The sequence below is a fragment of the Diadema antillarum genome, unplaced genomic scaffold (genome assembly GCF_040938485.1).
Source record: "Diadema antillarum isolate AM-2024a unplaced genomic scaffold, OU_Dant_1.0 scf00000119, whole genome shotgun sequence".
NCBI classification, from domain to species: Eukaryota; Metazoa; Echinodermata; class Echinoidea; order Diadematoida; family Diadematidae; genus Diadema; species Diadema antillarum.
Genome location: NW_027271008.1, coordinates 1505959 through 1650137, shown reverse-complemented (window position 1 = coordinate 1650137; position 144179 = coordinate 1505959). Strand labels below are relative to the sequence as shown.

The 144179-nt window shown below is 39.0% G+C and overlaps 4 protein-coding genes and 1 pseudogene across 4 annotated transcripts; 2 read left to right on the top strand and 3 right to left on the bottom strand.

Annotated features, from left to right (window-relative positions):
• Window positions 1-8839: 8839 nt before the first annotated feature.
• Window positions 8840-34084, bottom strand: LOC139720026 (helicase POLQ-like). The gene is made up of 18 exons (XM_071631402.1): window positions 34022-34084; window positions 33170-33334; window positions 31477-32458; window positions 30184-30362; window positions 29299-29499; window positions 28503-28673; window positions 28126-28236; window positions 27177-27322; window positions 24954-25205; window positions 24461-24602; window positions 23292-23396; window positions 22277-22472; window positions 19106-19266; window positions 17964-18065; window positions 13786-13962; window positions 12839-12952; window positions 10051-10185; window positions 8840-9007 (listed from the first exon to the last, which is right to left on the bottom strand). Exons 1-18 carry the CDS (start codon window positions 34082-34084, stop codon window positions 8924-8926), a joined length of 3486 nt encoding a protein of 1161 aa, XP_071487503.1. The 3' UTR covers window positions 8840-8923.
• Window positions 34085-36004: 1920 nt separating this feature from the next.
• Window positions 36005-37500, bottom strand: LOC139720019 (uncharacterized; annotated as a pseudogene).
• Window positions 37501-45856: 8356 nt separating this feature from the next.
• LOC139720013 (85/88 kDa calcium-independent phospholipase A2-like) lies at window positions 45857-69711 on the top strand. The gene is made up of 14 exons (XM_071631391.1): window positions 45857-46184; window positions 46619-46893; window positions 47700-47915; window positions 50698-50884; window positions 51535-51719; window positions 52250-52529; window positions 54043-54172; window positions 56244-56399; window positions 59083-59391; window positions 60081-60231; window positions 61268-61404; window positions 63294-63448; window positions 64637-64807; window positions 66740-69711. Exons 2-14 carry the CDS (start codon window positions 46655-46657, stop codon window positions 66956-66958), a joined length of 2535 nt encoding a protein of 844 aa, XP_071487492.1. The 5' UTR covers window positions 45857-46184; window positions 46619-46654; the 3' UTR covers window positions 66959-69711.
• Window positions 69712-74327: 4616 nt separating this feature from the next.
• LOC139719999 (26S proteasome non-ATPase regulatory subunit 12-like) lies at window positions 74328-87548 on the top strand. The gene is made up of 10 exons (XM_071631375.1): window positions 74328-74444; window positions 78551-78739; window positions 79765-79872; window positions 80333-80437; window positions 81186-81341; window positions 82770-82904; window positions 83718-83830; window positions 85280-85454; window positions 86167-86244; window positions 86985-87548. Exons 1-10 carry the CDS (start codon window positions 74355-74357, stop codon window positions 87195-87197), a joined length of 1362 nt encoding a protein of 453 aa, XP_071487476.1. The 5' UTR covers window positions 74328-74354; the 3' UTR covers window positions 87198-87548.
• Window positions 87549-91874: 4326 nt separating this feature from the next.
• Window positions 91875-125593, bottom strand: LOC139720025 (thiosulfate transporter TsuA-like). Its single transcript, XM_071631401.1, has 9 exons — window positions 125020-125593; window positions 99513-99754; window positions 98778-98832; window positions 97149-97251; window positions 96503-96626; window positions 95826-95886; window positions 95132-95301; window positions 94011-94162; window positions 91875-92016 (listed from the first exon to the last, which is right to left on the bottom strand). The coding sequence occupies exons 1-9, from the start codon at window positions 125591-125593 to the stop codon at window positions 91875-91877; spliced, it is 1623 nt and encodes a 540-aa protein (XP_071487502.1).
• Window positions 125594-144179: the final 18586 nt, after the last annotated feature.

Here is a 144179-nt window from a genome sequence, read left to right as displayed (position 1 = left end):
TGCTGACAAAAACAGTTTTAATCTTTGTCTATATCAAGGTAAAGGAACAGACAGAGTGAAATGATTTTCGTGAGGGATGTCAAATTTGATGGACCCTTCTACATCCCATATTTGTACATGATGAGTTTAAGTAACTGAAGCTCAGCAAATGTTTTCCTCGCCACAATATGACAAAGAATAATGAAACAAGTATTTTATTTTCAATTTGATAATGGAAGTTTTAAAGTGTCGCTGGTGTGTAGATGTATACACATGCAAATATTTTAGACTGTGAAGTGCTAGGTCATGACAGAAAAAAAGTGATTTTAGGCAAAATACTATTTTTGTAATGCCACAAATACATACAAAAATTCAATTAGTTTTGTGAAGTTAGAATAAGATGACTGTTATGATATACTCTTGTCACCAACTGTTCTGCCAAATCTGAATTGAATTGAGTACGATAAAAGGATGTTTTTACGTCACGTTTTGTGCTAAAGAAACTTAAGAAAATATTAAGTCTCATGTTATTGCCGGAAAATATGACATTATGTTCACACTATAAAACAAGAATCTTCAGGAGTGGAGGGGGTAGATTAAGAAGAAAAAGAAGAAACCAAATGCGGACGGATAATTATGATAATATGAATGTAACACTAGGGGAGTATTATAATGCGTTATAGGGGCTTTTGTGCATGTGCGGCTAAGCACCCCATTCTGATGCCGGTAATAGACAGCAATTCGTAATGCTTTTACAGACTAAAATGATGATAAAAGAAGCAGTATAGAACATTTAATCTTTAAAGATTTAGATGTTTGCCAATCAACTGTATAACTTAACGGAAAGGTAAACACAAATCTTGTTTCGTGCTTTATTTCACTGTTGGTTATTCTCTTGAGCAAGGGGTAGCAACACACGAAGTCGCAGGACGTAAAGCCATTTTGTGTTCTGTGTTGTCTTGTTCTTGGACACACTCGTGTTTGTTTGTTTTTTTTTTAATACGACATAGTGGTAGCATGGTCAGGTTTTAGCGGAATTATTTGAAACATACACGACAAAGTGGTTTACCGAGAAGGCCTTTCACATAACTGATATATCTGAACCGTCCTTGGTATCTCATGCAGTATTAAACATTAAAACGGACACTTCTCTAGGTACACAACCGTGTGGGCCTTAACAAGACGGAAGTAATTCTAATGGACATGTATTCTGCCACTCCGCGTTGCAAAATATTATGACACTAGAATTAGATTCTAACCTGTGAACTTTTCTTTTTCCTCGTGCGATGTCGGGTGACGGTCTTTCGGCGGTAAAGGGGGAAAGCGGTGATTGGGTAGTTCGGCGTGTCGTCTGATTATCAACTAACATACAAGCCTAAAATAACTCGAATTAAATGAGTGTACTTAGCAAATGTAATAAAAAATGATGCGGCATTTTTATTATCTTCTTCTGGTTACGTAGTCTAGACCTTTTCTTTGCTGCAAATGGTTGAAACAATCTGCATGAGTTTAAACCGTTGTTTCACGAGCAAGCGGTTGCTATAGTTTCTATGGAACAAATTACTCATCCACTTTTTGAATTCATGTGAATGATATCAGATAAGGTGACCTCGACCTACTAGCAATATTTTAAACAAGTTCGTACTTTCCTTTTCTATCCGTCAGTGTTACTGTCGAATGACGTTTATCCAGGTATGATATGGAAAGGGCGAGTGTGCATTGTACGCCACGTATTGACCGAGTGCTTCAATCTTACAGGTCAGGTTCAATCCACTCTCACAAAGGAAATCAATCTAAATCCTTTTCAAAGCCAGAACAATGTGCAAAGAATCGATATCCATACTGAGATCGATTTCTTTCTTTGAAGCAAGTTTCGTTACCTATGAATACTAATATGGTTTAGTGCTTATCGGTATCGTTCGCATAAAGTATCAGCCTCTCTCGTAACAGTGTATAATCGATCAAATTTATAGCACGTCTTGAAAGCTCCATCGAGCTGAGAACTAATAATGATGAACAATCGATGACATCGAATACTATAAGTATGACATTATTCACGTGAGACTATCGATCACGTGAAATTACAGAATGTGTCCAATGACATTTAACACTATCGGCACAAACCAAGTGTGACACGTTTTTATTTATATACTTGTTATACAGCCCAATGTTTGCCAAGAGATGAAAACACAGCAATAAAAAAAAAAAACAAAAACGCTTGAAATTGTCGGAAAATTAATAATCCGAGGTCAATGGATATAAAGGAGAAAAGGATTAAAAGTTAAAGGAGATAGGTATGAAAATACACCTAGACAACAATTTGATTCGAAGGAAAAGCGTGCATCATAGTATCCGTCTGAGCAAGGCAGTTAAAGGGGCATTCCGGACGATTTTCATAATTTCACATCATGTAGTACATAAATCAACAGCTCCATGTATAGATCCGGGGAATTTATTGTGGTCCTTGAGCAGAGAAACCAATATATTGAAAATCTTAAACAAATTACACTGAACAGTGATGATGACATCAGAGCCTCATATATTTCAGAAATGTAGCAGTGTAATTCCATTACAATACCGCTTGCTCAACAAGTTCACCTGTGAAAAATCCATGCATACCTTCTTCTTTTGTTCTGCTTCCTTGAGCCCCAACTCAAACATTCTTATGGTGAGGCCGTCATGTCATCATCCTTGTTCATTTAAATTCATAATAAATTTTGAAGATATTCTCATTACTTATCCCAGTCACTATAAATTCTGAAACTCTGCACTCAGTTTGACTAATTTATAGTTGTTCAAATGTAAAAGTCTAAAAATCATCCGGAGGTCTCCTTTAATGCTAGGGAAATGTTGGACAGCAAAATAATCTCTCTCAGCGGTATCCGTCACGACATGGGTAATATAGGAATTAAGTGGCATGACAAGCTAAAAGGTATTTCAATTATGTAGACTTTGGCCATCAGAATAGACAATAATGACGCGGAGACGACGGGGATTATATTGGTCTATGTATCTATAGAGTCTATCAAACTAACAGCAGAAACTAATTTACTGGATGTATTTCTTTTTTGTTTTAATATTGATGATTCTGTAAGATGGATGGAAGACAACGAGAGAGTGTCGAAAAATCCTTTACATTTTCTGAACGAGTTCCTTGCACAGATTTTTTTTTAAAGAAGATTCATATTACCTATAATTTGAGTTAGTCCTATCAATATTCATTTGTCTTTACAATTTGTCTCTGACTGGATAGAGCATACCACACGCCTTGTTCAAAACCATTTTTTTTTTCAGGACAGGGAAGGAATTGTATCATTTGAGATTTAAAAAAAACCCCGAAAAGCTGGTATCAAAACGCAGTGACAATTATTGAAAAAAAAAGTGGCATTAAGGTTACACAGAATTATTTATTCACAATTTTAATGCAAATGTATTTTTGGGGCAAAGAAGAGGTCCCTTCTCAGTCGACAAGGAATAGCAACCACTGTGAAGATGGCTGCGATAATGATTATTTCGTTTCGTTGTACAGTACAGTCATTATGTCATGTCATTTTTTTGTTTCGAGGAGTTGTGAAAATAAAATGGATGTAAAGAGATGCGGAACACAAACGTTTCTATGTGTGTGTGAATTGAAATCGTCGGCGGCGAGAGAGAAAAAGGGATTCACATCATTAGTCACATCTATAAATCTCCATGGCAACCGGGAGGCAGACGAGCGATCGCTTACCACTTCATCGCAAAAACAGTTAACCCCGACAGTACCACCGGTAATTATGCCGCGTTAGATGTCAGCGGTGTTTTTTAAAGCGTAGTGATCTAGAGTGAATGAAAGGTGACGTTTCCATAAATAGAGAACGAGAAAGTTTGAATAACAGTGTTATGTCGTGTATAAAAAGCAGGGATCTGGAGAAGAACCAAGTCTCGGCAAAAACGTAGTGTAAAGACTATTTTCTATACAATCATCTTGAAACGCATCCTATAGTCAGGCAACTCTCGGCTACACTCCGCTCGGAGTATGAATCATCTCAACCGCTCCTCCCCCCCCCCCCCCAAAAAAAAGAAGCTTGCTCGAGAGACGTTATTCTCTTCTAAATAGTGTTTTGATGTTCTAGTTTGATTGATAATGCCTATCTATATTTGTTTGTGTCTTGCAGATACAGAGACTTGCAAATAACATCCATTTCATGATTAAGCTGTAGTTCCTCTGATTTGCTGTTGTCTATAGGTCGGTGGTTAGAGTACAATTGTAGGAGATGATCATAATGCCAGTAAATGATTGGAACAGGGAAAGAAGGAGAAGGAAGGGGGGGGGGGGAGGAGGAAGAGCTATTTTGTTGTAGGGCTAATGACAGAATGTATCATAGAATGTCACCGTAATCGAGCCGGTACAGGTCAATGAGAATCTTACTGCATGGTCAAGGCAGGTATTCCGCAAGAAGTGTATAGCCGAAAGGCGCTTTGATGAAAGACTACTATGCAGAATGGCGCCGTAGATCCGAACACCCAATCACGTGGTATAAACGTCTGGAGATGACTAGCAATGGAATCTCTCCATAGGAAGACTAGGGGTTATTCCCCCCTTAATTTCTTTTTTTTTTTTCAATTTCACAATTCAATTTTAATGTTCAAAAAACAATTTCAAATTTGTGCATGGAACCTCCTTGCAGTACTGTAAGTGGGAAGTGTTTCATGAATGCTTCAATTCATCAATATTTTAGTCAACCCAAGAATGCGAAAGGAGAAATGGAATGACGAAAAAACATTTAATAAGCTGACATTCGAAAAAGAATATTAGGCCTACATAATCTCCTCTGATGTTTGAGGCCGTCAAAAATTCCTTGCTTTCTTCTTTACTATTGTAGAGTTCAGCATGGTGATGGACCCCTCTCCCCCCAAAAGAAATTGATACATGTAGCAAAGCCTCCTTCTCTATTCAATTCAATTCAAATCAAATGAATTTATTGGAATTTTCTGTACTGAATATATATTACAAATGAAATACAGTCATTTCTTTTTATTTTCAAGACAATAAAACATACAGTGTGTACATCCGAACATAACTGAGATACGTGTACGGATTGAAGAAAAGAATAAGAGATTACGTCAACTGGGAACAATAATGATAATTCAATAATGAGAATTTTAAAAAAGAAAGAAAGAAGAAAACGGAACCAAGGAAATGAGTTTTGACAAGGGCTGCTTCAAAATTATTTTCTTGTTCATGTTTTCTACACTTATAAGATAAGTTAATCTTCAAATAAAACAGAAAAACAAAATAAAATAATTTTTAAACATACAACACAAGTAATTGTTTGAAAACGTAAATTTGATTACCAATTGTTAGCCAGCCTCATTACAAAATTGGTGGGCGTTTTGTTGCTTGACAATGATTAACCAAAATAAAATAGCCAGTTCCCCATAACAAGTATCATAATACACTTTACGTCTTTAACTCTGTTCATCGTAAAGTTTATTTTATTACTTTAATTTCAGGAGTTCTTCCGATGGCATAAAGCGTGAAATGATTTTGATTGACATTGTACGGATGATAAAATGCTATATTTCAAGCGAATACAAAAGTTAATATTAGTCGGTAAAGTCTCGCTGGCGGCATTAAGTCTAGATGTGTAAATGTAACATATACTACAAGATTAGTGAACAAACGCGCGCGCGCACACACACCAACATTCTGACACATATACCGCTCGAAGATCCTGTAGATTGCTTTATATTTTTTTCTAGACTTGCAGAAACGTGACGTCATGTCAAATCTTGTACACACGTCACATCATCACCACCCTCTCCCCCACTCCACCTCCCCGTCAATTGATTGATATCCGCGGTTTTAACGGTTCATCCGTGGTTTTTACAGTTCATTCGCGGTTTTTACGGTTCTCTCTTGAGGCGGTTGGGGGAGCTGATAGACGACGTGCCACGAGTGTGCTAGACGTCCGGCATGACGTCATCAATTCTCAACCCTCCCTGAACCATCATTCCCAGATACCCTGATGATAAATTACTTTAAATGCAAAACAGGTTAGACGCCATTTTGAAACATCTTAAAGTAAGTCCATCATCAGATAGAACAAAATAACACCTTTCTACCGTTACCTCACATGTTGCATATTATCAAGGAATACTCTTGTAGTTATGATTAAAACTATCATCTATTTTCCTTATCATTTTCTTTGTTTCTTAGCAGGTTTTATTACAAATATTTAAAACTGACAAGAATGGAGTTTACTCATTTTGCGATGAAACTCTTATGATAAATATTTCAACAAGAGCCAACCCTTCCAATTGTTTTTGGCCCGAGTATTAATGGAGTCCATTGGGAAGATCTAACTGACGTCAAATTTTCCTACAAGACTAGTACCATTCCGTTCATTACTTGTCTTTTCATCAGGATATATACAGCAAAAAGGTATATTATTTCAGTATTCTAATTTAGTTTTTCATTTTAGCATTCAATTATCTATGTCAGGGACATTGGATACTGTGTACAATGCTCGGGTTATTTTTGTATTTGTTTTGTTCTGGGTTTTTTTTTTTTTGTACCAATTGACGCTCACAGCACACATAGGATTAATGACAAAGAAGTTGATTATCTCCACTATCATCCCATTTTGAGCTTAAAAAAAAAAACTGGCCCAACATCGTTCTGTACATCCTACTTGTATTGTGTCGCACCACATGTCATGTCAGTAGAAGACCTTCACTTGCTAAGTGGACTTCTCAAGTGTGGTACAGGATTTTGAAGAATCAAGGAAACACTTTGCATTTGGATTACAAAATATTACAGGGTATTCATGGAAATTACACACAATTGCCTGGAAGTATTCACATAAAACATTCCATGTATACTCAGAGTCAATACAGTAGTCTCATTGTAGAATAGCTTTATTTTTCCTCGTGCCTCTGCATGTCAGATTTATTCATATTGGATGACGTACAAACATACGACGAGTTTATGTATATTCAAACATACGATTGAAAAATAATACATTTGTATTTCATTACATTTGAATATTAAAATGCTACATGTCATATTTTGACATGAATAACATTTACATGTTAAGCTACCAAATACAATTTAAAATTGTTTGCAGGGATAACTTTTCACCCAAAGTCATAAATATACAATGCCATGTAGTCACATGTTAAATAAGTACTGGGTATTGGTGAACCAATCACCAAGAGTTTGGATAGGGCTACATAATATTCATGAGCAAAACAGAGACAAGAAAATTAATACTGTGTATGACCTGAGAAGAGAATACAGTCAACCGTGCTTAAGTCGACCTCGCATAAGTTGAATAATTGCATAAGTCGAAGGCCTTTTCAAGTCCTCTTATCTCTATATTCCATTGATTTTAACCTGTATAAGTCGAATTTTCCTTAGGGCGAAGCAATTTCTTCAGTCCAAATTGATTAGACTTTGGCAAGGTTGACTGTATATATATTGGAACCTTGCTGTAACGAGCTGCTTGGGACCAGTTAGATTTTGTTGTTATATCAGGTATCTCATTACATCACGGACAAAAACAAAGAATTTGAGAGGAATCGGACTGGCACAATTACCTCATTATATCAGGTACAAGTATCTCATTTATCCAACCTCAATATACAGAGGTTCCACTGTACATGTACATAAATTGAGAGGGCACCACTGATACTGTATTCAAGCCTTAAAGTGCATTCACCTCTGAGTTCAAGTTGATTTTGATAAATAGAGTATGCTCAAAGAGAACAGTCTAAGATTTGGAGATTTGTTGAAAGTGGACATAGAATGTGAAAGATATGGGATTTTCAATACACTGTATTTCACACATTTCAATTAAACTGTGATATCAGGGGAGGGGGTTACTCTGTATGCAAATTAGATGAGAATGATGATGTCATAGCCTCACAAATTTGCCACTGTCACAGACTCAAATCTTTACTACAGTTCTTTTTTCTTTGAAGAAATCAAAAGGAATATATCTCTCAGCTTCTGCATCAAACTGTTGCATCGAGCGAACTGAGCAATAATGACTTTTAGGTGTGCGGAGCCTATAGCTGCTAAAATCATAAATCGAAAACATGATTTTATATTTGTATGTACAGACCAATGAAACTGAGAGTGGCACTGACTACATCATCTTATCTGTGTATGTGGTTGCAGACAATATCAAAGTAAACATATTGAACTACAAAATCCAATATCTTTGTTATACATCTAATTTCGATGAAACATCTACATAACCTTGTTTCAGTGCACTTATTTAAAGTTAAATAAAACATTGAGTGTTGCTGATTATTCAAGTAAAATATTGACGTAAACTCAGGTCATGACCTCAACAAATCTTGAAGAAAATCCAGCCTCATGCACATTTCAACTTCAGAGTACACAACATAAATACATGTACTGTACAGCTACACATTCCCTCCGCAACACACACTTTTTAATGGGAAACAGTGTAACATGTTTGAGGGAGATGCTTAATGAAGAGAAAATTTCTTCATGACGAAATTTTGACAATTCAGTTGCCTTCGTCAATATAAATCATAACTTTCCACACTAATGGACAGAATATCACACTTGGCATGTAGCTGTCTTTCATAGGTGTCCATAAACAGTACCTATGAATACTGGCATTTTCTATTGCACATTTTCACAACCAGGCCCTGAATGTGTTTTTACCGTAAGTTGTACATAGGCTAGATAACATTCACATCATGCAAAAACAATCCACAATACAATAAAATATCATATAATTTTCCAATGACATCATGTGTTTGAAAAGGCAACATTTCATCCAAAAAAAAAAAAAAAAAAACCTGCAAAAGTCCTATGGTCCTTGTTACACCTTGATGTAAAATTTGTGTCAAGTTGGGCTCATCTCCTTAGGCTTCAGACACACCTGCTTAAGGCTTGATGTTACACCTTGGTGTACAGCTTGTGTCAGGTTGGGCTCATCTCCTTTGGCTTGGTGTTCAGCTCTTCCGCCTCCTCATTCAATGCCTCAATCTTCTCTACCAGAGCCATCTAATAATTTGATTTAATTTGATTTGATTTGATTTATGTTTATTTTCTGAATGACAGTGCTTTACAATTTCTTATTTTGTGCAACATCACCAAACATTATGATACTACACAGCATGGTTATTTCGAACAATTTTAACAATTTTCATCACACATATACATCTGTAATTTATTTACATGAGTTATAAATGTCCATACAGAATGGTGGCCAAGAATAAGCAAAAAGCTCAACTCTTTGCAACAGATGCTACATGACATTAATAGAATGAAACAAGGGGGTCTAAAACGATTCTCATGGAAGAGAGGGACAAGGAAAGAGAAAGAGAGAGAGAGAGAAAGAGAGAGGGAGAAAGAAGGAGAGGGGGTGATAATGAGAGTAATCTGCATCTATGTAGAGCATAATAAGATTCTCTATATGCTTTAATATAAAACTTCCAAAAATCAGAAGAGAAAAAAAAAGTTTCAAAGATTTTATCAACTGCTTAATGTCTGTCTCAGCCTGCCCTAAGTTTATCTGGCAACTGACTCCACAAAGTCGGTGCTGCAATAGCTCAATAGCAAAAGAACAATCTCCAGTAGTATCTAATTCACATTTAAAGCAGGAAAAAACTGCTCTCATCAAAGGCTACAAATCTATTGGATTCATGTTTACACTTTTTGGGCTGTCACAGGAAAACCGGCAGTGAAATGCCTTTTTGAATCATTAGAGTGAAAAAATCAATTCTTTTACTGAATATGTATATCAGGTTCATTTCCCCAAACCACAAAGTGTTTTCATGTCACACATATCACTCGCTCTTATACATGAAAAATAAAGATGTATTCCTAGATAAATAATTTGCCAAAATGACAGCTGTCAGTAGCAATACAATACTCAGCATACTATAGAACAATAAACAAGCATGGAAATGAAATTGCTATCAAATTTTTCCAACATTTTACATTGTCACCTGAGACTATCATCCATCACATAAAAAAGGAAAAAAAAAAATCCCCCAAAAGACAGAAACAACACAGAATGAAAAAAAAAAGACTATCTTTAATACCTTTGCAGCAGCAACAATCTGCTGTGCTATCTTCTTTGGAAGATTCTCGATGCTCGCAATCAAATCCTTGGGCTCGGCGTGAGCCAAATGCTGCATGGTTTTGTAGCCTGCCTTGACCAGCTGCTTGGCCCGACCCTAGGCACAAGGCAAACAGAATTCCATGGCAGGTGTATTCAGTGTATCGGATATCGGAAAACATCTGTTCCAGGCATGGAAACATTCACACACTAGATGAGAAAATAGCTTTGGTGGAATATTAACAAGTGTTCCACTCATAATGTAGACACAGTCAGCACAGTGCCACCGAGTTCCACTCACGCCTCAAAAAAAAAAAAAAAATCAACAAAAAACATTAAAGGGATATGTCATCCCCCCTACACTTTCACAGACTGCTCTGGAACGTGTACAACCTCCCACAGTTTCAAATTCATAATGAACGTGGTTTCTATGAGTAATGGCTTAACAATATTTTTGGAGCTGGTTAAACTTTTAGCCCCCGTTCCACTATGCCGTTCTCGCTACGATCTGACAATTTTCTCAGGTCGGGAAGGATCGGGTAAAACCTGAGCCGATCTGGACACAGTACGATGTTAGAACGCTCTAAGTACGCTGCAGTTACGACTACCAAGTGCTTGCTACGCTCTTACTACGATGATCGGGAATTAGACATTGCGATCTCTGCCGCTGCCGGTACGCTTTAGAACGATGTAGCTACGCTGTTAGTGCGATGTTGCCGATGTTATCCGATCAATGCACGCTGTATCTACGCTCTGAACGATCTATACGATCTTATCACGCTGTTACCCCCGTTCAGAGAGCTGAAAAGTGCCCGATGTGCCCCGATGTACCTCGATTCGACTGTGGGTCAGCAGTCAGTCAACTTATTAGCATCAATGCAGAACCGAAGAAATATACTGTGGACCTCGAAGATTCATTCTTCTTTTTTTACTTTTGATTTTCAAAGTTGTTGTTGCTTCGTTATTCTCACTACTCTTTCTTCATCAGCGAGCCCGTGCTTCTGTGCCTCTAGTGCCCTGGTTATGACCCACCATTTCCCTCTCCTCTCCCCTCCTCCCCCCCCCCCCCCTTGTCCACCTCGGACTTACTACCTTCTTCAATACTATTTCTTTCTATCCTCTCATCAGTTTTTTCCTTACAAGAGAGCCGCCATGTGTTTGTTAATGTACGTCCGTATGTGTGCATGTATGTGTGTATTACTCTGTCTGTCATTTTTTTTTTTTGCTACCGCTTAGGAAAATTTGTTGTTGTTGTTTTTTGCAATTATATATTTTTCTCTATGAGGGGACTGCATTCTAATACTACAAGCTCTGCTTTTTAGCAGTCCCCTCCATTTCCAGCAATATTTTGTATGCATTTACCACAGTGACGTAACTGTTGTTTGTATCTCTGTTGATAATTTGCCTGTATCTCTTTTACAATGCTATTCTGTTCATCGCATTGTGGTACTGATTTCATGACGTCTGTGTATATGAGCGTTTCTTTGTATTTTTATTATTTGTTTGTTGGAAGTGAAATAAATCAACTTGAACTTGAACTTGAAGAGCCTCCTCAACTCACGGTTCTTTTGCAGCAATGCATTGTATAAACAAAGACGTGCTGATTTTTCAAAGGATTTTTCTTGATGTCCTTGCTTTTATAGTCCGTCTTCCTCCAGTTGTAGATGATTTCATATTCTTCAAAATTCTGCTATGTCCTCTTCCTCCTCTTTCAGCATCACGTGCAGTCTCTCTTTCTTCGCCTTTTGGGTAGCTGCTTCGCTGCTTTCTTCTCTTCTTTTTCTTCATCTGTTCTTCTTCTTCGAAAATTACAGCTAAAATTACTTCCCGTTCTTGTGCCGATGTTACTACGCTCAGAAAGACCTTGTTACGCTCATCCCGCTGCGTTTACGCCGTCATTACGCTCTCCCCGCTGCGTTTACGCTGTCACTACGCTCTCCCCGCTTGCCGTACGATTAAAAATATGTCAATTTTGATCGGGGAGATCGGGAAGAAATTTTGAACCGGTTCAAAATTTCTTCCCGATCTGAAAAACTGCCCGCTCCAACCCCGACCTCCACACGCTGCTGCTACGATCCTTCCGATCCCCGTACGCTTTTGCCGCTCTCTCCCGATCTGCTAGATCGGGACAGATCGGGGTCCAAATCGTGATAGTGGAACGGGGGCTTTTGTCCTAAATATCAATATCCTGTATATAACCACATAGGCAGGAATAGCTCTTTAATACTAGGAATTGCTAGATATCAGGAAGGTTTTGGAAGCAAGACATATTCACTATGCACGCGGCCATTATGGATTATCAAGTAAGGATTGTATAAGAAAAATAAAACGGTACATCTCTAGCAACTGCAAGACACCTTGAGCTTTTAAAATAACAAATAAACATCCAACAAGGAAAGAATCAATTAGGTAAGGATCATTACCATAGAAGGGCTGATGGCCCATTCACCAAACTCACTTGTGTCACAATCTGCCATATTTCTCTAAAATTCTCCCCTCTCCCCCTGCTCCCAACCCCCCCCCCCCCCCACAACACACACATATATAATGGAGCTTGATTTGCAAACAAAGACAGGTACCAAGCAGTTTTTATCAAACAGAATTAGTTTTCCTAATTTTGCAGCCAACCAAAGTCAAACTGTTTTGCTTTAAAAACAAAACTGAATGAAGTCAGATGCTACACAGAAGGGATTATTAGAGGAGAAACCTTGGATGGAAGCACCCTTTAAGCTTCACAAAGTAAATTGCAAGGTAAGAAGCTTTAATCATACCTGTTTAACACCAGGAATCTCCAGAAGAGGTAGGAGATCAGCCGTAGAACAGTAGGTGAGATCTAAAACCAGCTTGCCCAGGAGCTGATGAACAGCCCAGAATTCTGGTAGATCCTGTCAGATGTGATTAAATACCATTGTGCACTGTACTTAAAAACCTCTTTCTTTAATGTCAACCTTTTCTTATAAGTCAACTTTTAACTGGTTTGGAATTCCCCTTTAACCACAAGCTATTGAAGTAAATTGTTGCTTGTCACAAAAGTACTAATGAATCATTCAACTTAACAGATAATGAACCACCACACATCATTTTCATTTTCATTTTTTTTTTTTGAATGGGTATTTGCAATGAGTTTATTTTGACGATAAGACAATTTGCTGCACAATGAATTCACTTCACTTGTTGAATATAAAAAGCAAACAAGATAACTGAATAAGGACATGTTTGAGAAAGAAAGTGTGTATATGCAAATTCGTCATTTCCTGAAAAGTGCAAGCACTGAGTTTATGTAACTCCACATATTATGCTGCTAGCCATGAAGACTGCTAACATATTCTTGTCTGAAATATTCATCATTATATGATTATCTGTTTCTTCTTAGCAGTACCTTGACCTACAGTAACAGCTCTTTGCCCTGTGATTCTTCCTGTTAAAAGTACTTTCTGAATCAGCAGCTCTGTAATTCACCCATGAAGAGAGAACAAAAAATTCACTTTTACCTAATTTACACGATACTCAGAAAAGATACATTTTAATTATGATGTTTGTTTGTGTCAGAGGAATGACTAAAGATATAAATTTCTATCACTACTGTCACAAATGTTAATTGCTATCAATGTGAATTTCATGGTAATAAATGTATTCTCTGCATATCTCTTGGGCTAAAACCAGGCCAGAGTACTGCCCCCAAGGTCAAACTCCCTCAAACCAGGCAAGAAGACCGTACCTCACAGAACCTCTGGACGCTGAAGGCGAAGCTGGCGGCCGAGCTGAAGAGGGACTGGACGAAACCCCTGGGGACCTCAAACCTGGCTGCCACCTCCCACACACTCCTCCTACTGAGCATCTGCCATAACATGAGGGTCAAGTAAAAACGATGGGCTCGCCTCTCTAACTCTGGTGTCTGAAAAAATGAAAGCAATGACAAAATCATAACTTGAGAACCAGAAGAGCACTATCGATTTGAGTGTAAATAAAAATGCAATGATCAATTTTCATGAAATAACTAGAAATGTCGCTTTGGCGACTGGTATGCCTCCGCCATAATGCATGATTTTCCCAATAGGTCTAGATAGTACATGTGGACAATGTGTGATTACATTTTCACAAAATTGGCAAAATATTGAAATGACAAGTTTGTCACAAATGTGTTGAATGTTCACCTTCCTTGACCTAGGTTTAATTGGATGATTAGGAGAGCATGTATCTAGGGATTTAAGGACTTTAACTCGACTTTGACCCATTCATACATTTAGGCATTGAGTAATTTTCAAGGTACAGGTGTGGAGAAAAAGTGCAATTTCTGAATTGAATAGTAAATTGTTACCATTTTCATCTGGCCCTTGACCCTAAAATTCATAAGATAATCACTTTCAGGTAGAACATGCATAATATGTACTAAGTTTCAAGATAACTTGAGCCACTTCCGAGATATGGAGGAAAAAGTTAGTTCAGCACTTTCACTTGATCTTTGACCTTTTGACCTTTGAGGCAAAAAAAGAAGAAAAAAAAACTTTCCAGAGAATTTCTATTAGGTTACACATGTATGCATACACCAAGTGTAAAAATAAATAACCCTGCTGGCATTGCATGATAGGAGGGAAATAGTAAAATTTTGAAGTGTTGCACTTGACCTTTGACCCCTGACCTTTGACCCCATGAACCCTACATTCTCTAGATAATCACTTCCAGTCAGCATTTGTATATACTATGTTCCAAGAAGATACCTTGAACAATTTTCCAAGGTATGGAGAAAAAAAAAGAAGTTTTAATATTTTTACTTGACCTTTTGACCTTTGACCTCATGACCCAAACTTTCACCAGAGAATCTTAATTGGGTAATACATGTATACACTAAGCTTTAAGAAAATATCTTCAGGCATTCAATAGATATGGTGGAAATAGTGAAATTTTATGTATTTGACCCTGACCTTTAGACCTTTGACCTTTGACCTCATGACCCAAATACATGTATACACTAAGTTTCAAGAAAATATCTTTAGGCATTCAATAGATATGGTGGAAATAGTGAAATTTTATGTATTTGACCTTGACCTTTTGACCTTTGACCTTGAGCATGTGCACCCAAAAGTTGATAGGCACAACTTCACCCCCTAATACACATACATGCCAAGTTTCATTAGGATACCTCAACAGGTTTTGATAGTTACCTTGTCCACAAAATTCATTACGGACGGACGGAAGGACGGACGGACGGACGGACGGACGGACGGACGGACGGACAACCCGAAAACATAATGCCTCCGGCACCACTTCGTGGCGGAGGCATAAAAAAAAATTAACTGAATCAAGAGTAGGTAGATTTACAAGCTCAGTTTCAAATACCAAGTAAAATAGCAGCCTTGTGGTTTTGATTTTTAACATTTTAATGAAAATGAAAATGATCTAAAATTGACACCATAATGAAGAGGAGACCAAGATCTCTATAATTCAATACCCCCCCCCCCGAAAAAAATGTGATAACAGCCTTCTGGCTCTCAGCCCGACAAAATGATGAAGGAAGGCGTAGCCATAATATCAGGTGTGTGACAACCTTCCACCACCCCCCCAAAAAAAACTAGAAATGTCGCTATGGCGACTGGTATGCCTCCGCCATAATGCATGATTCTCCTAATAGGTCTAGATAGTACATGTGGACAATGTGTGATTACATTTTCACAAAACTGGCAAAATATTGAAATGACAAGTTTGTCACAAATGTGTTGAATGTTCACCTTCCTTGACCTTGGTTTAATTGGATGAATAGGAGAGCATGTATTTGGGGATTTAAGGACTTTAACTTGACTTTGACCCATTCATACATTTATGCATTGAGTAATTTTCATGGTACCGGTATGGAGAAAAAGTGCAATTTCTGTACTGAATAGTAAATTGTTACCATGTTCATCTGGCCTTTGACCCTAAAATTCATAAGATAATCACTTTCAGGTAGAACATGCATAAATATGCAGTAAGTTTCACGATAAATTGAGCCACTTCCGAGATATGGAGGAAAAAGTTAGTTCAGCACTTTCACTTGATCTTTGACCTTTTGACCTTTGAGGCAAAAAAAAAAAGAAAAAAAAAACTCTCCAGAGAATTTCTATTCGGCTACACATGCATACACCAAGTGTAAAAAAAATAATAATCCTGCTGGCATTGCATGAACATGAGGGAAATAGTAAAATTTTGAAGTGTTGCACTTGACCTTTGACCCCTGACCTTTGACCCCATGAACCCTACATTCTCTAGATAATCACTGCCAGGCAGTACATGTATATACTATGTTCCATGAAGATACCTTGAACAATTTTCCAATTTACAGAGAAAAAAAAGAAGTTTCAATACTTTTACTCGACCTTTTGACCTTTGACCTTTGACCTCATGACCCAAACTTTCACCAGAGAATCTAAATTGGGTAATACATGTATGCACTAAGTTTCAAGAAAATATCTTCAGGCATTGCATAGATATGGTGGAAATAGTGAAATTTTATGTATTTGACCTTGACCTTTTGACCTTTGACCTTGAGCACGTGCACCCAAAAGTTGATAGGCACAACTTCACCCCCTAATACACATACATACCAAGTTTCATTAGGATACCTCAAAAGCTTTTGATAGTTACCTTGTCCACAAAATTCATTACGGACGGACGGAAAGACGGATGGACGGAAGGACGGACGGACGGACGGACGGACAACCCGAAAACATAATGCCTCCGGCACCACTTCGTGGCGGAGGCATAAAAATGACATAAATAAAATGAGAAGATGAACATGATATTGAAATTCATACTTGTACAGCATTTTGAAAGATACCTGACGTGATGTATCACATGTGCAGATATGGGTGCAGATACTGGTAGTAGACATATTGTGATGTAGCACACGAGCAGATATGGGTAATAGATATATTGTACATACATGTATGTTTGCTGATTAAACAGCAAATTATATCACTTCCAAACCATTACTGTGTATATCATAACAGTGTGGGAGGAGTCTTCCACTAGGAAGTCTCTAAAAACTCATCTTATCACCAAAGAGCTGTCTATTTTGAGTCACCAAACTGATTGAATAATTTTTTTATGAATATGCAAAAAAAAGACCCATCATTTATCAACTTTTGAGCTAAGATGCCACACCAACAAGAATTGGGATAGGAAAAATGAGTTGATGGTTTCTGTCAAAAGTGTCTTAATGTCACACTTTGAATCAGTATTATGATGGGCATCTTAGCAGGAGTACTGTTCCATTGCGGAAAGTTTCTCACAGTAAGGGCACCATTGAAAATGAATAAAAGCCCTTGGACAATTTGTGTCAATCATTCCTGCAGTACAACAAGTTTTGTAATTCTATGAAAGACTTAAAATGGTAGAACAGGAGTAGAGCAAGTGTCCAGTTTAATATTCTACATGATTATATACTGCCTCAAAGTGATATGTCACGTGGATTTAAATCTGGTCAACTCTTCTTTGAGAATCACATTTCGTAATGCACAGGAAGATGGTTATGGATAAAGCTTGCCATTCCCAAAATAACTACTTTAATCTGATAAAATTGTAAAAATATGAATCTTGCTGTATTTCTGCGTGATAAAATTCATGACGTCCTTTGTTTCCAAAAACTTGAAAACTATTTTTCTTGGATATCATAATTCTAAGCACGAATTCACATGACATACCTGTTAAGATTTCCAGTAGCATTGGCTGATTTTGAAGAGCAAACATACCTTGATAAAACTAACACTTTATCTGATTTAAAAATCAAAGTGATCATTGTGCATTATAGATCATAAGATATAAAGAGAGGGCAAAATAACAAGTATTTCATGATTCTGCGGATCACAACCTGTTATCTTACAGAACAGAACATTTAAAATCATTTCTTCCATCTGTACTCACAAACTTCTTGCTCATATGTCCAGTCATCTTGCTTTGCATGTAGAACTCAGTGACACCGATCAACTCGGCCACTTTACGCTCAGCCTCACTCAGGCCGCTGAACTGTTTACAAAAGAAGCAAAGTCAAAAACAGGAATTCCTAATCAGTTCCAGCAAATTTGTGTCATGGGTAAGTCATCAAAAAACAAACAAACAACCACACAAACAAAAAAGTTGATACAAGTTAAGATCAAACTGCTTCTTCATTTGGTGATGAGTGACTGAAGATTTCTTTAGATATCCTTACATTTTCTCTGAATAAACATATTGATTATCAATCTGTCAAATTGAATATAACTCAGACAAGTCCTTGGTATGCTTTTAATAATAAAGGTATGTACATATCAAATGATTGTCAAATTTTAACAGTTTTTATCATTTCTCTGTATTTCAAATTTCATAGCATGGCATCCATCAACCAAAAAAAGAAAAAGAAAAGAGAAACAAATGTCAATAAACTCTTAAATACATGACTAAACAATAAAGAATTGGTCTTTAATTCACCACTTGCCCTAAATATGCCTCAAACTCTCTGTAATATGACATCAAAGACAAAAATGAAGTGACTTTTGCATGTAAAGGCCACCGCACACTACACGATCAGACTGGTCTTAAAGTCTTAAGCCAAGCTGGGTCTTAAGACCAGTCGTACGACCGGACACCGCACACTATACGACCCGACTGTAAAGCGCGCGCAGTGCGCACTGTGTGCGCTTGCATTTTGCTGCATTGTGAATGGCTGAAAGCTAACGACTGGTCGTAGAAATTCAACATGTCAAATCTCTACGACTGGCGCTAAGACCCAGTCGTACGACTAGAAAATGGCAAGACTGTGACATCACACTTCTAGTCTTAAGGTCTTAAGACCGGTGAATCGGGGCAAAATTGTGTAATGTGCGGCGGGCTTAAGGGTTACTGCTTAAAAAGACTAGAGCAATCTATTTATGACAACCACTAACTAAAAAATGTAGACCATAATCTCTGGTACTTCTTCCAAGTAGTGGGAAAAAAAGAACAAAAAAGGAAAAACAACAACAACAACAACAACAACACAACACAAAGCAAAACAAATATGAAAAACTCTCCCCAGTGGCTGTACTAACATATCTCATGTATATGTTCCAGTTTGGCCGGGCGCTGTCGATTTGATCATAGGGAGTGACTAGGTAGAGCAGGTGAAGGGAGTTTGCAAGGATCAGTCCATGGTCACAGGCAATCTTCAGATCTTCATATAGAGTCTGACAGAGATCGATGTCTATGGAGCCTGTAAAGAGCAAACAAGGGGACAACCATATGCAAGTTTTGTCTCTTCTCTTGATAAAGTAATATGCAAAAAGCACAAGAAATGATAATGAAACATTGAAACTCCATTTCAAAATTTACAAGCAATCTTTGGATGGACAAATAATTCTATCAAGCTTTCTAGTGAACCAAATAAGCATTATAAAAGTCAACATGTGTTACACATCTGGAAGAAAGGAATATAATGACAGAAACAATATATGTTACATAAGTCAAGCGTAATTTGCTGTACTCTCTCTAATGGAAGCACTGCAAAAGACAATTAGTAATGAATACACAAAGCATAAATCAACCACCACAATGACAAGGAAAAGTAGAAATTACGCGGTGCGTAATATATGTCCCCGCCGGAAGTAGCATTTAGTAGCAAAATGTACAATATAGGTAAAAAGATCAAGGTCAAAGGTCAAAGAAGTCAAAGGTCAAAATTCTGTGTAGATGTTTTGAAGCCCTCACCTAGTGCCATCACATAAAGCAAACGGAATCGAAATCGGGTTAGAAATGGCGAAGGAGTAGCATTTTGTAGCCAATGTACAATATAGGTAAAAATCAAGGTCAAAGGTCAAAGAAGTCAAAGGTCAAAATTCTGAGTAGAAGTTTTGAAGCCCTCACCTAGTGCCATCACATAAAGCAAACGGAATCGAAATCGGGTTAGAAATGGCAAAGGAGTAGCATTTGGTAGCAAAATGTACAATACAGGTCAAAAATCAAGGTCAGAGGTCAAAGAAGTCAAAGGTCAAAATTCTGTGCAGAAGTTTTGAAGCCCTCACCTAGTGCCATCACATAAAGCAAACGGAATCGAAATCGGGTTAGAAATGGCGAAGGAGTAGCATTTTGTAGCCAATGTACAATATAGGTAAAAATCAAGGTCAAAGGTCAAAGAAGTCAAAGGTCAAAATTCTGAGTAGAAGTTTTGAAGCCCTCACCTAGTGCCATCACATAAAGCAAACGGAATCGAAATCGGGTTAGAAATGGCAAAGGAGTAGCATTTGGTAGCAAAATGTACAATACAGGTCAAAAATCAAGGTCAGAGGTCAAAGAAGTCAAAGGTCAAAATTCTGTGCAGAAGTTTTGAAGCCCTCACCTAGTGCCATCACACAAAGCAAACGGAATCGAAATCGGGTTAGAAATGGCGAAGGAGTAGCATTTTGTAGCCAATGTACAATATAGGTCAAAAATCAAGGTCAAAGGTCAAAGAAGTCAAAGGTCAAAATTCTGTGTACAAGTTTTGAAGCCCTCACCTAGTGCCATCACATAAAGCAAACGGAATCAAAATCGAGTTAGAAATGGCGAAGGAGTAGCATTTTGAAGCAAAATGTACAATATAGGTCAAAGGTCAAGGTCAAAGGTCACAACTGAAATTCTGTGTACAAGTTTCAAAGCTCCTATGTAGTGCTATCATATAAAGCAAACAGAATCAAAATTGGCTCATAAATGACAGAGAAGTAGCAAATTGAACATTTTGATCACACACGGACGCACAGACGGATGGACGCACAGACGGACGGACAGAGGGACGGACACACAGACACACACATGTACCGAGCCCGTTTCATAGTCCCCTGCTCGAACTCGTTCGGCGGGGACAATAAATATGTCATAACATGATTGTGACACAATTTCACTCAATATCACATCAGCAATAAACACAAATCTGCAGGCTTGTTTGTATCAGCATGAAACTTATAAAATCAAGCATCAAATGTTGATTTGCTCTGACACTTTTAATACAAAAATATTGTTAAAACAAGGAAAAGTAGAAATTACGCGGTGCGTAATATATGTCCCCGCCGGAAGTAGCATTTAGTAGCAAAATGTACAATATAGGTAAAAAGATCAAGGTCAAAGGTCAAAGAAGTCAAAGGTCAAAATTCTATGTAGAAGTTTTGAAGCCCTCACCTAGTGCCATCACATAAAGCAAACGGAATCGAAATCGGGTTAGAAATGGCGAAGGAGTAGCATTTTGTAGCCAATGTACAATATAGGTAAAAAATCAAGGTCAAAGGTCAAAGAAGTCAAAGGTCAAAATTCTGTGTAGAAGTTTTGAAGCCCTCACCTAGTGCCATCACATAAAGCAAACGGAATCGAAATCGGGTTCGAAATGGCGAAGGAGTAGCATTTGGTAGCAAAATGTACAATACAGGTCAAAAATCAAGGTCAGAGGTCAAAGAAGTCCAAGGTCAAAATTCTGTGTAGCAGTTTTGAAGCCCTCACCTAGTGCCATCACTTAAAGCAAACGGAATTGAAATCGGGTTACAAATGGCGAAGGAGTAGCATTTTGTAGCAAAATGTACAATATAGGTAAAAAATCAAGGTCAAAGGTCAAAGAAGTCAAAGGTCAAAATTCTGTGTAGAAGTTTTGAAGCCCTCACCTAGTGCCATCACATAAAGCAAACGGAATCAAAATCGGGTTAGATATGGCGAAGGAGTAGCATTTTGTAGGCAATGTACAATATAGGTCAAAAATCAAGGTCAAAGGTCAAAATTCTGTGTAGAATTTTTGAAGCCCTCACCTAGTGCCATCATATAAAGCAAATGGAATCAAAATCGGGTTAGAAATGGCGAAGGAGTAGCATTTTGAAGCAAAATGTACAATATAGGTCAAAGGTCAGGGTCAAAGGTCACAACTGAAATTCTGTATACAAGTTTCAAAGCTCCCATGTAGTGCTATCATATAAAGCAAACAGAATCAAAATCGGGTTAGAAATGGCGAAGGAGTAGCATTTTGAACATTTTGATCACACACGGACGCACAGACGGACGCACAGACGGACAGACGGACAGACGCACACACGGACACACACACGTACGGAGCCCGTTTCATAGTCCCCTGCTCGAACTCGTTCAGCGGGGACAATTAACTTAATCCTCTGCCCATCCCATACCAAACAGGCTTGTCTGCATCCGCACACAAACAAACTATACAAAATCCAGCTATTCAATATCATGAAACCCTGATTTTACTTTCTAACCTTTGAAACAAGCATGGCCAACATTGGTGACTTCCAGTGAGGTGGCATTGTGGGTTTCCTTTACGAGTTGGAGGTCAATGACCCGATGCAGAGCGTTGTTGGAGAGCTCCACAAGATCTCGTTGAAATTCGCCAGCTTGAATGCCACACAGTGTGTTCTCAATGAAGGTTTGCAAGGAATCATGAGTGGTTGTAATCTATAATTAAAGGGGGAGATGTAAATAAGGAGTAATATGACATCAAAGTTTTTTCTTTGCTCCTTCCTGTTGACTTCAGTCCACTGCACAAACTTATTTTTGAGAGAAATCTCATGAAAGATGTAGCTCTATTACCAAGTTTCAGGAGACACCACAAGCTATCATGAGATTAATGCCTTGTGTAACATTTCACATTTTTTACAACTGATCCCTTTAAACTCCATCACATTTGCACAGAATGATCTGATAATTAACCCATATTCATATAACTTTCATTTATTTCACCGCATGATTTTCATTTTCAAAGAGAAAGTGTTAGAAACGATAAGTTGAATTCTTTAAATGCTGTTACGTACACTGATTGATCATAAACTAGCTTAGCTGAATCTTAAAAGTTCATAAAATGGCATCTGGCACACAATAAGCACTTGACTTTGATCATCATTAGTACATTACCTCACCATCCCTTGGCTAAAACTCTACCCATGGAGAAGAACAAACCATAACTAAAGACCCCATCTGATCTTTCCACATTGAGAGTGTGAAGTCAATACTGATATCAAACCCTCAAAACCCTAGCTGGTGAATCTCAACCAGTTATATCTGAATCCACTGCCAGCATCTGTACCATGTCAGTCTGACTGGACCGCAAGCTTCCAACCCTCCAGACGCCACAGGACACTACAGCCAAGTGACTCTGAAACAATTTACTGGCATCAATCCAAATAATCATGAACTCCTAGGATCCCTTACATTCCGTCTCATGACATCACATCACATGACCCTGTGGATAGTTCTTTGAGAGTGATAACAGCTCACCTTGAGACTGATAAGGGAGAGAACCAGGCTCCGCATCCCTTTCCCCTCCTCATGCATCAGACTGGAGTAGCATCCCTCCAGTGGGGTGTTCAGGAGTTCATTGACCTATGCGGGATACACAACAGACCAACACCCAGTAAAAACAATGCAAAGATATTGACAAGTAACCAAGCCATGCATACAAATTTCATGAACATGGCTTCATTCTGTTTTCAGTCCATCATCATCACTTTAAAATTGTTTAAAACAGAAATCAAACATTCCTGTCTTAATGCGAGAGGAAGAAGGCATCACTGGAATAAAATTAAAATTGGTGGCAGAATGAACCTATGAAGTAAGCAGTAAAGGATAGTTTAATGATTGTTAAATACGGACTGATAAAACAGGATGAATACTACCTCTAGCTAAAACTAGACTTCAGAGGTAAAGCCACTTCAGAAAGGTCGAGTCCTCAACCTCTATTCTCACTTGTCACTTCTGTTTCTTCTCCTACATACACAACGTACATACCACTTGTTACTCCTTCAACCCAATCCCCTCACACACAGACTCACTATCAGATGCTCCTATATCCTCCCTCCATTCATCATCACTTTCTCTCATTGTCTTCCTCCATACACTAATTGTTCTTGCTCCTTTAATCCCCTCCCTTTCAACCCTCATTACCTCTTGCCTCCCCCTCCCTCCCCCCCACACACACACATGTGCCCCTTGGATCTTTCCTCCTACATGTGCATCTTGTTTGCCCTTATAGCTCCCCCACCCTTTACACACATGCTTACACACTAACAACATAACAACCTGCTGCCCCTCCATCTTTTCCTATCCCCTTTCCCTAACTCACATACCCTCACCAACTGCTGATCTTGTATCCTTCCAAAACATTCACCAACTCTTGTTCCTTTACTCCCATACTATTGACCTTCACACACACACACACACACACACACACACACACTCTCACACACAAATACACATACTCACCAAGCTTTACTTCTCCATCTTTCCTCCATATTCTCATCACAGCCCCTCTAGGTCTTGTCTCCCCTGCCAACTCTTAAAAACTGTCATCCTTTATTCCAGACCCCCCTCCCCTCCCCTCCCCCTCTCCCCCCCTTGCCCCCCCCCCCCCCCACCACACACACACACACATCCTGACTCCCACTCACCAACTGTCTCTCCTTTGGTTTGATGATAAGGATGCTCTCCCCTGAGCTGTCCTTGCCAGCCCGTCCAGCTCGTCCCACCATCTGCTTGTACTGGCTGGCTGTCATCAAGTCCCTGGCTATGTACGGACTTCTCAGTATCACTCTGGAAATTTGAAAATAATAAAGATGAAAATCTAGGTGATAGCTTTTCAGAGATAAAAGTATAAGATCCATACAGGTATAATAGCAAGTGTGCTGCATACAGTATATGAAAATTGTATTTAAAGAAACGCACAAAATCTTGGGTACATATAAAACAGTACAGTAGCAAGAACTAAACAAATATCATCAATAAATCAACGATTGCTGTAATCTTCTTATAATCAAATTCATTATTAAATAAGTTTCAACGACAGCAGTCCTGATTTCTCTTAGGAAACAAATGTGACTGTAGTTCATCAGATGCTGCTTGCTGACCTGTGGAGAAGTATTCAAGCTCCCGATTTCAACTGACCTCCTCGCCGGTAAGTTGACCCCTGCTGCCAGGGTGGATGTTGCCGTCAGGAGACAGAGGGTCCCATCGGAGTATGCATCTTCTATCAGTTTCCTCTCGTCCATCGTGAGGCCGCCGTGGTGGTAGGCAGCACCATACGGTATGGTGCGCTTCAGGGTCGGGCAGATGTGATTGTCGCCCTCTCTCAGGAGGGAACGGAGCAGCTCCTGCTTCTCTTCGTGTTTGTGCTGAAAGAGATGCTTGGCCAGGTTTCTGTACAGGATAAATTCAGTCTGAGGCTCTCCATTTTTTATCTCGCAAGAATATACAATAATCTTGCAAGAATATACAAATACAAAATAAAATGTGTTTTGCTGTTTGCAGTTTCATCAAATGGAGGTGTATGGGTAAATTGGCATTTCCCATCAATCAACACATCTGCACTGATATACACAAACTTGATTCAAATAGTCTCTGCACTGTTCATGTCATAAAAACTGTTACTCATAAGTACCATGCAAGACAAATATCATAGACATATTTTATGCATACTTTTTTTTATTACATTCTATAAAAGAACTACTCCAAGAAAAAATGTCATAGCATTATGGAAATTTTCAAGCTCTGAAATTGGCAACGTTGTTGAAAATTTGCTTTTTCAATTAATGTTCACAAATCTGTGGCATAGTGGAAAAGACTCCCGACTCGCGATCGGAGGACCCAAATTCAAATCCCGCCCAGTGCTTTCATCCTTGGACAAGATGTTTTACCCATCATGTCCCTCTTGACCCAGGTGTATAAATGGGTACCTGGCAACGCAAGGGTAATAATAATGGTGGGGCCCTCTGGTAGAGCGGTAGCAACACTGAAGAGGCCACCCTGGGTAAATAAGACCTTATTATTATCATCATTCTCTGTATTAACTTTTCTTCTCTCCCTCTGAATAATGCAACATCAGTGAAGTTTGTTTAACTTGTGATAACATTAAGAAAGCATTCTCAACTGCAACAAAAACAGCAACTAGAAATGTCGCTAAGGCGACTGCTACGCCTCCGCCATAATGCATGATTCTCCTAATAGGTCTATAGTACATGTGGACAATGTATAATTACATTTTCACAATATTGGCAAAATATTGAAATTACATGTTTGTCACAAATGTGTTGAATGTTCACCTTCCTTTACCTAGGTTTAATTAGATGAATAGGAGAGCATGTATTTGGGGATTCAAGGACTTTAACTTGACTTTGACCCATTCACAAGTGTATGAATACTGTAATTTTCAAGGTATGGAGAAAAAGTGTAATTTCTGTATTGAAAAGTACACTGTTACCATTTTCTTTTGGCCTTTGACCCTAAAATTCATAGGATAATCACTGTCAGGCAGAACATGCATAAATATGTAGTAAGTTTCAAGATAACTTGAGCCACTTCTGAGATATGGAGGAAAAAGTTAGTTCAGCACTTTCCCTTGATCTTTGACCTTTTGACCTTTGAGGCAAACCCCCGCCCCCCCCCCCCCCAAAAAAAAAAAAAGAGAAAAAGAAAATTTCCAGATAATCTAGGTTATACATGCATACACCAAGTGTAAAAAAAAAAAATTGCTGGCATTACATAAATACATGTATGAGGGAAATAGTAAAAATTTGAAGTGTTGCACTTGACCTTTGACCCCTGACCTTTGACCCTATGAACCCTAGATTATCTAGAAAATAACTGCCAGTCAGTACATGTATATATACTATGTTCCATGAAGATACCTTGAACAATTTCCAAGGTACAGAGAAAAAAGCGAAGTTTTAATATTTTAACTTGACCTTTTGACCTTTGACCTCATGACCCAAAACTTTCACAAGAGAATCTTGATTGGGTAATACATGTATACACTAAGTCTCAAGAAAATATCTTCAGGCATTGCATAGATATGGAGGAAATAGTGAAATTTTACGTATTTGACCTTGACCTTTTGACCTTTGACCTTGACCATGTGCACCCAAAAGTTGATAGGCACAACTTCACCCCCTAATACACATACATGCCAAGTTTCATTAGGATACCTTAAAAGATTTTGATAGTTACCCTGTCCACAAAATTTATTACGGACGGACGGACGGACGGACGGACAACCCGAAAACATAATGCCTCCGGCACCACTTCGTGGCGGAGGCATAAATACAACAACAAATAATAAACAAACACATATCGGCAGTGTCCTCCTCATTAGTGTTAAAGCAAAGAACACACCTTGGGGCAAATTTGCAGATGATCTCGGCCACATTCTGGCAGTTCTTCTTGGTGGCACAGAAGATGAGACAGGAGCTGGCTGGGACGACCTCCAGAGCCAGGCCCACCAGGTGGTCAGGGTCATTCTGCTGCATGACCCGGGAGTACTGTGGGGAGGAATGCAGCAAGGGACATACAGCTTGGTGAAGGTCTGACAAGTGGATAGCGGCACTGCATTTACAACATCACAATTAAGTGGCATAGACATGTGAGTTCATACTGAAACAACTGAAAAAAAATGCAAAATTATATATATCATCAGGCATTAAACCATTATAATAGAATAGATGAAATGTTGTAATATATACTTGACATGGCTCTGAAATTCAGATAAGGAATTTTTCATTCTGATTCTCACATGACAACACTGAAAGAAATAAACTGATTGAAAATGGCTACATAGATACCCCCTTCCCTCTTCACTCTTTTTCACATAGCAGAACTTTTGATTTGATTTCAATTGACTTGATCTGTTTTACATGATCACCAAGGAAACAATGAGTGCTAGTTAACAAGCAACCACAGAACTGACGGCTGTCAGTTCCCTCTGAAATACCAGGCAATGTAGATAAAGTGCCTTACCTAGGGCCACAACTGCCACAGCTAGGGGATTTGAACCAGGGACCTCCTAATTAATAGTCTGTGGGGTTATCCACTGATGAGTCACAATTATAGCTTCTCAACCTATTTTGCCAAAATGTCATGTAATGCTCCACCTTTTCTAAATGCATGTCACCCACATTTCTTAAAATCGTAACATTACATGAAACAGGTGGCTATGGACAATTGCATTTGAGGGAGTGGGTGTTAACAACGACCAAAACCTCTAGAGCTAACATCCTTCTCCTCCTAAGAGTCATCCCTGTGATGAATAATCTTCTGGGATGATTCACTCATGACAGAAACTCACCTGAAATGCAACTGTTCTGGCGTGGGTGAACTTTTCATCCTCTGGCAGATTGCAGCCGGGGTTTACATAAAAGATGTTGTCTTCCAGCTTGATGTATTCCTTCAACTCAACCTGTACCAGGCAAAAACAGCATAAGACTAAATTCAACAGGATGTGCATCTACGCAGTCTCACTATTCCACAGTCACTGATAACAACTCCAGCCTCACGGAATGAACAGTCTCCACTGAGACAAATAAATATGCATTTGTTGAATCCAATTTTAATCAATGTTGGTGCAATACCACAGCCAAAACTATACTTGTCCAACTTTGTTGCACAGCTGTTCGATAACTGGTAAAATCCATGCAAAATTTTCTACTCCTGGTCCTAACTCACCGGTCTAAAGTTGTTGGTGTACACCTCAGCACGGAGGAAGCGGCACAAGTCCTGGATGTTGCTGAGAGTGGCGCTCATGCCCACAAGCTGACAGGAATTCATGTGCAGCAGCTTAGCTAAGCAGATCTCTAGAGAGGCCCCACGGCGTCCACCGTTGCCCACCATGTGCAGCTTCGTATAGCAGAGAACAGAAAGTGATGGAATCATCAGACACTTATTAAGTATGTAGGGGTTAAAGGTCATTCCGATCTCTTCCACATTTATCTCCCTTCAGACTGATTCTTCCTGGCTTGTATAATTAGACCTGGCCAAGAACTCATGACTTGCTCTGTACAAGTAATGACTTGCTCTGTACAAGTAATGTCAACCCACTAGGGGGTATGAGTTCCCAAAGTGAGAATGGCAACATGTATGACTCTGTCTCTTCATTAGCTACTTGGATCAAACTTACAATGAGTTTGAAAATTCCATTTTCATTACATAATGCAAGTTGTATTTGAAATCTGACAAAAGCATATATCATGCTTAGTAGTGTGTGGTTTCACAGTACACCATGTATTCTTTCTTGGATAAAAGAGTAGTTCTGAAAGGGGCCTACACATTCTCTGCATTTTGGAAAGCTTGTTCTTACCGTCCTCAGGAGAATACATGGTGAATAAAAGAAAGAGTACAGATGTACTATGAAACCACCCACAACCAAATGTTTCATTACCATGGAAACCTTTAGAGAATATATATATTTCACGCTATTTTCTTCTTTCCAGCAACAACTAATTTTGAAATTAAGAGAGATTACCTCATCTACAACTGTCAGGCCTATTTCTTTGATCCGTTCCTCCTGGATCAGACTGTTCACCAGCGTGTGAGCCTTCTCCAACGTGCAGACATAGAGGGCATTCTTCTTTCTGCGCCGGCGTGGTGGGATTGCACCTTTGCTGCTTGCGTACTCCTCAACGAGGAAGCCCAGTTCAACTGCCATTGGAGACATAGATGTTACCTGCAGGAGGGGAAAAAATTAATGTTCTACTTGAATTCTACATCACTAACATTTAGAGGCAAAAAAAAAAGACAAAACAACTCCCCTTTTCATATACATCAAACAAGTCTTTGTATAGAGAGTGAAAAGATGATACCTACTCTATATGCATATATTCGCGAGTATAATATTTCGCAAATTAAGTCTTAAAGGCAATTTTTAGAATGGTTGAACTTGCAATAGAGAATCACATTACATTGAAAGAAAAAGAAAGGAGTGTTACCCCTATTAAAGAGAAAAGTCAGCAATTTTCCACTTTTGAGATGATATGCAACACATTAATGTTATAGAAGGCAATGATATTACATAATTATTGTTAATTTGCAAATATTGGTTGATGTGCAAAATTTGTAAATACACAAGCATACACGCAAAATCACTCCTTTGACAAGGGCAGAGGGCAAGGGATAATGTATACCTGCAGAGGGTCTAATACATGATACATGCTGTTACCATCCAAAGTGAACACACTACATATAACCCAGATATACACCAGGTGCACCCCTTTATGTTTTGCTAAGACAAAAGAAATAAAAAGACAAAAGTGGGAGTTGCGTGCACCCCCTTTAATTTTGTTAAGGTGCCTCTCCTTTACGGCATTTCTAGATCCACCTCTGTGAATACACACCTGTAGACGGATCTCACCTTTTCCTGGACGATGGAGACAAATGGGAGGATGAGGAGCGCATCCTTTTTGTGGCACAGAATTTGCTGCATGATGAGTATCTCGGCAACCAGAGTCTTTCCTCCACTGGTGGGCAAAGAGTAGACCAGGTTGCATCCTTTCCTCAGGGCAGGGTGGCTCAGACACTCATGTTGCCAATCTACAGATTTAAAGGACAAGTTCACCTTCATAAACATAAGGATTGAGAGAATGCAACAATATTAGTAGAACACATCAGTGAAAGTTTGAGGAAAATTGGACAATCGATGCAAAAGTTATGAATTTTTTAAATTTTTGTGTTGGAACCGCTGGATGAGGAGACTACTACAGCTTGTGAGTCATATGCGTACAACAGTATAAAGAAAATGTAAAAGAAAATTGAACATATTTTCACTTTTTTCGCATAATAAAAGAGCTCTCGACTTGCCTCTTTCTAAAGGCAGGGGAAATAATATTACCCATAACATTTGTCGGTAGCGAGTCAGGGGAATGTGTACTTTTTTTCAAAAGATGGCATTTTGTGAAATTCTCTTTATATTTTCCTTATATTGTTGTACGCATGCGACATCTAAGTTATTCACACACTGCAGTAGTCTTCCCATCCAGCGCTTACTGCACAAAAACTTCGAAAATTCGTAACTTTTGAACGGGTTGCCTGATTTTCCTCAAACTTTCAATGATGTGTTCTACTAATATTGCTACATTCTCTCAATCCTTATGTTTATGAAGGTGAACTTGTCCTTTAAGTAACAATTAATCATGTTGCTAAAAATTAAGCTCGAGAGGAGACAGCACATAAGTATGTCTGATAAATGCAAGAGAAAAGAAAATAGAAAACATAACTTTTCAGGCACTACACAAGTGAGTGATAGTTATTTGTGTTTGTCTGAGTCATTCCACCTATAAGAGCCATCAAATACATCACTATATGCATAGTGCCTTTTCCTCAATATTGAGATGGTTGTTAAATCAAATACCAGGGGTATACAGATAAGGCCTTGTTTTCCTGCATTGCTTCGGGTGCAATTTCTAAACATCACTGGACAGAAAAAAAAAAATCAGAGTCATTACCATGTAATGCACTTTTTTCTGTGTGCTTACATGAAGGACAGGGTAGGGTTCAATAGTGGTGTACACTATCCATGTGCATTTCTCCTAATCGCATGGTGTATGATTGCGTCGAAAATATTTCATGTATCATTAAGTCACAACTGACTCGTCATCAAAAAACAAACTGAATAAGGAAAAAGAAAGTTGACAAATATTCCACATACCATAGAGTCTCTTGATTCCTCGTTGCTTCTCAAGCAGGTCCTGGACCTTGCGCGGCAGCCCGTAAAAAGGTCCAATGTCCCTCTCCATGTCCGCAAACCCGACGGTGGCCATCTTGTCTAGGGCCTCGTCGACTACACGCTTCTGAAGCTGCTGAGCTCGAGTCGAAGTGGGCGTGGTCACAGACTTGGCATTGCTCTGCAGCCTCTGCTTGAGGCGAGAAGTTGCCATATTGTTCAAGTTTGGTGTCCTTACAGATGCACCAGCTCCCAAACATGTCTGCCCATCACCTTTTGAGGTATCTCCTGCCTTAAATTCCAACGATTGCTTTGCACTTAGTAGATTCTGAGGGGATGGTTTACCACTCTCACCTTTCCTGGGAGAGCTAGGGGCAGAATTCTGCTTACTCTTTGATCTTAACTGGCTGAACCAAGTCTCGGTGTCAGGTGTCTGCTCTGCACAATTGCCCCAACCCATCTCGCTTGCATTTCTTCCAGCTACGTCACACCCTACTTCATCGGGAAAGGGAAGCACGGATTCCTCTTGGGCTGATAGGCAAAGAGGACTCACAGGCACACTTGACTTTGGAATGTTTCTTGAATGACCAACCCCTTGCATCGCATTCAAACCATTTCCATCCGCACATTGCCCATGCTGCATTTCTTCTCTCTCGGTGCACCTCCCTTCCTTTAAAAGGGATTCTCTCGATTCTGATGTCCTCACACGTTCTGCTGATGCAGTCTTGCTTGAGTCTTCACGACCACCAGCTGAGGAGGGAGGCTTGGTGGCATTGGCATTGCTAGCACCAGTCTCACCACGATTCTGTGATTGTCTGACCAAAAGACTGAGGTTGAGTTGAGCATAAAAACTATCATCACTTTCCCAGGGGTCACATACTGACCTCTGGTTTGTTGGGATGGGTGACCTGTCGTGATTTTGACCCAAGTTGGACTCTCCCTCCTGTGCCGGATCCTTATTGGAAGCCTACCAAATAGAGAAGGGAAAGGAATTGTGAAAAATGTACGCATGAAAGTTGAATGGGAGATGATCTACAAATGCGCATAACCGGGGAAAAACAAAGAGATTATAATAAGAACCACAAAAAGAGTCATTTCTATCTGCTGTTCTTCTATTCATGTCCTTTAAATCAAGGCATTAGAAGATAATTGTGTTTGCCAGTCTAATTCTAAATGGCACCAGAGTGAATATAAACAGTCACAGAAGATTGGAGGTCATTCATCAGTGTAGCTTTCAAACCATCCAATGAGTCCACACTCTTCAGCAATATGTTAAAAATGTAAGTTTGGATTCTACACATGATTTTCATTTCATTTATTTTCAAATCTCACAAAAAACATATGAACATAACTAAGCCTGAAAATATTTGCAGTTCTCAAAAAAAAAGAAAAAAAGAAGTTGGCTGTTGAATATAAAGAAGTAATGAAAGGACAAAATATTTCCAATGACAGGGCAATGGAAAAATGCAGAATGGTACTTCTATCTATGCACATAATGATAATCATTAGAAATCAAATACTATATAATTATATTTGGATGAACACAAACAGCTGAATATGGACAATACGTATACATCCCAAAAAATCCATGGGAAACTTAAAAAAGAGGGAACTAGGTGTCTTTAGAATGACCTGTCTGGTCATGACAGAGCAGCTCCCGTCCTTACATGAGCTATACCACAAGGTTGATGCTGTCGGACAGGTGAGTTTTCTTGAGCTTGTGCATCTCTTCCATCTTGTCGTAAGATGGGACTGTCCTCAGCAAAAAGGTCATCATCCCCTGATATTTGATGTGGATCTTCTGCACATCTTGCACTTGAGAGTTCTTGGCCAGATGTTCTACCTGCTCCTCCATGGGGGAATTTTGGTGATGATGCAATGAACAATGGCTGCTTGTGTAATATTCCTTTATATGGGAGTATAATGAAATTGAGGATTATCAAAACAGCAACAACATTTACTGCAATAAGAAAGTGAAGAGACTGCAATAATTTTTTGTAATTGGAAAATAAAAAGACTTTCACATGGAATGAAATAAAAGAACAAGAAATGGATCCTCACAATATGAATTAATACCCATTCTAAATATATTTCTATAGGCATGATAAATGTGACATGGGTGTATTATGCAATGCCACGAGGAAATAATCAATCCTCCTCATGGGCTTGATGCTTTTTTATTTCTTGGTTTGTTCCTTCTTCTCTGTTAGAACTTTACTACACCTTAGCATATTTGTTCCCATTTCCATAACATCAATTTATCACAAATTTTGCTCTAAGATAAATTTGGGAGGTTCATATAATTTGTACATCAATAAGCAAATTCTATAAACATTAGCAGTATAACATATAATACACTTGCACAAACATAGAACTGAACGAAGTTTGCCGTTAAACTGACCTTGCAGCCTTTGACGGTTCATTTGAGATGGATTGGGCAGGATAGGAGAAACATCTATGGCATTCAGTGCAGCAGCTCCACCTTGCTCGCATCGTGGATGTTGTGTGCTGGTGGTTACTATGGACATACCGAGTAGAGACTTGTCACTGATGAGGTCATCACAATCTTCATGATTGGCCTCTTCCAGGTCATGGTTACTCGACGTAGCCGGTGTGTCTTGCCCTTGGTGGATGTGTGATGATATAAACTCACCGTGTGATTTACGCCTCTTTGCAAAGCTCAAAAGTTCTTGCGCAGAATTCTGGGAAGGCCTGGGTGCTGAGCTACGTTTGCGCTGATTGTGTTTGAGACGCCTCACAGGCCTGCACACATCACTCATGTTGGTCGAAGAGCTGATCTGATCTGCAGAGGATCAGAACAAAGATGAAGGGATTGGGTTTCTTTACTAAAAGAGTCAAGCACTTTCAAAGGACACAACAGTAGCATGAACAGAAACAAGAGATAAGTACTAAAGTAGACACATTGACTGTATAATAAGACAATTACACTGCAGTAGGTTCTACTCACTAGTATTGAGTTTTGACTGGATGAATTTTTGCCAAAACTAAAAGGCCAATCTACACAACTTCCTTCCTCCTAAGGACGGCTATCAAGTGTAGGCCCTTGATCAAAATGTATACTTGGGTGACCCGCACCTTGTCATAGTTAATGTTTATGCATATTTGAATCACATTCTATGAAATCCCATTCACATACAGGAAAACTGCTGAAGATTCCAATAGAACCACAAGTTCACTGATCGATACTGGAAAATCGCAGCTATCGTCCTCAAATGCGAACGATGTCATTGAGTCGTGCACATTCAAGGGGGGCCCGCACCTCGTCACCCTTGCCTCCATTGACAATACACGTTAAACACCCGTGCGGGGACGGTGTTCACAATAAGTTTACAGATCATTGTTCTACATTGTTATTATTTTTATTGTTTTATGCAGTACACACCGGGTTTTTATTTCATTCTGGTCATAATTTGATGTTTCCAGTTCTAAAAGTTTATTTAAAGTGACAATCTAAATGATTATACATGTACTTCGAATTGTTAAATGCTCTGGTAGTAATGATTTGATCCTCCTCTCTTTCCTCTACTGTGCATATTTTACTGTATGGTTGTATTATATGTTTCTTTCCAGAAATTCATAATCAGCGTCAAATTATTCACAGTTCCTATATTGGAAACTTACTATAATTTTGTGTAAACCATAAAAGATATTCTACTGAACTTGCACGTTTCGAAGTAACGATGTGTCTTCATGTTCTGATGATGATGAGTCGATTTGTGTGTTTTGTATTTTGTGTGTGGTGCATTTTCAATATCTTATTTCGTAAATTAATGACACGACTGCGGTCAATGCAAGGAACAGGCACATATACAGACGCACACACACAAACATACATAATCATACACACACAAACACACAGAAAATACTCATGCTTAACGCACTCTTACGTAGGCATACTGTAGATAGAACAAAAGCAACCTCATCCAAAATATTTAACAAACGTGAAAAACAATAAAAAATAAAGCAAGGTAAACACTATAAGATCTCCGTTACCACAATTTTTTCTTCATTTTTTTTTTCTCATTTCAGTGGCAAGTGCATTTGAAGACATCGTCTTCGACAAAACTGTGCAAAGGTGTGCAATATTTTTGATTCACCCAATGCGTACACTGGCTGTAATCGCATGCAACCCAAGAGAATATCTCGATTCCTCGAGATGTAGGACGATTCGGAGGAGTGTTCTGTTTGCAGATGCAGTATGGCTTGTTGTCATCACTGTCCGTGTCGTCACCATCGCCGAATAGCCGTCGATTTAACTGTGGCTGATATACACCTGATGGGCCTGGCTGCGACTTGTTGGTGTGTTCCGTGCTCTTTGTCGCCACACCTGGTGTATCTGGTTGCAGCTGCGTTTTTCTTCTGGCCTTTGCAGATGTCTTCTTTGCAGCCTTTCTAGATTTCTCCTCACAAAGGAGAAAGTAGGCAGCATCCTCTGTCATGCATTTTCCGGATGCGTTGAAGCCGACACTATTTTCACCCCCTACTTGTTGGGCTAATGTGGAGGACTCGGAGTTCTAGATTTGAGGAACTCCTCCCCAGACACTTCCTGGTTTGGGCCGGCATCACCCATGGCTCCTACTCTGTGAACACCATGGTTGTTGTGTACCTCATCGTGGTCTGTGGATCTCGGTGTGACCATGATACTTGGTCTTGTTGCCTCTTCGATTTCAACTGCGTCTGGATTGAAGGGGTGTATTCCGCCTTGCGGAACGCAGGCTTGAGGTTCTTTGCCTTCGTGCCTCGGAGGTACAAGATGGAGGATAACCTTCCGACACCAAACCTCGTAATGTGCTGATGGGATGTTGTTGCATAAACTTCCCACCTTCAGTGAAGTATGCTCTCTTCATAGATGAAAAGCATGCGATGTCCAGCGGCTGTAGCACATGGAAAGTATGGGCAGGCAGTACAAATAGTATGATGTGATGTTGACGTGCAAACTCAATCACAGGTATTGAAATGTGAGAGGTATGTCCATCATACAAGAGTAGGATGTGCTCATTCTCTTTTCGATGTGGAAGCAACTTTAGGAAGTAGTCCTCGATGAATGTCTTGAACACCTCTGTGTTACTCCATCCGGAGCTCATCATTGACATTTTTGATCCTGGCAATGTCCTGCATCAAGCAATTTCTCCATGCCACGTTTTCCTTTGAAAATGTAACACGGCGGCATTGCTTGGCCTGCGGCATTTCCGCAGGCCAGCAGAGTTGTTGTTCCAATTCTTTGAGACGTGATTGAGTGTGTCTTCTGATTGGAACTGGCAACGACGGATGGTGGTGTATGTTCCGTGTTGAAGTTAGTCTCGTTCATGTTATAGACAAGACTTGGTTTGTCAAGAAGATGGTATTTGGTGAGAACTCTCTTCAACTCGTCAAAATACCACAGGAGAACGTCTTTGCTTGTCGCCCTTGCCCTTTTCATTGAGAGCTTGTTTGGTGTTGATAACCGGATACAAGGCCATCGTCACATGAATCGACGCAACCAGTGTCTCGAAAGCAGTCTCCCTTTCAGTTGAGCTGAACGTCTGTTCAGATGGTCTATCATGTCAGTGGCGAGATGTAGCACCTGTGAGGAGATGAAGTAGGAAATACATGAGAAAAAGATACTTGAAATCACATTATACTTTCCAAGTATATTTAACGTTTAATATGGCAAAGCAATCAAATAATTTTCTTTATGTTGAATTAGGAACGTCAATATTTTGACATATCCATTTTCTACAATAAAAGGAAGATGATAATCAACATACCTGCGTCCTTGAAAGCCCATAGCCAACAGAAGCCAGATACCGAAGATGATCCACCAGTGCCTTCTCTTCCTCCTTCTTCAACGAGGCGCCTCTCCCCAGATCCTCGCAATTGTATTGTTCTTTGTTTTGCCATTCACACGGTCACTAAGGGTGGTGCAAGGTACTCCACATCTAAGTGCAGCTTCTCTCTTAGAGTAGCCATCCTTTACTAACTGAAGAGCCCGTTTTAGATTTTGTAATGGGTAGGACCGCCAGCGAGCAGCCTTCAGAGGATGAAGCTGTATAAAACAAAAATAAAAAGAACGGGAATCAATGATATTAATGTCAATACATACACACAATGATTCATTAAGGAAATAGGTGGATGAAAAAAGAAATAAAGGGAATAATCATTTAAACCAATCACACAAACTTACAACCTACTCTGAATGTCATTTCTTTCATTTTTTGTATCATGTAAGTATCAAGATAATCAACTTTTCTAACAATGTAATGATACCATCATTTCATCATCCTTTATTTTTCTCAAAATTGTATCATGATAAATAATAGACACGTCAGTTTTATGATATCTTTTAGCATTCTCTTTTCAAACATTCAGCCTTTTCAATCCTGTCGACACGTCTTTCATCTTTACATTTTAATTACAACATTCAATCTCTGTTTACAACCTCTCTTTCGGTAGTTACTTTTTCAACTCATCATCACCATCATAATCATTGTCTTTACAACCAGCACTAAAGCATTGTCAACAAAACACCTGTCCTCATCCCCATTTAAAAAAAACGAATGCCCGATTGTTTTTTTAGCGTCCGCACGAAGGGCGAAATCTGATCTAGGCGCTAACAGAGAAGTCGTTGTAGCTAGCGACAAATGCATGACGTCATGAGAATACAGAAATTTACGAAAGATTGGACTACAGACACCTGACGGCGGTGAATATTCACAATATTGACGCTCGTGCTTGATAACGATTGCTAATCTCCACATAAGGTATGGATGTTACACTTTAGGCATGCATTTCTTATGAAAATTTTAGATTTTCATAGTATAACTTACCTGTTTTTGCCTCATCTTGCTCAGTAGTGGTAGTCTTGAAGGGTTCCGAGTGTAGGGCGCACAGTCCCACACGTACATTTTGTTCTGTGCACTTATAGGGCTTGTTACCCGTGGTGACGGTATTTGGGACCCGGCCCTGGCGAGGTGCGGGCACCTCACTATCCACAGTCTATACTGATAGCTAATTATCTACCGACTTTGTTTCCAATTCCAGATAATCGATAATTCAAATTAGAATTTACTGTGACATCATGCATATAACCACAGACACAGTCATTCATTCCCATATTTTATATCAATTACAAACTTGAAACTAGGTTACTGCTAACAGTTAGATAGTTATTTAGATCTTGCAGTTGCACTAACTACACGCAGCCGCTGTCGCAAAGCGACAGCGCCACAGCGGTCTGGTCAGGCTAGCAGTTGCACTAATGATAAGTAAGCCAGGATCTGGTAGAATGTAGAAACGCACACTGTTTTACACTAGCCCTTAAGTTTACAACATATGTCTTGCTAGTGACAACAGATCGATGTCATGGCCCATGGCCATATAGGTCTAGATCTAACGTTTAGACCCTATGCTCTAATCTTACTGCAACCCACCAACAAATTATTCCACGTGTGGGACTCACTAGACTGCTCCTGATGTAGTGATGGTTGATCGTTGTTGATACGTGGTCGTGATGGGAAGAGTACGGCTAAACACGCAATGCCTCAAGAAAGTTCGATAGCCGTATAAATGGACATCATATTAGTCGATGTAGAGGAACAGTGATCGTAGAAGACAGCCGCAGATAAAGCTCTCGTAGATTGTTGGTATACGATCAACAACCCACTGCAGTCGCCGATCATCTCGATCTATCTCATCAGCTGGCCAGAGGACCGGAGGGGAGCTTGGATAGGAGGCGAGGGGAGCTGGGAGGGTGCGCATCAGCGCGCATATAACGGCCATAGCATCAGCGCAGCCAGGCCAGGGGATCGAGATCCGAGAGGCCGAGCGGAGAGGCCGAGCGAGGTACCCAGCACTTTCATGCAGGAAAAAATGCTGTAGCTAAAGGGAGTATTCAAAACGGCAAGGCTGACAAACGTGACATGTTCGATGTTCATGTATAATCCTCGGGGGGAGGGGGGGGGGGGGGGGGGAATCAAATAATAATGAGATTTTAAAAGCTGAAAAAGATATGGAGCTAGATCGATGAAGATGATGATGATGATGATGATGATGATGATGATGATGGTGTTGATGACGGTGTTCCCAGATGAAGAAGGGGGAAGAACAATCAGAAGCAGCGAAGAAAACTATGGAATGGTAAAGGTATGATACATGAGGAGTATGTTATAGAAAACATTTTTAAAAAGGGACTGAGAGCGTGGGGAATGGAGTAGGGGAGTAAGGGGGAGAATGGACGGGGTTAAGGGTGGTCTGGGTGGCTTTTGTTGTTTGTTTGTTTTTTGTACAGGATTAAACTTCAATCAATTGATATTTAAAGTTGGTTAGAAAGAATGTTGAAAAGAAAGTTTGTTTGTTTGTTTGTTTGGTTTTTGTTTTGTTTTGTTTTGTGTTTTTTTTTTTGGGGGGGGGGAGGTAGTGATTTAGATAATACAATTCGTAATGTAATGAAAGAATAAAATCAAAACGAGAATGTGGGGTTAGTAGTGAAAAAATTGTAACAAAAAGAGGTATGTATATGGATTGTGTTTTATGTCTGGTGAAAAATGCATCAGAGTGTAAAGATTACGAAATTGCTGTTAAGACTCGATATAAATCGATTTATATAATTTTGTTTCCATTTATGAAAAATCACGACTACTAAATCGCAACGGCGTAGCCAGGATTTCATCTTAGGGGGGGGGGGGCGGTTAGTCTGCGAGGGAGCGAAGCGACCGAGCCCGAGCGAGCGGAGCGAGCGATGGGGTGAGGGTGTGGGAGGGGGGTGTCCCCCCTCCCACGGTAAGAACTTTTTGCATTTTGATGTTGTAAATGGTGCAATTTGATGCATGTTTTTGTGCGTTTTATCGACTTGAAACAGTCCCACTTGTTTAAGGTAGCAGTTTATTTTGATGTAGATTATTATTGAACAATTTGCCTATAAAGTGGTATAAGTTAAATACATTTCTTGTATTACTTCTTTTCACTGAATGTCATGAACGCGACTGAACCCGAGCGAGCGGAGCGAGCGAGGGGGGAGGGGAGGGGGAGGGGAGGGGGTGTCCCCCTCCCACGGTAAGAACTTTTTGCATTTTGATGTTGCAAATGGTGCAGTTAGATGCATGTTTTTGCGCGTTTTATCGACGTGAAACAGTCCCACTTGTTTAAGGTAGCAGTATATTTTAGTGTAATTATTATTGAACAAAATTATGCCTATAAAATGGTATAAGTTAAATACACTTCTTGTATTAATTCTTTTCATTGAATATCATGAACGCGACTGAACCCGAGCGAGCGGAGCGAGTGAAGGGGGAGGGGAGGGTGTGGGAGGGGGTGTTGAGAACTTTTTGCATTTTGATGTTGCAAATGGTGCAATTTGATGCATGTTTTTGCTTGTTTTATCGACGTGAAACAATCCCACTTGTTTAAGGCAGCAGTATATTTTAGTGTAGATTATTTTTGAACAATTTGCCTATAAAATGGTATAAGTTAAATACACTTCTTGTATTAATTCTTTTCACTGAATATCATGAACGCGACTGAACCCGAGCGAGCGGAGCGAGTGAAGGGGGAGGGGAGGGTGTGGGAGGGGGTGTCCCCCCTCCCACCTTGAGAACTTTTTGCATTTTGATGTTGCAAATGGTGCAATTTGATGCATGTTTTTGCTTGTTTTATCGAGTTGAAACAGTCCCACTTGTTTAAGGTTGCAGTATATTTTGATGTAGATTTATGGATCATTGAACAATTTGCCTATATCCATAATGGTATAATTTAAATACACTTGTGGTATTAATTCTTTTCACTGAATATCATGAGCGCGACTGAACCCGGGCGAGCGGAGCGAGCGAGGGGGAGGGAGGGGGTGTCCCCCCCCCCCTCCTCCCACGGTGAGAACTTTTTGCATTTTGATGTTGCAAATGGTGCAATTTGATGCATGTTTTTGCGCGTTTTATCGAGGTGAAACAATCCCACTTGTTTAAGGTATATATTTTGATGTAGATTATCATTGAACAATTTGCCTATAAAATGCTATCATTTAAATACGCTTCTTGTATTAATTCTTTTCACTTAATATCATGAACGCGACTGAACCCGAGAGAGCGGAGAGAGCGAAGGGGGAGGGGAGGGTTTGGGAGGGGGTGTTCCCCCTCCCACGGTGAGAACTTTTTGCATTTTGATGTTGCAAATGGTGCAATTTGATGCATGTTTTTGCGTGTTTTAACGAGTTGAAACAGTCCCACTTGTTTAAAGTTGCAGTATATTTTAGTGTAGATTATTATTGAACAATTTGCCTATAAAATGGTATCATTTAAATAATCTTCTTGTATTAATTCTTACACTGAATATCATGAACACTGTCTGTTCAGCAGTCAAACAGAAAAAGCATGCACACGAGAGTGTAGATAGGCGCATATCCCCTCCCATCACACGAAGGTGATTTTGCGTTTTCAGACCTGAAATTCAGCGATCTGTTGCAAATTTTTGGTGCAATACTCTTTCATCGAAGTGATAAAATCACGAAATTTAGCTCTTATTCCGAATGTGCACCATCTGTGTGTATGTATAAAGTCTAGTGAGGTATAGAGCTTAGGGGAAAAGGGGATTCCTCCTCCCGCTCGCGGAGCTTTTGCGTTTTTAGAATTGAAATAAAGCGATCTGGGTATAGCCACAGTCTACTTCTATGCATGGCGGAAGGGGGGGGGGGGGGGGAGGGGCGGGCGAGCAGGGAGAAGGCGTGGGCGAGTATTATCCCCACCCTTAACCACCCTTCCCCACCCTTGGAGCTTTTGCCTTTTTAAGGTTGAAATTGAGATATCTCGTCTACGCATATTTGATGGAATCAACATTTGGGAAATGACACACACACACACACACACACAAACTGATGGGGGGGGGGGACTGAGGGAGGAAAGTGTCGATTAAAAGGGGAAATTCCCCTTATACATGAGAGAACCTTGAGTTTTCGGAATATAAGTGATAAGTCTTGTGCACTCAGAATTATTCATAATTTTTTGTAAATATAAAAAGTGTACTAAGCTAGGGAAAGAGGCACAGAGGGGGAGGGTTTGGGAGGGGGTATCCCCCTCCCAAGCACGAGAGATTTTGCACATTTTGAATTGAAATTAAACGATCTGGTGCACACTTTGAGTGAAATATTAAAAAAAAATATCTTATTTGATGAAAGGTTGCAAAGGAGACCCGCTTCATATGCATGCATACAGTATACACGCATTTTTTTTCCGCCTCCCAAATCCCCGGTCCAAATCTTAGGGGGGGGGGGGGGGGGCGATCGCCCCCATCGCCCCCCCCCCCCTGGCTACGCCAGTGCTAAATCGATAAAAGGACTTTTTTGTATAAATCTGTTTTTACATTTTGTTTCCCACTGATGAAAAATCATGATTACGAAATCACGATGTAAAGATTTTTTTCAATAAATTTGTTTGTACATTTTTTCCCATTGATGAAGAATAAAATATTCTTTAAAGCAAAAAAGTGAGAAGAATTACCTAGCTATACTAAGGAGGATGCCGATGTAGTGACAAAGATAGTTCAGAGGCACCTACTCCTGTTTTCCTCAATTCACAGTGGCCTGCAATATGAGACCTCTAATGACATATTACCATATTATTTATTAGTGGAAAATTAAGCAAAGAAAATGAGATTCCATCGGGATTCGAACCCGAGACCTCCGGATGCTAGCCCGGTGCTCTACCGACTGAGCTACAGAAAGCCCTAGTTCAGTGTTCGTCCCAGAATCCTAAATTCTCATTGCTCGAGAAAAATAGTTTTTTTTTCTGTTTTTGTTTGTTACATACTCAGTAAGCTGCATCACTTCGGTGATCCCTCGCATTTATCCCCAAGTTGAATTATCCTTCGGGTTTATGCCAGGTTCAAGTGTGTACGTGTGTGTCACATACAAACACACTGCTGTAGCTTCTGACCATTCGAGCATTGAGAATTTAGCCGGGGTTTCTGGGACGAACACTGAACTAGGGCTTTCTATTATAGCTCAGTTGGTAGAGCACCGGGCTAGCATCCGGAGGTCTCGGGTTCAATCCCGATGGAATCCCATTTTCTTTGCTCAATTTTCCACTAAAATATTAATTTCTGGTCAGTTTTTCTGTTTTCGTATCTTACCATATTCACAGTTACTGCAATGCAGACAAGAGAATTGCCCCAGAGCAATCAGCTGATAAACAAGTAGGCCTATAGTTGGATTTAAAGAGTAGCCGAGTAATTTTCCGGACAGATCACTTAGCTAGGCTGAAAAGAAACGATTTTGCCACTTTTATGATTTTACAATGTGACCCATCTCAAAGAGACGATGTAAACCAGACATCAAGGAAGATGTCAACTGTTATGTCTGAGGTTAGGAAGTGGATGCTGACGAATAAGTTGAAATTGAACCAAGAGAAGACGCAATTCTGTGTCATATCTTCTAGATCACACCAAAAACACCTGCAAAATGTGAGCATTTCCCTGGATGATAGTGCTAAAGCCCTCGCCATCAGTTCGCATACTGGGTGTTGTCTTTAACAGCCAAATGACTACCGATGACCAGGTCACCAATGTGTCGTGCAATATCAGATATCATTTGAGGAACCTGGGTCGCATTAGAAAATACCTCGATGAGTCTTCTGCACATGACGCAGTGAGAGCACTTGTACTCTCCAGACTAGATTACTGTAATAGTTTATTATATGGCACTACATCACAAAATATCCAACGTTTACAGCTTCTCCAAAATCATGCTGCTAAATTAGTGTACAATAAGTCCAAGTTCACCCGTGTGACACCCCTCATGGATGATCTGCATTGGCTTTCTATCTCTAAGAGAATTGAATTCAAGACTGCTACACTTACATACAAAGCCCTCCATAATGAAGTACCAGTGTATCTTTCTGAGCTCCTCCACATCCGCCAGTCAACTTATAACCTCAGGTCCACCACACGTATTGTGCTAACTACCACAAGAACCCGAACAACAGCCGGACGTCGCGCCTTCAACATTGCAGCACCTCAATCCTGGAACAGTCTCCCTACAAATGTCCAATCAGCAGTTAACACAGATCAATTTAAAAAACTGTTGAAAACTTATTTGTTCCAGAAGCAAGGTCTCCACTGCTAGTGATCTGACAAGTGTAGAGTCATTGTTTATTTGTTTTGCTTTGTACTTTCCCTGTTTTGTTCTGTAAATACTGTTGTTTCTTTTCTTTGTATTTTGTTACAATTGTTGAAGCGCTTTGTGTCTGTTTAGAAAAAGCGCTATATAAATATTGGTTATTATTATTATTTGGAAAAATGTGTTCTAAAACGTGTCTAAGCAGCCTGTATACCAGACCCCCCCCCCCCAAAAAAAAAAACAAAACAAAACAAAAAACACCACCAACCAGATACCAACAAACATGCGCAGTCGTGCATTCCACTGCATTAACAAACTGCCCATGACTATCAAACGGTATAGTATCTTTTTAATCTTTTCAAAATGACGGATTCCTCAAAACAGTACATTGTACTGTTAAAAAAAAACCCTACCATGTCCAGTGCTCTTAATTTGTGCGTTTTTACCATTTTGCCTGTTTGATGTTATATCAATGCTGGTTGCGCTGCATCGAGCCTCTGTGAATGGCAAGCACGTGTAAATCAGAATTTCGAATGTAATCTGACAAATATGTTTTTGTGATGATATGTAAAATGGTTTATTGTAAAGCGCATAGGGAATATTGATCTCTTATTTTTGCTACGGAAGCAGCTTAATTGTCGTCATCATCATCATCACCATCATCACCATCATCATCACCATCATCACCATCATCACCATCATCACCACCATCACCACCATCACCACCATCACCACCATCACCACCATCACCACCATCACCACCATCAAGACCACCACCATCATCATCATCATCATCATCACCCATGGTCTGAGCCACGTTTTCAAAAGTGGGGGCCCACTTCAGACTGCCACTTCCGGGTTTCATCAGCTGACAAGCAAAAAAAAAAGGGGGGGTTCTTCAGCGCAACTTTAGTTCCTAAGGTTCTGTAGGGTGCCACCATCCCACCATCATCACCATCGTCACTATCATCACCATCATCACCATCACCATCACCATCACCATCATAACCATTATCACCATCAACACCATCACCATCATCACCATAATCAACACCATCATCATCATCAGCAGCAGCAGCAGCATTGACTAGGCCTCTAACTGGCACTGATTACTTTGTAACGGAGCTCTATCTAGCAGCCGCTGCGCTGCTCACGAGCCAGAACGCGCCCTCTATGACACAGTTCATGAATTCAAGTGGTACGAAACTACGAACGAAAGTACAGTTACTTTTTGCAGCGGTCGGCGGTGGTGATGGTACACCGGTGATGATGTCTCTTAGAACTAATAAACATTGTCGACGTCAGTGATTTTTACACTGCAAGTTCCTCTACCAAATGGGTCAGGAGTAAGACAAGTGGCGTATCTCGCAGTTACATGTTAATTGTCATCCACTCTGAAAGACAGCGTTCGCAGTTAGCGAAGAGGTTGTCGTCGCGACTTAGCTGCTCAGCAACTAACCTCCGGATACCTCCCAAGGACTGCATCGGCCGCTTCCCCAGTGCTCTCCGAGCAGGGCCCGTTGGAGTACGGTCGTCGACAGCTACTCCACGCATCGTGCGTGAGTGAGGATTTCATACAGATCAACACACACAGGTGGGAGACGAGAGTGTACTTCAAGGCATGCCATAACTCTTCATTAATTCTGTGTTGTGAAGCTCTGGCATGGATTTGGTGTATACATCAAATGTGACGTGTTATCCCGGGGCGCTCCTTACGACCTTAGCTTTCACGTGTGTTCATTTGGATTAGAGATATTTAGACATCAATAATAATATCATTCATGTGATATGATACTGAGTGATAATATTGTGTATGTAGAAATACTACAGAATAGAAATGAAGACAGATGGTCTGCTTACATAACATGGTTTATTTTTTAGGTGTTTCATTTGGGTGCAACTGAGCATCTTAGAGTTAGATACAGATCTGTATTGTATCTACCTCCCTCTCATCTGATGACATTTGCATTTAAGATTGGTCACTTTATCATTTTCAGTGTTCCAATCTCTTACTTGCCTTTACTTCAGCTCCAACATTAGCCTCCATCAACGCCGACAATCACCATGGCTTTCAAGAATCCCTTTTCTGCGGACTCGGCTATGAGTCTGGTCTTCAACTCTGTCATGAGCAGCATTCCACACACGGAGTCCTACATGTGGACTGTGCGCAGGGAAAAGCCCCAGAAGTATGCAGCCATGGCAGTCATTGCGCACGCAGACTTGATGAGGGTCTACCGTGATGAGAAGAGCAAAATCTTTGAATGTGTGCTACACCCACCGGTAGAAACCACAGAGGTTCACAGGTGAGGTGCATTGCCATTGTTAATAACCATTTCTTGTCTTAAACCCAAAGGTTCCAAAACAAGAGATATGGCATTAGGGTCACCAATCCTGCAGAACTGTGCATACATGTTTCCAGAAAGGCATTCAGAAAATCGTGGATCCACATCGCTGTCAACATAAAACACCTGACCTGTTCCTTTTACCGCCACAGACCTTTCCCTTAGTTACCCATTGAAGACTAGTCCCGAGTATACTCGGGCAGGTGTCTATGGGAATCCTGTGTCATTGCTAAATCAGCTCGTCCTCAAGGGGTTAATAATGCCATCAAAACCCATCTTTTAAAAAAAAAATGCTGGCAAAAACCTAATCTTGGTAAAGGTAAAAAAGTCATGAGCCGTTCAGTTAATTTCAATGAACTCCCTTTTCGCCATAAAATTTTATTCCCAACACTCACACATCTTATTTTTTTCAAAGGAAATATGGATCAAGATGTTCATAAGAATTATTGTTCATTGCTTTTAATGCTTATTACAATCAGGTTTATTTCTGCAACAGATTATGAGTTCAGGAAACTGTCATTTCTGATTTGGAGAGACAATGCCCACCAGATATGACTTCTTCAAACTCTCCTTCATCTTTAATTTTAGGCCCGGATGTGGGACAAATTCATCATGTCAGGATTTGAGATTCAGCAGTTACCTCATGCACATAGAGCGAATAAATCTACTTGTAAAAACTTATTTATGTCAGGATGAGAATCAGTAGTCATAATTCACACGTTTACAACTTGTAAGATTTATGGCAGCGTGTTTGTGTCTCTTTCCAGCTTATTCCGGTTAACGAGTGAAGATGACGCCCTTGCCAGGTTCATACTGCTCCATCAGTACCTCCAGCCGTTCTTCAACATCTCACCTCGACTTCATGACATCACCACTATACAGAAGCTCAGCGATTTATCACGCAACTCAGACGACTTCTCACCAGCTCATTTGGCAGTTCTTGCAAAGCTCAGTGACACCTTCATGGGACCCGAAATATTAAAGTGAGTTTGTTTCAGTATTAATTTTCTTTGAATGTTACAGGAATATCCACAAGTCAAGGTGATTAAATGATAAACTTTCCTTGTGTTAACCCTAAAAAGACTGGGGGGGGGGGGGGGGGGCCTAAAAGGCCCCCCTCAACATTTCGCGCGATCACTCTGCAACACGCAATGCTCTCGCCGCGATGCTGTATGACTTTTTTCTTTTGAGTTTCCCGCACATTTTGACACCAAATTTGTGACGCCCGGGGGTACGGTTCTGAAGTTACATAACTTTTTGTACATGCACGTGAGGCCGAAAACGGCTCAAAAATGTGATTTTGTGTACAAAGTCAATGCAAATTGAGTTTTTTCACATGGTTCATATAAATATGCTTATTTTTACTTTCAATGGCTAAAATTAATTTGTTTTAGAAGTATTATGCTTCAAAAAGTGTCGCCACAAATTTTGTTTAAAAAAACAACAAAAACAAAAGGTTGAAAAAACAAAGAAATACATAAGAAATTCATGAAACAATAAAATAAATAAGAAATTAATTTTGATACCGAATTTTTTTTTTCATGTACATTTGCTAAGAATGCCACAAAGAATAATTAGACCAAAAATGAGCACTTCTGGAGCTTAATTTACTGATTTAGATCAAAGAGACTGATTTCTCGCATATATTAGCATAATTAATCAAAATAAAATAAAAGAAGATTATTTCGGAAAATTTGAATATACGCTCTTGTAGATTACATCGCACACTACCATTGTGCAAATTTCCGCGGCGATTGCGCGATCCACGGCCGAGATCTTAAGGGGGGCCCTTTAGGCCCCCCCCCCCCCAGTCTTTCGAGCTACCAAAATATACGTAGCCCAGTCTTTTTAGGGTTAAGCTTTTTGAAGGGAAACTTATAAATGCTTCCCTTAAATTGCCACTAATGCCTTTGCAGGAGACCTACTTGTAGATGATTTGCAAACTTCTGTAGGTTTATTTAGGAAGCAAGCACAACCAAAACCAAGCATGAACAAAACAAAAACTGTACAAATGCCCCATGTGACACTCCATAGTAGAAGGATTTAAAATCAAATCTATTGGATTAACTTTTAAATCTGTCCTTGGCTGTGGGTAGTGACCAGCAGATAATGTCATAGAATAGATCTTTCATTGGTTAGCATAGCAATGAATCCAGAAAGGTTAGAAATCAATCTCTTGTAGATTTTTTTCTCATGTCTTTTCAGTTTATTTGTCGCTCTTGAAGGAATTGACAAGTATTCTTTTAAATCTAACAGAACTATGTGTTAACCCGGTGAGGATGAACTGATTTTGCTATGATATAAATTTTCTCATCTACCTGCCCAAGTATACTTGAGAAGTTGAGACTTTAATATCTTCAACAGGTTAAATCCACAGAAGAATTTGAAATATGTGAAGTTCAGTTGGATTGCAGTAAAATGTAATGCTCCTTTTCTTCTAAATTCATTTGGATTCCTAGTCATATTTCATAGGATTGATTAAGCAGTGACATTAATCTTTCAGGATCAATATTTATTATTCCCTTTTCAAACCAAAAGAGGACTACTTTACAATGGTGATACAAGTATAAGAGCTAATTCGGGTGTACAATTATAATAATCTGAATTTGATTACTTGTACAATCAAGTGCTAATGCTAAAAAGGAAGAACTCATATTCCCTAATATTGCAATTTCCAGGTGGTTTAAATCAAAATATGAAAAAATTATCAGATTTTACTACGCATAGGACAAAATTGTAACCTGCAAAGACTAGTCAAGAGTATTCTCGGGCAGGTGTAAATGGGAAATGCGTGTTTATGGGCTAAAAATTGTTATTTTCCGGAGGTGATTTAGTTGAACTTACAATCTGCATGTCCCTGTAGAAAAGGAAAGGCTGTGTGAGAAAGCTAGACAACATCAAATGGGACATACAGCGATACTAGCAACAGCTGAAAAGTGGTCACTTGCAATACACTGAGATAGAGAAGAGAGCAGTAGTGGCATCATTTTTTTTTTTTTATTAGTGAAAAAGAAAAAGAAAACTTTCTTGACTTGAATCTTTTACTAAATTTCACCTCAGTCTACCAAAACCTTGTACACAGCCAGGTTATCATAAAATACTTTTGGTAGACTTTCTACATCCTGGATCATGTTCACTACAGCTTCAGCTCTGTTGCAGCTGTCCTCCTTGCTGTTGATATTGGACGATACACTATGTACGTAGATGGCTATGTCTTCTTGCAAGGCACAGAGATCCCCTGAAACAAAATCAAACATAAAGTAGAGACGAGTTTACAATTTCTAAAGGCATGTGATATATCCGAGGAAGAGTTCCTTAGAAATAGCTCTAGGATTGGAAGACAAGTACTGTAAAACAAGGAATGTTCACGTGCACTTTATTTTCACAAATTTCGCGAGCGCCAAGATTCGCAAAATTAAAATGCACGCGGAATTTCTTATCTACACTATATGCTTTGAACGCCAGTGGCAATTCGCGAAAATTTCATGCCACGAAAAAGGCTGTCGGCTCCAATTCGCGAAAATTTCGTGCCACCAATATATCATGTTTTACAGTAATGATTGTAATGCCGCATTTCACAATTTATTCCCCCCTCCCAAATTTTTCATTTCACTTCATTCTGAAATAAAGGAGTATTGTGGACAACATCATGTGGTACAAGAGTTTCACATATCATCTTATTTGGAATTTAACTCACATTCCCCTGAAATTTTCTAATCAAATTGTGGGTAATCCTTGTTTTCCATGTAATCTTTTCTGCCACAGACACATCAACAGCCAGAAATGTGTGGGAGGAAAGACCCCTCTCCTTCTGGCCATTGAGTGCGGTTCTAAAGAGAGTGTAGCGCAGCTGCTGCAGTGTGGAGCCTCGATAGACATCGTGGATAGCAAAGGAGAGAATGCGTACCATTACGTTGCCCGCTTACCAAGATATGGTGATGTTATCATGAAGGTAAGTTCAGTGATGCCATTCCTCATCTCTTTTCTGTTGACTTGCACTATTGTGTTCAAGGCGATCATGCAATTCATTTAATGTAACTGTTAGCAGCTGACTACCTTTTTGTCTTTTTCACTTCACTTTTCTTTCAAGTGGAAAAGTTGATAGCTTAAAGGGGATGGCTAGTAACTGATCAGTGGGAATCAGTGGGAATGCTGAGGGATGATTGTTCCAATCCTTGTGGGATTCATTTAAGAGTACATTATATATCCATTCTTGTGTGAAAATTATTTGCTTCAGAGTGGTCTCATATTCAAGTAATGTGCAGTTTAATGTTTCCAGGTAAGCGTCCCTGGTCAGTGACGGGGCATTAGTCTGCACATTACTTGAATATGAGACCGTTCTGAAGCAAATCATTTTTACACAACAGTAGATATATAATGTACTCTTAAATGAATCCCACAAGGATTGGAACAATCATCCCTCAGCATTCCCACTGATTCCCACTGATCGGTTACTAGCCATCCCCTTTAAAGTGCAACACATGTTTGATAATAAACTATGTCATTTCTCGCAATAAGAGTCAAGAGGGAAAGCTCACTTAGCCAACTTCCAACTCCTCAAAACTCCATGAAAAGCTTCATTCATCCGTGTTATTGATTCAGATTCTGCCAAAGAGGAAAGAACTGCTGGACAGGCCCAACCAGGCTGGACAAACAGCCCTGCTCCTCGCCTGCCAGCTGGAGAGGTTTGATGTGGCAGTCAGCATGGTCAAAGCTGGGGCCGCAGTGGACATGACCGATAAAGTTGGCTACCCCATTCATTATGCCCTGAAACGGTGCCACTTAAAGTAAGTCTAAGTAATGGTTTCAAAGGCCACAGGAAGTTTGGGAAAATTTATCCTAATATATCTGTGCTGATAATTTTTTTTTTTTTTTTTTGAGGCTTATGTTGTCATAGGGAGTTCCTGTGTTTGTCTTTTCTTTTTGGATTCATTGTTCAGGTTTATGTGCTTGAAATATGGTTAATTCATCGTAGGTAGTTTGTGTGCACTTCTTGATTCATTGTTCAAGTTTACGTGCTTGACATGTAATCAGTGCATTGAAGAGAATCTAGAATGACTATGAATCACAGAATTTTCTTTTAATATATTTTATTAATAGGGAATATCAGACCTTGCATTAGCCATGCAAGTGTTTAACAGTGAATATTGAAAGGGGGAAATTGTCTTCACAGTTGATATTCTTGCTAAACTTGAGTCTTCTTATCTTTATCTCTGTATTGTCATGTATACATCACATGTAAGTTATTCTTGTGTAAGCTTGATTGAAGAAAAAAGATTGATTTCAGAAAATGCTTTGGTACCAAACTCCTTTCCAGTGCTGCACAAGCAATATTTGACAACCATCGTCACCACGGCAAAGTGCCCTGTTCCAAACATGGTGGCACTCCGCTGCACTGGGCCAAGAGTTCGGACTTCATCAAGCTGGTCCTGGAGCAAGACCACGATATCAACGCCATGAGCAAGACCAAAGACACCGCCCTCAACATCATGATCAAGCGCAACCGACCACTGTGCGCCCTCACGTTGGTTACCAGCGGGGCCGACCCCAACATTCCGGACAGCAATGGCAACATGCCTCTTCACCATGCTGTCAAGGTAACATCACAGTTTTTACTCTAGTTTATGTCCTCAAATCTCAAACTCACATCTTAAAGGGGAAGTCAACCCTTAAAATTAGTATGATTGAGTAGAAGCAGAAAAATGAGAGGAAACATAACAGCAAATGTTTGTGCTAAATTCTGGTGACATCTGAGCAAGTTGTGACTTTTTTGAATTGATCAGTCAAGCATGAATTGGCAAGTCCGTAATGTAGCATATGAGCTCACCATCTATTTGCACTGTTTATGAAATTCCATAAAGTCTCTCTTGTTTTCATCATTGATGATGGGGTATACTTTTTTGCATTTACAATGATTTTATTACAAGGGTGAATGTAGGAATGGAAATTTACTTGATGGGAATATAAAAATTTCTTCTCTGTATTAGAGAGTAAATAGGGATTGAGCGCTCATGTAACATCAGAGAATTGCCAATTTGTCTTTGATTGATCACATCTTCAAAAAAACAACAACAACTAAACTTTCTCAGTTTTCAGCAGAAGTTGCCCAAACTTTTATTGTCTTATTTCTGTAATTATTCTGATTCTATTTACACAAACTACTGTATACGCTATATATTTCGCGTGGATTTTATTTTCGCGAATTTCGCGAGTCGGGAGCTATTCGCGAAATTAACAACACGCGAAAATATTACCTTCCAAAATGAATCCCTTGCCTTGATGATACGAACATTTCAGTACTAGTATACCATGTCACGGCTTACCGAACAGACCATACTGGCTAAGCTTGTTTACGCATGTCCACGTCTACTTACGAATACTGTAGAGAGCCAATCCATTATCGCAAGGGGACCACTCGTCAGAAATCTAGCGCGATGGACTTAACCACTTCAAAAATGTTGAATTCTAACTTACTAGTTCGCAGAGTTTGGTAAGTTTTTTTCATGCAGTGTATAGTATCATTCTTATTTGCTAGTAAGTTGAAAATTCACACTTTCTTTGTCACTTCATATTTTCTCTGGTCCCCCAATCGCGAATTTAACCACTCACGAAAATGTGTGACAGCGGCAATTCGCGAAAATTTATGTACGCGAAAATTATAGCGTATACAGTACTTTTCCAGGTAAATTTCCTCTTTTAAGTGTCATTATTTGCATCCCAAGGAGTCATAAAATGGATACCAAAATGACTTGAAAGGTATTGTTGGAATTGTTGTCTTAGGTTGTCACATTGATAATGTAGCTCAAAATACTCTTAACTATTAAACATGACAGGTAAATTACCTGTCTCAAAGACACTAGTTGTTAGAACATAGCAAGAGATAGATAGATAGCTAGATAGATAGATAGATAGATAGATACATACATACATACATACATACATACATACATACATGCATAGATTGATAGACAGATAGATGGATAGATTGATGGATAGATAAATAGATAGATAGACAAATAGAGAGAGGGGTGGGGTTCAGATCGAAAGGAACTACTCAGTATTATCAGTCAGAGGCAGAGCTATGGAATTTTCTTTCTAATTTCTTCTTAGAATAAAGATCTCCAAGTCCTTCATCTGCTGCTCTCGTTCGGTGCTGATGTCAATGTTGTGAATCACAAGGGGGAATCCCCCAGGCACTGGGCTGCAACAGACATACTCAACACCATTGGAGGAATGATGGGTAAGGTCTAATGGTCCTTTAGGTTTCTTGAAGGCATGTCAAATGGGACCGTTCAGCTCAAAACTAGCAAAAAGTTGCAGATTACCATTCTGTGTACTGGTCATTTGGGTTGACTGAATCAAATCTGTAAAATTTGTCTTACCTGGGAGAGTAATCGTTTCTCTACCTAGGCTACAGTCAAACTTTGACAGCTTGATAGGACAAACTAAAATCGAGGTGTTGGCAATTTTTTTTTTCTGGACTACAGTATATGTATATTTTTTTTTTCCTCTTTTATTTTTCCAGACAGGTGCTGCTTTTACTTGGAAGTAGAATATGTTTTCATTCATCTTGAATCATTCATTATGATTCATTTAAATTGAATTTAAAGATCTTTAAATCCTCTTTTTACTTTTCATATGAAACTGCACCTTCTAACTCTCTCTTGGGTGAAACACTTTTTGAGTGGGTTAGGATGGTCCAGTTTTAACAAGTTATACACAACTTTTAAGCTTAGAGCTCACTATTTTATAACTATGCAGAAAAGTACGAATTAATTTTGACCTAAGTTTTTGTGAGTTTTGAGCTGGGTGGTCACGAATGATTTCAACTTCTGAATATAGTGAGATAAAAATAAAGTTCTACCAATGTTGTTTTGTAAAAATTATACCCATGCGTAATGAAAAGGATAAACACTAACAAATAAATAAACATCTTTATTGATTTGTTTGTGTGACCTTGATTTAAATGTATTGCTCAGGTCATTTCACAAGATTATTGTTTAATGTACTGAAACCTCATCTCGGGGGAAGACCTCCCGCCCCCAGATCTATTTGAAAGCTGAATAGAAATATATTTACATGACAAATAATAGTTTTCTCTAATGAGTAAGGTCTAATGATACTTCCTGTTTCTTGCAGGTATGTCATATGATTTCAGCTTCTGATTGTCATGAGAAAAAAAAGTTCTACCAATGTTGTTTTGTAAATTTCTGAATCACCCAAACTATACCCAGGCCTGGTGAAATGGATAGAACAAAGACTATGAATTGTGACCCACTCAAAAATGATTGATTATGAGCCATTCATTGGCCTTCTGAAAATGATTGTTTAGTGAGCTGCTATGCACTATTGCAGTAGGTATTCAAAACACACACAAAAAAATAACAACTTTATGGGTTTGTGGTTTGACCTAGATTTAAATGTATTGTTCAGCCAATTTCACAAGATTTTTTCATTTGTATGTTTGTTTGTTTTTTGCTTATGTTCTATCACCTCATTTCAGGGGGAAAACCTTTCCACCCCCAGTCCCTTTAAATCTGAATAGAAATGTATTTATATGACAAATGAAAGCTTTACTTGAATGTTATGCACCATTATAGGAAGTATTTAAAACAAACAAACACACACAAACAAACAACTTTATTGGTAATGTGTGTGGCCTTGAATTAATGTATTTCTCAGGTAATTTTGCAAGATTTTTATTTATTTTTTAAATGTATAATTGCCTCATTTCGGGGGAAACCCCCCCCCCCCCCCACCTCCAGTCCTCTTTGAAAACTGAATAGAAATGTATTCATATGACAAATAATAGCTTTACCGCAATATGCTATATTGTTATGCCTGTAGGAGGCGTTATGTTTTTGGGTTGTCCATCCCTCCATGAAATTACAATGTTTTCTTCATGCAGCTTAATGTACCATTGAAATGGCTCAGTGTATACGCTTGATTAAACTTGGTATATATGTTTGTTACTGCACAATGAGTATTCAGGAAAAGTTTTGGGTCATTGGGTCAAAAGTCAATAGAAAATATTTAAATGTCACTGTTTTTGTCCATATTTTGAAAATGGCTAAAAGTATTGTCATGAAAATTGGTGTTTTACGAGGTAGTGTTTATTTGTCAATCATGAAATCACTGTTTCACATTGGCAAGATGTTCTCTAGACCTATTGGGAAAATCATGCTCTATAGAGGAGGCATACTATTTTTAGTTCCACATTTGCTGTCATATTAAGAAATGTCATTATCTAGCATTATGTGTCATGCTAGTTGTTTTGATAGCTGTATGTATTTCCTGTTGTTGTTTTGCAGGTATCAACTCAGAGGTGATATATACTCTTCACGAGTTTGGAGCGGAGCGTTGCAAACCGGGCACCAAGGGCTGCCAAGGGGGATGCAAGCATGGTGGTCAATATAATGGCATGGCCCCGAAGAATGATGTTGACCAGATCGATGCCGGAGCAAAGGGTGAGACGTGATCCATGATACTGTTAAAACTTCCCCTGTTCTTTGTTTGTGTTTGCCACTTGGCACAACCGTTGGCATGCTTTTCAGCTGATCATCAAGGATGTCCAGATAGTGATGAAAAGGAATTACCAACTCCCATAATCCCTTCTACATCATAGCTGACTTCCAGAGGAAGTAACTGTGTTATTGTTGAACCTGAGCAGGCTTGACTGGTGGCTTTAATTACATCTAGGGTTTGGGGGTTGTTGTGTTCATAAAGGTCAACGTATTAGTGAGTTTCTACATACATTAACCTCAAAATCTTACCAAGCATGAGGAGCCATATTTCATTATTGGAGGGAGGGGAGAGGAGGAAAGGGGTTGTCCACCAACTTTTCTTTAAATTAGCTACATAAAATCTAATTGCAAATCACAGAATTTTGCTTGCAATATATACACAAGTGATCTTTTTTGTACTCCAAAACAGAGGATGTTTATGTTTCAGTTTGCTCTGTCAATTGCTATGCAGAAAAAAAAAAAAAGACAAGGATGATATCTTTGGTTGCTTGCAGAAAACATGAATGGCTATTTTGAAGTATCAACAGGACTGTATGTTATATGATTTAGATATTCTGTTTTTGTCCCCGCCGAACGAGTTCGAGCAGGGGACTATGAAACGGGCTCCGTACGTGTGTGTGTCCGTCCGTCCGTCCGTCCGTCCGTCCGTGTGTCCGTGTGTGCGTCCGTGTGTGATCAAAATCTTCAATTTGCTACTTCTCTGTCATTTATGAGCCAATTTTGATTCTGTTTGCTTTATATGATAGCACTACATGGGAGCTTTGAAACTTCTACACAGAATTTCGGTCGTGACCTTTGACCTTGACCTTTGACCTATATTGTACATTTTGCTACAAAATGCTACTCCTTCGCCATTTCTAACCTGATTTCGATTCCGTTTGCTTTATATGATGGCACTAGGTGAGGGCTTCAAAACTTCTACACAGAATTTTGACCTTTGCCTTCTTTGACCTTTGACCTTGATTTTTGACCTATATTGTACATTTTGCTACAAAATGCTACTCCTTCGCCATTTCTAACCCGATTTCGATTCCGTTTGCTTTATGTGATGGCACTAGGTGAGGGCTTCAAAATTTCTACACAGAATTTTGACCTTTGCCTTCTTTGACCTTTGACCTTGATTTTTGACCTGTATTGTACATTGGCTACAAAATGCTACTCCTTCGCCATTTCTAACCCGATTTCGATTCCGTTTGCTTTATGTGATGGCAGTAGGTGAGGGCTTCAAAACTTCTACACAGAATTTTGACCTTTGACTTCTTTGACCTTTGACCTTGATTTTTGACCTATATTGTACATTTTGCTACAAAATGCTACTCCTTCGCCATTTCTAACCCGATTTCGATTCCGTTTGCTTTATGTGATGGCACTAGGTGAGGGCTTCAAAACTTCTACACAGAATTTTGACCTTTGACTTCTTTGACCTTTGACCTTGATTTTTGACCTATATTGTACATTTTGCTATAAAATGCTACTCCTTCGCCATTTCTAACCCGATTTCGATTCCGTTTGCTTTATGTGATGGCACTAGGTGAGGGCTTCAAAACTTCTACACAGAATTTTGACCTTTGCCTTCTTTGACCTTTGACCTTGATTTTTGACCTGTATTGTACATTGGCTACAAAATGCTACTCCTTCGCCATTTCTAACCCGATTTCGATTCCGTTTGCTTTATGTGATGGCAGTAGGTGAGGGCTTCAAAACTTTACACAGAATTTTGACCTTTTCCTTCTTTGACCTTTGACCTTGATTTTTGACCTGTATTGTACATTGGCTATAAAATGCTACTCCTTCGCCATTTCTAACCCGATTTTGATTCCGTTTGCTTTATGTGATGGCACTAGGTGAGGGCTTCAAAACTTTTACACAGAATTCTGACCTTTGACTTCTTTGACCTTTGACCTTGATTTTTAACCTATATTGCACATTTTGCTACAAAATGCTACTTCCGGCGGGGACATATATTACGCACCGCGTAATTTCTACTTTTCCTTGTTTATTCTCAGTTGAACTACAGTCTTCATCAATCTGTTGTAGAGATTAGTCCTTCATTCAAAGTTACCTTCTTGCAGATTGCTGTCTCCCTGTATTATAAATCAACATTTATGGCTCACTTTGCCTGCCTGTTATGAAACCTTATGTGTCTATTCATGTGACAATTACTAAGTACTAGTACCATGTACAAAAGATTTCTTTGAGAAAAATCCATGGGGAAAAGCTACAAATATTATGTATCGACATGATCTGTCTCACATGGAATCATACTGGTATTCAGTGAACTTCTTTTGTTGACCTCTCAGCGTTGAAACTACTGTAAAAGTGGATGTTTTCATTTGAGTTATTTTCGCGCTCGGCCGGGTAAGATGATTTTCGCATGTTTTTAATTCCATGGAATCAAGACACCGAACACTGGAACATATGGCAAGCAAATTTATGGGAGTGCTTTTATTTTCATGCTAGTTTCTGGTTGCGCGAAATGCACGAAAATTTTAACACCTCAAAAATTTTCACCTTTACAGTAGATGAAGTTTGTACTCTGAAATGCTCTTAAATTAATAATTCCACACAGTTGCAACAATCACTTCTCTGAGTAATGGGTTCCCGTATTAATCTTTCTGGAATGCAGTATACGACAAATACCTGACAGAGTGTGTCAATGAAACATGCTCAGCAGTCTCGACCCAAAGACGGCCACTACCTGGTGGTGTCGATGCTCCGGATAGCGCTGCCATGGAAACTGATGGCTTGCCAGACCCATCCTGTCGGCGTTCCAAGGATACGGTGCTCTGTCTCGATGGAGGCGGAATCAAGGGGCTCATTTTGACGCAGCTTCTGGCTGCCATCGAGAAGGCGTCTGGGAGGAAAATCACAGAAATGTTTGACTGGATTGTTGGAACCAGCACTGGAGGGATCTTGGCCATAGCGCTGTCTCAGGGTAAGAGCCATGCATACTTCTGACTGGATAGTAGCAAGATTTAGCTTGAAGGTCTGTGGGTGTGTCTGTATGGGTGGCAAACAATAAGAGTCACTTAAAGGAGACCTCCGGATGATTTTCAAATTTTTACATTTGAACCACTATAAATTAGTTATACTAAAGACAGAGTTTCAGAATTTACGATAATTGGGATGAAGAATAAGAATATTTTCGAAATTTATAACAAATTGCAATGAACAAGGATGATAACATGGCAGAGTCACCTTAAGAATGCATGAGTTGGGGCTCAAAGAAGCAGAACAAAAGAGGAATGCATGCATTGCTTATGCACAGGTGAACTCGCAAGCAAGCAGTTTTGTAATGGAATTACACAGCTACATTTCTGAAATATGTGAGTCTCATATATCATCATCCTTGTTCAGCGTAATTTGTTTAAGGTTTTTCAAAATATTGTTTCTCTGCTCAAGAACCACAATAAATTCCACAAATCTATCATGGAGTCATTGATTTATGTACTACATGATGTGAAATTACAAAAATCGTCTGGAATGCCCCTTTAAGTACAATAGGTCATATCAACGCAATTAGCACTTTTGAACAGTGAGTAATTAAGTATCTTGCAAAGGCGTGTGAATTTTGCTACTCTCAAACCTTTTTGACTCCTGGACTTGCATACATATTCCTTTTAGGTTACTCTGTGGAAGAATGCAGGAAGCTGTACATGGGACTAAAGGATGAGGTTTTCGTTGGTGGGAGGCCGTACAATTCAGAGAAGCTGGAACAGTTCCTGCGGGATGCATTTGGAGCTGACACGCCTATCGACAAGTTCAAGTATCCAAGGTATGTCATGTTCAAGTGTCAATGTTCAATATCTAAAAAATAATAATGATAATAAAAAAAAGTTATTTGTATGGCACTTATCACAAAAAAAAATCATTTGATATCTCTTTGCACATTGAGGGAAGGAAAATAAAGAAATGAAGGGAAATAGATATGAGAGAGAGAGAAGGGAAAACAAGGTAAGATAAAAAGTGACAAAACTTAGATATATTGTGTATCAACAAAAAGCCTAGTAATATTGACAATAGAAGGGATATCCCCAATTGACATTAAGATGTGAAACAATTATTTGGTTAGCACTCATGCTCTTTTTAATCCAGGTACAGCTTAAAGTACTTGTGTATGCAAGATCTAATCTAAAATATCACTATGAATTGGTTGTGCAGATGACGTTGTTATTAGTTGATAAAATGCCAGTGAAAAGTGAAACCTGATATCGTCTGGTGTCATGTGTGTAAAGATGCCTGAGATTAGTATGTGTGTATTGTAATATGTCTTAAGATGTAGCCTGCAGTCCATGAATATGAATGCAGAGAAAATACAGATCGTCACTGGGGTGTCAGTACCTCGTATACAAAATGTCAAATATTCAGCAGACCAAAAAAACATGGTAGCCAAAGCGCTAAATCAAATGGGAGAGCCTCTCCTTTGTCATGCCATGGTGGCTTCATTTTGGGGGTAAGACAGCTAGGATTTTGACAGGACATCACTGAACTGATTATCTGACCATTTATCCAAAAAAAGTTGTTTTAACCAAAATTTGAGATACAAGATCTTGTCATCCCAGCAACGAAATATCTCTTCATGGGTTAATCTTGGTACACTCAAGTTCAAAGTCTGAGACATCTCGGTGGCGAAACATGGGAGAAGAGGAGATAAGAAGCTCTGCAGATCAGTACAGTCGATACAATTAATGGCAGTGCTAAAATGTCAATATTGCAAGTAAGCATCATTTTTGTTAAACATATCTAATATTTTCCTGAGGTGTGTCGTAAACTGACAACACTTGTACAATCTCTTCTCTCGTCTCCTCCAGAATAATGGTTTCTGGAACTCTTGGGGACAGGAGCCCGCCGGCCCTTCATCTCTTCCGGAACTATGAAGCACCGGAAACGTCGTCAGCGTGGATAGCAGCCAACCAACCTCCTTTCCAACCTGTGCTCAAATCCTCAGGTGAAGACCAGTTTGTTGCCATGGTGATATGCCATCACCATCCACCAATTTTGTTTTGTTCCAAAATTATTTTTGGTTGTAAACAGGACATAGCCACTCATCATTTCAATCATTTTTATGACCATGATTTGTAGATACGGTTCCATGACATATGCTTCTGCGATAGTTGCTCCCATGAAATTTCTGCACACTAAGCCAAACAAAACCCTAACCCTAATCCTAATCCTCATATCAACCTAAACATGAAACCCTATCACAACTCTAACCCTACCTTAAGTCCTTGGAGATAATGAGACCAGAGCACTTGTGGCTGGAGCAAATGTTGTGTCACCGTAAATACAGTGCACTCCCGTTATAATGAACATGGTTATAACGAAAGTCCAGTTTACAACGAAGTAAATATTCAGGCCGCAACATTATCCACTCTATGTATTTTTGTTGCTTATTTTTTCGGTTATAACAAAATTTTGATATAACGAAAGAGAACAGCTGGTCCTGCGGACTTAGTTATAATGGGAATCCCCTTTTCAAATTACCAAAGCCAGAAGCTCTCACAATGAAAATGTACACATTGATCCAGTGAATGGACAGATTAGTGAAACACTCATCAAAGATTTGAAAAAGAAATAAGATGATCCATTAAAAATTTATGGATTTTTTTACAGTCTTATAACGAAAGAGAACAGCTGGTCCTGCGGACTTAGTTATAATGGGAATCCCCTTTTCAAATTACCAAAGCCAGGAGCTCTCACAATGAAAATGTACTCATTGATCCAGTGAATGGACAGATTAGTGAAACACTCATCAAAGATTTGAAAAAGAAATAAGATGATCCATTAAAAATTTATGGATTTTTTATAGTCTTTGTCAATTCCGTGTGTTGCTGTCTCTAAATGGATCTCATGACAGTTTGTAATGTCAAAGCAAAAGAACAATAGAAGATTTACAAGGAATTTCTTATGATTTATTTTCTGTGATGATATTGAAAGAGTGTATGACCTACAATTTTAGCTCTTCCAGAAGGCATGGATAGTGATATTTACCTTCACATATCTCATCCACAGGTGAAAGGAATATGTGCTTTTTAGACACTTTTTAGATGGGGCAAATTTCAGATAGGGCAAATTATTTGTTTTAAAGGGCCCCATTTTTCTCTCTCTTCTTTTCTGTAAAACACAACAACAACTTTTCAGACACACAAAAATTAAGATTTGTGAAAAAAAAAAGTTTTATGTTTTCTTTAAATGTCATTTTGCATTCAATGAATCCACAGGTATGTTCAGGGAAACAGCTCCTGTAATAGTTTGTTTCTACTTCAGTTCTGCCATATCACTACACTGGCTAGCTGACTTACCCTGGGGAAAGATGTCATCTGTTTCTAATCTGTTTGTTGTTGTCACTGTTATTGCGTTTAGTGATGTCATTGTTGTCTTTGTTTCCATTGTAATTGGTTTAAAAAAAAAAAAATTTATCTTGGTCTAAACTTACAACTGTATTAGTGGAAAGATGAGCACAGAAAATGGGATTCCATCGGGAGTCGAACCCGAGACCTCCGGATTGCTAGACCGGTGCTCTACCGACTGAGCTATAGAAAGCCCTAGTTCAATGTTCGTCCCAGAAACCCTTAATTCTCAATGCTCGGGTGGTCAGAAGCTATAGCAGTGTGTTTGTGTGTGACACACACGCACACACTTGAATCTGGCATAAACCCGAAGGATAATTCAACTTGGGGATAAATGCGAGGGATCACCGAAGTGATGCAGCTTTTTGTCAAGTTAAGTAGCTGTCTATTAAGAGCCACATGTGCTTACTTTACCATGCATAATGTCTAGCATGGGAAACAGTGTAATATCTGGATGATATAATGATATGTTTTCCATCATCATTAGAACAACTCGCATGGCGTGCTGCACGTTCCAGCGGAGCTGCTCCTACGTACTTCCGACCAATGGGACGCTTTCTGGACGGCGGTCTGATTTCAAATAATCCAACGCTAGATGCGCTAACTGAAATCCAGGAATTCTACATGTACAAAAAGTCACAGGTGTGTGCGTATATTTGCTGGTTGTGTTTGATATTTAAAAGTGTTCTTCTGTGCATTTTAAAGTCCTCATTCACCAAAATGGACCTTAACTGGCCTTTTAGTAACCTGAGGATGACTAAACAAGCATGTAACAATGATTGATTCATAATCATACTGAGATTTTCTGTCTGAAGGGGTAACCGTTACTCTTTAGACAACCGAGGACACAATCAACCCTCAAAAAATCAAAGAAACTGCAGGTGATCCTGTATTTTAGCTCGAAATAACGATAAATACATTCTGTTTTGACTCTGGACAACCTCTCAAGGCCAAGTTTAGTGGCAGATATCAGCTATTAAAGAAGGGTTTGCAAATTATGACCATTTTCTGCAAATGGGGAAAAAAAAATTGACACTTGACATTCGACAAAACTGGATCTTAGATTGTCTTGCAGCGAATATATACTGACTTCCTGACTTGGTTTTGTGAATAGAAGGAATTTGATTTCTTTCTAGCTATGATATACTATTAAGTACGGTCATAGATCCAAGCAGTGTGTAGACAAACTCATAGAAAGTCATAGCATTTATGAAAATGAATACTGTAAAAGTGGAAATGTTCGCGTTGAGGAAATTTTCGTGCATTCCCCACAACCTTAAACTAGTGTGAAAATAAAAGCGCCCTTATATTTTTACTTGCTATATGTACCACCATGTAATGTCTTGATTCCATGGAATTAAAATCACGCAAAATTCATCTTACTCGGCCGAGTGCGAAAATTTACTCACCCGAAAATATCCACTTTTACAGGTGTGAATAAGTTCTCTTCTTATTCTGTAACGAAGTAATAAATGCACGTCCCCAAATTTTCTTTGCAACTGATTGACAAATTGCCCTACATCGACGTAAATAAGCACTGAATTGATCAGTGTTTTAGTAGTAGCCATGATAAAAAATCATGGGCGTACATACTCAAGCAGGATTCGAACCTACGACCTCCTGATCACTGGACAGGCGTCATCTCCATTAGACCACCGAGCTTTCGCCCGACAGCAAGTGTTGGTTCTAATCCTTATAGCATGCAGCGGGTACTGCTTTTGTTATTCAAATTCATGAAAATTCTTCCGTCGAGGTGTTTTCATTGCAACTGATTGACAAATTGCCCTACATCGATGTAAATTTTCTTCTGATCTATTTTGTGCCTTCTAGGGTGAGGAAGCACGTCAGATAGGACTGGTGGTGTCCCTGGGCACTGGACTGGTTCCCCTGAAACCCATCTCTCATGTGGAGATTGTGAGACCAAACAGTGCTGTGGACCTGATTGGGGCGGCCAAGTCCCTGGCGGGCGGGGCCAACCTAGTGGACATCATGGTGGAACAGGTGAGAAGGGCCCTGGCCCGCTGGATGCGAGATTCATCTAGGATTCATTATTGGCAGTCAAATAGTGTTGTCATTGGACTGATCAGGAGCATCCTCCTTCCTAATTCTTCCTTTTAACCCAAAGACTGGTTGTAGCAGAAGTTTTGTGAGTAATGGGACTTTAAAGTAGGAGGAATTTTTGTTTGTTTGTGTGTATTTATCCACCAATGGACAGAATATCTTGATAAACAAATACTTGAAATGCTACATAAAATACTTTCATTCTCATATATGCAGCATTTGTATAGACATTTTGAACAGAAATAGAACATTTTGTGATTATCATGTTCCATCAAATGAACGAGTCTTGAATTTACAGTAAAGTCAAACCTGTCTATAGCGGCCACCCAAGGGAGACAGAAAAGAGTGGCTGCTTTAGAAAGGTTATCAGACATTTTGTGTGCATTGCATTGTGAACAATGCCAGTATTGATCCAGTTCTTGCACAGTAGCATGATCAGGCCTACTTCAAGCAAGATTTTCACTATCAAGTGCATTACTATGACTTAAAGATAATAAAGAAAAGTTTTGGTACCTCAAAAGTTTCCCTGAATTTCCTTGTCTTGGTTTGTGTTTCACGTTAAAGTACATTGTCTGTGAGAATTACTTGCCCCAAAGTGCTCTCATGTCTTAGTAATCATGCAATAATGGTTTCGTACCAGAGCTGTCGCCGTACGGCGTCGATAAATATTGTACGAAACCACTGACTGCGACCAGCAGCGTGCAGCCCATTGTACGCATAGCTAGCTGTGACCAGCAGCCCCATACGCATAGCGTAATGGGGCTTTGCATTGTAGCATTCAGGATCATGACAGAATTAGTATCGTGGGTAAATGGCAACTTAAAATCCAAAAATTTCTTTGATTTGAAGACTTTCCAATTAAGTTGAAGTATTGAAAACAGGCTTCGAACAATGTTTGGTTCTGCAAATAGTCCCTTTCTTTTCGGATTGATGACTGAATGTGACTCGGTCGAGAGGACCTTGGGAGAGCTACTACACTGACTACTACTGCCAGCGCATGCGCACACAAACATCTTATCCGTTGATGGATTTGAAATTTGTGCGCATGTGATGTGTTCGCATGCACTGGCTGTAGTATTCAGTGTATGGTAGCTCTCCCAAGATCCTCTCAACCGAGTCACATTCAGTCATCAATTCGAACAGAAAGGGACTATAGGCAGAACCAAACGTTGCCCGAAGCCTGTTTTCAATACTTCACCTTAATTGGTAAGTCTTCAAATTGAAGAATTTTTGGGATTTTAAGTTGACATTTATCCTGCGATACTAAATCTGTCATGATCCTGAATGCTATAATGCGAAGCCCGATTACGCTATGCGTATGGGACTGCTGGTCGCTATGCGTATGGGGCTGCTGGTCGCAGTTAATTGCATGATTACTAAGACATGACAGCACTTTGGGGCGAGTAAGTCTCACAGTGTTAGTTATATGAAAGGTACTTTAACCTGAAACACAAACTAAGACAAGGAAATTCAAGGAAACTTTTGAGGTACCAAAACTTTTTATTATCTTTAATGGTGGGTGAATGTAGCGGTGGCCATGACTGAACGCTAGCCACGAATAATAGGCACTGCTGCAAAATGGAAAAACGTGTTGAATTATCGGCTCAGCTGCGGCTCCGTATGGGTCTGTGGCCGCTATAGACAGGTTAAAGCCCCGGGTTAAAGTCTACCATGGGAGGCAAAATTGGTGGCTGTTGGCCGCGTTAGACAGGTGGCCGCTATACATACGGTCTATAGCATGGCTTTTCTCCTAGGGGGATTTTTCAGTGGCCGCTTACGGCAGGTGGCTGCTATAGACAGGTGACCGCTAAGGCAGGTTTGATTGTATGTAGATAGTGTTCTGATTTGCCTCTTGTCTTTTGTCGTCCTAAGGTGTGTGATTCTCGGATGCGGTCTGTGGACCGAGCGAGGGCATGGTGCCACTCCATAGGAGCACCCTTCTTCCGCCTCAGCCCCCCGTTGAGTGCAGACATCTCCATGGACGAAACAAGAGATCACATGCTGCTCAAAATGATGTACGACACGCAACTCTACATCCAGAAGAACAAGGACAAGATTGCGCAGTTGGCAAATGTGGCGAATTCTTTGTGAGGACGCCGTAACAAACCTAGATGACCACATCATGTGCCATAGACTGACATAAAGTATATATTCGTCAAACCTATTATCACAGCAAATTAGCATTTCGTTTTGTAACTGCTTTAATATGTGACTCCTAGAAATTAATTAGACTCTGCTTTTGTGCAAGATTTTCTCAATAGAACAAGTGCAATGACATATATGCCTTATTTTTTTTTTTTGTATGAGAGTGTACATAATGATCATAACATTCTCATTGTTTCTTTGATATGTTATTCAGACAATTTTGTGTGATTTTTGTTAGCTGAAGATTTTCATTATTATCACATTTACCCTCTGCTATTCCAAGGCTCAGAGTGTGTGATAGGTAGTAGCGAAAATCATAAATGATTTGAAAGTTCTCACATTTGTTATTGACCTAGATATTTGTCAGTTTGAAATCAGTCATTTCTATACATGTTTCTATCCATGTTTTATTACATACAAAAACACATATTGTTTTACTCGTAGTAACTACTTATGTTATAATATTAACAGGCTCACATGAGTTGGCTGTCAAACCGTGTCATACTGTTGGAATATTCTGGTATCTCCCATTCTTTAGGCTGTGTACGATAGACATTGATAAAGCTAATGAAGTAATGGTGTGCATAGACACTTTCAAAATTTAAATTTTGCATCAAATCATGGATGATTACATTGGTGAAGCTGATGTCACAAAGCGCCAAAGTGTTTGTTTGGGTTGTTGTTTTTTTGTAAGTCCTGAGGAGCTAAAGCTATTGTTTCGCTGGAAGGAGAAACCACTTTTTTTTTAATACATTATGCTACGGGTTCTTTTTGCACAGTGCATTTTCATGCATGTGTATTTTTGTGACAGTGTGTTTCAAGAGGCATAATAACAAGAATTTGTTTATATGAGTGTGAGACGCACAAATCATGTACCACAAACATGTATTGAAATTTCTATAAATCACCACTATCTGTCAAGGGAGACGAAATGTGGCCTTACAGATTTATAAGCAGTTTTGTGACCAGTTGAGCTTATCAATAAATTGTGTTGTACATGTCAAATGTATGTCATGTCATACTAAAACTAATTCATACATTTTGTATTGTTGTATCTCAGACATACATGAATGCTAAAAACAGGGTATGGTTCATAGTTTCTTAATAGTTAGTAATGGCATTGGCCCTCAAATGGGCAGCTATATGAGATGCAGAAGCTGTGGCAGAAACAATGGTAATGGGGTGACTGCTTAGTTCATAGAAAGACAAGGCTCAACCTCCAGTTTGTGGCTGCTGCACACCAGTAGAATATTTCCAATGGGAGCCAAATCAGATGGCCTGTAGCCACATTCAACATGTGGCTGCTGTTGTGTGTTATGTCCTTATTGCACATTTTCTCTCAAAGAGAGCTAGTAGCAGCTGCACTAAGCAGGTGGCCATTACGGACAGGTTATCACTGAGTCAGTTGTCACTGTATTATCTTAAGCACACCGCACACTGTACGACTCACGACCTTACGACTGACAGACTCTGGATCCGAAATAAATCACAATAGCCTCAGAATAAACACGTTTGTTTATTTCAGATCCAAAGTCTGTCAGTCGTATAGTCGTGAGTTGTATAGTGTGCGGCGGGCCTTAGATGCTGCTTCAAGAGGTGGGGAGATGCAGAAATAATAAATGATTCTTGCAAAGACAGGATAGCAATCTGCAAATAAATAGATCAACTAGAGAAGCATTCTGAGAGCACAGACCTCCGCCAAGCAGCTAATTTTCACCAATTATCTTGTTCTTCCATAGAGATCAGTGAAATCCACCCATACATATGCATGCTAAAATTGCTCAAATTCCCAATACAGAGGCCTTTTGTTACGTCATCAACCCTCATCTGTGTGGCGCGCCTCGCAGTAGAGCACACACTTTCGTGCGCTTATGAAAACCTCAAAAATGTGCAGCATGATCTCCCAAAGTTCATTGACCCTACCTGCCAAAATATTGAAAATCCTTCGTAAAATCCATTAACTTTCCGGATCACTACCAAAATTTTATCATCTGTTCCTTGTGTCATTCTCAACCTTTCCTGCAAGTTTCATCCAAATCCGTGCACAACTTTTTTGAGTCATTTTGCACATGGGCAAACAAACAAATGGTAACGAAAACGTAACCTCCTCCCTTGGTGGAGGTAGTGAACATTAGGGATATGAAGTAAAGTGTTGACATCTCTATCACAAAGAATGAACAAAGTGTGCTGCATGATTTACCTTTAGATAATTCTTCATCAATCATGACTTAAACAAATATTATGGACAAAAAAGGATTGTATCCTTTTGTGACAAATATGATATGCAGCTGCTTTTATGATGTTCCAGTGGGTATGAGTTTTCATTTAGATAATAGTGCAATGTAATGAAGTTGAATATAACATTTGACACAATATTTCCAAGCGGTCATTTAATGTATAGGAGGTGCACTTAATCATGTACTCATTGATGACATTTAATTGAAATGAAATGTTATCATAGCTGTTGTATTTATTTTTGACATGTTAAAGTTTGCTGGTGTGCCATGATCTATTACTCTCTGACACTAAATCATTCCTTCAAGTAGTTGAGTGGCATTTATCTGGTTAAGGTGTCTGGGTAATGTATCAGTAGCCATTAACATTTTCATTTATATGTAGCTTGACATATCCTAGTACATGTATATCAATTTCAGAACTGTATAAACCTTAAATTTAATATACAGTTAAACTCGCCTAAGTCGACGTCGCATATGTCGAATAATCGCGCAAGTCGTAGATTTTAAAAAGTCCAGATTTTTCCCCATTGACTTACGTGTATTAATTCACTCACAAGTCGAATTTTTTAAGTCGAATACTCGCCTAAGTCGATGAAATTCCAAGAACACTTTCACGGAAAAACCACTGAATTCACCTTGCCTAAGTCAAATAAGATTTTATTGTGTAATAAATCATTGTCAAAATCATGAGATGCCAGTTTTTGTTTACATACAATATATACCAAAAGAAACTTTGCGTTAAAAACATTAACGTTTCATTTACGCAAGCGGTTTCACCTGAATCGTTATTAACGCAAACTAACGATCGGGAAAATTAACGTTTGTAGTAATGATGAGTAACGATCCCAATCGCAAATTAACGATGTTTCGTTGACATTAACGATAGTAACGCAAGAACTCACGCGAGATTTTGGTTTCCGTTACCCAGACCTGGTGAAAGGACGACGTATCGCCTCTGCCGAGTGTAGCGATCTATGCCTTATATACCTAGCGGAGTCTTTTCGCGAATTGTATCACGATTCTATGCGACCGGGGTCACCAAGAACGCACGCCGTGCCAATAACAACAACAAAAAAGCCCGATGTTTGCCTTCAGTTTTGGAAATGAACAGCGGTAACAATCGGCTCCATAAGATGCTAGAATAAATGTCAGATGTTTGCTCTTAATTTTGGAAATGAATAACGGTAATATTCAATGTGGATAAAGCGTCTTGCTAAAGGGCAAATATCGGGCACACCGCTCCAGCTCTCAGCTCCAAAGTAGACAACATACATGTACATTATACACGTGTATCACATGCGTGGTGTAACTGTAAGTCGCACAAGTCGAAACTCACCTAAGTCGATGTGTTTTGCTCAGTCCCGAGAAGATCGACTTATGCGAGTTTAACTGCAGTGTACTTACCTTGCATACCAGTTGTATACAATAATGTTTGTGTCCTTAAACAATCATGTAATGTAAAATTATGTGTAGTGATCTGTAATTTGTAATTTATGTACTTCATTTTCATCATACTTTAAATCAAGATAGTATAGTGATATGTTATTAAGCTGATTAGGATCAATTTTTGCCTTGTAACCAGCCAAGGAATATAATTCAAAATGACTGTAAAGAAAACACTTGGATCACTGCGGAATTTGAATATCAAAGATTCACTTTCAAATGAAACATGGGATAAAACTTTTGTTTCCAGAATTGCTTATGACAAAACATGATACCGAATGTATGGGACTCTGACAAAGTCATTATAATTGCAAAGCTCTGTGAAGTTGCACAATGATAAGAAATATGCAAATCAGTAAGCATTACACCAAGTTTATGTAATGAAGCAATGTTAAGCCACTTTTATTGCACACCATATCTGTCGATTGTCTGTATGTATAACTTCTTCTTAGGTGTAGGAGCATCATAATTGTTATCATAGTACACTGTAGTGATATTATACAGAAACTCAAAAAAATGTATAACTTTTGGACAAAGTGCGCCATATTCCTCAAACTACAGTGATGTGCTCTTGTAATGTTGCTGCATTCACTTAGTCGACATAATTTTTTTATATACACCATGTATTTCATTCCCATTCAACAAGAACATAAGCTTTATTGGCATATGTTTATTATACACTTCTAATTATGAATTGCATACTCACAGATGAATATCAAAATATCAGTATGTGTTTATGAGAACTTTTGTAAATGTAGGCTACTTACATTTTTATGCCATGTTCACATGTAGCTACATAAATGCCTAATACCTTGTCATATGAATCAGTTCTTCCAACATGGAGATTATGTCTTCACTTGTAGGGCTTTTGAAATGAACGTAAATACTTGCCTTGTTTTGTAGGATATGTGAAAGAAACAGAAAAATTATGTTGATAGCATAATGCATAGGTTGCCTACAGTGACATGGTTAATGTTGGACATTCAACAACAACTATAATTAGAAATCCCTAGAACCAGTGCAGGGCTTACATATGTTGTTCGACAATGTGAACACTTAGTAATGTTCAATAAAATCAGCATAATATGCTCAGGCAAACCTATGTGCATTTTCTCTCTTCATTACTGTATAGTGTAACAAAGAGTTTACAAACAATAATATGGATCAACTGAAGTGTATTTACAACTTTACCAAGGTGTACCAAGGTACATCAGGGCTCCGTTTCATAAAAAGTTGATATGATAGCAACTCTTGCTGGAATGGCAATTGTCATGGTAACAATGAGAATCCAGCTTTGGAAGTTGCCATTCCAGCAAGAGTTGCCATCCAAGCATCTTTTATGAAAGCAGGGCCCCCAGGTGCCAGGGAATTGTTTTTAGGGTGGGGCAGCAGGCTGAGGAGCAAATGATTGACCTCCCCCACTCACCACCAACCCCCCCCCCCCAATAAAAAAAAAGAAAAAGAAAGAAAGGAAAAAAGGAAAAATAGTTCTGTGACTCTGAAGAAACCTATACAGAAAAATAACAAATCCGTCTGTAAACAGAGGACTTTTATATATGTAACATTAATTCTTAAAAAATTCTTTATAGAGAGGGATTCAGTGGAGTCAGATAAAGTCTATGCAGAACATATATCCACAGCAACAAATATACACTGATCTTTCGGTCATAGTTATTCCATGCTACATGATGTACCGGTACCTAATTGGTACAATCATTGTTTTTCTACACATGCAAGCGATGTGCCGCCCGCGGCCCAAGTGGTTCGTGGTTTGGTGACCATTACTTATAAGTTATAGGGCTCACACCTGTAAATATAATGGAATGTCCCTGACCGCTTCACAAAATCGTACCAAAGATGCTAAAATAAATGAAAAAGAAATTAAAAATCAGAAATGCAGTTTGGCAAAAAAACTGAATAGCTGCAGATATTGAGTATGAATTCCTCTACAAACTTCACTTTGGTTGGAAGATGAAAGCTATTCTCATGGAATTTGAAGGGTTTATATTTCATTGGGTACATGTACAGAAAATATGTGATTTTTTTAGTAAAAAGAACTCGTAGTCTGGCTTTAATTTACAAACACTTGGACAGAGTTTGAGCTAAAGAACCCCCCTTGGAAATTTGGTGGATGAAAGGGTACATATCTCACTTTTTCAGGTTAGTGAAGACGAAACACCTCATTTCTCCCAGCTAGTTTACAGAATTTTTTGAATCTCTATGGGGAAATATTTACCTAGCTGTGTGAACCCTATAGAGTATGCATGTAATGCACACAAGTCAATGGAAAGTATTCATCCCATATACAAGCTCTGCTGGTTTATGTTGATCTATTCTGTCAAATCCCCCCTCTCCTCCCCCCCCCCCCCTCTCTCTCTCTCTCTCTCTCTCTCTAACTCTGCTTAACTACACTTTATTTTCTTATTGTTCTTGTGATTACTAGATCTTAGTACAAAGTGGTTGAATTCCTGAATAATAAAGTAGTCATCGCACAACTTTGAATGATTGTGGTACATGTATTTTAATGCATTTCTTTGTTTTGACTACCACTGAAACAGTTCAAAATACATAAAGTGAATCTGTTTGATAAATCAAAGTCTTCTACAGTACTTTGTGACAATAAGGTGATGATGATACCCCCTTATGCAAGGATAACTGCATGAACATACTTATATTCATCTTATTTAGAACTAACAGAGACTCCAACTCTCCAGAGACTCCAACCCCAAGCACCTTCTGATCTGGAGATTCTCCCGCCCGAAACCCCTAGCAAACGGGAGACTCCTAGTTGATGTGTGCGAAGCGCGAAGTTCCTAGGGCTCTAGATGTTCTCTGGTGCTATCTAAGGCTTATTTTTTCGACATACGATAGCAATAAGTAAGAAATCCTTTCCACCGGGAGACACAGAGCCAGGGCGGGAGAAATCAAATCTCAAGCGGGAGAACGGGAGATTTTGCTAAAATGGGTTTTCGGCGGGAGATCTCCCGTCGAAAACGGGAGAGTTGGAGTCACTGACTCTCCCGTTTTCGGCGGGAGATCTCCCGCCGAAAACCCATTTTTGCAAAATCTCCCGTTCTCCCGTTTGAGATTTAATTTCTCCCGCCCTGGCTCTTTGCCTCCCGTTGGAAAGGATTTCTTACATATTTCTATTGTATGTTGAAAAGATAAGCCTTAGATAGCACCAGAGAGCATCTAGAACCCGGGGAATTTTGCGCTTCGCACACATCAACTTTGAGTATCCCGTTTGCTAGGGGTTTCAGGCGGGAGAATCTCCAGATCAGAAGGTACTTTGGGTTGGAGTCTCTCTATACATGTATATCAGCACTGCAAAATTTATTTTTGAAAAACCCCAATGTGCATTATTTACAAAAGTGTCCCTTTGAGAAGTTTTACAACCCTTCAATGTGCAATTTTATTGTGATGTAGGGGCAAATATCATCAGAACACATTTATGGTTTTAAAATAAATCAATTAAGAAATGTGAATCTGTACTATATGGTCGAATTCTATTCCGTTCAAATTGGCAACAGTTCTGTGCACCACCACTTCGAGAATGGGATAATTTCCAGACATACGTACGTATTTATCACACTGATGACTGGGGCTGACTCCGCCAACAGTATTTGCGATCGATGATAAGTTGCACTGAAAGGTTCGCAATCATGGCTGATGATGGCAGAATTCAGAAAATGGAAGTGGATTACTCGGAGACCGTCGATAGACGGCTCCCGGAATTTGAGCAGTTGGCAAAGGTAAGGAGTTATTCATTTGATCGTGTTTCGTCCTGAATTCCGCCGATAGGTGTGCATTTCAATCCCTTTTCTTTTTGGCTGCACAGAACAATTGCAAGTCACGTTAGAGTAACTGTAGGCCTAGTCCCATATGCTTTATGTTTGTGTGTGTGTGCTTGTCCTACAAATAGTGTCACATGTCATGTGCAAAAATAAAGTGGTGTTTTCTGAATGATAATTTATGTGGTATGCGGTGGTCTGGTGGAGCCATAGATGTTCCTTTTTACTCTCCATAAGTAGATCGTATGTTTGATCTATAGATTCTACTATTATAAACGGCAAGTGAAGAGGCGGAACAGCCTGTGCGTCACGTCACCTCAGCTAGGCTCATTCAATAGAAATCAAAAAATGTTGTACGTTCTTCAAAAGAACTCACATTGCAAAGTAAAAAACCACAAAATCGTACCTTGTGCCTTGGAACTTCAAAAAAATGATTTTAATCAGTAAAAACTGACCCGAAATTTGATTACAGTATGCAAGAAATTACGTGTTGATTTTTTGACCACAAACCACTGCCGATATCGCGCGATAGCTGTGATCGAACCTTGTGCGTGTCCGTATTTTTAAATGTGCGCTCTGAAGTCTACGTCGTCTGCTACGTCACCACTCAGCGCCTGCTAGTGATGGGTGCGCGTCCACGGCATCAGGGAGTCCCGTTTCGCACAAGGCATCGCCTGAAGTACCGGCTGGCAGACTATGCTGTACTCGTTTATTTGCAGGGTGGCCTAGCGGTGCGGCATTTGGCGTCATGCGATGCGTATGTCAAAGTCAAATCGCTCATTACCGATATGCGTGCATGTGCCAACGGCTACCCACGGAGGTGGAAGGAATTTCTGAATAACTAACGTTAGACTAAGTTAGGTTTTTTTTTTTTGGTGGAATTCAACAAATTTAAATTAATGACGATGAAAAGGAGGCAAGTTTGTTGCATGGCATTTGTACGTTTGTATGTAAACTTCAATGTATACAACTCTTATAGACGCATGCACGGGTTTGTTCCCGCGTGCGAGGAGAAAATGCAACAACACGCAAATTTTGACTCGAGATCGACTGAAAATTGTCTTGCAGTGCCCTACTTCCAGCTGCCACACACCCGTTGCGCTGGCTGGCGCAGTTTAGGTTGTGCATTGAAGAAATCGTTCATCACCTAAGCTTTCCAAAAACGTCAAACAAAATAATGAAGTTTGCATTTAATATAGGTAAATAGTATAGACAAACAAAGACAAAACTTAACAAACTTTCACTGCAAATTTGGTACTACACGTCATGAATCATCGCAATTTGCGCTGAAATTCTGGCTTTCCGAAGGCAACTGTCACCTTCGCTGGTAAGTGAAAATCCTGTATTTTCGACACGTACCGAAAAATGCCTGTTCACACAAAGTGAAAACTAATATCCTTCCACATTTCCATTGACACATGCACTAAAATTCGCAGCGATGGCACAACGATCATCCCGCATACAACACGTATGCCTATGTGGATACAGTGACGCACAGCACACATTGAATTTCGGTGCACATACGTGGCAGTGGCAGCTAGGGCCATTGGCGGTGCCTACCTCAGCACATGATGAGCTGATGAGGATCCCTCCTCTCTCATATTGAGCACCCTGGCCATGCTCTTGAGACCGTCGGCCCGAGATACTCATGAGGCCTGCTGTTCACTTCTCATTCATCTCACATCTGACATATAAATTGCTGCAAGTTTGCACGGTGGTTTTTATTACATACACACATGTCCTACTTTGTACATAGTAGATATCATCATCTATATCCTAACTAGAGTAACTGCGTCAGTAAGCGGCAGTGCAGCCGTTCGCGGCAGGTACAACATACACGGTAATATACCGCTAAACACAGCACTGCACTGTTACATGCACACTACACATATACTAACACACTAGCAATCAACAAAAACCAACCGATAAAATGGGCACAATCTCTGACGAAAGTGAAATTTTCGGTACTTCTTAACACAACAGTTAAGAAACAATGGTCCAAGAAACTGGATTTTTTGTCGTTTTCTCGATGTTCATGGATTTTGAAAACACATCCTCACGTAAAATAGAACTTTCGCGAGCCGATGTGGGCCGCCATTTTTTTCGGAAAGTGGATGTTACCATCGAAAAAAAACGGGAAAAACACAAGAAAGACATCAACAACACCGCCAGAATTGCGATCTTGTTTGCGGCCAATGCATGTGCGCACGCTATTTTCACGTGCTTTCGCAATGGGAATTGGCGCTTACGCAATGTTCGCGAGACATGTGAAGGCGTTTCAGCTAAAGATCGCGGAGCACGCGCGTATTGCGTAGGGATTGTACATCGTGCCACAAGCAGAAATACTACGGCGCATATCGCCCTTATCGGCGAAAATTGTGCCGGGTTTTGCCCTGGTAAATCATGAAAACTGCGTTGGTCAATGGTTAATTTCTTTTACGAAAACAATTGCGTTAATGAATAATCTTGTCTATGATATATGAAATGGTTGAAAATAATTTGCCTGATTTGTTTACAAGTTGGAAAAACCCTGAACAATGCTTAAACTGCCGCAAACGGGATATTTTACTCTACACACAGCCCAGTCGCTTTATTATAGTGCGCTTCGCACAGCGTCTGGTCGGGCTACAGTACAAATGTGTACCTATATCCATACATAACAATAAAAAGAAAAAATTATGTCTGCATTTTTTGACAAAAATCGAGTTTTTATCAAGCAATTTGCAGCGACCCACTGAAGCACAGGCGCAAGCGGGTTTGCTCCATGCAGGGCTGTTGATTGTTGCACCTATCGACCTGATCCGACTCAAAATTTTCTGTGCTCGTTTCTGCGGCTCTCACCTTTCCACTCACAAATCAGCCCCATGAAACTGAAGTCTGACATCATTTACAAATATTCATAAAGAGAAAAATAAAATCAGCACTAACCTGATCTTGTGCATATATTCCAAATTACTATTCCCCACACTGGTAGAGTAGGTGGGTACTCGAACTTGTAATCAAACTAATCACTTTGTAGGTACAATACTCTCCATGTAATTGGGTACTCTACATAATTGACATAAAAAGTGAAAAACAGTTCCCTATACGTGTTACAGTGTATATATTTACCAGATAATTGGGTAGGCATTCCGGATAAATGGGTAGGAATTATCCAGATTAACCTGATTTATTTCCATAATTTCCTGCAGTAAACCATGTACACATGAATGAAGCGTACATTTGTAGATTCGACAATCTACATGTATGACGTAATTAACAGCGTTATTTGGGCAGACCAGAATTTGCCAAATTGCAATGCTGTACAATGTAATTAAACTTTTGATAGATTATTTTCAGTGATATGAATGCAATTCACCAGCCAATTTAACTTTTTGATAGAGGAGAGTTTATATATTCCCAAGTTCCACAAAAGTGTTCCACTGTATTCTCATCCTGTGCCTTTGAGGTTTAAAAAGTTAGAGATATAACTGTATACTATATACCACACATGATATCATGACATTCACATAAAATTAGAACACTGCTCTGTATTTCAATTGTATACAAATCACTTTGAAAATGGTATTAAATCCAAAATGAATTAAGGAGTATGACATGCATCAAAACAGTGTATTATGATTACATTTTTCTAGTGTGTTTCCTGGTGGAAATTATTAATTTGTAATGCATTGTCAGAAAACAAGAGATGAGAGGTGTACGGTATCTCAGTAATCTGTGTGTACTGTATGAATGGGGTGTGGTGGATGATGGGGAGGAGGTTGACTACTGATTTCATTCTTTAGAAATGATTCTTGTATCATGAGCTATGTGCAAACTCTCGTAAGTTTGTTTTCAAATAAATGACCATGAATTAATGAAATTTTATTTGCCTGTTTTACATGTACGGTACACACTGTACATAACACATTGAAGTGAATGCTTGTGATTTATGCAGTCATTATGTATTTAATGAAATCAAATAAAGACTACTAAAAAAAGTGTATGTGTTTGTCCAAATGCAACTCTGAAATGGTGTTATGATGGTTATCATTCTGATTTTTTTTTTTTTTTGCATGACATTTTAGGAAGACAAGCTAACAGAAGCCTTGGAAGGTCTCCTGTCCCTTGAGAAGCAGACGAGGACAGCTGCTGACATGCACTCCACTGCAAGGATCCTTGTAACCATCGTCAAACTCTGCTTCGAGGCTCGCAATTGGGAGACACTCAATGAACACATCATCCTCTTGTCCAAGCGGAGAAGTCAGCTGAAACAGGTTGGTGGAATCAGTGTAGCCTTTTACAGAGTTACCAAATACAGGGAATAATTTTCCAACTTTAAAGGTACTGTTGCAGTTTACCATTTGGAGCAATGATTTAAAAAATGTTCGAGAAATCACATTTGATGCATGTGTGTAGGTCAATTGTATCACAAAACACCCTGTCATATGAAAAGGTTGCAGTAAAGCCTGAAATGCACACTTTTTTTCTCAATAAACAATAACTGTGGACAGTTTAGTCAAGAAATATTTTTATTTGAATAACTATTGTTCACATTTTGTAAGAATACTTGACATTGATTATACTGATTCAAATTTTTACATTGTTCATTTCTATCCCGAACTCACATTCTAGAACTACTGTGAAGCACTAAAGCTTGGTTTTTGTTTCATCTGCAAATGGTGAATAATGCCTTTAATTTGATTAGCAATTTCAGTTGAGGAATGATATTTCAAACGATTTCCTGTACACTTCCATGGAAGAAAAGTGCTACACAAAAGACAGTATTTTGTAGCAGTGGTATAAAAAAAAACCAGAATGATAGCAATTTGTAATGCAATACCAGGAAAATTATTTCCTAAAATACCGGCATGTGATCTTGTCAGCTATAAAAGGATGTGTGACCTCTTTGGGAGTTATGATAGAATGTTGAGAGAAATACACCTTAGACTTCAGGGAACCAGTCTAACATTTACATAAGTAGAGAGTTAGGACCTGTATTAGGGTCTGTTTAACACCACAAGATCCATACAGTGAAAATCCACTCCATTTTCAAGTTAACTCTTTTGAATAGAGTGTGTGTGGCAATGGCAGTCTCACCCAATGATGCGAAAACATTGTACATGTTTATGAACATGATATGTTTTGTTTTTTTTTAACTGAATTGAATGTATGTGGTACGAGGGTATTGTGTGACTTTATTCCCATTTTCTCATCTCTCCTTTTTTTTTTTTGGTCTTTATTATCTTGGTTCTTCATTTGCTTATCAGGATGATTTTTGTTGCTGTTTGTTTTTCCTCAGGCTGTAGTGAAGATGGTGCAAGAAGCATGTACATATGTTGAACAGACACCGGATATGGAGACCAAACTCAAATTAATTGATACTCTGCGATTGGTCACTGCTGGGAAGGTAGGAAGTACAGAAGTTTGTTCACTACTTGCCTAATTCCACATGACATATTTTTATGTACAGTGTAATATTGCGGTAATTTCATATTTTGTATGTTTCTTTCAATAATAGTCAAATATCGTACATACCATGAACAAACTTATGTGCAGTTTTATTCAGTGCTGCAGATGGTCACTGTGAAATGCATCCAGTATGAATTGCCAGGTTGCATCTTTGCCTCAGCTATTTAGGATTTGCCAAATTGAATTACCAGTAAACAGCAGCCAAATTTAGACAAGTGTGAGCTGTAATAAATTCTCTTCCTTGAGATACTGTATAAGGAAATTGCCACCACTCGTCTCATATCACATGTCGTGGCTAGTTTGTGCAGCATGCATATATGATTGGTGTAACAAGAGTGCGTTTCTCAATCTTGTTCAACCCTACTTCTGTGTTCTGTGTCACATATGTCCTGCATTAGATTTACGTGGAGATTGAAAGAGCGCGGCTGACCATGACACTGGCCAAGATAAAGGAAGGACAGGGAGACATCACAGAGGCTGCTAACATTCTCCAAGAACTGCAGGTAATCCAGAGGAAGCATGAAGGAGACAGTCAGTTGAACTTTTCTTTGTTCTTGTCTTACAGCGTATGGATTCTTTTCAATTGTAGAACTGCTGAGGTATCTTACAATCTGAGCTTCACTCGCATCTTTCTTCACTGCCCCACTCGAAGACATATTCACAATGCTTGTATACACCATGTATTTCATGAGTATCTGATCACAAAGTGGGACTTGTAAGACAATTTTGTTTGTAGTGGAATTCATGATGAACAATCACATTGATGGAATGAGAAGGAAGTTTTGCCATTTTTTTCAAGTGAAAACTTCCTATATTGGATATGATATGCAACTTATTTGCATTCAGGGAAGAAATATTTGCCATTGATATCGGTACATTTTCAGACCTCCCAACCATTCTGATTTTGGAGGAAAGAATCTAAATTTTGACCGTTCCTAGCTCTTGTGTAAGATGCTTTATGAAGCTTAGTCATGTACTTTTGCCAGTTGTCTGCGAGAGGACTACTTGCATCGAGTAAAATGATCCAGCTAAAAATAGGTTGCATTACAGAGTAATGCCAATGTGACAAAGTTAATTCCATCTGTTGTGAATTGCCATTCAGTACAGACCATCCTGGTGGTAAGATGACGCATGTATCATTTCCAGACAGATATGACTGCATACTGTGGTAGAAATTCAGTAAGCTGCCATCTGGTCAAAATACAAGGAATGTAAACTTACAGCCCTTTTGCAATTTTCATCTACCATCAGGTGGAAACGTTCGGCTCCATGGAAAGGAAAGAGAAAGTCGACTTCATCTTGGAGCAAATGCGTCTCTGTCTGGCCAAGAAGGACTACATCCGCACCCAGATCATCAGCAAGAAAGTCAGCACCAAGTTCTTTGACTCTACTGACGAGGAGGTCCAGGTATTGTCACATGAATTCATACACTTCTCTTCTCTAGGGTCATTTGAGATACCACTTGTGATAGTATGACTCTTTTGTACAGCAGTTCTTAGTCATAAAGTTTAGGAGAGCTGCAATATGATAGGTCGTTGGTGTTGCAACAACATGACTAACTTCATTTGCTGATATTGAATTACAAAAATTCATATTCAGAGGATTGTGTATAAATGCACTAATTTGGTAATTTATCAGTATATTTCATGTACACTTGATATGAGTTGTGTGGTTGGTCATTCTCGGTTCTTATCAGTTTTAGTAATGCTGCCCCCTATGTTCCAGCCTGTATAGGTAACTTTGTCACATGTCTTGTGTGCACTCTACCAGCCTCATTTCTTACCTGATTTCATTCAAATGTGCTTTTATTGTGTACCGCAGGACAGTCAAGCCATTTATTGTATTTGATGACAGGGGCCCTCAGTGTTCTGAATTTTAGGCCTTGGTGTGATGATGCCTCAGATGTTCTTCTACTCTATGCGCCATATATTTATTGATATATATTCATTTCTGGTCAGTTTTCTTCTGTTTGCGTTTGTTACATACTCAAAAAGCTGCATCACTTCGGTGATCCCTCGCATTTATCGCGAAGTTGAATTATCCTTCGGGTTTATGCCAGGTTTAAGTGTGTGCATGTGTGTCACACACAAACACACTGCTATAGCTTCTGACCATCCAAGCATTGAGAATTTATGGTTTCTGGGACGAACACTGAACTAGGGCTTTCTATAGCTCAGTCGGTAGAGCACCAGGCTAGCATCCGGAGGTCTCGGGTTCGAATCCAGGTGGAATCCCATTTTCTTTGCTCATTTTTCCTCTAATATACTTATTGAGTCTGAATTTTCAAGAACCTGGACTTCCTGACAATTTTTGCTATTGGTTAAATTTGGGATTGTATAGTGTAGTACTGAATGAATGGCGAAATGTTTGCGTGCCTGTCACATTCATGGCAGGATTAGAGTTGATACTTTTGACATAAAATTTGTGAATAGCGCCCGACTCTCAAAATTTGTGAAAAATAAAAGACCTGCGAAATTATATACTGTAAAAGTGGAAATTTTCGCGGTGTTAAAATTTTCACGCATTTCGCGCAACCCGAAACTAGTGCGAAAATAAAAGCACGCGAATATTTTTGCTTGCCATATGTTCCAGTAGTCGATGTCTTGATTCCGCGGAATTAAAAACATGCGAAACTCTTCTCAGCTCGCCCAGCGCGAAAAATTAGTCACGCGAAAATATCCACTTTTACAGTATGCAGTATCTGGTAAGATTGTATTTGGAGGAGAATTCATACTACGGGGCTTTGGGATACATATGTGTTGCATGGTGATGAACCCATGTAGTTTTCAATCATGCTTAATAATACTTATATAATTCTGACCTTTAAACTTTCAGGCGCAAAAGCTGAAATTCTACAAGCTGATGATAGAGCTAGACCAGCATGAAGGAGCTTACCTGGGCATTTGCAAGCACTACCGGGCAATCTATGACACCACCATCATTCAGAATGACGAGACTAAGTGGAAAGAGGTATGATATGATATGCAATGTAAACAGTGTCCCATGGAGAAGTGTGTCTGTCAAATATTTCTTACCCATTGCCATGCATTCTGTGGGTTAAATGACAGGGTAATAGTCTAGTTCAAACAAGTTCTTTTATGTGGGTTTGCATTATTAGTATAGGCGCAACTCTGACATATTCTCACTGGTAGTAAAAAAATGAAATTTAAGGTTTTAGCTTAAGAACAATCAAAACAGTCTATCTAAGAAGCCTTTCAATGGTTGGCTTTGGCACATCATCATGTAAGTTTTTATTTGGAATGGACATCATTTATTTTTTTTTTTTTTTTAATCAAACACATTTTTCTGTGGAACAGATTTTTTTTTTTAAATCATGAAGATCTATCTTCAACTCGTACCATGGTAAGTAACAATTACCAGTTCCAAGTGGAAATATTTGTAAGTGATTCCTTCTAGAATGATGGCAGTGTTTTTATGGTGCTTAGAGATGTAGTTCCTGCTATTCTTTTCACAAATATTCATTTTTGAATGTTGAGAATTTGTAATCTGGAGGTGTTTTTTTTTTTTAAGATTTCAAATGATTTCAAGTCGTGTTAATATTTTGAAACATTGCATGATTACACAACATCATTTTGAATGTTGTTACAACTAAATATTCAGAATTACGCCAAGTATCCTCTAATGGTATGACACCATTCCTCAAGCCCTTCTGTGCCACAAAGATTTTGTGATACTCGTGTTTTTGTCTATTTAAAGACCAGTTTATGACCAAAAATACAGTCAATCTCCTGATATAATGATATTATCACTTTGTCCATGCAGGCCCTGAAGCACGCCATTCTGTACCTGATCCTTGCGCCGTTTGACAATGAACAGTCTGACCTCATACACAGGGTCAGTCAGGAGAAAAAGCTGGAGGATATACCAAAGTACAAGTAAGCAGCTATGTCATCACTTACATCTTCAACTTGCAAACTTTCCTCAGTTTGAAATGGTCGTGATGGTGACACGACATTGTCCGCTGCGACAATTGCTCCAGTCTTGTTTTTTTCCAAGGACTTAGGGTTATGGTTAGGGTTGTGACAGGGTTTTAGGTTTAGATTGGTGTGAGGATTAGGATTAGAGTTAGGGTTATGTTTGTGGGTAGAATTTATGTTTGGCTTTAGCGTGCCGGTATTCCATGGGAGCAATTGTTGCAGGAGGAAATGTCATGGAACCGGTCGTAATAAGTATCTTCAACCAGAGGTGTAGATAATGTATTTTCTGTGCCAGAAAAAAAAAAAATGCAGAAAATATCGATATCTGGAAAATGGTATAATTTCATGTAAAAAAGTGAGTGAGGAGTACACCTTGAGTGAATAATGCAAGTAACCAAGATGATCATGTTTTTTGTGAGCATGCCTGTGATGTAACCCTCAAATAGTAATTGTAAACATTTGGCTATTGATGGTATGTACAGGACACCATATGCCAATGATTTTCTGATGCAAAAACATTTTAATTATCACTCCAGTGTAACTTGTTTTTCATCGCTCTTTTCTTTGTTCTTTTACTCCTATTTTGATCAGATAATATTCTTCTGCAATTGATTTCTTATTTCATTGTGATTACTGCGTGTAGCAAAAATATTCTTCTTTATCTTGACCAATGATACCCTGCACCATTGTTACGATAGCTTAGATTGGGGGCACTGTGGCATAGTGGATAAGACTCCCGACTCCCGATCGGAGGACCCGAGTTCGAATCCCGCCCAGTGCTTACGTCCTTGGACAAGATGTTTTTACCCACTGTGTCCCTCTCGACCCAGGTGTATAAATGGGTACCTGGCAACGCTAGGGTAATAATAATAGCAGGGCCCTCTGGTAGAGCAGTGGCAACACTGAAGAGGCTACCCTGGGTAAATAAGACATTATTATTATTATTATTATTATTATTATTATTATTATTATTATTATTATTATTATTATCATTATTATTATTATTATTATTATTATTATTATTATTATTATTATTATCATTATCATTATCATTATTATTATTATTATTATTATTATCATTATCATTATCATTATTATTATTATTATTATTATTATTATTATTATTATTATTATTATTGATAAAGACAATTAGAAATAATGGATATTGCTTGTGCATGTTACTGATAATCATCTCTGAAAACTGTGTTGTACAGTAATAAAGCTTTTGAGTTCCTCAACCCAATCACAAGAGTTTGACTGCTGTGGCTGTCCACTGTATAACAAAGCTGGTGTGTATCCGACCTCTCCATGACAGGGTTCCTGTGCACTTTTGTTTAAGTGTTTATGGAGTGTCTGTTTACAATACATTTGATGCTTTACCAATATCCTCCTCCTGACCCCATGTAGGGACCTGCTGAAATGTTTCACCACCCCGGAGCTGATGAGGTGGCAGCAGGTTTGTGCTATCTACGAGACCGAGCTGAAACAAGGGTCAGCCACCAGCCCCCCGACGGATGTCTTCTCAGACTCGGACCAGGGCAAGCAGCGCTGGAGTGACCTGAGGAACAGGGTAGTGGAGCATGTGAGTAGTCTGGAAGTCAAGTTCGGACATCTTTCTAACTTTAACACTTGTGGGTGATTTTGACAGAGCTGCTAAATAGCATGTTTGGTTTTTTGAACAGTAGTACATGTCTTCCATTTCACAACTCTTTCATTTGTTCATAGAAATAGTGGTTTTGGTTAATATTTAGCAGTACAACATCTCTCTCCCTTAAAAGTCAATGTTGCTAGATTTTGCAAAGGTACTATAATTTAGTGTAAAGAACAGAACTCTTTATACTGAGTTCATGTTGAAAAAGGAAACTGTAAACCAAGATATTTTCGCAGCATGACATTTTTGCAAAATTGGAGCCGATGGCCTTTTTCACAGCTTGAAATCTTTGTGAATTGCCACTCTCATTCAATGCATGATTATAATGTAGACAAGAACTTTCATGTGCATTTCTAGTTTTACAGTACACGTACTTTATGAGGATTATATATGTATTCATTTGCAACTAATATCACTGTTTCCTTAGTAAAACATCATAACTTTGGTAGGTACATGTAAGTACCGATTTTGATGAAACCTCTACCACTTTGTGCGTCTGAATTTACTCTAGTTGCTATTAAAGGTCAACCTGAACATTTAATGGAATTGCAATTTTAAGCATGGAACAAATGAAGGAAAATATGAACAAATTTATGGAGTCTTCTCCAAATGACTGACAATGATTCCATGTGTGACTGTACAGAACATCCGAGTGATGGCAAAGTATTACACCCGCATCACAACCAAGAGGATGGGAGAGCTCCTCGAGTTGTCGGAAGACGTAAGTTTTTTTTAGACCATTTGCCAGCTATTTTCTCGGTGTACCATCATTCTTGACATCCATGGGGTCAGTAAGAGACTAGGAGACAGTAAGAGGCTAGGAGACAGTAAGAGGCTAGGAGACCTAAGGATGGCATAAGACACACAGAGTGTGAATTTGCCTCACTTTTACTGTCCACGCAAATCACATATTCGTCCTCAGCTTCAAGGCCTGATATTTTTTTCCAGGCATGCTACCATGTTCAAATTACCCTTTGTTTGCAACCACTTCCAAGGTTTTGACATGCATAGTATAGTGTTCTTGTGTTGTCAATTTGTCTGTAGGTTTATTTGATTGATTCATAAATCAGGGGGAAAAAGATTTTCATCAAACTTGGACACATGGCGCAACAGGGCAATCAAGTCATTCGTTTAGATTGAAATTAGAATTGAGCATAGCATTTGTAGATGTGACACCAGTTTGGGAAAAAAAAAATGTTTAGTCATCTATTTCAACTACAGATACATCACATATGTATAAATTGTTCGAAAGAAAATGCCTAATAGTTTTTTAGTCTATTTTGTGAAATGTGACTTCAGAGATCTTGATACATTGAGAAGTTTGTACCTACATATAACATGACTTCATTCTTCATATCACAGGCTTGTAAATATTTGTGCAAGATACTGATAAAACAATTTGAATTGTCCCATCTGGTTTTGCCTTATCATTTGTCCCTCTTTCTGTTTGAATGTGTGCAGGAAGCAGAAGCATTCCTTTCCAAGCTGGTGGAGAAGAAGACAATCTACGCCAAGGTGGACCGGCTGGCCGGCATCGTCGACTTCATGCCGCACAGGGACCCCAATGACATCCTCAACTCGTGGTCCAACAATCTGAACGACCTGATGCACCTTGTCAACAAGACCACTCACCTCATCAACAAGGAGGAGATGCAGCACCAGTTTGCTCACTGATTTGCTCCCTTCGCCGTCCTCTAGCTTGTAGATTAATCACCCGATAGCGTGTGGGGATACCGTGAAGTGGGGAAAGCTGGCCCGGTTCAGATGTATTCGAGAGTCCTCGTAACGAATTGTGTATAGCTTTATTGCTGATCTCTGTGTGAGTACGCACACAGCCAAAAAATCTCAACTGGGGTCAGCCATTACCAATGAGTGTACATGCCAACGCACATCACAGCATCATTCACTGATGGCTGCTGTTCAAGGTTTTCGAATGTACCACGATGGGCAACAAATGAATGGGGCAACCCATGAATCCCCACACTATCAGGTCTTTAAAGAATATGTGGAATGCAAATGTATGTTGACTTGTATTGATTTATGATACTCTGGATAGACACAAGACCAAATGAAAATCAAAATCTGTGCCATATCATTTTTTTTTCTGCTATTTTTCTTCAGATTGCTTGCATCTGCCCACAAATGCAATGTCCTTTGTAAGTCGCATTCGTATTGTGGAAACATCCAAGTTATGCTCAGTTTAGGGCAAGTCGCATTCCAATATCTGTTGTTGATCATATGAGTGATTTAGCAGTGCTTGACAGATGAAGTCATCAACAGGATTATGGTTTAGAAACTTTCCTTTGGGCAGATCCAAGTAATCTGAAGAAAAGTGGCAGAAAAGTTATCATAAAATACATGGCACATATGAAGATATTTATTGTTTTATTTCTTGTTTTATTTCTTGTTTTAGTGATGATGATCAGGGTATTATAAATCAACACAGGTCAACATGCATTTGCATTGCATGCATAAGTTGTTTAAATTCAGTCTGAGGGAAGCCCATGGCACAAGGACATTTTGTATATGGTTTCTGAGGAAGGGAAGCCCTGTTTGAAAGTGATTCAACAAATTGTTTGCTAGTGACAGGCCTGCCAAGTAGAGGTCACATTGAATTCTCACGTGTGTGAACACGTACAAAATGACAAGTTCTCATCATTCATCACGTGCAAGTACATTATGTACATGTACTTTGTTTTGAACAGTTTCCACAAAACCCTGAATTTCTATCTGCATTGTCTTGTGTTGCTCCTGAGACTAAAACAGACCTTATAACTTCACAAACTATTTCAGTGTCTCCCAGCTGCTACTACAAATAACTGGCCACAGTACAATTTAGGAAGAAAATCTACTGTGTGAAATGTGATGATGCTGAATATAAAGATATGCACCCTGCCATTATGATAATGATACTCCCAAGATTTCCAAAAATAATTTCAGTTCCCCATTGTGCTACGCATTGGCATTTCTTCATAGCTTCTTCAGTGTCGCCATTTTGCTTCAGATTTTAATTATTTCCCCTTTTGCATTAATGTGCATTGTGCGTCAACACGTCATGTAGCGTGCGTATCCACAAATTGTCACAAACCAGAGGTTCATGTGTACGACATTTTGTGACATGATCAATGGGTACATTTCTAGTGAATCATTAGAGCAAATTGCTCGCTCCTGGTTTTAATGGTCTCTATTGCCTTATGTGAATGGTACCATAGAATCCATATAACTACAGTGGACTCCCGGTATAACGACGTCCTCTTGACCAGCAGCTTTCTTTCGTTATATCAAAATTTCGTTATAACCTAACAAATAAACAATAAAAAATCATAGAGCCGATAATTTTGCGACCTGGATTATTATTTTGTTGTAACCAGAATTTTGTCATAACCGTGTTCGTTATAACAGGAGTGCACTGTATTTTCAAGTCAATATGAGGAGTTTGAGGTTGGGCGAATCGAAAATGGTGTATGCTCATATTGTCACATGAAAATTGAAGTGTATTCATAATTCCTAGACACCAAAAACCTTTTCCCGGAAAGTTGAGCCATAACAAACTACCTGGTAGCAACTGTCCAAACAATGTTAGTGAGGAAGTGTATGAATGGATGTTTTATTCACAAAGCATCTGATGTGAGTACAACCTCTCTGACAAGAGTTAAGTTGTAAATATGAAACACATACCTATGGCCCAAGTATACTTTGGACTATATAGCTGAAGATGTAGGAAAGTTTTTTTCTGCCCGTCAGTGTTATGGCAGGCAAGTATAGAGTTTTCTTGGACACAGACTGTATGCCACCAATCCTGGTTCCCCCGAGGTGGTGTGATGGGGTGTCCGGATCTGAAAGCTTCCTAGTAAATGTATATGTGTGTCCAGAAACCAGTCTTTGAGACTCTTGTTAAAAGATATTTCTGTCAGGATCCCTAATTTGCAAATGAGGACTGGGTTATGCCTTGAGACTGGCTTTGGCAAACCAGCAATTTTTTTCTTCCCTTCCTGTAGGTAGTAAGTATTGTATCTATATTTGTTGGATCTGTTTTAGATTTACCATGTCTGTAGCAAGAAATATGCTACTTATGTGCTGATGTAACATACAGTGTATAATTGTAGCATACTTGTGTATGTTAGCATGATAATAAATGTAACATGCTCAACATTTGAGTTGTGCAGTCTTTCTTTGTGTCAAATCTGGGGTTGGCCATGGATTGCATGGTTTGTGATAGTATGATGAGTAGGTGAGAAAGTGATGCAGCTTTCAGCAACCATCATGTAGAATAGCTTGGCTCTAAGTTTGCCATTGTTGACTTGAGAAACTTCTTGTCATAGGACAGAGATTAAAGCAAGAGATACAGAAAAGAGAAACGGCATAAATATACAAGTATGAAATTAGAATTACTTATACTCTTTATTGTATTTGCACTCCAATATATACACACTGATATATAATTTAGAAACATATTTTTTACAAGCAGAAGATAACATTGCATAATGATTTGTAAATAAATGGTAGAAATGACACACAGCATAATAAATTATGATACAGGTCCTTGTAGCTGTATCATCAAGAGGATGTCAGAACATCATGAAATGTACATACATGTATCTGCTAATGGACATTAATCCAAGGATTATTTTGTCAAGAATTCATAGACTTGGATATACTTTGCAAACTTTTTTCCTGTGCTTTGTTGTATATATTATGTCGCTTATCTCTTTGATACCAGAATCCTCAGTTACCATGGTAACTGAATGTACAGTGAAACACCATTTTGCAATCAAGTTAAAGTTATTACATAAAGCAAAGAGAAACACAGAAAGGTGGAAGTAATAATTCTACATTGCAATAATACGGTGATCTTCTTTATCCAGGGTAGCCTCTTCAGTGTTGACACTGTTGTACCAGACGGCCCTGCCAGAGTATACAATTATTACCCCAGTGTTATCGGGTACCCATTTATACCCCAGTTTGAGAGGGACTTGGTGGGTAAAAACGTCTTGTCCAAGGCACTTGACAGGATTCGAACTAAGGGGACCTCCAATGAAAGTCAAGTTAGGAGTAGTATCTGCTAAGCTACAGTGCCCCCACAATTTTGAGTTCCATTCAAATTGGGGACACAAAAGCAAAACAAAACTGTAATAGAGTTTCAGAATTTCAGACTTTTCCTTTAAACAGTGTTCTCAAACTGACTGGCCAAACAATGTCACATCATCTCGCTATCTTCCTATTGCTTGGTACACTGAAAACAAACAAACAAAAACATAAGCATGTACATCTGTACAACGTATTCCATCAATGATTCATCATCCACAAACCCTTATCTTTGCAAAATTACCACAACTCTGCAATGACTAGATGCTTATAGTTTCAGGTTTTTGTATATTTCATAGGAAAGAAGGAAGTCTACAGATTTGAGTGCCAGTCAGTTGGGAACTTGTAAGGCAGTGGTCATCATCAGTTCATGGACTTGATGTATAATGTACTTTTGAACATCTATATCACTGTTTCATAAAACTTGTGATACTTCCAACTCCTGTGACTCTTCTGACCTTTCTGTTTGAGTTTACTTTATTGATTAACGTGAAAGTTAAAGCAAAGTGAAGATGGTGTTTGGATGAAATGAAGCTATGTAATGCTCTGGAGAAATTGATTCGGCCAGATAATGCTACACGAGTATTGTATCATAATAGCGAATATTATCCTCTATGTAGCAGAAGATGGTGCCACTTTCTTGACTAAGCCATGAATACGTACTGAAATGCGTACTGGGTGAATGACATTATACATGGGTTCTTATCATACAGTGCAGGAAAGTAATAATTACACAAAGATGATCAGCCTTTACATGATGTGCAATCACATGATACCACATTCCCTTTAAAGGAAAATATATATGCCCGAACCACACTGATAGGAAGCAACAACATACACTGCTTTTTGCTGTACAGTTGTACTTTTTTTTTCGGGTGGTGGTGTGGGAGGGGGGGGGGGGGGTTGTTGAATGATGGCTGATGCTGGTATGAAAAGATGTAGATGCCCAACTAACTCCTCTTGTTTGACTTTTATAGAACCTATACAAGCATGATCTACACAAATCCGTTGTGTCTGTCAGGAGTCAAACCATCGGGGCATATAGTGAGTGTGGATCTTCGCCATACCATTGATTGTGACGTCATTTCCCGTAGAATCTACCGTTCATCCTGCAACATTGCTGATGTCAGGCAATGTTTTGTTCACTTAATATTTCTGCAGGGCTAAGCCACTTTATTTGTAACCACTTCCTTCGGCCAGTCTTCGCTCGGCCAGTGGGCATACGTTGCAGACAGTCTCTCGTCCAAAATGGCTGGGCCTCCGGTCCTAGAAAGTGTAGTAGTCCAGGACACTGGAGTTGCAGACAGCCCAGAAGATGAAGCCGATGGCGGTACCACCAGCGAACATGGCGGCTACGGCCAGGAATGAGAGAAGCGATAGGACTGCCATGCCAGACAGACCGTGACCACTGGACCGATTGCACACAGAGGGGGAGAGGGGGAGGGAGAGATATAGACAGAATTAGAAAGCGAGATATATCATTTTCATCTTTGTTCTGTGCGTGATGTAAGTATTTATATGTGTGGGTGTGTGTGTGTGTGTGTGTGTGTGTGCGTGTGTGTGTGTGTGTGTGTGTGTGTGTTTAAAATGGGAAGGGAGCAGCGTTTAAATTCCTAGCTGATTCTCGAATTGTTCTATAGGCATACAGAAGTAGAAACAATCAAAACGTAAGTATAGCACTATAAGAGACCATCATTACTTATATGGAATACATGAATGTACGCAGAATTTCACCACAAATGGAAAACATGATCCAGATATAGAAATCTGTCTCTCCATACATTAAATGGGCAGGAATAAATCACGCAAGTCAATATGAAAGAATGTTAGCGGGTGTTATACAACACCTCAGAATGATGTCGAATTGTGATTGGCCAAGAACATGTCACATGACATTCAATAGAAAATACCTATCAAACTCATTGAGAGTGACAGCCATACAATAGGCCCCTGGCATGGGCCTATTGCATGGCTCGAAGGTACTATAGCACAGCTTCGCGGGGGGCTACTAATGCATGGCCGCTCACAGAGTTCTGTGGCTCACACCCACACCGTAGCAAAGCGCCAGCAAACTACAGTGTACATTGTACGTGCTGGCCGGCTGCGCTGCGCTGCCGGTAAGTCTCCCATACCAGGCGCGGTGGAGTACTGCAACGTTAACGTGTACGCGCAGCTACTTTACCTAGCTAGTTGCATGTATCGCGGCCTTTACACCTCCTGCTGTGTTTTTACTTTTGACTCTGATCTGCTACGTGGACCACAGTGATCCCAAAATCAAGACTTCATTTCAAGTTGAGAAACCGTAATTTGATTATTTTTCTGTGTTTTTATACAAAAGCATTTTCGGAAATAGACAAAGTCTAGACCTACTACTAGATCTACCGACATCTCAGATCGGCCTAACAGTCAGGCCTAACTCGATCTAACGTAAGCGTATAATGGGTATAGACCCTGCGGAGTTTGTGATTCCTGTGTCGTGGTCGAATCATGACGAGTGTTTGAAAGCTGTACACAGGGTGGTTTACAATTCTCTGCCTGATGTTACATTTATTTTTGGGCCTTCCTGAGTAAGCGGTCACTAATTTAGTACTGTGATTGTGGACAAGGTCTTGTATAAAACGAATAATTTATGATTTTGTTCGTGCATTGGGGCACGTAATACCGCACTCGGCGCGAGATTCGCCACTGGTCTATTCAACGCGGCGCTACGCGCCTTGTTGAATAGACCAGTGGCTTATCTCGCGCCTCGTGCGATATTCGTGCCCTATGCACTCACAACTCATAAATTATTCGTATATTATACGCATGCCAATGGGCACCTTGAATTAATGTGCGCATTTTCTCTTCGATTATTTACATACGTACTGGTAAAGCAAACTAAAACGACAACAGTCAACCAATGGCGATTTAAAGAACTCTTCCAAATTGTGACGAAAGTGATGTGAGAGGAATATGAATCAAAGAAAATTTCGCGGTAATGTTTTCAAAGTTATGAAAGAGCGTATGTCTGTATGTATCTCTACTTGTATATATGTGTCTCTATTATGTCTCTTCTTGTATTGACCACAGACACGAACATACTGTTATTTTTGCCTCCTGTGTATTATTCAAAAGCATGTCCACTACTCCCATTATTACTCAGTATTCTGTTGAAAAAAAAATGAGAATGAAAATGAAGTTTGAAAGATTGTCATATCCTAGATTCAATTCAATTTTATTCGGCACTAAATAAATAAAAAGTACTTTATGTACACAACAAAAACAAAAGCAATGCGTATATATACCTGCACATGTTAAGGAAATTACGATAAATAGATAAATACAATAAAAGAGTGCGATGACACCACTCTTGATCAGAGGAGGAATTTCATATGCGACTGCTCAGTTGTAGTGTGTACTTACCTCGTGCAGCCACTGGCAAGCCTCGATCCAAAAATGAGAAGAAATCCGCCGATGAATGAGGAAGCTAGACTCACTCCCGGTACGCTGCCGAGGCTGCGCGACGCTGCGGCCGACACACAGGCACCGACGACTGCTCCTAGCACGTACGACACCTGAGGAAAAAAGTGACAGAAAATATAGGTCTACTCTCTAAAAAAATCGAGTGAAAATGTTCACTCTAAAAAGAGTGAATACAAAAAAGAGTGAATTTCGAGTGAAATTGGAGAGAATTTTGAGTGAAAATGCTCATTTTCACTCATTTGGGAGCGACGTCAGGGATCACTCCAAAATCTTCGAGTGATCCCTGACGTCACTCCAAAATGAGTGAAAATGAGCATTTTCACTCAAAATTCACTCCAATTTCACTCGAAATTCACTCTTTTTTTGTATTCACTCTTTTTAGAGTGAAAATTTTCACTCGATTTTTTTTTAGAGAGAAAATAGGTTAACTCAACTTCATGTTTTACTGACAGTAAAACTTGAGAAGCATTGTTATGAGCACTTAACCCTTTGCACGAACATTTTCAGAAATCTCTTTTATTATGAGTACTTAACCCTTTGCATGAACATTTTCAGAAATCTTTTTTTTTTCTGTTTTACTATCTTCACTCTTGTCAAAAATTTTCGGAGGCAGTATCATTTCCATGGTAAACTGCGGGATATCAGTCCTAACATTATCAACACAGTGCCGCATATAATTATTACACAGCGACAGTGACAACGCTAATGATGATAATAATGATGATAGTGAAAATAAGAATAAAACAATAACACTGAGGGATAATGATGATAATAATGATAACCAAAGCATTGATGATAACATTAACAATAGTATCAATGCAACGTTATTCATCCAGGGTCGCACGTTTGGTCTGAACTCTCTTCAAGAACGCTATACAGTATCAGCATTCACAGCCGGTTTCATACAGGAAGATAATGATGGTGAATACATCTTGTCCTCCGGGGTTGGACTCGAACTCGAGATTTCGATCTTTTCTGAGAGTCAAAAGCCCGATCCCGTATAGCAAGTGTTAACCTTGTCACTGTAATAATCGAAGCTCGGACCATCTACAAGTATGTACCTGCCACCAGTTTTCCGAGCCTCTCTTGAACCGTGCTAGATATGGCAGCCACTCTTCCATTCTCCTAGTGACGAGCACCTGTGCACACAGCGTGCAGTAGCTGCTGCTGCCCCCGATGGTATCACTCATTAGCAGGATTAGTGGGATCTGAAGACTGCCGATCATTATACCTGTATGACGAAACAAAGAAACACTGTTACAGGTAAATAACAATATCACGTGTAGTCATAACAGGGAGGTGTCTTTTTTAACCTCCCTGGTCATAATAAAAGCAAAAATGATGATACTGACAATCAGAAAAATGAATGCGATAATGGTGATGATGATGATGATAATCATAACAATTATACCGCAAATTAGTAATAGTTTATACTAGTATTTTGATATTGTTGGATTATTTTTCCTCTTAAAATTCTTAATAACACTATAATTACTATCAATACTAGTAGTAATAATACTAATAAGAAGAAGGAAAAATAACGTCATAAATATCACACAATGACGCAATTCTCTGAATATTAATCTTCCCGAGAAAACAAAAATTCAGTCGTCCGACACTCGTACTGAAATGTCTTCTTCAACATGACTTTCTTGTATATGATTATATTCACACTACTTACACATCTTACGATGACGTAATTGTGGAGTATACAGAACAAAGCAGTGAAAATCAACAATAACAAGGACGACATACCCGACACGTAAGGTGGCCACGCTAAATTCTCGAAGAACCATGATCCTATGACATTGGGATTCTGTGTGGGGGAAAAAAACGAATACATCGTAATTTTTTTCTCCTTCGCTTCCATATTTCTTCGCAAATTTGCTGCATTTCATAGACAGTGGATTTTAGATCTGCGACGCGAACGATAAGACAACGCAACCTCCCGGATCGGACAATGGAAACAGCTGTTTCGCTCATTGTGTATAACCATTTTGGCCTATCTAGCGTCGTCTTTCTTAGCGTTCGCGTCGCGGATCAAAAAACTCGCTAATGATAACATCACACTTGTTGTCATATTGACGCTGAATGATATGATACTGATTACAATGAATGTTCGAGGATTAGAAAGAAACTTAATAAAAAATGTTCCAGGAAGCTTCGGAAAGCCAAGTCAATTACAGCTGTTGGAATTCACCGTTGGGCTGATTCCGACAGATCAGACGATCAGACGGGTGCACGTCACGACACTGACACGCACGAGTCATACAGCCCAGGAGTCATACAGCCCACGAGTTCGGCACTATAAGCAAACAAGGCCCACGAGACCGTAGTGTCAAACTCATGGGCCTTAATTTGCCTAGTGTCGAACTCATGGGCTATAGGCCCTATGACTTGTGGTATGACCCCGATCAGACTTCTATACTTACGGCAAGGTCTGTGGTCCATGGTTTGAGTATTTCTATGGTGATGACTACCAGGCCCATTAGCACGCCCATAGTAGCAGCAAGGAAAGCGAAGTGCACCTTCCATTTGTCAACGAAGGAGTCGGCTCTGCATATCAAGGGTACAAAACAGAAATGTATGTTACTTACCAATTTCTTCAGTAATTATTTACCTCATGATGAAGACACTAATTGTACACACCATAAAATTTACGGCGAAATGGGTGAATGCATGATTTCAATGTGTTTGTGTGTGCTTGTGTGTGACTGTGTGTGCGTGCATCTGTGTGTATTAGTTTAGTTTTGGTTTGTTTGGCAAATGAGAGACGGAAATGTGATTCAGTCACAAAATGATTGAATATAGAATTCGGAAGGACGTAGTTAACGGATAACATCTATGAAACGCTGCGTCTGTATGATTTCGATTTATGCCAGGGGATAAAGTGTACAACACTGCACAATATTCGCCGTGTGAAAGTAAGTACATGTACTGTTGGCAATTAGACAGGTATATGTGTTGCTTGAAGGTGTATTTGTTATGCAAGAATGCATAGCATAAATGAATGAAGACAAATATGTATGAAAAATTGATAAAGACACTTTGTTCTGACAAATCCAAGAATTTACTTACAAATATTTGTCGTAAGGTTTTGCTGGGGCCATAAGTCTCGTCATGCATGGTTCCAGGAGAGCGTAGACGAAGACAGCCACGATGCAACCGAGGAATGTGACGGCTAAATCATGAAAACATAATGAAAATATGATTTGAAATTGATATTTTGTGTTACATTGATTTGTTGTTAATTTGATATGTGAAATGTGATATTGGAAATAAGATTTGATTTGAATTTGAAATTCGAATTTGAAATTTGAAATTTTGACAGTTTCATTTGATAAGTGACATTTGAATTTGATATTTGAAATTGAAATTGGAATTTGAAATTTGAAGTTGATATTTGAAATTGAAATTGGAATTTGATATTTGAATTTGGAATTAACGTGGTGATCGGGATTCTTGACTGGGTAACAATGATCACCAGAGCCATAATCAGAATGTTTAGGGAGAACGAATAGGCTAGATTTATGGTCTTGAGATCTCAGTTGAGACCCATGCATAGACGGAGTGAACTTCAAACAAAATCCTTCCGTGTCACCGTTCCAAATTTCTGGCAGAAACGTTCGCCCGATCAGACCTTCTCAGCTTGCAAAGAAAAACAGATATACAAACTAAGAGTAATATACCCAGAGACGTAACACTTTTGATCTAGCACTTTCAACTCGAAAGAAAAACGACGAGATATTGGAACCCAATATACAACACATATTGTTGCAATTCAAGTATACTGGAAGCGAATATGAAAAATTTCCAAGCTTTATTTCTATCAAAATACAGACGTTTTATTAGTTTACATCATTGATGAAATTCATTAAAATGAATCAAAAGAAGATTAGTGCTTTTGTATAAGAATAATTTGCTTGTGGATTGTGAGACGAAGACAAGAGGAACAAACAGAGCAGCAACGATTTAACGCATATTAATGGTTGGTATGCATTCATTCTATTTCACACCTAACCACTTTTGTTGTTACACGAATGCATTCAATTCCACGCGGCAATTTGAATGGCGTAATGATAATGGAATGTAAATGTCTGTTTGTATGACATAGATTGTCGAAACCATCAACAGATAATATCATCCTGTCCTCCTTTCTCAACAATTATAGAGAAATTTCATTAAAAATTAATCGCTTTTCGGATGAAAACGAATGAAAAAAATTGTATAAGTTTGTTTGATGCATGTATAATGAAATTAGGTCATTCGGAAATTGTTTAACTTTTCCTCGATTGCACAACAGAAAATATGTCGTGCGTTAACGCTACGCAAATGGATCTCCACAACTGAATTAAAACAGACGTGTCTTCAAAATCTACAAACCTGAAATGAATTAACCAGAAACTAAATAATGCATGCTAGATTACTCTATATGTAGGATGAATCTAGTGTAATACCATGCATGAGGCAAATAATTACGTTTACCTATTTATCTATTCATTGGTTTGTTTAAGTAGGATAGATCTGTCAGTGGTTACAGACACTGTTTTTCTCAGAAGCCAAGATCACAATATTTTGAGTATTTTATTTGCAAACACATGACAGTATCGCGCAGATAATACAAATGTATTAAACAAATATATCATCCCGACACGCCTTCCCTTGTGAAGACGTGAATCGATTGGCTGGCTACTGATTGTCACTCACCTCCTCCGCCATTTGAAAGCCACGCCCCGATCTGTACCAGTACCATGCCAGGACACTACATAGCGAAACGAGATAAGTTTTTGACAACGTATCAGATCGGCGTTTCTATCATCCTGTTTTTGCATTCGGCAAGGGAAGACAATAGTCAACAACAATCATTGAACTGTGTGATAAGCTACGTGTTTTTCCTTTTTCTTTTCAGTGCTTTATACATACATGTACTTGTTGATTTGATAAAGGCCATGATAATATGTTCTATTTTTGCTGATTTCGTCCTATATTAGGATATAAGGTTTCGGTGAAACCATAGTGTACAAGGGCTGCTGATCAATCCAAGATGACCTCTATAATGATTAAAGTCAACAACGAAAACAACAACAACAACAACAAAACACTTTCCAAACTTTCCTACCAAAAATTTAACTTTCACTTTTCAGTGGGCAGTATGTACCTACTTTGTCGTACATAAACCTAAATCTGGACGAAGCCACATACTTAGATAATGTGGGCACAGGAAATGACAAATATAAAAATGGCCATCAACATGCCACGGGTTATTGATTTACGTGGTAATTTGGGGGTTTTCTCCCTAAGCGTGTTTTCTTCTTCTTCTTCCTCTTCTTTTTTTTCAGTATCACTATGTCAAGGATATAAGAATGTAAATGAGCAGACCGGAATATATTTGTACAAAATTTGGTGTCACGTGGTAGGACAAAGAAGATGAGCCTGACATACCGATCCGGATATAGCCATGCCGGCCCCGAGAATGGCGCCTCCAATGATTACTGTAATAACGCCCTTCTGCGTCAGGCAGCTGACGTAGGCCGTGCGCGCCGCCTCAAATTTGTGTCTGGTCGCCGGGATGACGGAGAGTAGGGCCAGACAGAGGCAGCTCGTCCCCGCGGCCGACAGGAACATCTTCATCATGATGAATCGCTGGTAGATGAATTGACCGCGAATCGTTGCCGTCTCGAACACTGTGTGACGGTAAAAAGGGAGAAAAGAGAAAAAAGGAAGCTCAATACAGACGAAACAGAAATATTCTTCTTCATGCAAATTATATCCAACTCCAACAAGAATTTCATGCGACTCGAGCGTTAACGAAAACAGATATTGACTTTAAAAATCACAACGGTGTTTCAACCGAACACTTGGTATTTCCGCGGGCACTTTAGCTTTTTGGTTTCCTATCGTGTCCAATTATCCATCGATTTACACCTCCTTCTCTCCCTCCTCCCCCCCCCCCTCTCTCTCTCTCTCTCTTTCTTCCCTCTTCTTTTTTTTTCCCCTGATCTTTCTCTCTATTTTCTCACTTTTTTCTGCTGTCGTTCGAATCATCCTCATTCTCACTTATCGATATCGCGCGTAATATTCGTAGGTATAGAAACGTTGACTCTTGCGTACATTTTTGTGGTCGCATTTGACATTGCGGAACTTATTCAAATATGATATTCTAATATGCATAGTATATGCATAGATAGCTATGACAACTTTCTATGCACGGGTTTGTCTTCATTGGACGCCACTTTTCTTTCACAATCCAGTTATTGTACGAGACTTTTTTTCTGTATTGCCAAAATGATATTTTGTGCCCTAAATAGGTCACATTAACTTCAACATTCCCTTTCGCTTGTCGATGACGCAATATTTTTTTAACACCGTACCCAAACCAAAGCTTACTGATTCTTTTTATTTGATTTTTTTTCTACTCTCATTGTCATCATCGTCATTTCTGATCGTTTGGTGAAAGTACAGGACCGATCAAAAGTTACGTGAAGCAAGCTGCATGATACAGCAAGCAACCTCGATCTATAGACACCATCGCGTGAGCACTCAAGAAGAACAGTTTGGGTTCGTGCTTGAGTGAATGTAGCAACGAAGTGCCCAAAGAAGCTCAAGTCACCTTTCAGCCTCACCGACCCATGCGGCTGTGAAGGAGGTTCCGTACGATAGGATCTCCTAGAAGTCACTTGTCCTATACGTTCTTAATAGGATTTCAATAAGGGCGTTTTGCATGTTACCGCACACCGTGGGCTCTATTGGCGCCTACTAGGACTGTAAAGTTATTGAACGTGCGATAATGCGATTATCCCTCCTCTATTTTATCTCGTGGCTAGTCGGGAGACGGGACGATCACTGAATTCAAAGACGCGGTCAAATACAGAGTACATTTTTGATTGGACATCAGAAACGAGAAAATATTCATTAATTGATATAATGAAGTCTCATACGCTCGAGAAACACTGATATTCGTAAGTTTATAGTGAACAATACCCCCACCACTATATTCATGCATGGTACTGCCATGACGTAATTCGATAAGGTAAACTCTCGATATCAGACGAGTTTTGAGGGCCGCGATTATCATTTCAAACCGGACATCCGACTGACCATGATTAGTATTGGTCTAGTGATAGTGATATATCCGGAAATCACCCACCCACATCAAGTCCACGCACTAAAGATTACCACAATCGATTGAATACTTTGGTATAGGGGCGCACAAAATGTATGGCTTCTTCTCGAATGCCGTTGGCGTAGAACTTTTACAAGCAGTGCTGAAGTTCTAGTCCGCTGTATCAATGAACATTGATGGTGTGCATAGACATTTCCACACATGAACTTCATTAACGCTTAATACGGAATGTGAGGGGTATATCAGTGCACTGTCCTGCTCTTTCTGATTTACAACATTCTGTCTTCAGAGTGCAAAGTGTTCATGCACTATATATGTCTTTATAAACTTCGCAATATTGGCTAACTTTGTTACATCTCCTGCTTTGTTTGGGAGTTGTTACTCTTAAGAGGTAGAAGGAAAAGGGGGCACACATTAGCAGGAACTGAAGGATCGCCATCCACAACGTGACAGTTTCAGCAATGTAAGCGGAACAGTGTAAACACGAAATATAGAACAGACAAATATAATACTTCTTTCCTGGTGATGGTGATAGAATAAGAATAATAAAAATGGGTCCTTGGTTACGACATGTCGGCTATCTGTGTTTACTTATACTCTCTGTGTGTTTTGAGTGCAGAAAATCCCATAGCGTTGTACGTACGGTCGAAAGTCCCTGACATAGAAAGACTTAATAATTCAATGAAAATGAAAGAGATGTATATTATGTAGCATGATATGTTTTCCGTCGAACTCAAAAGCAGTTTACCTATGATCTAATTACAGTCGTCGAAACAAAACGTGAAATAGTTGCAGGCAGGATCATGCCCAGGCCCAGCATGCCTTTTTATGCAGAAACCCTTCAGCTTCATAAACTATTTTTGAAAAGACGAACTGAAATCCATATATATATTCTGAAAGTGCTTAAAATTGTGTGCTAACAAATCTTAATGACTGAAAAGTTGAGTACTGGCTAACTTTGTTACATCTCCTGCTTTGTTTGGGACCCCAGTGTTCTTGCTTTTATTTTTCCCTAGTCGCTTCTTAATATATTTCACAGACGGCGAAAACACATTCATTCACCAGAAAAGTTTTTAACATACCTTGGATAACATACCTTGGATGTGGGCGTAAAGTTATACTTAACTTATTTGCCCCTCGGTGTCGTCATTACATGACATTAATAACTTTTGGTTAGGCGCTGTGCAGTGTAACATGGACAAAAAAATATCCCATCGGGGTTGTATTTGTTCTTGTCTTGACTCCAAAACCTCTCTAGGTTAGACTTGAAACTATTCACGGATGGGCTGTCGATTACAAATGATGGCAACTTATTCCACTCACTAATAACTCTTTGAGAAAAAGAGCACTGTCTCACTTTGGACTTTGAGAGATGTTTCTTCATCATCTTAAACTTATGACCACGCGTCCTTCCTCCAACTGAGAACTCAAAAAAATCTGAGGACTTCATATCATCAATCCCATTCACAATCTTAAAAATCTGTATCATATCGGCTCTATGCCGTATGTATGCCAATGAAGGCAATTTCAAATGTTCAAGTCTTGCTTCATAACTCAAAGGTCTAAGTGGACGTATCATTCTGGTAGCTCGACGCTGTACATTCTCTACTTTTACAACATTCTTCTTCCAATGAGGATGCCACACTGATGAACAATATTCTAATGTCGGTCTAACAATAGACTTGTACAGTTGAATAAATCCTTTCTCATTAAAAGTAGAAAATGTACGATTGATAATTCCAATCCTACGATTCGCTGCAGTACAAATTGTGTCCACATGATGAGTAAAATCTAACTTCTTGTCATAATTCACTCCAAGATCCTTTACATATGTAGCTACTGGAATGGGCGCGTTTGTTTCATCCATTGTATAATTGACACATGGGTTATTCCTTCCATAATGGATAACTTTACACTTTTCCTGGTTAAAAGGAAGCTGCCACTTTTTTGACCATTCCATCACTCTAATTAGTTCAGCTTGCAGATTCAGTACATCATCATTATCATATATCTGCGAATACAACTTGGTGTCATCAGCAAAAAGCTTAACTTCACATCTGCCACTTATCAACACATCAAGAAGGTCGTTTACATACAACAGAAACAAAATCGGCCCCAAAACACTACCTTGTGGGACTCCACTAGATACTGCAGTTTGTGAAGATGAAACACCATTGACCATCACTCGTTGTGATCTTTCACTTAAAAAAGACTTAATCCACTTCAAAAGATTCCCAGTGATCCCATACGTTTCTACTTTCCTAATCAGTCGTTCGTGAGGTACACTGTCAAACGCCTTACTATAATCTAAATATATGCAATCGACGTTTCCACCATTGTCTAATACTTTAGTCCATGTTTCTGATACAGATAATAACTGTGCACCACAGCTTCTTCCTTTCCTAAAACCATATTGCTCCTCTGTAAATAACAGATTTGAGTCCATGTGTTGTACAATCTTATCTCTGACAATGGTTTCCATTAACTTACAAATATTACTAGTCAAACTCACCGGCCGATAATTATTTGGTTTCTTCTTATCTCCTTGCTTGTAACTTGGAGAAACATTAGCATTCTTCCATGCCTTTGGAAGTTCACCTTTTGACATTGACATAGTAAATAAGTCTGCAAGTGGTTTAGAGACGCAACCTACAATTTCTTTCAAAATACGATTCTGCACATTATCTGGACCGGGGGATTTTGTTTGATCCAGTTTCAATATAACATCTTTCACAACTTGTTCTGTAAAAATGACTGTATCTAACTGTACATCATGAATTCTAGTATCCAGAACTGGAACATTTGATAAGTCTTCATGTGTAAAAACAGAGGCAAAAAGTTGTTCAGTGTTTCTGCCTTTTCTGCATCACTTACTGCTATACCTCCATCTGGTTTCTCCAGAGAACTTAAACAGGGCTTGAATTTGGTTTTGTTTTGCACATACCTCCAAAAACTTTTGGGGTTACAACTCAATTCAGATATCAGTTTGCATTCAAAATCCCTTTTTGCTCCAGATACCACTCTAGTTACTTCATTTCTAGCTTTTCTATAGCACTCTCTGTCTTTCTGACTTCTTGTCTTTTGATAACGGTTCCAAGCTTTATGTTTTTTAACAATTGCTTGCTTAACAGAACTATTCAACCATAGAGGTTTCTCCTTCACTCTTGGTTTGACTTTCGATACGAACTTATCAGTAAGCATTAGAAAATGATTACATTCAGAGCATTTAGGTGGTTTTGGTACGAGTGTAAATCGATCGGAAAGGTAAGCTTTGTTTTGTTTTGTTTTGTTTTGTTTTGTTTTGAGAGGGGATTGACTTGGGAGAGCTGGACATTCTCTGTTCTTTGTTGCGTGTTGCCGTCATCGTCATCACCGTGATTCAATCTCGTGTATTGGGGGCGCTATCAAAAATTTAGATGACAGCAGAAGATGCGTGATGTTCGAAGGATGATTGCACACCGAGGTGAAGTGGACCAGCACTGTTGCTTTCTGTACCGTGACCTATTTGACAATGATTGATAGTACTCCGTGCTCGATATAGGACTACTATCAACAGACCTCTTTCCGTTTGGTGTGGTTTGGAGCGGGTAGGATCCAATGTCAGTTTATCCGTTTGTCTGTCAATCACCACATCACCTGGCTGTCTGTTTGTTGGTGACATGAGAGATTGATGGCTTCTATACATGTCCAAGTTGACCAGTGCTGTGCAACAACATCAATCTGAAAAGTTATGCAATTTCTAGATTTCCACGCTCGTTCTTCTCAAGCAGTGAAATCGGTTAAAATATACTTTACTCATTATTTTTTTAATGAAAACTAGATGAGGATGTCGCAATGTCATCGCCTTCCAAGCCTCTGACGCATTTTAAGTAACTCAATTTCTTTCAGAGGTTCTTTGTTTTGTGTTTTCGTGTATGTATAGGACCCTACTCACCAAATGGCAGATCGGTCAATAACGACGCCATGACTTCATTCAAGTTTGATTTGATTTGATTTGATTTGATTCATTCTCTGTATGCCATTTTTTTTTCAAATTCATCAATTCTCTACAATTTCACTATTATTGTACACAATAACACTAGTATAAATATTTTCATCAATTATCATCATTTTCATCAATTATACACTTTAATTCAGTTACTTTGCACAATATGTGACCAAAGATCGTATGGAGTGTACGATCTTTGATGTGACTGTGACTTTTTTTTTCATTATTCTGTGGGCTTTCCTGCTACTCTATTACCATCCCTCCCTCCCCTTTCTCTTTATATGGTTGATTTGAATCTGGTGTAGAGTTCCATTTGACAAAGGGCAATTCTAGCAGATCTATTTCGAGTAATTTCATACGGCGTCACTAGCAATTAGTGTTGTCATCAATGCTTAGGCGAGCGGATATATCAAGAAACTTGTCAGTGACTGGCCAGCACTGAAATATTACCGCAGTTGTCGGAAGTTGTTTGATTAAAGAAAAAATGATTTCTGTATCATAATCTTTCAGAGGAACAAGCTTCGTTCAATTCATTACGCGTCTGAACGACTTCCGGTTCTTATTCAGATTAATATCAACCTCACTTTCCATCAACTCTTGATTTCATTGTTTGTGTTCGGTCGTTACTATTTCTACTTTTCTTACATCAACACGTTTTCTCTACTGGACAAACCTCTAACAACAACAAAAGTAAAACGATGTCTTAAATTGTAACAATACACCACATCCCAAACATCGATGTTCCTTTAACTTCAAAACAAAGATGTCTCAGGAAGCGAATGTTTCTCTCTTTTTAAAAGACATTCTTCTTCATTTTAATATCGATCCCAGACCAACGATAAGATATCATAATATATAGCATCTAATACATATAGGGATGATATAGTTTTTGTTGTTACTAATGGGCTTCAGGTTTCCAACATTTTTGTGAGATAATGAGAAACCTCTCATGAAATATTAAAAAGCGTTCAATTCTAATCATAAGAGGAATTCAAAGTGTATTTGATGACAATTGGTTTTTAAATGACCAAGATATCCAAAAACAAAGAAGTCCTATTAAAATGTGACCCACCTTACACTTTGTGTTATCTTATTGTCAGTTTTCTTTTTCCTTAAGTCGCAGCCTTTCAAAACCGATTTTCATCGAATAAACTTTTAATTCCTCTTAGAATCGTATGCTCTACTTTAACATATCATCTCAATAATATCACATATTTTCTGAAGAAGTGTTACTCCTAAAGAATACTCACACCTAAAAGTAAGGAAGTGGGGTCTGACGCAGAATTTCTAGGAATCAAGGGATATAATTTTGTCCATCCATACCCACTGATGGAGAGATTGCGCAAAGTAAGTGTGTCGAGACTTTCAGATTATTAAATCTGCCGTAAGAAAACAATTTATCTCACATCGTTTCACACCATGGATTTATAGATTTTTTTAAGATGATAAAATACGTTCAGATATACCAGAACGAAAACCATGAGGTACTGCATGAGATGGAATAAACGAAACTGTTTTTATACATCGGGAATATGGGTCGTGCCACAAACACCCTTTACGAGGCTCTCTACTGCACAACTCGGCGTGTGACATCGCAACCTCATGAGTGCTTCATGCCAGACGATCGGGCTCTTTGTCCGCGAGGCAGGCATCGATACACCTCGTCAGCGGGACGTAATAGAGCCCGCCGGCAGAGGAAATATCAATATCATACGTTTTTCCTGGTTTCCAAGTTGTGTAGGAAATTCAAATCATCTACCTGAAGATAACGATGCCACCCCGCGCGCAAAAGTAATGAACGCAGCGAACCTCTTGCAGACGATGAAGTCGCTAGACAGTCCCTTCATAGAAAGTTACCACGTTCAAGTGCGCAGAGGTTGTGCGATCGGTATTTCGCTATAATTGGCCTCGACAGTCTAAAATTAGGCATCCTGTCGAATTTGTGTGTGTGTGTGTTTGTTTGTTTGTTTGTTTGTTTGTTTGTTTGAAAGTGTGTGCAATGTTGTTTTGTGTTTGTGTTTGTTTTTGTTACTTTCTGGAAGGCACGCAGCTCTTTAAAGAAAAGTTTACTGTCCGTGTTATCACAGATAAAATTGCGAACATGCCTAGACTAACAGAAGAAAACAATGTTATTATCTTCCTTGTCTATGTCGTTATCTTCATACGTTGCTCCGTTTCTTACATTTTGACTCACAGTGTTATCATTATATCGCAGCCGATTTTATAGATTTTGAGACTGAAGGGGATTGCCTATACACTATACGCCGCCTGCCTATATATAGACGTGGGCAACAGAACAGCAGCATGGCACGTACGACAGTGAGTTTGAAGAGGCTGATAACCTGGCAAAGAAAACATCGTCGAAAAACGTACGTGCAACTGCATTCTGAGATACGATTTGCCGTTTGTGTGTTTTATTTGTGGTTTGTTTATTTGTACGTTTTCTAGTCCGTAGTCAAAGGAAGTGCATATAATTTTTCTAAACATCGTACGCGCATGTTAATATTTATATATTTTCTAATTTGTGCAGCACGGAAAGTATTTCAAGGATGATGTGAATAAAATAATGTCCGTCATGTATCTCACTCCGCATACATTCTGCTCACACTGATATCTATTCACATATCAAGCTGCGAAACTGCGCGCCAGCTGCTTGGATGTAAAGTGGGCGCCATTAATTAAAATCTGATGTGCTCTGTTCCGCGGAATTAAATGTGACATTGGGCATCCTCTGGCATTCGGGAGGGCAACGAACGATTCGAGTTTATCGTAATTTCTAGCGGCACGAAGGCAATACTATGCTAAGGATATAATTACCGTGCGACGTGCAATCCCTCTAGTGAAAGTTCGTTCTAATTTTCAAGTTTCTCGCGCTTACTGTATACACATATTAACTCTGATGTCAGTCATGATGACATAATATGTAAATATTTCCTGAGGTGATATGCCTCCACTTGATAACTGCCCCACACTATAAAATTATATACTTTACATTTTCTTTTTGATAATTGAATTAATAGAATTGAATTGAATCTATTCTCATAGTTCACAAGAAAACCAAATGCAATACATAGCAGTGGACCAAAAAAACATCAACAAAATTATCGTATCGCAATGCAAAACATGAAAAAGTAAAAACGTATTGCTACAAAACTAAATGCAATGATATCAGGCGAGTCAACAAAACAAGGCTAATAATCCCTCCTGCGAAAAAGCTGCCATTGCAGAATACTGGATTTTTTTTTTTAAAATCAGTAACAAAATTCAGTTGTCAAAGATTTTGTCTGTTGGTAAACTTGCTGACATCAACATCTCTACGAATTTACTTTAATGTGATTGTGACGGAGAACGCTGATTCGTTAAACATGTCACTTTTTAAATTATATAACTTCCTTATCTTTGTCCGATGTCAGTGAAACCGTCACTCGAGTACTGTTGGTTTTGTTTTTACTCTAACTATTCAGGTCAAATCGAACACGAGTGCCTTTGCGCTTTAATTGTGGACGTGCCCGATGCTGATCCAACAATGTTGGCTATATAGCATTGCGTCGCTGAATAATTAAGACAACCATTAATGCTGTTACGATGAACGACGTAAAAATGGGCGAAGAATGATATCATTCAAATACAATGTTGGAATATAGTCTGTGAAGCTGAATTTTGTCATAGTGGAACAGAAAAAGGTGGAATTTGGCTTCAACATCCCCGTGAGAGAAAGTCGGACAAAGATCTCATCCGGCTTGGCGAAGGGACGACGTTTTAACACACTATGTCCTTCTCGACCTATCAGGTGTATAACATTCTAATGGACACCTGGAAACTCTTGATAGGATAAAAATATAGGCGTGGCTATCTGGTAGAGAATAAACTGGATAAAGCCTGCCAGAATATGGTTATTATTATCACCAAGTCATGCGTATAAGACGAGAGAACTTACTGGTTGTACCAAAGATTGAAGGCAACTATACACATCCTGTAAAATATCGGGAGAGCGAGTGCAGATCTGGTAACGCTACACAAACGGAAAATCTCTGTCAAGTGGGCTCTAGCCTGTCACGTTGGAAATTCGGTGGCCAAAACCAGTTTCTTATCATTATGTAAGAAATGAGCGTTAGCTACAAGATAGTCATTATGAGTTAACGATTGTGAAGATTCTTTCCTTTCCAAGCGTGACACCATTCAGGACTAACAAAGTGAAAATAAAAAAAAAGAATATACATCCGGTCACTGACAGACGACACTCATGTCAATCAGAATCTAGTACCGAAGTGACAGGTATTCGCTATTTTTTCAGATTCGATTCTCTGTGCGAGTACAGCAATTGACGCGGTAAATGCGACTGCATGACAAGCATCTCCGGAAACGGACAAAACGCTGGAGTATGGGACAAGAATATTGTGGCCAGTGAACGAATTGGGACCCTTTCTTTTCAGGTATATAATAGACCGGTAATTGCATACAGCTCATTATAGTGGAAAATCTCGACAGTTGACGTGCCATCGGATGAATATGCAACCACATCAATGTAGAAAGCCCTTTATTTACAATAAGAATCAAGGAAATTCACGACACAATTAAATAGCGCCTTTTGTCAGAGACTATTATCCCGTAAGTGACTACATTGTATATGAGTCCATCCCATCACAAGGGATTTTGAATGTATGAAGATACCTCTCAGGGAAAGACTTCTGACTACTCAAGACAAGACTGAATGAAACTATGGCACATTCTAATTCTCCCCTTTCATCTTTCGTGAAAACGTATAGTCTAGGGGGGAAATAGAAAGAAGCGTGATGACCTTTCTAGACTTTCAGCGAGTTACTGAAAATACAACAGAACATGTATTTTGTTGATTTACGTTTTTGCAGTTATTACAAATATGTTCTGCTTATACATTGAATATAATTTTTTTCTGTTTATTTGATTGAAATAAAAGATAAATTTGAACTTTGAAATGTCATTTATGCACAGTGCGCTGCTAATAATCTCAAAATCGGCAAGTTTGCTGTAGCAAAAGATGAATATATACAAAGTATGTATAGACCTATTTATGTGGGCGTTTGTATGTCTGTTGTTTTGCTGCTGCTACTGCTGCTGCTGTCGTTGTTATTATTTTTTTTTCAGATTCATTCGTATTTAATGATTAATGTTTTCGGCATGCGTTGCAGATAAGTTTCGATTTTTTTGACGAAATCCAATTAGATATAATAGTTTCCTGTTTATCTAAACAGTGTTCAGAAAGATGCACTATCAGGCGAGAACTGTTGCTGGATTTATCGGGTCTTTAACATCGAGGACATCCACACTCATTATAGTGTATACCGAAGTGATTATGTCGCAGTCTTTTGTTGTAGATTTTTATGGATTGGAACCAGGTGCGCTCATAAACACTCGGGCCAGGTGAAGTTGTTTAGAATCAGTTTCCATGGCAATGAATGGCTGTGACGTCACACTTTGCTACTCTTATAGCGTACTGGGTCTCAAATATTTGGAGAATCCGTTTTCGCTAAGTATAACACTCCAATCTTTTGACTGATATTGCAGTAGGAGGATGTGTGGAGGATTGGTGGGTACCACCAAACGAAACGGAAACCAACGTTGTATTCTCTTTGGGTGTAATAATAACACAGATGCTGTATAATTGCACTAATAGCATTGTTATGAATCGCTGCAGTCTGTTTCACTTCTGTCGCTTGACAAAACGCCTACTCAGTGAAATAGTACACTACGTGTATCTCATCGCCGTTTGTGTCGATAACATGATAATCATAAAAACATTCTATCAAATTTTGCACGTTTAACATCTGCCGTAAAATCAACATAATATTTAGCATCCCAAGGTTAGAATAGGGGACTGCCACTTCACTATACATTCCAAACATTCCACCAATATTGCCATGTGCTTGTATCCAAACACTTTTTTTTTGCCTTACAACATTCATTTGAGCTCTCTGTAAATAGTGCTGCTTATTGGACATGTTTGAATTACCACACTTATATATATATATATATATATATATATATATATATATATATATATCGGTATTTACATGAGAACTTGCTCCAGTCATGACACAGGCTTTAGACAGACGTGCCGTGCCTATGCCTATAGAGCTCCATATCGAAGATGAGCTCTTACCTTTGTGGAAAACCGCTGATCTTCCAACAAAGCTGGCGGTATAAATCATGTATGACATTATTGTCATACTTATCACAATAGAAACTATTGCTAGAAACTATCGATGCATTTTTTTTTTCACTGCGTCAGGCGTGTTCAGTAACATTGCCTTTGTGACACTGTGTATCGCCATTGTGAAGGCGCATTTTCCTGGCTTTCATTGTATTCCTAATTATTTTGTTGGAAATGAAATAAATCAACTTGAACAACTTGATCTTGGCTAACAATCTCTACCGCAAGGTGTCTTGAATGCCCGATTTAAGACCTTGAATGGTTTTCAATTTTTCTATTTCACTTGTATGAAAAATCCAAGCAGACAACAAATTACAAGTACGGTGATTCACATCAACATCTATTGTGATGTGAAAAGAGAGAGAAAGAGAGAGAGAGAGAGAGAGAGAGAGGATGAATCTTTAATCGTACACATATTTCATAGTTATAACATAAAATAAGTAGAATTGGCATTAATGGGATCAAAAGTGCAAAAGCAGCAAGGTCATAACTAATGTCAGAGTGTGTCGTCGATGTTATCACGAACTGAGACCATAAGGCCGTGCGAGGGGTAAACCTCATTTTGAGTAAATCGCCTTTAACGTTTCAAGTATTTTGGAATGCATATTTGACTACGTTAATTTAATAATAATTCGTTGAAAAGCACATTTTTGGAATCTGCATACATATGCTGTTGATTGGTAAAATATGCTTAATGAGCAATCATAATCAATGTTGTCACACTCGGATTCCAAATTAATGTGTCTGTTTGTGAAAACTTAAAATGAAAATTATTATATATTTCCGCTCCCGGGCAGCTACCACAAAGTGTCACATCAATCTTAAATCCGAGTAAGACGACATTGATTATGAGTGCTCATTAAAACATATAACATTTCAACAGCATAGTTCTGTAGATTCCAAAAAAAAAAAAACTCAATTAACGTGCCAAATCGGCATTTCAAAATACTTGAAACTTTAAACGCGATTTACTGAAAAATGAGGTTTGCCGCGCGCGTGGTCTATTGTGTCAGTTCGTTGTAACATCAACAAATTATGCCAACAAGGGCAAAAGTCGCACACTATAGCATTTAGTCAAAATCTTTAATGTTCCTATGCGCATACATATTAACTATGTAGCTATTTTCATCATCACTGTTCCTGCTCTGAATGTTCGATGTACAGCACCTCTCCCACCCACCCACCCCCCCCCCCCCCCCAAAACGGGAGACGTTTGACGTTATCCATTTTATTTCTGGACGGTTGAACACGTCACAAAACATCCCGTGGCTTTACCACCATCGACCCTCACCTTCCCGGGCTCACATACCGTGAAACCGTTGCTTTGGAACAGAAATTGCAACGGTGACGGTGCAAAAAATTGTAATGTATTTCCTCGTCACCCGACCGCCCCTCTTTTAACATCTGAAACAAAACACGCCCTATCAACGACCTGATGACACGGTTTTCTTGCATTTGACAAAGCGAAAAACAAATCTGTGTACGAACATGCCGCTTTCCTTTGTATCTTTCAAAAACTCCACAACAACACGAAACATTTTTGTGGGCGTCTTTTGAAAGGAAGCAAAACAAAAATCTTGTACCACTTCACTATCAATTCAATTTTGTATATCACGCTAGTTAGAAGCGTGTGTAGCAGTTCATTGATCATCATCTGTATATCATTATCACTATAGAAAGTATGTGAGGATCCTATCATCATTAATTTTGCACTCTTTGCCTTAATGAATCCATAAGATCCGAAAAACGTAAAATCTCATCTTTTTTTGAAGTTTTTTTTTCATCATCATTATTAATTTATCATCCTCGAGTATAGAGCTGACATTATAGTCAGGGTACCTTATAGGTCATGATTACAAGCATTTACAAGATTATATACGTAGTTTATCATGTCATGAAGCTGGGATGGGATAAAGCGCGCCCTTTTTGGATTGCACCGGGATCTAAAAAATCTGGGGAAAAAAATGTAAATGTTCCAATTCATCCGTTGCTTTTAACTGTAATGAAAAGAAGTGCGCCATACAGGCTTAAATCATAGTAGAGTTTAAGATGTGATCAAAAGAGTTAGCAACATGATGGATGTAACCGCGAAGATCTTGTTGATCTACAAAGAAGGAAATAGTTTCATTTGTTCTCTTTTTGCCATGTATTTTCAAGAGAGGGACAAACAAGCGTTCAATCAATAGCGTAGTCGAAATGGCAAAGCCACAACAAGACTGACAGGCGGAACAATATGCGTGTGAGTGATACAATGCATGCATGTTGAGCGAAATGAATGTAAAACTACTGTACAGTCAAATTTCAATATTATCTCTCACTGTCACAATGAATACATGTTATTTACAGAATTTCTTTTCAGCCGTTCATCTACATGTATTATACTTCTTCGCTCAATACCGCGTACTGCTGTGCTTGGTCTAGGCATTGAGGAAGGGGGGGGGGGATAGTGGCGTCCTTTCAGTGCTTGGCGACTCGTGAAAGCAAAGCGTGGCGTCTCACGGCGCCATCAGACGTGCTTTCCACACGTTTTCACCTTTTGTCCCCTCGCGTATATCCTTTACCGTGGATCATAATACAATATATCTTTCGCTTGAATGCTTGCAATATTTCTACTATTATGCTGTTGCCATCAACAACGTGTCATCAGGGTATAGACCCACATGCATCGCAAAGTTCATCAAGTTTTCACTGAAAAAATGGCAGTTAGATATCGCACTCATTTTCCTAAAATTCCTCATCTTATTGCCACGCATTCTCCAATCCACTTTTACGAACAATTAAAACCTAAAGCGCTCCATTTTTTTCATTCCATTTAGTAATATCTAAACAGGACACTGCAACAGCTTAATTCAGTAATTTTATCACGTTAGTATTACAAACTTCGGTACATGTATAGCAAATTTAGGAAGAGCATTCATGAAATTGCTACCATAAAGTTCATTCTTACAGCGTGGGAAGGAGGTCACTTGCCGCTTCCGGTATAAGATAACCCAGCACGTATACATGTACGGTGTATATCATTGAGGAGGCCTATGTCTTTTTTTATCATTTTTTTTAGATCACGCTCCCCGCTTCACCTTGAATCTGGTTTTCCGCAGAGAGAGAGAGAGAGGGAGAGAGTATTTTCGGAATGAAATATTAATATTCTATTCATAATCATTCCCATGACAGGGCATTGACATTTGCGGCACGGTAACAGAGGCGATTTCCACAAAATGCAACCGCACGCGAGGTTACGAATCACTATAGTGGACCTATCATCGGATATTTTGTAGTAATCTGCATCTATCTTTAGCCTGAAAATTATAAGTAGGTTGGCAAAATTCACCCGGTTGTTGTTTCATGCCTATCAACTATGAAACAAGGAACACACTTAAATGAAACTAATTGTCTACACCAGTTGTCTGCCAGTTCATGCTTGTTTAATCCTTGCCTCCCGTGCATGACAGAGTGTCCGAATCTTACATACATCGAACATCTATATACATGTGTTGCTTTCAAACACTAGATGGCGTAACTATTATAACATTACTAATAAACACATACAACACCCTTCCTTCTTTAATGAAACAAATCAACTTAATAAAATTAACAAAATTAATAAAATATACTTATACCAAAAAATCAAATCATATGAGCTTATATTAACATCATTATTTCCACTTAACCAATTTCTTCATAATCTTGAAGCCTACATAATATGGTAGTTTTTTTGTTTTTTCAACTTTCTCAACTACCAAATGTTTCCTTTTTGTTCACTATGCTTCCTCACACATAATATCCATTTACTCTGTCAAATTCTCAATAAAAATTTGACCACACAATCCAACATTGTAACATGTGTTGTAATGACATTGTGTGTTAATAACATTCAACATTCATTGACATACTTAATGCATCCTGGTGTGTGCTATACTTGGGTATTGTGTCATTGTATCGATATAACAAATAACATACTCGTTCAACATTGGGGTATTATGAAACTGAGAAGCCGTATCATGAAACTGAGAAGCCGTATCATAAACATGTATCACAAATTCTGTAACTATCACCATTCAAACCATATTTGCTTGAACATCATATAAACCAACAAATAAATCCCTTGACATCTAAAAATAAAAGAGTATATCATAAGGGTCTTCACTTGTACATAAGAAAATCTTTCATGTACGATGGCGGTCGTCGAAGCCGCGAACTACGTCGAATTGGTTGTGGAGGTGCTCTAGCACAATTATCTGTGCCTCTCGCTTCGCGACTTGGAATTGCTTCGCGATTCACGTTTCCTGAAGCTCTCGCTTCGCGATTTGCGTCTGTTTCGCTATTGAAGTTTCCAGCATCTCTACTCGGAAGCTGCATCCCAGAACTCCCGCTACTCTGCGCACCATCGCGATTGATGCGTATATCAGGAAAAAGCTCTGCTTTGTGGTTGAAGACTTCACTCGTTTTGCGGAGATGTTTTCGATTTCTGCGATACTGTTGCCCGTGTTCCGTTCTGACGGTGTATGATCGAACGTCTGCTTGTTCCAACACTTGAGCTTTAATCCAGCGCTTATCGTGGGCGTTTGGATTTGGCTTCATACGCACTACATCCCCTTTTCTCAACGTAGGCAGATTTCGTGTTCCTCTGTCATACCAGCACTTCTGCTTTTGTTGCTTCTGCGTTTTGTTCGCGACCACATTCTCCACAGTCTGCGGTTTTAACAGGTTTGTAGACGTTGGAACTAGGGTACGCGTGCGACGTCCAAACAGCCGTTGAGCTGGCGAGCTATGAAGTCCTGCTGTAGGTGTATTGCGCCAATTGAGAAGTGCTAGCTGGAAATCGCCTTTCTCTGCACTCGTTTTGCGTAACAGGTTTTTCGCGATTTTGACGGCACTTTCCGCTTTACCGTTGCTTCTCCCGTACCTAGGTGAGCTGGTCTTGTGCGTTATCTCATAGTCTTTCATGAAATTCGCGAAATCCTGCGAGTTGAATGGAGGACCGTTGTCTGATATGATGCAATCAGGGATGCCATGCCCTGCGAACATTCGCTTGAGTCTGACAAGGATGGCGTGTGCGGTTTTGCTTTGAGGGAGCGGTTCCACCTCAAAATAGTCGGAGTAGAAATCAACAACGCAAAGGAAATCCTTTCCATCAAACTCAAAAAGATCAATTCCCAGTTTTTGCCATGGGCGCGATGGAAGTTCATGACTATGAAGTGGTTCGTCCCGCTGCTCTGGCGAAAACATCTGGCATACCTCGCAATGCGAAAGATAGTCGCGAATGTCTGTTGTCATATTCGGCCAGTATACACATTCACGCGCTCTGTTCAGAGTCGATTGTAGCCCCGTGTGGGCACAGTGTAACCGTTTTCTGATGCGTGCCCGCGCTTTCGTGGGAATAACACATCGCTGTCCACGAAAAATGAGTCCATCCTCAAAGGCCAACTCATCGCGAATACAGAAATATGGCTCAGTCCCACGCGGTAGACTATGCTTGTCTTCAGGCCATCCTGACTGTATTAGTCCCTTTACCGATTGCAATACATCATCTTGCATGGTCTCTCGTTTGATTATGTCCAGCGTTTGCTGCGATATGGATACAAGTCCATCTACCATGTGTACACACTCTGCTTCTTTCTCGGCCAACGACTGATCAGTGTTCGGCAAATACGCACGAGACAATGTGTCCGCAAGATGCATTTCTCGTCCGGGTTTGTAGAAAATTTCTACATCATACTGCTGTAGACGAAGCAGTAGGCGTTGCAGTCTTTTAGGTGCGGATGCGAGCGGTTTCCTTGTGATTGACACCAATGGCTTATGATCGGTCCAGAGGATGACTTTGCGACCATACACATACTGGTGGTTTCGCTCCAGTCCGAAAACCTGTGCAAGGAGTTCCTTTTCTATCTGCGAATAGCGCGTTTCTGCATCTGTCAGCGCTCGGCTACTGTAAGTCACTGGCCTGCCGTTCTGCAACAAGACAAACCCAAGGCCTTTGTCCGAAGCATCACCTTGACCCTCTAGTGCAATTTTCTCATTGAAGTACGCTAACACGGGTGCAGAAGTGATCAACTTCTTTACTTCGGAGAACGCATTTGATTGTACCTCTCCCCAAGACCACGGGGTATCTTTATGTGTGAGTCTACGCAATGGTTCAATGGTCGCTGACAAAGCCGGCAGGAACTTGGCTAGATATTGAACCATACCAACGAATCTTTGGACACCAAGTACATCTTCCGGTTCGGGCATCTCGAGTAATGCGGCAACTTTGTCTGGGTCCGGACAAACACCCTCACGCGTTAAGCGATGTCCAATGAACGAGACTTCCTCGCACTTGTACTCAAACTTCTGAGGATTCAACTTGATGTTTTGCTGCTGACAACGCTCAAGGAATCGCTTCATGTTACGCTCATGATCAAGACATGCTTCCTGAAAACTGTCACCTTGTCCAGTGATCAGAATGTCATCGGCTATGACGATGACACCTTGCAGACCTTCGAGACACTGGTCAAGGCGCATTTGGAACAACTCTGGGGATGGCGAGAGACCGAAGGGAAGACGACGATAGCGATATCGTCCCCATGGAGTCTGGAAGGTTGTCAATGCTGCTGACCCGTCATCAAGCGAACACTGGAGAAACCCTTCCTTGAGATCCGCTTTACTGAACACTTTCACATTTGTGAGCTGTGGTAACACATCCTCAATGCATGGTAAGGGATAATGCTCACGCTTCAAGGCTTTATTGAGGTGCATTGGGTCTATACACACTCTGATCTTTCCATTTGGCTTCTTAACTACAACCAGACTAGATACCCAGTCACTTGGACCTTCAACTTTTTCTATGATCCCCAACTTCTCCAACCTGTCTAACTCTGCCTTAAGCAATGGTTTGACTGCTAATGGGACTTTTCGTGGAGGCATAACAACTGGTTTGGCCTCTGGGTCCACAGTGAGATGTACCTTCCCTGGCATACTACCAAGGCCAGAAAAAACATCTTTGTACTCTTCCACAATGTTTTCAACTTTGTCTGCTTGTACCTGTTGAATATTCTCATACCTCACTTCAATCAGCTTCATTTGCTGTGCTGTACTAGATCCCAACAATGGCCTGATAGTGTCACTGTCTATCACTACAAAGGGGACTAAATATTTCCTACCATTCTTTGCATTCCTTAAGTGCAGCTTACACTTTCCTAAGATAGGCATTGTATCCTTGTTGTACATGGTAAGAACTTGCTTGCTTTCTTCAACGACTGTATCCATGGGAACATGCTTCCTAGGGATCACATTACAAGTTGCTCCCGAATCAACTTGCATAGCAACAGTTTCCTTGTTATCAACAACCATAGTAACCATTATCTTTTTTGCATACTTTGAATCTGAAATCTGATTGACTTCATCACTCAATGTAACTACATATTAGACAGTCTTCCTCAGACTGATCATCCTGGTCACCACCATAATCGACATCATGAACTTGTGTAGTACCCTGTTTACACACACTGGCAAAATGGTTCAACTTTTTACATTTGTTACATCGTTTGCCCCAAGCAGGGCATTGATTCTTATCTCTAGCATGTTTCTGACCACAGTAATAACAATCAATCACATTTGGTCGCACCTGTGTTCCACCCCGAAACCTGCCCGAGTTCTGCAGTCTTTGTGGTTTACGACCATGGTTAGGCTGAGGATACTTGTGTACTGAATATGCAACGGGATCATTTACGGCCTGCATTACGTCACCTTGTAACTTTGAGGATTCGTGGGCTTTACAAATATCCAAACATGTGCTCAACGTCAGATTTGGTTCTTGTAACAACCGTTTCCTCACATTTTCATCCGAAACACCTACTACTAGTCTGTCACGAATCAACTCGTCTGTGAGATTACCAAATTCACAGGTGCTTGCTACTGATCTGAGTCGGATATAGAAATTCTCAACAGATTCTTGACTATCTTGTGAGCACTGGTTAAACTTGTACCTTTCATATGTAAGGTTTGTTTTTCCCAAACAATGGGCATCCCACAGTTCAATGATACGAGCAAAATTTTGCTTTTCCCCCTCATTCCGAAAGGGTAAACCATTGTGCACCTGTAGAGCATCAGCTCCAATTGCCATAATAAAATGTGCAATACGAACTTTGTCTGACTCATGCTCTAGCTCTGTTACAATTTCATAACTATCCCACATTTGTTTAAATATGGTCCAGTTTTTCTTGAGATCTCCTTGCAAGGAGAGTGGTCTGGGCAATTGCACATTTGCCCTCGTTCCACCTGACCTATGTCTGCTACTTGTGCTAGATCTACTTGGGTTAACCGGTGCGGCATTATCATCTGCATGACCTTGGACTGTATTGTCACTTGCATGTTCACTACTGGTAGCCATGACGACTGTGAAACGTATACTACCTGTACCTGTGACTTAATTGAATACATACACTAACTGCACTACTGTCTGAACCTCAATCAGGGCAACAAACATTGACCTTTGCCTGGCTTTGGCTTGTATGACCGACATGCATACGGTTAGGGATAAAAGGGATAACGTAACCAATGCGTACATACATGTATATAAACACAGTCCTACACAGCACAGCTACCACAGTCCACACACAGATACTCGTGGACGTGAGATAGAGCCTTAGAAAATACACTATATACAGCAATACATTGTACGTGTACAGCCGTGCTCAAATCAAACTTCACACTGTCCTACAACTTGTAGTTTCGTTACTTCCTTCACAAAAAACACTGTGAATTTTGACGGAGAATTCAGTGACACAGATCAAATAGGGCATCGCACAAGTACAGACAATGACACTGCATACATATCGAGCGTTCATTACAGTGAGTGTCCTGCCGCTCACCAACCGAGTCGCAATAGTACACAAACTACGATGCCAGATCCTTACCTCCGCGTACACGACCATATTAGTGCACGGGAATCAATGTCGACGGAGCCGTCAACGCCGACAGGCACACAAACTCACAGTTAAACAATTACAAACCTACTTTTCATGACAATTCTTTGTTTTGACTCCTGACACCATGTTGTTTCATGCCTATCAACTATGAAACAAGGAACACACTTAAATGAAACTAATTGTCTACACCAGTTGTCTGCCAGTTCATGCTTGTTTAATCCTAACTATACACAGCCCAGTCCTGTACATGGTACGTCGCGACAGGCTGACATAGCGTATTCAACAGCGTCTGGTCCTAGAATCCTTGCCTCCCGTGCATGACAGAGTGTCCGAATCTTACATACATCGAACATCTACATGTGTTGCTTTCAAACACTAGATGGCGTAACTATTATAACATTACTAATGAACACATACAACAGGATTATTTCCCCTGAAGCTAATAGCAACTTTTCTTTCAATGCATATCTCTATGTCCCGGAATCCAAGCGCGCCAACTACATGGAAGTAACAAACGATGTGTTTTGTTGTTCTTGTTGTTGTTGTTGTTGTTGTTGTTGTTTTTTACAAACCTCATAACTTGAGTTAGGCGCTGAAGATAGTAAGCCGTTCATGTTTATATCTGGCCTCAATAGTTCTCTATCGAAGCCATAGACAGGAGGATTTACATTGGACAAGCCCTTTGACGCGCGGTCAGGTAACCCTCACGTCTGCTTTACTTGTTTTAATACGGCTCTGTCTGCATCATTCTTATGTGTGTAATCAAACAATCGCCTTAGAAACAGCAGGGAGTAGGCTATACTGGAATTGGATCTCCGGGCAAAAAGTAGCGGTTTCTCAACACATGCGGATGCACGGAATCCTTACCAGTATTTTTTATTTCTATGTCGGTTAGATGGATGGTATAGATTTGGTTGAGACCTAGTTTCATTTTTCTTACTTTTTTGGGGGTGAGATAATGAAATACCTCTTATGAAATACGAAAGAGCATGTAATTCCAAAACAATTTCAACGTTTATTTAATGAAAATTGATTTTGAAATGGTTGAGATATCCAAAACAAAGTGATACTAATAAGGGCCCACCTATTATTAGGATCACTTTGTTTAACCTTGTTTTTTATATGTCTGCCATTTCGAAACCGATTTTCATCAAATAAACTATGAATTCTTCTTAGAAACGTATGCTCTGTAACATTTCATTTAAGTGGATTCTTGCTATCTCGCAAAAAGTTAAAAAACTCAATCTTCATCTCCAACAAAACTATACTATCCATTCAATTAAGAATAATGTTGTATGCTGCCGACATTTAAAACATTGGTTTAAATCCTCTTCCTGCATATATCAGCAAGTTGCTGCTTAAGTGATGATAATGGCAACAGCAATAATTATTCAAAATAACAAGGATGATGACAATAATTAATAGTAGTATTAATAGTAATAATAATGATAATGATAATAATAATTATCATTATTATTACTATTATTATTATTATCATTGTTATTATTATCATTATTTTATTATTATTTCCACAATCATAATGATATATTCATCCGTAGACTGATTATGAGTACTTATATATTTTGTATCATTTTCGTAACTTCGTAAGTGCTCAACAATAGGAGTGGTCAAATTTATGCTTTGTATTATGCACTAGATCATACTTTTCGTTTGATAGAAGTTTAGATTGAATTAAAGTGAACTGATAAACAACGATTTCTGTTTATCTTGCGTACATAAAACAATCTTGTCAGCTCGAGTGCAAGAATTCTCATTCAAGCCAAGTTAGATGTGAATCATAAAATATGGAATATGGAATAAATCATTGTGATGATTCGGTGTAGGGGGATATTTGAATCTTTTAACATAATCATACTCGCTGAGGTCGATGTAGAAAAACTGCTAATCCTCACGTTTGTAGGAGGCAGTGTAAACAAAATGGAGAGGTAAAGGATGGAGGATAAATGATCCATATGATATTACACAAACCCTATCTCACCCCATGGCCAGCATGCAGCCAAACTGTGCAAGCGCAGTTGAGTGTGCGGGCATACACGTGGCTTAAACTTCTGCAATTGGAATCCATAACAAAAGAACGTAACACAACAGCACTTTGGGTTGTAAAACATAAAACGAAGCTAGGGACCGCCACAACACCTGAGGGTGAGTGATGCTAAGTGTGACTCAAATTAAATACATAACAAAAGCGTTGGGTTCGCGGTTACGACAGTGTCATTATTGACGCAGCAGAGGATACCTGTATAGCAATCTTTTGTGAACCCAGCTATCACACATTCAGGCGTGAATTAATGGAAAAGGACACGACAGCGGTTGATTACCGTACTGGCTCCCTGCCCCCCCCCCCCCCCCCCCCATCGTAGGCCCTATGTATGTACGTACGTATTAATGTATTATATATGATATATGTATATATATGATATATTTATATATTTATGCATATACTTATGTCATATACATACATATGTACGTAAGAAGACAGATATATAGATAGATGTACGATCTCTCACATTAACTGTACATTGATGACAACTTAATAAATCGCGATATGATAAAACCTGTTTTTCGAATAAATGCGTTAAATAATACTTGTGTCTCTTGGTACACTATATTGAAACGACCATCCACCAACCATCTCTTGCAACCAATTTGCTTTTTAATTTTTACTTCACTGTGAATAGCACTGAAAGTCTGTGTTTTGATGACTGAGTACATTTGAAATTAAAGCAAATTTCAGAGTCTGTTATGTTTTTACTACGTTTGCCGAATCCAGTCGGAGCAAAGACAAGCAACCCTATATTATCGTCACTGTCATGGTCTGCACATACACGTAATTCTACAGTTTCTATTTACATTCGTGTCGCAGTAAATACCCTACTTTTTTCGAGATTGGCTGTGGATGCGATATATCATACCCTCTTAACATTTTTGTTTGTAGTTTGAAGACAGAATCGAAAAAGTTATAAAATAACCAAACCAATGTCAATTTTAGATAAACCATTTTAATCTCCACTTAGGCCCTATTATTATGAAGAGGACTTTGTTCGTGGGTAATATTTGCTATAGATTTATAAGGTACATGTATATCGCATATTGAAACAAACCAGTATTAGACTTTGTACTGACAAAAATTGAAAGAGCGTACCATTGTATAGGCCTAATAGACTATAGTCAGGTCATTTCCCTATACCCCACTCCCCCCCCCCCCCCCTCCGTCGAAAGCAGTGTTAGGTGTTCATCACATAATATGAAGCAATCAGCCTTATAAGCCTGGTAGCTATAGAACTACTTGGAACCATACTTAAGGCCTGCATATTCCACTTTTTTTTTCTGTTTCTCCTTCTCCCTCCCTTACCTACATTATGTAATGATATATTATGTATGTATGTATGTATGTATGTATGTATATATATATATGTATGTGTGTGTGTGTGTGTTTCTGCGTGTGTCTGAGTGTAGGGTATACAAACATGCGTACATATCAGCACGTTGTCCTTAGCGAGATCCGGAACAAGATCCGGAGTATACTGTGTGAAATTAAACTTATTGTCCGTATATGCAGCAACATCATTTACATTTCTATCCGTTGGATCATATTTCAGCTTCATGATAGCTGGTGCGAAAAGTACCGTTGAACTTAGCTAGAGAGCCACCTCACATTTTAGATCCTGGTCAGTTGGCTGAAATGACATAATCAGGGTTGTGTGGGAGTCTGATACTGATACAATTTAAATTCGATATCAATTTCCTCAGAGCTGCATTTGGAGGAGAAAAAAAAGGAGTTTCCTCAGCTTTGCGCGCATTCTTCCTCTTCAATTGGGATAGCTGCTATACTAAATATTAATGATTTTGTTTAACATTATAGATTGCCGAAGATATTTGTAAGAAAATGACATGATAATCAATGAGAAGTAATTTTTTCAAAGTGTTTTAGATCTATATGATTCGGTATCCGTTTGTCCGTTCATCTGTCATGTATTTTGTGTCATCTCATTCGGCATTTTTTCCCCTCTCATTTGCCGTGGGAAGTACCTTTTCAAATGTAAGAACACAAATTGTTTTCCCTTATCTTTCGTTGTTTTTTTAAGTACGGAATGGTATTGAATTTTGTATGATTCAACCGGTAGTACTCTTTAGTTTCTCCCCGCAATCTTATATCACGATACCGTCTCCTCACTTTTCCCACTATTTGAATTTATTTCCCGTTCCAGCTTCTCCTTTTTTTAATGATTTGCGGACAAGGTATGTTAACTTACATTCATTTCCGCTTGGTGTTGTGTCGATATCATATCGTTTACCTTTAGTTTTCATGCTTTTGGACATTGAATTTATCCCCCCCCCTTCTACATTTTTACCTCCTTGCCCGCTCTTCTCCTTCTTGCCATACTCAATCCTACACTTACAAATATCACTTCCTGTTAAGCAATACTCTCACCTATCCCATTATTGATGCTCAGGTGTGATGTGTATTAATATCACGTACTTTATCTTTATGTAGGCTTATATCATCAGTGCTATTTTAATTTCATTTATGAGTCTGATGTAAAGCAATCGTATCAGCCTTCGAGCTAGCTGCTGGATTGTTATTTTACACTTGCACAATAAACCATATTGAATTGAATTGGTCACACGTTTTCAAACTTATTTTGATTATTATGACAAGACAGGAAATCATTCATTCACAGGACAGAAACTGTTCGTTGGCTTACAGCTAATAAGTGTCTTACCCCTTCCCTTTTCTGCGGCAATGCCGAAGATCATTCCGCACAGAAAGCACCCGAACAACTTCGCCAAGGCCTTCGCACCCTGGCCGAGTCCCGTGCGCTCAGTTCTCCATTCCTTGTTATCAGTCAATATAACAGCCTTATCGTCTGTCCACTTAGTTTCTCCGTTCTTTCCAGCTTGATATTCCTTCGATTCCGACGGAACCTTTTCTTCCGTCCTCCCGGCGACTTTCCGATGCATGTTGTCGCCGATCGGGTCGCCACCTTTCTCGAGATCCTGTTCGGCAGCAGGGGCTGAACTGGCAACGTATTCGACAGGGATTTTTGGGCTTGCTAGTGAGGTGGCTCTCGCACTGTGCAAGCCACGCTCGTTTGCGTCTGTTTGACTCACGTCAGTGAAATGCCGCTCGTCAACGCTACGCTGCGGTTGGGGCATTGTTGCTGCGCTCTCTTGACGGCTTGTAGCAGACGGTGTGTTTGTCAATGACCGGTACGTGTCGCCACTACCGAGCACTTCAATGGGGGCGTCTCCACTGTCGGCCTCTCCGGGGAGCAGAACTTGATGAACTGATGTCATGGTGGACAGAGGAACTCGCTTTTATACTTGTAGAATCTATATCACTCGTTACGCGCCATGGATTCTTTCACACGGGCGGCTTGGTTGGTACAAAAGTGCAGTGACATCTATAGATCCCAGCAACTATAATGGAAACAACGAGAAATCAGAAACACTTAATGTTGAGGTTTATCTCACGATCATAATGCAATTTTAGTAATTTTGGACTTATCAATTGCAAACAACATCTGACATCGCTCAGGAAAAAGTGATAATGAAAATGACGATAAAAAAAATATTAAGTTTGTCTTTCACAGAAGAAAAGGTCACTTGGCGAAAAGTTAGAAAGCAATATATGTAAGACCAAACTTTTAAGACTGAATGACCAAGATGTCAAGTTTTAATAATGAAAAGCGACCGCTTTAACATACTCATTTCTTTCATTACATAATTATCAACAAAATAAAATGTAATTTCCGTAATCAATCGCTAAGACTTAATTCTAGCCAGTTATGGTATTAACGTTCGTTCCCAATATTGTTCTGAAATAATAAGGAAAAAACGAAGTATTGAGTCTTTTTACAACTAACCCCCCTAGCTGACTTCACTTTTCCGCTGAAGATGAAGTTTGAGACATTTGTGGATGTCATATTCAGAACTTCAGTTTAGATGAATGCAACTTTTCTATAATAATTCACGACTATCCTGCGGAGTAATCATTTTCATTTTATCCTCTTATAAACTTTTTTTTTTCGTGTTCTTAGAAACAAAACAAGGTGAATGCTTAATTAAGTGATTTTATGTAAACAGAGTCATTTCAGTGTATATGAAATACGTCATAATATAATGTTTACCTCCATACGCTGCAATGATCTATTCTTGGATTGATTCGTGTGTTTGCTTTGGGGTTTTTTTTCTTCATAGAATTCAGTTTGTTGGATAATTGGTCGTGCACGCTGACAAGATTATACCAATTCAAACTGTCTATAAAGACATTATGCCATTACACCATCAGAAGCAATATTGTAATATGATGATGACGTAACAAGGATTTACATAAATTCAATTCTTAGAAAACTAATCCCAAAAAGGGGGGAACAACTTGTACTCTTCAGAAATGGCGTGAATATATTCCATCACGCACACTCAGCATCATAATACTGGTCGTCATGAAGCAATGCATATAATAATATATCACATCTCCGGCGGATTCACCCCACATGAAAATCATTGGTAAGCGGTCGGCTGCCAATAGCACAGGCTAGTCCCCTACCAGCACAACTTATGACATTTATCATTCCGGAACATACACACCGTTCTTACTCGGGCCAGTATTATATACACGGTTTAACTCGAGGCCACGTATGATGCGGAAGTTCTTTTCATATTTTCACGAATATGCTTGTCAGAAAATCAATTAAGCTTTGTTTCACTGCATATATCTTGCATTGGGAAAAACTGGAATGGAACTGGCGGAAGTCATTGAATCTGCAAAAAGTCTGATGTGAATTGTTTAAAATCAATTTGAAACAGGAACTTCGATCTTCTAAAAGATTATTGCCAATCAGATTGAATTTAATGAACTTTATCAAATCAAAGTCATGCTTCAATGATTTTATTCATATTATTCCTTGCAGATCTTCGGCGTCTTCTGAAGTTGTCCACAGTATTTTCGTCATGTTGATTAAATGTGGTCAGTTTTGGAACACATCATTATGTTAAAGTATTGGCAGAGGAACTGTGAAGGGCTTTTGAAAGAAGTGTGATACCTCTATTGGTCCCCTTACAGTGATCCTCAACGGCTAAGGCAGTGGTTTTGGTTAAACGAATGGACTTCTCACTCCTTAACGCGTAGGCGTTTGTTGTGATTTCATGCTGAGAAAATCCACTCATTAAAGTGGATTTGCCCGGCTCGGGTTCTTGAACCCTTAGCGTTAGAGTGCGGCTTATCCCCGACCTTATTCAATGACCCACAAGAAGGGAATACTCTTAGAAAACCCCAATAAATTACAGGAGAGGAAAGAAAAGAAAAGAATGGGACAAGTACCTGCTGCAGTCCCCCGGTATCAAGCAATCGCTCACTTGAACGACGGTACTGTCATACTCTATAGCAGAATAATAAAAACAGAGGAATATAGGATCAGTCTCCAACAAGTAGAAATCTTCCGAGCAAAAATTTTAGTTTTTGTTTGTTTGTTTGTTTGTTTGTTTGTTTGTTTGCATTTTTCTTCTCTTTTTTTTTCTTGGGGGGGGGGGGTAGTGCATCACGCAAAAATTTTCTTAATAGTCCTTCTCCTTAATCTTAGCCGGTTGAGGAAGAACTGATTTTGCTACAACACCCCTGCCCGAGTATACTCGGGACTCGTCCTCAACAGGTTAAAATGTTTTTGCCATGTTGCTCCTATTTAACGGATAATGTTTTTGCTTCGATTTATCTCGTTGCTGAGCAATGCTCTCATTTCACTTGTTCCTCTATCCTATTCAGAGTTCAGTCAGTTTCACGCTCTCTTACGATGAATTTTTAGGAACTTTGATTCATACTCAGTATATCGTTATGGTCTACATTAAAAAAAAAATGAAATAAACTGAAACTTAGAATCAATTAAATCGTGTATAATAGCCAACGTTGTATTCATTAATGACAATGTTTCTTTGTCACTGGTTCCACTGTCCACTCTATGCGAATCCTCCTTTCAGGTCTGGTCGGCCGCAGCCTTAAGTTATGAGTGGAAATTATGACTAAAAAAAAAAAAAATCAGTGCTCTTTGTAAACAACTAAATGGTTTTGACTTGTGATCGCGCTGATTGACGATAACATTGTCTTCTTATGATAAGAGAATCAAAATGGGCACATTAAACATTATGTATGAATGTACTGTCCGCAAATTATCTATTTCTATCTTTCATCATAACCTAGCCATGAATTAATTGGCAAAACAAGATATCAATGACTCCGTATATTCCTAATATTATAGGTACCAATGGTGAATATATAAATGAATACATTATTATGTACGAAACTTAGTAATGACATACATAAAAGTAGGAAGGGAAAATGAATAGATGTACAAACAAAATAAATATCGGATGGAACTATCAAGAAAAATCTTGGCTTCGGTGATCTGAAAACATCGTAAAACTTTATCAGTTTTGACTCTGGGCTCTGTAATATACTATTTGGAAAGTGCTGCAAGTACTGTAATCGCTGTACAGTGGGTCCGAACACGATCGACACTGTGCGACTAACATTGGTGAGCGCTCTCTACGTCCACTTACAGCATAACCGGAGGAGACGCGCAATGGAATGCTAAAATCTAAATCACCATTCCTTTCCCTTATATTAGAGCAACAACAACCTCATGAAAAGCAAATATGAATGATTTGATTGTTGCTTATAAAAAGATTTACATATGGATAGTGATTTATTATTGTTCATTATTACATAAAACTTTCGATGTGGCTTAATATTTTAGAATAATTATTCAAGTATAGTCGCGACGAATTTTTCTCCTCTGGAATACGGTACGCATTTTTCTTAAATCCGTTTTTTAATTCTCAGTGTACTTCTCAATTTCATTGATCAAAATTTACGGCTGGTCCTTGGAAAAAATAAAAACAAGACAAATTTTTGAAAACAAGACCGTAGCCGAATAAAGATATGTCATCAGTTTACTCAGAATGAATTTCCTTGTGTTCCAACAGCATGCTGCGAACACATAAATCCGAACATTTATTATAACGCAGACGCTACCACATAGCTCCTAACTATTTCTGTTAAGACTTTTATACCTTATCAACAATACTGTCGATATCTTTCTTGCATAGTTGCACTATTTTTCTCGACATCTACCTTGACCCTTTCTGAAATATTTTTTCAGAAAGGACTATGAAGCAACCCTGTCAGAGATTCCATTATTAATACTATTGACTGAAAGAAAGACCGCACGAGGCATTGGTGAAATATTTTGTAATTTTATACTTTTTCGCTTATTCTGAATTCTGAATGTGTTGTGCTTCGTCTGTCTTTCGATACAGTCATCGAATTGCAACAATACTACTACTACAGGAAAATAAACCCATACAGAAGTTACTACAAATGGAAATAATCCCTTAATGATCTCTAACTATTGAATCATATCTTGAAAGTACGACAAACCTAATGCCTATTAATTGCTGCCTTGGAAATATATTACATCTTTTAAAAGAATGCAAATTGCACATAAGCGATATGACAAAACAGAATACTTTATAACCAGCACGACTCTGTTTGTTTATAGATCATAATCTTCAGCGCAAGATGGCGCTAATTTCTTTCTCATGTCGGGATTTTTTTTTTTTTTTTTTTTTTGCACTATGAACTCGACTTGAATGCGGAGTTGCATTTCATTCAAAAACATGATATGCTGTGGCCCTGTGGGTGAAAATCGTACACAGTGTAAAATATGAGCAAGGGGAATTCCAGGCCACTTTAAATGTTACTCCGAGAAGGAAGAATTCATACAACAAGCATAGCAATGACAATTTGGTCAAATCGGATTAAAAGTAAAGAAGTTATGAAATCTATACGATTCGCTAAAATTTTGAATAACAGTTCTTGAAGAGTTGATATGAATACTTAAATGAGTGAGCTAATTATGTCATGCCCTCAAGGCTTTTCACTGACCGTGTAAATAAAAAACTTTAGAATACTCATCAGTAAGATATATTAGCATTTAAGACTGGGGTTATTGCGTTTGAACGAAAACTTGAAAATTACACAATATCATGTGCAAACTATATGGCAAGTTTTGAAGGGTGACATCATCAGTTCAGCTCACTACTTGCATATTCATATTGACTGTTCAAGAACGATTCCATGAAAAATTAGCGAAGCTTCACAGTTTCATAACTTCGTTATTTTTCATGCGACTTTGATCAAATTATAATTGTTGTGCTCAGGAAAAATTGTACTCCTTCCTTCAGACTAACTTTCAACTGGTCCAGATTTCGTACTCAATAAACTCTGTTCATCATCGTCCAGTTGTAAAACTTGGTTTCTTGAGGTATCATAACAACATTAATAATCGAAAATGATCATAGATATTTGTTATATCATCATAATAAGAATTAGTGATAGGTCTACTGTTATCATCACCATTATTTTCAAAATTATCATTGATGCTTGGTATCTAAAATAATAAGATTCTGTTTCCAACAAGACGGGCTATCTATATTCTCCCATTATCAGAGTAAAATGTATGCATGCTGCAATCAAAGGGCCGTTCTCACAATGTGACCCAACACCGACTTCAAGCCGAGCCGTCGCGAGGGCTCGTAGCATCTCACTGCTGTTGGCACTCATACTTATACCGTCACGTCTCGGCCCACCAACATGCACACCCAATTTTATGACTACTCAAATCATCGTTATCACCACCAAAAAAAAAAAAAAAAAAATGATTCAAATGGTTAAAATGATTCAGACAAATGATTCAAACAGCGCTGCTATTAATTGAAATTCATAATGATGATTCTTTAGGGGGTGGAGTGGCATTCAACGCGTAATAAGAGCTAAGAGCAGCATTAAGGCCATATTATGATTTTTCCCCGCTCTAATTGCTCTTTTCACGCCTTGCCATTTCGTTCTCGAAAGCTAGCTCATACGGATGGATCACCTTTCCAAAAGTAACCTTGCTTAGATTTGAACGCAATGATGAATTACTTGCGATACCATAGCTTACAAAATCTGCAGGAACATCGCACGCACAAACCTGTGATGTTTCGCAATTTGCAATGCTACAATTCTCTTCATAATCTACAAAAATTGAAGTCCTGTAACAAAAACGGACCTTTCACATTGGCCACACCGCGATAACATGACGATACAAGCCACCTCCTTCACCTGTTCAAACAACTTATTAAAACATAAACTGTCACACTTCGTGCTTACCTTTGTTTCTACTTATGTTTGCTGAAATATTTCGAAGGATGCTCGCCTCCTCGTTCAATGTCAAGCTTTCAAAATTCAGGCTCAAAATTTGGAGACGAGGTCTCGCAGGGATCTACACGACCGCAATAAAGATAATGCGACGTATGCGCACACCATTCGTATTATTTGTCTCTTCGATACGACTATTAATAGACGTGCACCAATCCTTTTTCTACTGACTGTCAATCCGAGCGTGTTCACACAAGCGAGCACTCCGGCAGGCAGACTTAAGTGAAGAACTGTTTCCAGTTTGTTGTGTACCACAGAGAAGCTATCTAATATGATTCGCTTTTTGTTCTACTGCCTCAAGAGTTGAGACTAATTTATTTTTCCCGTTAGTGCATGAAAGGACGACAAGGGCTTATGATCCTGTAAAAGAGAAATGGCGCGCTTGCAGAAGAAAATGTGTAGAGAATTGTATACATTGTTTTGTGAGCAACGGCGCCCTCGAAAACAGGATACTACTTATTTTATTGATTTCACAAATAAAAAAGAGAATACAAAAGCACAGGTCAATGGGAGGTGGGTGATGACATCATCATCATCATCATTATCATCATCAGTGGCGGATCCAGAGGGGGCCCACCGGGTGCGCGCCCCTTCTTTATTTTTTTTTTAAATAAAAGAAATAAAAAGGAAAAAAGGGGCACCTCCTTTAAGTTTGTAAGGGCGCCTCCCCTTTACGGAATTCCTGGATCCGCCCCTGATCATCATCATTATCATCATCATTATCATCATCATCATCATCATCATCACCATCACCATCACCATCATCAACATCATCATCATCATCATCATCATCACCATCACCATCACCATCATCAACATCATCATCATCATCACCCTCTCCGATTGATATACTCTCTTGGTTGCTTCTGACGTCACTGTCTTCTGAAGCATACAGATATAAAAAATTTCATATTCTTATTCTGAGTCCAATTTTGATGAAACCTCTACCGTCCTCTTGTTTTACTTTAAATATGGTCTGAATTTGCACTTAAATCCTTTGCACATGTTCAAATTGAGTTACGACTTACTTTTGGGAGATAATTATTATGAGGTAACAGTCATACTGGTGGTAGCAATGTTAATGTGGATGAAAATGATTGAAATTACTGTAAAGATAAATAAAAATAATCATACTGTCGCTTATGATGATGATCATGATGCTTCTGCTCCTCAGGATGATAATAATAATGATAACGTTATTGTTTATCATTATGATAATGATAACAATAATAATTATTATCGTATATCTATTGTTAGTATGACTGTTTTTATCATTGCTATTATAATCATGACTGTAATATCGCCAACAATCAATGTATACTCCTGGTTAAATATGAAGCAAGCCTAAAGAATTGAGTCTGAACGCACCCGTCTTCTAATCCTGTTAAAGTGACACAATCCCACGCAGCGATCATCTCGCCTTTCTCTTCTTTCTCTTGACATACACTGGCGCGCATTGTAATACCTCAGCCGTGGACCATACTCGCAACCCGTGGTACAATCAGGATTCCTTTGTATTATTTCAGAATTGATCCGCGCCATTATCGATCAGCGTTTTTAAGCGAGTTTTACAAGGGACTGCAAGCTGTGAAGAAAATGAACATCGATTTTCTGGCCCGGTAGGGAATGGATATTTTGACATTCGTAAGAAATGTTCCCTCCGGCCGACATTTTTATCTTCGCGATCTGGTATTTGTGAAAATAGCTATGCTCCGCAGCGAGAGACCAGACGAAATGTCATGACAACTAAACAAAACATGCGTTCAGGAGGAACAACAGCTAAATGTAATGATAGATAGCTACTGGAGAAATCGTGATGATAGTTTGTTGGAGCCCCTTCCCATTTGCATTCTTCTTTTTTTTTTGTCATGAAAAACTTAGTACGCCGGCTAAAACAGGTGGCATTTCGAGCAATGTCTCATTTAATCAGTCCGACATGATTTTTCAGGCCTAAAGAAGAAAACATTAAATAATTCCCTTTACAAAGAGGAGGAGAAGCAGCGGGAGAAATTAGAACGGAAAAGTAGAACGATGACATCGACAACACTATCAAGAATGATGACGGTGGCTTTTTTAGGACGTTTTCTGTATTGCAAATCATCGGACTCGATCGAGTCTGTCACCTGGCGCCAAGTTCCCAAAGCACCGCTTTCATAAAGCTACCGCATTTCAGAATAAACTTTACCATCTTTAACAGATAGGAAAGAGATACAATCAATTATCATCATACCTACAGACGCTGCCTGATTTGCTTTTTAAACGCGACCACTACTGGCAGTTCCGAAGTCTGCTTTTGTCATTGAAACGAGTTTTCGAGAATCTGCATCCACTTGTCATGTCAAGCTCTTCATAAATCCTGCTTTCGTCTCTCTTTATTGGAAATTACCAGCTCGTTGTCGTTTTATGCTTTTTTTCCCCACGCATGTTTTTTTTTAAATCTAAAAGACTAATCGTAGCTTAAACTAGATGAAAAGTGAACTCTGATCACTTCACACTTTCCCGTAGATTGTATGGTGTAAATTGACTGACTGTTTTCCCTATCACTATGATGCAAAAGATTTAGCTGGGCTGTACATACACAGGGTATGATGCTCAGAGGGATTAGGTTCCGGTGTTCGCTTGTTTGCCGAGAGAGTGGTTGGATACGGCACGAGCCACGGTAGGAAGTGAAATCTCAATACTCGCGATGCCATCATAACGCTCTTTGGGTTTACTGAGTGTTGGCTGGTAAATGGATGCAGTATGATTAAGTTGAGAAGCCTTAGTGATGTTGCGTGTTTGCTGTCACATAGAAAGTCATGTGTATGTGCTGATTTCCTTGCTCGACATGAAATTTTCCATCAACCAATCATTTTCGCTGACAAATAAAAGATATCTTTGCTCCAATTATAAATTGTGAGCGATAGCCCGGTTAGAAACGAATTAAAGTGACAGATACGAGCATCCAGTGCTTCTCTGCCACTAGGAAACTTTCAACAACTTTCCTATTTTCTAGAGTAAACTGAATAATATATATTAATATGTTAATATTTGAGACTTGAAAATTAGAAACTTGAAAGCCCAAGGTTTTGTCATATAAAAAGCTGTTATAATACAAATCAGTAACTCAAAGTTCTCTTATAGTCTTGCAAAGGGCAGAAATCAAAATGTTCAGCGCCTTTCCCTATACTGCATTTATGTATGCATGCTGGGTTGACATGGCAACCAGATTTATGAATGACTAGCAATCTTTGGAGGTCAATCATCAATAGTATTTTGTTAATATTTTCTTGCCACTTTTTGATTATTCATTTATAGTTAGTTAAGTAGTTGGTGTTTATCATCTACATGTAAATTATTTCTTTCACGCTGAGAAATCTGGCATGATCTTTTTTTCATGATTATGCATTTCCATCAATTTTCACAATTTGTTGTTGTTGTTTTTTCGCAACAGTAGTGGTAGTTTCATGCTTGCCCGCGGAAATTGGTTAACACCATGCACACACAACCACACACAAACGCTCCCTTTCTCTCTGTCTCAAATATGTGTATAAAATCATGATGCAAATACATGTAATACAATTCAACAAAATGGCGGATAGTTATTATTTGGTATACCCCAGGGTACCAAAAAACCTCTTCATATTGATATTCATTTTTGTCTTCCTTTTCTTCCAGTGGCTCTTTCGTCATCTCCGTGTCAGCCCCAGTGCGTTCACTTTTTATGCACGTGTCATGAAAGCTCTTCTTCAAGCCACTCGAGAGTAAAAGACCGTCGGATCAAGTAATTATTGTAACAAGTGTACCGGCTTCACGCCACAATCTAAGTATGGGTATACTAGGAACAGCTCAACGTGGCCAAATAATAGGCATAGGTTCTTAAGGCCAACAAAATCTGATGTTACCAAGTCAATAAAGTTGTTTTTAGCAACACCAAAAAAAAAAAAAAAAAAAAAGAGAGAGTAAAAAACCGAATCAATTCTTCTTATAATCACTGCCATGCGGTCGTCAAAATGAGACGCAACGTGTAAGCCGACAGGGATTAGAATGTGGCACTGATTTTGGCTGGGCTTACAATCAGCCACCTCAGGGATGAACAAGTATGATATATAAGGGCCTGGTTGTTACTATCAAGTATTGTCTATAACCCTCTTTGTGGTCGCTATATATAGCGCTCTAATATTTCGGTAATGTACGTAACCCTGGTACATGATTGGGCAATCTTCCTAGTAAAGCTCTGCTCATACATGAAGTCCTTTACGGATCTTGAGATGCCTTTACCTTCTAGAGTAGTTCACAAATTTTGCAAGCTACGCTTTTCTTGTGAAATCCTCTTTCCATGTATACAGTTACAAAATAAGATTGTATTGCTTCTTGTTTATCCAAACCAAAGTTGATATTATTATGATATTGTACAATGTGTTAATGTTTAGTTGAAGCTTTTTTATATGTGATTCAAAGTTCCTTAAAATCTTGTGTACTCTTGTAAGCGTCATGTATATTAATTTGTATTACTTTATATGGAAATAAAATAATTTTGAATTGAATTGAATTGAATTAAATGAAGATGGTCTCCTGGGGTGGTATTCTGAACACCGTTTTATCTCTGTTGTAACTTGTGCTGTAACTTGTGTTGTAAGTCTGTGAGTTATAACACCGCTAAAACAGTTGTAAATCGGTATTCTGAAAACTGTTTTAACGGTGTTGTAAGTCATGATAACCACGCCCATCGCAATAATCATATCCAATAGGAAATATTGTTAGAAGTAGCATCTAAGACATTTCAACCAATCAGATTGCTCCCTTGGGCAAATGCGCCTTGCTTAACTCTGCGCGTTTTAACAAGCGCTCATTCTCTGGCGTGCGCACAAATAGGACAATGGTATGCGCAGGTAAAGAGAGCCAGAGATAAAATAAAGTTACAACAGAAGCTTGATCATTATGCCTTCTTACCGGTTTTGACGTATAGTTGGTGCAGTAGGGGATTCGCAAAGCTATCTCAGATTGAGTCTTTTTATTTGAAATTTTGTTTAAAAAAATAAGAAGATATCTGGCGTTCATAAGATGAACCCAAATTTCATGGTTTATGTGGAACTAGACGCTTCTATATTACGTTAAGCCCTTGCAATGCCATGTTATTATTATCATTAAATATTATTATTGTTGTTGTTGTTGTTGTCACTATCTTCACAAGATATCTCTTGGAGATCATTACCATGTAAAGTTCCATCATGGAACCTTAGACTTCTAATACTTTTCTTAGGATTCGCGCCATCCCCAGCAATAAATATTTTTGAAACACCCAAAGGTACTGATAATGAATTCTTTTTGGTGAAGATAGTGAAATCATATTTAAAAATATTTGATATTTTGAAAGATATTTTTGAAATGAATAGTGCTTAAAACAAGTTAGTGCCGACGGTGCCGGTAAACTTTCTGTTCATGTGTTTGTGTTTTTATCTATGTGCATAATTATGCTACGCGTATGTACTTGCAATGTTAATGTTACCAAATTTTGTATTGTGGAATGAGTTTACATTTTGTCAAACTGCTATATCATTTGCCTTTCTGTACATACATTGTTGTTATTTTTTGTATATCTTTTTTATTTTGAACTCGCATACCACAATATTGAGTTGGTGAATAATCTCACTATCTAACATAAGTTAAAACGAAAGTCACAACGGAGTTATAACACCCTCCACCCTGTTTTATCTCAGAAGCATAAATTTGCACGGGGCATGACTTACAACAGAATAGTCCATGGGCCAGTGTGGGACCCCCCTCCCCCCCATTAGGGACAATTTGAAATGATGTTTTCTGAATAGCTCCGACGACCAGGGATCAGAATCCACTTGTTGTTTTTTTTCTTAGTGGTGGGTGTGGCCTCCAGAGCCTTTTCCATGGTAACGCTCAATGAAAATAATAGGATCTCATATAAATGCTTATAATTTTTCATAAAATCACCCAAATCTCATGTATATGATATCATATTAAAGTGCATAAAATTTCCTACACAATGATATATCACTCTTTGTGCTTCTTGAAAATCAAAGGTCATCTATGAGGGTCAAAATGTTACTTTTTCACTTTTTTTTCTAAAATTGAAAAAAGCAAAATATATTCAAAAAGCCATGAAATAAGCAAAACACAAGAAAATAAATGGAAATTTTCCCAAAATAATCCACAATTCATTTTTAACAGTCTCTGAAAAAATAGCTTTGATTGTGACTTAAATCACAGAGATATGGTCCTTTAAATATGACAAGAACAATGCAGTCGATGAGTGATTGCACAACACGCAAAAGCGCCCTCCAGTGAGAAGTCATGCACAATACCCACTGATCTCCATAGTTACAACACTTTCTAATGATATAAGAGATATATGTATGTATAGGCCTACCAAGCTTCTGGTTGGTCAGAAGTTTTTGGAAGCTTCTGTTCACAAGAATAAACTTCAAAATGCTGCTTTCTCCAGTCAAGGTAAGTAGTTTTTGTAACCTAAACACTTTTACACCTTATATTTTTAACTTTTCTGAGATATTTCCTTTGATGCGGAAATGTATTTCAAACAGTATCTTAGCAAAATTCATTTCTTGAATAGACTTAGTCCCACATAGTCGGAATGATGTAAAGTCCTGAGTTGAAATATAAAAAGAAGATTAGGAGCGGGCGGGGGGAGAGAAAATGAAAGGGAAATAAACACGCTAGCACTTCCATATTCTCATCAAGGAGCAATTGGGTTGTAGAGAATTATGAGGAAGAGGGGGAATGAGAATAGGTAATGAAAAACAAAAACAGAAGAAAACCTAAAAGAATTCTGAGGACGATACGTCCAAATTCAAATGACATTGGGGGGGGGGGGGGGCACAAGGTCTCACTGAGGATACAGTGTCAGAAATTTGATAGCTTTTCTCTTTTTTTTTGGGGGGGGGGAGGGGTAAACTATCTTTGCATATTGAAAACTTAAGCTCTCTAACTCACGTAGAAAATCCGAGGGACGCGCATCGAACGGATGTTCGCGAAAGTGAAGCGTATACGCTTGGCTAATCAACGCGTAACAATAGGGGTAGGCAGCGCTGTGAGTGGAGGGGCATATTGTTTACATAATTTTCCATGTAGTGTGTAATTATGCTACAGAAATGGGGTTAACTTTGCAAATTAGATGCAGGCTATGACAATATCGTCACCTTTAACGTTATTTCATCATTATCAATCAGTTGCATGATTACCAGGGTGCGACATGGTGTATACAAGCACGCGTTGCAATTATTTACAATACCACCTACAAAAGAAATGTAGCAGTCCGGGTAGAAATTACATCGAAAGGAAAGACGGAAATACATTGGTTCTCTCTGCTCCAATATGTAACATCTATGTTGTAGGCTATTCTAAACTGCTACGTATCCAAATCATGTCTCACATACAGAAGTGTCTGGATATTTACCTGATATTCTTATTGTTGTTAGAAACAAAATATTGAAATTAACTAAGGAAATTCGCATTGTTGACAACAGCAAACATTGAACGTCAACAACTAAAATTTTCGTGGGTAGTCCCGCCAAGTGATAGCTCTGCATAGGTTGTACACGTGTTCATTGGCTAATAATTGTGAATGGGTGGTCTTACTTTATTGCAAAAGTGTGTCGGGAGTGTTCAACCAACGAAGTTGATTCTGATATCACAGAAATGAGCAGAATCTCAGCTTTCTGAAACAAGAGACCTCAAATTTGTACAATATTATGTTTGGGAGATATCCCGTATGGAAGAAATGCAAGACGGCAAAATATGCTCAAACCGGTCAATCAATTTTGACTACTCTCCGTAGAAAAATTGACTCATAGATGTACTTCCTGATAAAAAAGGAGTTATTGCTGCAATGCTTTAAATTGGATATTTAGTGAATGATCCACTTCTTACTCATTTTACACCTTGCAGCTTTTGCCTGGAAATACAGTTAATTCTACGCAGACGGCCGAAAGTTTCTACATGGATTAGGAACGTACATTGTATGTTAGGTATAATATAAATCAATTCATGAATTAGATATATAATATATATACTTATGTATATATATATATATATATATATATATATATATATACTTATATATATATATATATATATATATATATATATATATATAAATCAGAAGGGTTATGTTCCTTTTATCACCATAATGACTACACGCTACCCCAGATGTCATTTGAATTGAATTGAGACTTAACAGAAAACTCTCCATTACTTCCCATTCATTTCCCCTTTGATTTCGTATTGGCTTGCAAAAACATGAAAGAGTTAGAGAGAGAAAGAATGTGAGAGAGAAAGATTTACTCAATTTCATTCAATTCTCTTCTAGTGTTATAAATTTCCGTTCTCATTGTTGTGTAGCGGGCAATTTACTTATAACTAATATTTTCATTAAACAACTTTCACTTTTTTGCCTTTGTTTACGGGCCTACATAAATTGTAGCTACTCCAAGTGATTAAATCACATCGTCATGTACCTTTATGCAGGATATTTATAAACATTGTATCCTTTCTGAGAAAAAAAATATGTTATAAAAGGAAATAGTAAAAATGACATTCATTTTTATGACATGTACAAACATAATATCACATACCTGTGCACATATCACTTAACCGTGTACTATTGTGTTGTAGGTTTAGCATGAGAGAAAATGGATGATGAAACACCCCTACAACTTATCACGAAGAGGAGTCTAAAATCCAAAAGTGATGTTAACCTCAGCTGCATCATACATTGCTGCTGCACTACAGTAACATCAAAAGTAACACCACTGACAGACAAAAGTTTCAAGAAGATAACGGAGGCATGTCACCTTCGTGCACATAGTGGCTCACACCAACTCAGTTATGACTTTATTACCAAGAACGTGCCAGAGAAGTTCCTCAAACATGTACATGGTTACCATCGATTATGCTACCAGAAGTTTACAAATGTCTCAGGCATTCGAAAACGTGATGCACCTTCAACTTCTGATTGTCCGCTAATTCCGTTAAAGAGAACACGATCTTCTACAAGTATTCTCTTTCCCAGTGATGAGTGTCTGTTCTGCCAAAAACGTAGGAAAAAGCGAAAAGGAAAGGAAGAACCATTAACTAGATGTCAAACAGTTGCTGCTTGTGACCTCATCAAAGAGACAGCTCTTGCCAAACATGATTTTGCATTACAAGCCAAGGTTTGCGACATTGATCTCATAGCCAGGAAAGCATGCTACCACCGCTCATGTTATAGGGATTTCACAAAAGGTGATGAAAGAAACACTGTGCAAGCACGCGGTGATGAGGACGCAAAGAAAGTTCATGATGCGCATTCTGCTGCCTTTGAATTCATTGCAGACTACATCCAAAGGAGCATTGTCGAGGAGTCAAATGTTGTACGAGTCGGAATGTTGAGAGAATTATATCTTCGATTTCTGCAGCAAAATTATCCAGATCAGTACAACCCTGATTACAAGACAGACAAGCTTAAAGACAAAATCAGGGGAAGATTCGGCAGCAAAGTTACATTTTGGCAGCCAAATCACAGAAGTGAGCTTGTATATTCAACCTACATCCAGGGAGGTCAAGCAGTGGAAGCTGCTTTCCAAGCAGCCGCTTCTCAAAGTAGAAGATTGGAGGAAGCGGCCATGCATTTGCGGCGCTCCATATTTGACGCTCACAGGGAGGCACGTGACATGCCGTGGCCTCCTCCCCCAGGTAATGTGCTGAAAGACTGGGAATTGCCACCGGAACAGTTGTCAGACTTTCTTTCAGTACTTCTGTTTGGAAAGAAGATGGACAAGTTGTCAACTGACCAGTCACGTAAACTAAAGTCCATTTGCCATGACATACTGTATGCTGTCACGAATGGAAGGTGGATACAGTCGAAACATGTTCTCCTTGCCATGTCAATCTGTCACTTGACGGGAAGAGCAGATATTGTGCGGCTCATCAACAGATTTGGCCACTGCATCTCATATTCCAAACTCTTGGAAATCCTCACTGCTATCTACATGACCTCTGCAGATCAAAGCAGCCCTATCCCTCCAGGCATCCAGACAGAGGGAAACCAGGTGGTACATTTTTGTTGGGACAACTTTGACTTGAATGAAGAAACACCATCAGGTGCAGGAACAACTCATTCTACACATGGTATCATCATTCAGGAAATAGACCCAACGCTCTCTCCAGTTGCTCCCTCCCTTCCCAGTGTTGAGAAAACTAAGAAGCGTTCCCTCAGTCCCGAGACCACCGTGATGGAGCCTTGCTTTGCGAAGAGAGTGGAACCCAACATCCCTAAACCTCACGCTGGAGCAAACCCCACGAATGAAGCAAGATCAGAAGATGACATTTTGTGGGTGTTAGCCAGACATCTCCATCAAGGTGAGCAGATAGTACCCAGCTGGGGCGGATGGATATCACTGACTGGAGAGACGGGAGAGGAAAGGAAGACCACAATTGAGTATATGCCACCTGTCAATGCCCCCATCACAGACAATACCACTGTGAAGCACATCATACACACATCCCAGGAAGTGACAGCCACTATTGGACAGCCATACACAATAATGACCTTCGATCTGGCTGCAGCGAAGAAAGCTTATGAGATCATATGGGCTGATCCAGAAAGGTACAGCAAGGTGATCATTCGTCTTGGGGCTTTCCACACAGCGTGCACTTACATGGGAGCTCTGGGAAAACTCATGAAGGGCAGTGGCATTGAAGATGTCATGGTGGAATCCGGTGTATGTGCTAGTGGATCGATTGAGAAAGTGCTCTCAGGAAAACACTACAACAGAGCCAGATACGTGCTGAGAACAACTGTTGAAGCTCTGGAGAGGCTTTTGCTCTCATCGTTCGAAGATGAAGAAGATGAACGTCTCGGTGAAGAGGAAATCCAGTTGATTTCAGAAGTGGCACACTCTCCTTCCAGTGAAACCATGTCAGCTGCGAAGAACGCCCCGAAGTTGAAAAACTGGATTGACAAGTATGAACAGTACAAGTCCAAGACGAGAAATGGAGAAAATGGGAAAACTGCCCAATTCTGGGTGTGTTTCATGGACAAAGTCTGGCTGCTGATGCAATTTCTGAAGGCAACGAAGACAAATGATCTCAATCTCCACATTGAATGTCTACAAGAGATGTGCCCCCTCTTCTTCAGCCAGAGCAAACAGAATTATGCCAGATATACTTCTGTGTACATCAACAACTTGCTGGCACTTCCACAGACTCATCCAGGAGCAACTGAGTTACTGGAAAAGAAAGGGATGAGTGTGAATCGTTCAGAAGTTCCAAACTCAAGAAATGCAGTAGACATAACAATAGAACAAACCTACAATCGCCACGCAAGTGGACATGGACCAGGGATTATTGGCTTCAGTCGCAATGTGGCAGCATACCACAGGTGGAGCTCCACTCGTCACGCACGTGCTGAATATCTTCAGGTAAATAAGCCCTATCTATAGAGTATGTCATTCTTTTTTGTATTTTTTTCATGCTTTCAATAAATATAACATTTTACATATCATATCTGATCCCCATCTTTCTCATCCTTATAAAAGTTAATACCGATTTATACTTTTGAGTATAGAGGTAAATTCAACATATTCAAAGTATGAGTCTTAGAAATGTAGAAAAGCCAGAAATTGATATTGGTTTGTCAAAATAACAATGCATAATAATAGCACTCAGAAAAGGGCCTCATCGCCAACTACTACTACTACTACTTCTTCTACTGATTCGTTTACTTATTATCATCAAGATGCCGAGCAGACCAATTTTCTTATTACGTTTCTGTACTGTGTACTTTTTCTGCTACTCTTCCGACTGTTGGCGATGAGGCCCTTTTCAGATTCACTGTTTTGGAGCCGGAGATTTGCCATGTCATCTTGCAGTCATGACTACGCGTCATTGGATGCGTCACTATGGACACTGTGCGCTATCTCCATCTGTTTAGCGCGGTGACTTCTTTGAAAGGTGAGTTTCAAAATCCGTCTGCCCATGATCAGACGTGTTTTCATGTCTGTTTCAGAAACGGGTTTGATTAAGATCTTTTGTCACACCATGGGCACTGATGAAGAGTGTGACCTTGCCTTTCAGTATTTGAGAGCTATGCTCCGTTTTTAAGATCTTCAAGATCTAGGATTTATCATTATTTTTTACGGCGTTCTTCTTCTACTGATTCGTTTACTTATATATATATATATATATATATATATATATATATATATATATCATATATAAGTAACAAAGCTGCAACAAAGTTCATGCTGTATTTCACCAACGGTTTATATCATATATATATATATATATATATATATCTTTACACCCAATTTGAACTGTTCCTTATAATCGTACAATTTACATTCACTTTGACATTGCTGTATATTTTTTCCTATACGTTTACTTTATACAATCGTATACAATCTGTATTAATGCGTTGGAACAATTCATATGATTTATGATACATCGTTAAATATTGTTATACATTGTAATGGAAACGGAATGCAGAAATAAACTGAACTGAACTGAACCCTGGTCCTTGCCTAAGTGATAAGCCAAAAACTCGAGAGTTGGATAAGAAATTATGTCAGTATTCGTAACTCAAACTTTACAGCACACAAAGATATTCATTACCTGGATTAA

What these genes read in the sequence shown, in the direction of transcription:
- LOC139720026 (XM_071631402.1), bottom strand. Translation starts at nt 34,084, where the DNA reads ATGACCTGGAAGAGGCCAATCATGAAGATTGTGATGACCTCATCAGTG. An exon ending in AGGAATCAAGAGACTCTATG is followed by an intron (nt 30,363 to 31,476) that starts GTATGTGGAATA and finishes TTAAATCTGTAG; the next exon opens with ATTGGCAACATGAGTGTCTG. An exon ending in ATCTGCAAATTTGCCCCAAG is followed by an intron (nt 25,206 to 27,176) that starts GTGTGTTCTTTG and finishes TATCCTGTACAG; the next exon opens with AAACCTGGCCAAGCATCTCT.
- LOC139720013 (XM_071631391.1), top strand. Translation starts at nt 46,655, where the DNA reads ATGGCTTTCAAGAATCCCTTTTCTGCGGACTCGGCTATGAGTCTGGTC. An exon ending in CTCTTCACCATGCTGTCAAG is followed by an intron (nt 52,530 to 54,042) that starts GTAACATCACAG and finishes ATTTCTTCTTAG; the next exon opens with AATAAAGATCTCCAAGTCCT. An exon ending in TGGACATCATGGTGGAACAG is followed by an intron (nt 64,808 to 66,739) that starts GTGAGAAGGGCC and finishes TGTCGTCCTAAG; the next exon opens with GTGTGTGATTCTCGGATGCG.
- LOC139719999 (XM_071631375.1), top strand. Translation starts at nt 74,355, where the DNA reads ATGGCTGATGATGGCAGAATTCAGAAAATGGAAGTGGATTACTCGGAG. An exon ending in ACATTCTCCAAGAACTGCAG is followed by an intron (nt 80,438 to 81,185) that starts GTAATCCAGAGG and finishes ATCTACCATCAG; the next exon opens with GTGGAAACGTTCGGCTCCAT. An exon ending in ACGAGACTAAGTGGAAAGAG is followed by an intron (nt 82,905 to 83,717) that starts GTATGATATGAT and finishes TTGTCCATGCAG; the next exon opens with GCCCTGAAGCACGCCATTCT.
- LOC139720025 (XM_071631401.1), bottom strand. Translation starts at nt 125,593, where the DNA reads ATGACATCAGTTCATCAAGTTCTGCTCCCCGGAGAGGCCGACAGTGGA. An exon ending in GCTCGGAAAACTGGTGGCAG is followed by an intron (nt 94,163 to 95,131) that starts GTACATACTTGT and finishes TTTTTTCCTCAG; the next exon opens with GTGTCGTACGTGCTAGGAGC. An exon ending in CTTGCCAGTGGCTGCACGAG is followed by an intron (nt 92,017 to 94,010) that starts GTAAGTACACAC and finishes CAATCGGTCCAG; the next exon opens with TGGTCACGGTCTGTCTGGCA.